Source organism: Canis lupus, chromosome 35, assembly GCF_003254725.2.
Source record: "Canis lupus dingo isolate Sandy chromosome 35, ASM325472v2, whole genome shotgun sequence".
Lineage (NCBI taxonomy): Eukaryota > Metazoa > Chordata > Mammalia > Carnivora > Canidae > Canis > Canis lupus.
The window spans coordinates 10,551,583-10,656,800 of record NC_064277.1 but is presented as its reverse complement, the minus strand read 5'-3'; the positions used below and the strand labels follow the sequence as shown (position 1 = coordinate 10,656,800).

General features: G+C 39.3%; 2 protein-coding genes and 1 long non-coding RNA gene across 10 annotated transcripts; 2 read left to right on the top strand and 1 right to left on the bottom strand.

The window, feature by feature from the left end:
* The first annotated feature begins 218 nt into the window (after positions 1 to 218).
* GCM2 (glial cells missing transcription factor 2) lies at positions 219 to 9,745 on the top strand. Its single transcript, XM_025444569.3, has 5 exons — positions 219 to 550; positions 3,947 to 4,199; positions 4,340 to 4,452; positions 5,069 to 5,194; positions 6,114 to 9,745. Exons 1-5 carry the CDS (start codon positions 461 to 463, stop codon positions 7,050 to 7,052), a joined length of 1,521 nt encoding a protein of 506 aa, XP_025300354.1. The 5' UTR covers positions 219 to 460; the 3' UTR covers positions 7,053 to 9,745.
* Positions 9,746 to 17,876: 8,131 nt separating this feature from the next.
* Positions 17,877 to 38,156, bottom strand: LOC112658412 (uncharacterized). 2 transcript variants are annotated; one of them, XR_003135689.3, is made up of 3 exons: positions 37,867 to 38,156; positions 28,571 to 28,655; positions 17,877 to 19,001 (listed from the first exon to the last, which is right to left on the bottom strand). It is a non-coding gene; the product is annotated as an uncharacterized LOC112658412 (long non-coding RNA). The 2 variants fall into 2 exon arrangements; XR_003135688.3 differs by lacking the exon at positions 37,867 to 38,156 and adding an exon at positions 29,575 to 29,759.
* A 246-nt stretch (positions 38,157 to 38,402) lies between these two features.
* MAK (male germ cell associated kinase) lies at positions 38,403 to 100,753 on the top strand. 7 transcript variants are annotated; one of them, XM_035710489.2, is made up of 16 exons: positions 38,403 to 38,532; positions 44,321 to 44,647; positions 56,013 to 56,067; positions 56,765 to 56,886; positions 59,091 to 59,170; positions 61,976 to 62,108; positions 65,421 to 65,592; positions 66,553 to 66,720; positions 70,578 to 70,889; positions 75,594 to 75,766; positions 78,791 to 78,939; positions 85,172 to 85,303; positions 86,898 to 86,972; positions 89,515 to 89,634; positions 91,204 to 91,233; positions 93,828 to 100,753. In XM_035710489.2, the coding sequence occupies exons 2-16, from the start codon at positions 44,547 to 44,549 to the stop codon at positions 93,980 to 93,982; spliced, it is 1,977 nt and encodes a 658-aa protein (XP_035566382.1). In that variant the 5' UTR covers positions 38,403 to 38,532; positions 44,321 to 44,546; the 3' UTR covers positions 93,983 to 100,753. The 7 variants fall into 7 exon arrangements, 6 of the variants coding, with proteins under 6 accessions (XP_035566382.1, XP_025300373.1, XP_035566385.1 ...); XR_007408469.1 differs by lacking the exon at positions 38,403 to 38,532 and adding an exon at positions 38,539 to 38,693 and having other exon boundaries at positions 91,204 to 91,365; positions 93,828 to 93,961; XM_025444588.3 differs by lacking the exon at positions 38,403 to 38,532 and adding an exon at positions 38,539 to 38,693.
* The last annotated feature ends 4,465 nt before the right edge of the window (positions 100,754 to 105,218 follow it).

The window sequence follows — 105,218 nt, the reverse complement described above, 5'->3', positions numbered from 1 at the left end:
AGCCCGACGCGGGCCTCGACCCCGGGTCTCCAGGATCGCGCCCTGAGCCGAAGGCAGGAGCTCAACCGCTGGGCCCCCCAGGGATCCCCCGAGACACTTCAACTCCCCACCCCCACCGTGGCCCCTCGGCCTCTCGGGTCCCCCCCTGGGCCCCCAGTTCCGTCCGGGCGGGGGAGCCGCTGCGAGCGAGGAAAGGCGGGGCAGGGGGAGGCGCGTCTTTATAAACCCGCGCGCCCTGGGCGCCCGGGCTGCGGCCCCCGCGGCGGAGACCCCGGCCCGGGACCCTCGCCCGCCACACCTGGCTTCCTGAATAAATCCTCTCTCTCTCTCGGCCTCCCTGCGTGTCTGTCTCCGTCTCTAGCCAGTTCGCTTTTAAGGAGGGCACACAGCACCGCGCACCTGCGGGGGTTTCCCTCCTACCTCCGGGACCGTGGGCGGCGCGCGCGGGCCAGGTGCGGCGATGCTGGCGGAAGCGGGGCGCAAGGCGGACTGCGCGTGCTCCTACGGGATGGAGCTCACCTGGGACGTCAACGATCCGCAGATGCCTCAGGTGCGTGGACCCGGGGCGCGCGCACCTGGCTCCGTCCCTGCCGAAGAGGCCTGGCGGCGCCGGGTTCCCGCAGGGACCGAGGGGAGACCCCCACCCCCACCCCCGCAACATGCCTGCGAGCCCTCGACTGTTAGAGGGACGCGGCAAAGGGCAGCGTTGGGGGTGGTGATGTGTGTCGCCCAGGTCTCTGCTGGCACTTGTCTGGAACACACCCGTGGCCCCTGGAACTGCCGATTGGGCCTCACCTGGCCACAGCGGGACCCTGTCCCTCACTTTTCTTTATCCACGGTAGAAAGCAGGTGACCCTCGCATCCAAGTCTATGAGGAGGGTGCAGCAAATGTAGATACCACTGCTTCTCCAGACCTGTCAGGTGCGACTATAAATCGCGGTGGCCTGACTCTTAAACAATTAGCATGACTTGGGTGATTTATGCAGATGCCCGTGGCTGCCTGGACGGTCCTGCTAACCAGACCACAGGCGACAAGGGAGCCTCTGGAATCGGGATTTTGGACGGAACTGCTGAGCTTACTTCTCTAATGACAAGGCGATCCCCTCCTTTTAGGGTGATTTTTTTTTTCTTTTGTTTGGTTTTAATGGAACAGAGTAGTTTAGAGCCGAGTCCAGGGAAGGAGCTGGACAGTTCCATGCTTGGTCATACCGGTTTGAGGCAAAAACTGAGAAGTGACTTTGAAGTCCCGGGTGTAGGTAGGAGGAGAGAGGAGTGGCTTCCCAAGTATTTGCAAAGGTGGACTTCCAGCAGTGTTGTGGCACAGGGATGACACATGGCATTTATTCAACTTCTACAATGTGCCATATAGATATTCAGGCAGGTGGCCTCTCAGAGATCAGCGCTGTTTGGGACGTACATATGTGCAGGAATTTGTCTTATTTGTTTTAAAGTCTGCTACTTTACAGTCAGTCTGTACCGTTTGTGTGAAAGCAGGGACATAGCACAGCAAGGATGCCACATTCGCTCTGACTTCCGTCCAGAAAATCTTCATGGGAAAATAATCCGATCTTGCCTTTTAAAAAAGAGCCACTTCCAAATAATGGAACGATGGCTCCTCTTCCATGCATTTTCCAGACTTCCTGTGCAAATGTAAATTATTTGTCCTTTACGAGACTGGTTCTTAAACAGGGGATGTGTGTAATATCTCAAAAGGGCAGGTGCATTGGGAAATAGGAGTGGAGAAACAGGATGCTAGCCTTGCTCCCGCTGACCAAAGGAGAAAGAACCAAACTAGCTGAATGACCTTGAGATAGTTCCTGAATTTGCCTTAGTTTCAGCTAAGGTGACCTGTCATCAAGTGGTGGAACTAGATAACAATCTTAAACTATCAGCCAGATTTTCTGTCATGTTCAGTATGTGCATACTTGTCTGCAAGTACGCATGTGCCGACACATTAGGACAAAAGCAGCCCAATCCCGGAGTCCTCCTTTTTTTGTTTGGACTTAAAAATGTGGTCTCTGTGGCTTCATTTTCAGTGTCACTGCTTTAGTGGCTGGTATGGGATGTGGGGGTGATTGTCTACCTTTACAGGGGGATGCTAGTGGAATACTCTCTTCTGAAAAATTGTCTATTTTATGAAGATCCTTAGATTGAAATGTTCACTTTAAAAACAAAGATATTGGCATTAGTATAAACTTAAATAGTAGATCATTATATATTTCATTTGTGACTTACCTTAAGTCGATATACTAATTTATGGCAATTACAATATTTCTGAGAAAAGGTAAACGAGGCCTGGTAGTAATAACAATGATTTCAGACAATATCCCCATGGTTTTGAAAACTAAATTATCCATTTTCCTATTATTGTTAGAATGTATAATACTAGCGATGTATCCAAATCTGAATTGTCAGGCCGAGCACAGTTTTGCTTTGCAAATGTTAGATCTAATTTCCTTGGGATGGTGGGAGGGAGATGAGGTGCAAATGGCTTATTAATGTGCTAATACTCTTCTAAGCCTCCATCACACCAGTAAAGCCAGTGGAACCTGGCTACACCACACTAGAAGGTTGTCTCTCTTAACTCCCGCTTCCTCATCTATGAAATGTGAGGATGGATGCCCATGATGGAAGGTGGTGGGGAGGGTCATAGATACTCCACGATGTGGCTTTGCAGGCTATACTGTCTCTGTGCCAAATACCCAGTTCTGCCATGGACAGAAAATAGCCATAGCCAATATGTAGACAAGTGTGCATGGCCATGTCCCAATACAACTGTATTTATGGATCTTGAAATTTGAGTTTTATATAATTTCCATGAGTCACGAAATCTAATTCTTTGGATTTTTCCCCAACCATTAAAAAATATAAAAGTCATTCTTGGCTTGTGGATCCTACTAAAACAAGTGACAGGCTGGATTTGGCTCAGGATTCCTAGCATGCTGACCCCTCCCGTAGCGAGTATCTGCTAAATATTCAGTGCTTAGTAAAGGGCAATTTTTTATTAAACTCCTATATGAGAAAGACATTACAGGTAGATAACACTTATCATGGGCAAAGACCACCCATGATGGATATTGAAGGAGTGCTCAGTGTTTTAGATACAACTTATTATTTCAGCCATGTGGCTCTTTGTTGAGGAGAGTGATAATTCATGTTGCTCCAGGGAGGGGTCCAGAGCTCGGCAGTTTCCACTCCATGCTTGGGTTAACCTTGATGGCTATGTTCTTCATGACAGCGTCCCTATAAACTTGGAGAGCTAAGTTGGGAGGAGCAAGGGTAGCTCTTCTTGTCTCTCTACTGTTGCTCTGGGTATCACTGCTGATGTAACTGGTAGATTTGGGGTAGAGGCAAGAACTTCAGGAGAAAAAAGTGGTGGATCAACATGGAGCCATATTTATAGATTGAACTGCATTTCAGTGATAGAGCATTCCAATCACTTTTTGCCTTAGCACTTTGATGCTTAATTTGAAAATGTTTTCATTTTTAATTTAACATTTAAGCCTCCCCAGAAGTAGTATACCATGGTGGTAAGGAAGATGGGCTCTGGAGTCAAACTGCTAGGGCTCAAACCCTAGAGCCAGGTCTCCTAGCTGTGTGTCCTTGGGCAAGTCAATTAACCTCTCTGACCTCCCTATACTATAGGATTAAATATGGATTATAGTACTACTATAATCCTATTGTCTGTGTGAGTTTAGAAGGCTAGATGAACTAGTACATGTACATTTGCAAGCTAAGAGCTTTATAAACATCAATGAGTAGCCAGTGGTCAGAATGGCAGGCACAGACAAAATGTGATTGGCATAGTTTGTGGGTTTTATGATAGTTCTGGAATTAAAAAGAACCAGTTTTTATTCTAACGTGCTTGGGAAAAATTAAAAGCGTGATGTGTCAGGTTTGGGTCTGGTCAACTCGTTCATCCTTCCTTTCTTATGCTCCCTTCCAGGAGCTGGCCCACTTTGACCACTTCTGCGAGTGGCCGGACGGCTATGTGCGCTTCATCTACCGCAGCGACGAGAAGAAGGCCCAGCGCCATCTGAGCGGCTGGGCCATGCGCAACACCAACAACCACAACGGCCACATCCTCAAGAAGTCGTGCCTGGGCGTTGTGGTGTGTGCCCGGGCCTGCACCCTGCCCGATGGCTCCCGCCTGCAGCTGCGACCTGCCATCTGCGACAAGGCGCGCCTGAAGCAGCAGAGTGAGGGCCCAAGGCCAGGATGGGGTGGGATGACCTTGTAGACTCGAGAGTTCCCTTTTGCCAAGGAATTTCCCTTGCTTCCTTCAAAAGCACCTGGGGTCTGAGTTGTTAGTAATATTGCTCTCCGTCTGGCTTTGCAGAGAAAGCATGCCCCAACTGTCATTCCACTTTGGAGTTGATTCCCTGTCGCGGGCACAGTGGGTATCCTGTAACCAACTTCTGGAGGCTTGATGGCAATGCAATATTTTTTCAAGTAGGTGGGGGCACATGACAATTTGTGGTGGGTATGTTCATCAGGCCACAGGGACCAGACCACCTGCCCTGGACCTTAGGAACTCTGTTCTAACCCAAATAGAGCTTCGTGGTCAGAAACCTGGGCTGGGGGACGCCTGGGTGGCTCAGCGGTTGAGTGTCTGCCTTTGGCTCAGGACATGATCCCAGGGATCGGGATGGAGTCCCACATCAGGCTCCTGCAGAGAGCCTGCTTCTCCCTCTGCCTCTCTCTCTCCGTCTCTCATGAATAAATAAATAAAATCTTAAAGAAAAAAAAAAGAAAAAAAAAGAAACTTGGGCTGGGGCTCCCAGGGCCTTACTGGGTTCCTAGGAATTAGGTCAGCTTCTGCATGTTCAGTAAGGGTGAGAAATAGTAAACCAAATTAGAATTATAGCTGAGTTAATACAGGAAAAGGGTTGTTAGGTAATCTTTTAAGATCTCTGTTATCAATGTTGTTTTATTTGGTCATTTTTCCCTGTCATGTTGAAAAAACAAAAAACACCTTGAAATCTTGGGAAAGACAATCAATTTTTAACAGGCGTCACCAGCTTCCTTCAGCAAAATAAACATATGATTTATTTCCTTATTAATGCAGGCCAAAGGAGTTCACGACCACCCAAGACCAGAGAGCAAATCAGAGACGGAAGCTAGAAGAAGCGCCATCAAGAGACAAATGGCCTCTTTTTACCAACCCCAGAAAAAGAGAATTCGAGAACCAGAGGTAATGGGGAGCTGACATGACACTGTGGTCTGTGTTCATTTCCGTCACAAAATACACTGCTAATTATGTAAAATATGAATGCTACAAATTAATTAGGTTTTATTTTATGGGAAAATTATATTTCCAACAAAATGTCATTGAATCCACATTTTGGATAGGGTTTCTAATTTCTTCTTCTTCTTAAAAAAAAGGCAAACTGTCTCTACAGTCAATGATATAGTGAGGATGTGTGCTGACACCCTGACATAAGGGCCAGGTATCCAGTTTTACTAAAAAGAGAAATACGTGCATACCAACAGTCAGTTAATAGCACATCCTTGAGAGCATCCTTTTATTATTTACACAGAGCAAATAAAACTTCCAGTTGGGGCAACTTGATCCAGTTTGGCTTTAGTCTGGGGACGAGAGAAGCTCGTGTTTGAGCACTTTCTAAGAGTTTCACACGTGAAATGGTCACAAAAGCCTTACGAAGAGGTGGCTGTTATTTACATTTTTTAAATTAGGAATCTGAGGTTCAGAAAGGTTAAGTAACTAGTTTGATTAATGAGGGACAGAGTCAGGATTTGAACAGAGTCAGGTCTATGTCAGGCAGGAGCCTGTGTCTCCGTTATTATAAATAGAAATCCATTATTATGATCAGGCACCACAGAGCCATCTGCCACTCAGCCCCAGCCTGCCTGGCTACCGTGGACTCTCTTCATTCGGCAGCATGGTGTTGGTGCCTGAGCAGGCTCAAGTGATGCAGCCCTTGGACCACGGGCCCAAAGCATGTACCTGAGCGGTGCAGTGCTCACAACACACAACTGGCCAACTGGAAGTTTGTTTTCACTTGGTTGGTTGGCCACTGTTCCAGATGAGGGTGACCATGTAATTTACATTTCTGTTGACCAAAAAAAAAAAATGTATATCATTTTTTTAGGCCGGAGAGAATCAAGACAACGGTGGACATTTCAGCAACATACCTCCCTTGGAAAATCCAGAAGAGTTTGATATCATTACTGACACTGGCTTCCCTATTTCAGGGCAGCCTTGCTTTTCCTTCCCAAACTCCGATGCTTACAAAGCTACCTGTGACCTAGCCACCTTTCAGGGAGACATAATGCCACCCTTTCAGAAATATCCAAACCCAAGAATTTTTTTGCCTAGGCCACCTTGCAGCTATGAATTGGCAGCTCCTCGTTACACAAATTCAAGCCCACATCCCACCCTTTATAAGAATTCTAGCAATGTCCCTAATGACACAGACTGGGTTCATCTGAATGCACTACAATACAACGTCAATTCATACGGCAGCTTTGAGAGAAGCTTTGATTTCACCAGTAAACAACATGGCTGGAAACCAGCTCTTGGAAAACCTGGAACTGGGGAGAGGACTGACCATGGACAGTTCCAGGCCGTGGCCAATCACCCTTATTATAACACAGAGCTCCCCTGCAGGTACCTCGCAGCTGCCCCAGCAGGTGCTCCAGCCCTGCAGACAGTGATCACCACCACCACCAAGGTGTCCTACCAGGCCTACCAGCCCCCGGCTCTGAAATACTGTGACAATGTACAGGAAGTGAAGAGCCTTTCAGGGTGTAACTATGCTTCTGAAAACATCCCCATGTCCATCTACCCGGAAGTCTTGGACTTCCCAACCACAGTAGCCAGGGCAGCCTCTCCAGCAGGGTCATTGCCTTTGAAAATTCCAGGTGATTGCAGAGCCATCAGACCCACTTTGGCCTTTCCTCAAGAGTCTGCTCCCCCTAGGACAGATGGAGCAGAGACTTGGGATGTGTGTCCATCTAGGTTGGGGTCTGCAATCAATTATTCAGATGGGGTCAGTCCATTCTTTAGCTACGATAGTGAGGACTATTGAACAGCAATCCTGGCCACAGCATAATATCGGTGTCCATGTGTGCAGTGAAATGTGGAATAGGAGCTATCTCTTGTTTGAGCTGGGAGATTGATCTAGCAGACATAAATAATAATAATGCTGATCAGTTGAGAAAATCATGGGTTGGAAATATTTAGATAGTATAAGGAAAGTTGTGCACAGCACTATAAAACCTATCACACTACAGGGGTGCCTGGGTGGCTCAATCACGTAAGCCTCCAGCTTGATTTTGGTTCAGGTCGTGATCTCAGGGTCATGAGATCAAGCCCTGGGTCAGGCTCCACTCTCGGGGCAGAGTCTGCTTGAGATTCTCTCTCTCCCTCTTCCTCTGCCTCTCCTGCACTCCAGGCTCATTCACTGGCTTTTAAATAAATAAATAAATAAATATCTTCAGAATAAAAAAGAAACCTACCAGACTACATAGATTTAGGTCTGAAATGTGACTCCCCCAAATGAACAAATAAGCAGTTTGGATACCATGATGATTAATAATCTAAATTCACTGGAGTAGAAGCCATGAATCCTGGTTCTCATTCTAAGCCCTTTCCCATTTGACCATAGGTAATTTCATAAATCCTTATCTGGCACTTAGGGGTTGTCAAAATAGCTTCCAGAAGAAATCTTGACAATCTTATCTCCTGAGTTGTTTCTTAAAATGTTTATTTAGCATTTACACTCTATTAAAAGAGCTTCAGGAAATATATTTAATCATTTTATCTCCAAGTATATACCTACAACTTTTTAAAAATCTACAATATTGCAATGATAACATGCAATTGTTTTAAGAGAATTTTGTTTGCCAGTATCAGCTGAATAGCTTTTCTTAACATCGATGAATGTTTTCATAACAGAAAGAGCCTAACTATGATGTGTATTTAATGGATTATTATTGTGCTAAAATTTGTTTTTTTTTCTGATTAAGTTTTGGAATTAGAATTGAGATGTTTTATTCAAATGCAGCTTTACTGTTCTTTTGTTATTCCTTATAAATGTCATTGATAATATTTGATTGAATGTAATAAAGAAGTTTTAAGGTAATGTTGATGCTGGCGTTATTTCAAAATGGAAATAGGAAAAAAATATTGTTCATATTATCACCTGGGAAACAGTTTCTATAATATACAGAAACATATCGGTTCATTTAACAGTTTTATAGTTTATTTCTTTTTATCCTTTTGTATCTTTTGACCCCCTTCACCCATTTTGCTCACTCCCCCCCTCCACCTCTGGCAACCACCAATCTGTTCTCTGTATCTATGAACTCTATTTTTTGTTATTTTAGATTCCACATGTAAGTGAAATCATATGGTATTTGTCTTTCCCTGTCTGACTTCTCACTTTGTATAATGCCCCCAAGATCTATCCATGTTGTCACAATAGAAGACTTCATTCCTTTTCATGGTTGAACAATATTCCATTATACCTATATGCCATATTTTCTTTATTCACTCATCCATAGGTAGAAAACTATTAGGTTGTTTCTGTGTCTTTGCTATTGTCAATGATGCTACTATTTACGTGAGGGTGCATATAGCTTTTCAATTTGGTATTTTCATTTTCTTAGTATAGATACCTAGCAGAGGAATTGCTGGATCACATGGTAGTTCTGTTTTTAATTTTTTGAGGAAACTCCATGCTGTTTTCCATAGTAATTGTACCAATTTCCATTCCCACCAACAGTGCACAAGGAAGGGTTCCCTTTTCTCCACATTCTTGCCAGCACTTATTTCTTGTCTTCTTAATAATAGCCATTCTATGATGTGATGAGCACTGGGTGTTATACTATATGTTGGAAAATTGAATTTAAATTAAAAAAATAAAGGTGTGAGGTGATTTCTCACTGCAATTTTGACTTGTATTGCCCTGATGATGGGTGATGCTGAGCATCTTTTCATATACCTATTGATCATCTGTGCGTCTTCTTTAAAAATGTCTATTCAGATCATCTGCCCATTTTTTAATTGGATTGCTTTTTGCTATTGACTTGTATGAATTTTTTTATGTGCCTTGGATATTAACCCCTTATTAGATATATGATTTGTAAACATTCTCTCCCATTCAGTAAATTACCTTTTCCTTATGTTAATGATTTCCTTCTCTGTGCAAAAACCTTTTAGTTTGATGTCATTGGACTCACTTATTTTTGCTTTTGGTATCAAATCCAAACAATCACCGATACCAATATTAAGGGGTTTATTGTTTCTGTTTTCTTCTAGGAATTTTATGGTTTCAGGTCTTATATTTAAATTCTTAATCCACTTTAATTTTTTAAGTATGGTGTAAGACAGTGGCCCAGTTTCATTCTTCTGCATGTAGCTATCCAAGTGCCATTTATTGAAGAGTCTGTCCTTTCCTCATTGTATATTTTTGGCTCTCCTCTGTTATAAATTAATTGCCCATATATCTATGGATTATTTCTAGGCTCTCTGTTCTGTTCCATTGATTTATGTGTCTGCTTTTTATGCCAATACCATACTGTTTGTTTACTACAGCTTTGGAATACAGTTTGAAGTCAGAGAGCACAATGCCTTCAGCTTTGTTCTTCTTTTTCAAGATTGCTTTGGCTTTTGGAGTCTTTTTGTGATTCCACACAAATTTTAGAGTTGTATTTTCTATTTCTGTGGAAAACACCAGTGGAATGTTGGTGGGAATTTTGCATTGAATTAGTAAATTGCTTTGAGTAATGTGGATATTTTAACAATATAAATTCTTCTGATCCATGAGTTTGGGATATCCATTTATTTGTATCTTATTTAATTTCTTTCATTAATGTCTTATAGTTTTCAGTGTGCAGGTCAGGTCTTTCACTTTCTCAGTTAAACTTATTTCTAGATGGGGCATCTGGGTGGCTCAGTGATTGAGCATCTGCTTTCGTTCAGGTTGTGATCCCGGGGTCCTGGGATCAAGTCCCGCATCAGGCTCCCCACAGGCTCCTCTCTGCCTAGTCTCTGCCCCTCTGCGTCTCTCATGAATAAATAAATAAAATCCTTAAAAAATTATTTCTAGGTATTTGTGGGGTTTTTAAAAAAGAATTCTTTGCTATACTAGTAACCGAAAACATTCAAAACATTCAGAGGGCATGCATGCGCACACACTATTTTTGTACAGTTCCCAATACTTACTAAAATCATTCAGTTTTCAAATTAGTACAAAGTACATAAATTTTTTTTGAGAATGGAGTATTCTATTCACATATAATACTCAATTTGCATAACTAAATGGCAGTAAGTCAGATAGATGCCATTTTAAATTACTGAGTGTTATATATTTTTTACCTGACTCATAAAACCCTAATACCCTGATGTAATAAATACATAGAGTCCTGGCCTTGATATTAAATGAATATGAGTACACTCCTGTGATTCCCTAGCCAACTCTTTCTCCAAGGAAAGGATGCCTAGCACACTCACAGACTACTTCTGTTGACTGAACACACAGCTTATAATAATGTCTAACATTTATATGGCACTTGCAGGGGCCAGACACAGTTCTAAGCTCTGAACATGTGCTAATGCTTTTAATCCTCACAGCAGTTCTCTGAGCTACCAGAGAGACCTGCAGTGACTGACATGTAAATAGCAGCTGGGACTTGAATTCAGAGCACCTCCTACACTCTTAACCACCACATGATGTTAGCTTTGACTATAGCTATTTATCAGTGAAATTCCATTTGTACTTAGCACATGTGTACTTGGCACCAAGCAGGGAGCTTGACTACTTCTAAGTATTTATGCCCAACACAGGACCTGAGGCATCCACGTAAGACAAGTAGAAAGGGGCAGGGCAGGGAAGGGAGTGAACACACTCAGGGTGGAGGCCCTGAAGCAAACATTTCCTAAAGTGTGGTTCAAGGATACCCTGGTTACAGGGTGATTCTAAATAGTCTGCAGATATTTTATGTGAATAGTTGCAGATTTATTTTAATGTGTAAAGGAAAAGATGTAAGTAACACATCAAGCCTATGATTTTAAAATATTTTTGCCTAGACAAAGCAAGATAGTATGGGGGTGTGGGTTGGTTTGTTTGTTTGAAGGCAAGGCAACTTATGATGAAATATTATGCAACCAACAGTACAGATGTTGCAAAGAAATGCTGAACAATGATTAAAATGGTTCAAAATGGGTGAGAACTACGAACTAGTGAGACACATTTCTCTGGAACAAGGGGACAGGGGTGGCTCAGGTAGAAAGGGTAAATGGCGATGACAATGAGATTGTATAAAGCTGGGGCCAATGGAGAAAAACAAACATATATGAGATTTTTAGCATCTGGAAGTTTAATCACAGGGCTGAAGGGTCTAGACAGTGGGTAATACTCAGGAGCCAAGATGTGGACGTTTATCCCAGGAGAGGTGGGTGAAGAAATATACCTCAAGTGTCAGCCAGGGCCCCCCAGCCATGCTATCCTCCAAGGAGCCAGGTTATGGAGCAGGGTGGCTGTGTAGCACAGATCAGTTCTTGTGAACAGGGCCAACTGAGGAAGGCATGGGAGGGTTTACACTCTGGATCATATCTAATGCTCAGAAAAACTGATTGGTTAAGGGAGCAACAAGTTTTGTGGAAAATGCATGGAAGTAGGAAACTTACAAAGGCCTAGTTGTTATCCTGTTATTAACATGAAATATTAATTATGAAGAATGAATGCTACTTATTAATAACTCTTTGCTTACTAATTTATTATTAGCTTTCAGCTATGGGGAGTGTAAGTTAGAGCATCCAAGGCTTCTGACATACTTTGCTCTGCTCATCTGATGAACTGGCAAGGGCCCAGGCCTGGAGGTAGACCCACGACAATGGTGGCTGCTGAGGGCAGAGGGAAATAAAGCAAAGGAGGTCAGGCTGGACTGGTAGCTGACATTTTGGTCAAGGCAGATGACCACAAGTGACTTCACCTGTGCCAAGGAACACTAAACAGAAACACAAGTTATGCACTTGTTAGTCATTCTTTCCTCCTCATGAATTGTGCAGAGTCGGCAAGTGGACTCACCTGGAAGAGTGTTGACTCTAACCTCCGACAGTTTCAATGGAATATTTGTCAGAAAAGCTAATGGGCTTTTAATTAATGAAAAGTATTACAAATAATTAAATTAAAAGTCTTATAAAACACTATTAGCTAAACTGTGAGACGTTGCACTAAGAACATCATGGTAAATAGAACTTCCAGCTGACGAAATGATTTGAAAAACAGTCTCTCACTGCGTCTACCCCCCTTCTTTGCTCCACAACTTTCCTCTGTGATTTGCAACTGTGGCTACACATTAGAACCTCCTGGGCAGCGTTAACAGTCCTAGCATACAGGATGCACCTCAGACCAATTAAATCAGAATCTATGGGGTTGAGACCCAGCCAGCATAAGTTAAAGCTTCCCAGATGATTCCAAAGTGCAACCAGTGTCTACAATTTGCCAGAATAGTCCTGAAAATCTCTTTTGTGTTAAGTAGTTCTAGAAAGCCGAAAGCAATATGGTCTTGTGGAGACTTGAAAGAAAGACAGTATTCCCAGTGTAATTAATCTTTATTATCTCTGACTTTTCCCTGGATGTTATTGTTGTGTTCATCTAATGAAAAAGGGAAGAAGGTGGTAGGGAGCCAAGTCATCCACTTGTTGCTATTTAAAATACAAATTAAAAATTGGATTTTGGAAACAATAAAATGAGATATGATACCCTGCCTATAAGTCAAAGCATGAGCTCATTCATTCATTCAACAAATATTTATCGAGTTCCACTATGCATCAGTAATGTGCTAGTATTAGATGTATGCGGAGAGTTACATCGAGGCCTCTGCCCTCTTAGAGCTCATAGGCTCGTGGGCTATACAGACATTAAGGAGACAAGCATAGAGGAAACAGTCTCTATGCTGGAAGAATGGAGAATAAAGAAATGGAAGTGAACCCATTGGGATAAGTGGTTAGGGGAGAGCTCCCTACAGTTCTGAGTTAAGAGCCAAAAGGTAAGAAAAGGCTGCCCAGGTCAACAGCTGGGGAGGAGACTGCAGATGAGAAATAGCAAGTGCAAAGACCCTCGGGTAGCAGAGCACACACGATCCCAGAAAGTCTAGTGCAATGGGACAAGAAGAAACACAGTATAAGATGGGTTGGAAGGGAAAGCAGGGTCCAGATTCTTGAAGTCCAAAACAAGGAATTGACATTTTATTCTAAAAGCAATGGCAAAACATGCAAGAATCATTAGCAGGAAAGTGACATGATCTAACTCATGATTTGAGAGAATTATGTTGAAACTATGTATATAATGGGCTGAAAGGGGGTTCCAGAGGCAGATAGACTATTGCAAGTCACCCACTCATGACATAATGACAGTTTAGATTAGGTGGTAGTGGTGGAGATGAAAGGACGTGGACAGATCCAAAATGCAAGTTGGAGGTAGAATGGAAGTTACTTACAGTTTGGATGTGAGATAGTAAGGAAAAGGAAAAAAAAAAAATCAAGAGCAGCTCTCATTTTCTAGGTTCAACAAGCCAAGTGGCTGGTGGTACCACTCTCTGAATCATGGCAGCTGAGAAAAGAACAGTTATGAATCAGTCAGTACCTGTGAGTCATCTGAATTATCAGATGAATATAACCCTCTGTGGGGAGATCTGAACTACAGATAAAACCGAGGAAATCAAAAGTCTAAAGCTATTTTTTAATAGCTCACCTTGCAAGATAGCCTGGAGTTGTGTTGTCCAATATGGTAGTAACTGGCTTTATGTGGCCACATAAGTTAATTTAAAATGAAAAATTCAGCTCCTGAGTCATACTAACCACATTTCCTCAGTAGCCACATGTAGCTTGTGGCTGCCGAACTGATAAATGCATATATAGAATACTTCCATCCTCACAGAAATTTCTATTGTACAGTGTTGGTACAGAAGGAGGAACCTTCTATAGACCGTAAGAAATTCCCCCACTTGTAGTTAGAGTAGGAGAGTCTGGCAGAGGAAAGAAAATGAATGGTCAGATAGGTAGAAGAGCAGGAGAGTGGAGGGGGTCACAGAAGTCAAGGATGAGGGCAGAAAAGTGTCCATTAGATCTGACAACATGGAAATCACCATTGACCATGACAAAAGCCATTTCTGGGGTGTGATGGGGCTCTATGGGGTGGATTGCAATAGGCTGTGAGCCAATGAGATGAAAGGAGCCAGACACAACATCTCTATTCCATGCATCATACGGAGTTGATTTCACAGTGTAAATAAAAGCCAATGTATTTTATTAAAAGCTATATTGAGAGGTGCCTGGGTGGCTCAGTTAAGCATCCAACTCTTAGTTTCTGTTCATGTCATGATCTCAGGGTTGTGAGATCAGGCCCCATGTTTGGGCTTCCTGCTCAGTGCAGAGTCTGCTCATCCCTCTCTTCTCTCTTTTCCTCTCTCTCTCTCTCTCTTTCTCTCAAGTAAATAAAAAAATTTAAAAATTTTTAAAAAGGAAAAATTTAAAAATGCTATATTGATAGCTTGAAATTTCTTCCAGAAAAATTTGCCTTGCTGATAGTGTTGCCAAAGTTAACAAATAATATAAAAGATTTCCTGTAACATTCAAAATAAATAACAAGTATATATAAATATATATGTATATATTTTAAAGATTTTGTTTATTTATTCATGAGACACACACACACACACACAAACACACACACACACAGGCAGAGACAGAGGCAAAGGGAGAAGCAGGCTCCATGCAGGGAGCCCGATGTGGGACTCGATCCTGGGACAGGGATCAGGCCCTGAGCCGAAGGCAGATGCTCAACCGCTGAGCCACCCAGGTGCCCCACAAGTATATTTTGAGCAAAAGTATATCCCAAATATTGCATGGACCTACAGGGAATATTCATTGTTTATCTAAAATTCAAATTTAACTGGGTATCCTTTATCTGGCACTCCTACTTAGTGGGGATATTATTATTTCATTCTTGTTCAAAATATGGTAAATGAGATTTGATGAACTAGGGTATTAAAAATGTCTTTACAGGGGCACCTGAGTGGCTCAGTTGGTTATGATTCTGGGGTCCTAGGATAGAGCCCCTTGTCGAGCTCCCTGCTCAGTGGGGGGCCTGCTTCTTCCTCTCCCTCTGCCTGCTGCTCCTCCTGCTGTACTCTCAAGTTCTCTCTCAAATAAATAAATAAATAAATATTTTTAAAAAAATAAAAGTGTCTTTACATAAAATGATTTGGTTGTTAAACTTCTATAAGGAAAAAAATTATTTTCACTGTGTAGTCTACTCAGTGGAAGAGAAAATATTTTTATCATTTTTTAAAGCATAAATATCACAGATAAATTTAGCAAACACTTCAAAAACCGAAAAATCACTCTATAACATTTCTATTTACAAACCACACAGAACAGACAACCAGGGCGCCCACCACTTACCTCTTCCGCTGGCAGTCACCCTATTTATTCGTATTTCCATGCCACTTGGTTAAAGCAAAAGAAATATTCTTCTTATCCTACAACAGTAATGGATTTTCCATTAATCAGCCCATTAGAGTTGGATCTTCGGATCCTCTCTCAGACAGCTGAGCTACCCATATAGCGCTGTGTTTTACGGTTTGTCTGAAACATCTTTTGAAACATGAGGCATTCTGGGGCTGCGGGAGTAGGGAGAAGAGGTTGAAGCAGCCCCTCTCTGACTGTAGCCACCTGTGACCCTCCTGACTGATGTACCAGAAGGACACTACTGAGTAAAAATGCCACCTGGCTGTCTACGGAGACCTCTGCATGAGGAAAAATAAACATTCTCTTTTATAATGCTTCTTAAGGGTGAGGTTTAAAAACCCCAATCGAAAAAGCCTTCTGTCCCCAGATGGCCCATTCAATAGGCTATATTACTGATCCAGGTTTCCACAAGCCACCTGAATTCCTTTTCTTAACCACGCTAAGCACTATGCTTTTAAAGATCGTTTCTGGCTATTGCCAAGAGGTAGCAATAAAACCCCTTAAGTCAAGGACACCCAGAATTACGACACCAGGAAGGGATGTACAAAAGTCATCTATGGAAGTCTCTGTCTTCAGGCTTAAGTGCTAGCTCCAAACAAAGACCCATCCATTTCTGCTTTGGGTGTTACTGTCCATGTTGCAAGAATATCACAATTCATCATGGAATTCTAACAGGGTCTTTTAAGATAAAGATACATACAACCTTACATTTTGATTTTATGATTTAAAAAAAAATCAAGTTCATCTTAGAGAACATATCTGCAAAAATGATTGAAAAAAATTGTGACATATTCAACAAAATATATTCATTCACCATATGCTATATGCTAAGTGCTCAGAATAGGAATTATACAAAAAAGCACAAAATGTGGTCTCTGCTGTCAAGAGATTTCTAGTAAGCAAGAGAAATAAGACATGCTAAAGAGCATGTTATGTAGCAGTGAAGGTTACATGATCACATACATTATAATATTTTGGAAATTTAAAAATATAATGATGTTTCTAAGAATTCTCCCTTGCTAATTTTAGAATGGACATCCACTGAACACCCACCCCTGAATGAAGCTGAGACACTTGAGAACTTGTGTTGCAAAAAGCAGAAGAGAATGGAGAACACTAAAGGCTGCCCATGGTCAGTCTGCAAGTAGAGGAGAGCTTCTCAACTATGCTGTTAGATTTGGCTAAAGAGATCTTAGCCTGCTGCCTGTGTGCCAGAGTCTTACACAGCTACAGTAAACAGCCCCCCTCTACTTCCAGGTGGACAAGATGAGCCTGGGGCATTTTGTGGTGGTAGAAGGTAAGTGCTAAACAAACAAAGAAAAACAAAACTCCATAACAATGGGATCATGTCAAAAGGTCACAAAAATCAACTGCAAGAAGTCCCAATGGCCAAAGCCAGAATCATTTTTTTTTAAATAGTCTTGTATTATACAAAATATTTTTAAAAATCCATGAGTCCATCCTTATACGATTGAATAAACAAATTAACAAATGGGGGAGAAGAGACAAATGTTCAGAATAATTCCAAATAATTTATGTAGATATGTATGTGCTACTTTCTCAATAATTTTGTAACTCAAGCTGTTATAAAAAAAAAAAAAAACAAGGTCTAGAGTACTCAAAATAATATTTCTTAAGTGATTATTCAATGCCGGCATTATGCTCAATACTTTTGACATACAACCCAATTTTATCCTCTGTCAAAGGATAGGACCACCGCTCAACGCCTGCAACAAAAAGCTGAAATTATTGCTGAACAAGAGAGAGCTGTGCTTATGAACCACACAGTCTCTGAGCAAAGCAGAGTTGTATAGGGTTTAGGCAGATGTCAAGTTCAGGGACTGAGTATGTTCAGAAGCACAGGTCTTAGGGTTGGGTTGATATTTAACTCTGGAGACAGAGTAATTCAGGTAAGACAGTTGTTGGTTGGCTGACCTTCAGAAGGATGGTCATTGCTGTGAGGCTGTTGCTAATTGGCTGTTTTTAAGAAGTGTGATCTTTACCGATTGGTTTACTGGTAACTGTAACAAGTAGTCATTGATCAGTTGGGATTACCTGTTGCTAAAGCCAAAGGACGACTGGTTCCTTCCTTGAAGGGGAGTATCTTTTTTATTCTCACAACACAAAATACCATGATGCATTCCATTACTTTCCTCATCCAGAGATTTGAGAAACTGAGACTGAAAGAAGTTTAGTAACTGAAGTCACAGAATTGTAAGACGGCAGCTTAAAAGCAGCTCTCTCTATTGCCAAGTTTCTGTTCTTAAGCACTAAATCATATGCTGATCCTGGAGCTAGGATAAGGTGGAAACGATACTGCTCTACCTTGAGCTCATTATACCTTGAGTGTGTATATTAGGTGAGGTGTTAGTCACCGGAACCATTTTCAGAAAATAGTGAGGAGGATGGGAAAATGAAAATAGTTTGTTGTTTGGTGTATTAGGGTTCCTTTTTTTTTTTTTTTAAGATTTTATTAATTCATTCATGAGAGACATAGGCAAAGGGAGAAGCAGGCTCCCTGCGGTTAGCTTGATGTGGGACTTGATCCCAACACCCTGGGATCATGACCTGAGCAGAAGGCAGACACTCAAACACTAAGCCCACCCAGGTGCCCAGTCAGGGCTCTTCGGAGAAACAGAACCAATAGATAAGTTGCTAGAAATATATAAAAAAGAGAGAAAATGAGAGAGAGAGAAAAAGAGAGAGAGCATGAGAGGAGAGATTTTTAGGGAATGGGCTGACATGATTGTAGGGCCTGGCACGTCAGAAATCTGTCAAGCAGATCCACAGGCAAGAGCTGATGTTGTGGTCACCTTGAGCCAATAGAGCAACAGGCTGGAAACTCAAGTAAGGTTTCTGTGTTGCAGTTTTGAAGCCAACTTGCCTCTTTGGGCAACCTTAGTCTTTCCTCTTAAGGCCATCACCTGACTGGATGAGGCCCACCCACCTGAGAGGAGGAATGTGCTTTCCTTGAAGTCTACCGATTTAATGTTAATCACATCTATATGTACCTTTACAGAAACATCTAGATTAACTTTTGACCAAACAGCTGGGGATCACAGCCTGGTCAAATTACTCATAAAATTAACCATCACACTTGATAAAGTTGGCAACGAGGGACCAGGGATATTTAGCTAGAAAAAAAAGACTTAGATGGAACATGATAAAGTCTAGAAATAATTAGATGTAATCTCACACAGAGATGGGATCAAAAGTACTGCAGTGTGGAGTTTAGGGGTGTGGTCTTGACACACAATTGCAAATAGTGAGGCTAAGAAAGGATGCTGCTTCCAGGGTGCGCACAGCTGTTTCGTGGGGGCTGGTGTTTGGACTTAGCACTTCTGTGCACTGTGAAGATGCAGTAGGCAGTTCCTTCTGTGGGAAGACTGGAGGATCCTTCCCTTAGGGTACCTGGAATCTCTCCTTCTTGCTTGCAGACAGATGTTCTAAATTACTCGGAAGACTTGTATAGCAACGTAGGAAATATGTGCTTTACAATCTGAAATAAAAGTGAAGGGGGGACAGAAAATAGGATGTATTCTAGAAGTTTCCTCAGAAGCAACCCATAGAGGGAAAAAGAGGGCAAGATCGCAAAAAAAAAAAAAAGCGCATCAGATTAAGCAAAAGTATTTTGTCATCATAGAGTCTTTTCCATGGGCCTTGGAATCCACGAAGCAAGCTAAGCCCTCTGAAAAGGGGACTCAGCACACCCTTAGAAGGAAACAGGAGGTGAGACTCCAACATTTCAAATATCTATTTCTATCACACATCCCCTGTTTTGGATTCCTTCAGGATTAATTTGGGACAAAGGCTCAATTCAAACTTACAAACTGTCTATCCATAAAACACAGCTTAGAACACGCACACTTTGAAGTTTGGATTTATTTTGACAAAATTTGATAATAATGTAATAATTTAGATAAGATCATGCATCATAAAAACTAAAACATTTTATATGGAGAAGAAAAGAGGACTAACAATATGCAAAGGTAATATAAAAGACTTTGTCTACTCATCAAAATGATAAGCTTACCATAGTAATCTATAATTCTTACTCTGTTACTAGCTGTCTGGTAGCTAATGACATGCTTCTACACTCTGCACTGCTGGTGGAAATACTGGAGATACATCTATGGTTGTCAACCATGGTCAGGGGACCCTGGAGGTTCAGTTCTCTGGTGAGAAAGTTGCCTTGAGTCGGTGAAATGAGCCATTTGCTAAGTTTGAAGGGAGTAGCAAGTGGAGACACAATAACAAATGCTATCAGTGACCTGTATCACTTGTGCAAATGCCAGGAAGACCATTTCAAGGTGATTTCTCAGGTATTTATAATAGATTATAAATCAAAAATGGCTGCTGGCTGATAACATCATGCACTTCACCTTGAATTTCTAGAGTATTCTTTGGACTGTAGATATGGAAGTTCTTAAAAAACATAAATATGTTGACTTTAATCCAGCAAAGAATGGAAAAATCTAATTTGAACTCCTATAATTACCACCTCTTCTTTAATCTGTTCTCCAAGGGAAATTCTAAGGGAAGAAATCAATTCTTCTTTTTTAAATATTTTATTTATTTATTCATGAGAGACACAGAGAAGAGAGGCAGAGACACAGGCAGAGGGAGAAGCAGGCTCCCTGCTGAGCAGGAAGCCCAACATGTGACTCGATCCCAGGACCCCAGGATCATGACATGAGCCAAAGGCAGACACTCAACAACTGAGCCACCCAGGTGCCCCAAGTAAGAAATCAATTCTAAACACAAAAACAGAGTAAGGGATGAAATCTCCATTTCTTTTTATTGGACATCTGTGATGGTAGGCTACCTGCTACACTGTAGGACTCAATAGACAGCAAGGATATCTGCCAAATAGGAATATTTTCTAAAAGTTCCATTCACAGCTTTTTTGGTCCCTAAATAATTCTGGCATCATAAGCTGTTAGAGTTTCCTCTCCACTCCCACTCAATCAGCTGTGGAATCACAGAACCTCATGCCAGGATATGCAGAAGCTCCCAGGAAGGGGTCTATATAAGTCCTAGTTCTCCAGAGAAACAGAACCAAGAGGATATACACCTATAGGTGCGTGGATGTACGCATATATGTGTGGATATATGTATGCAGGTACTATATACACACACACACACACAGATTTATTATAAGGAATTGCCTTGTGCAACGTAGGGGCTGGCAAGTCTGAAACCTCTTGAGTAGGCTGGCAGGCTGGACCCTCAGCAGAATTTGATTCTACCTCAGTAGTCTTGAAGTGGAATTCCTTCTTCTGGGACGCCTGGGTGGCTTAGCAGTTGAGCGTCTGCCTTCAGCTCAGGTCATGATCCGGGGGTCCTGGGATGGAGCCCCACAAAGGGTTCTCTGCAGCGAGCCTGCTTCTGCCTCTGCCTGTGTCTCTGCCTCTCTCTGTGTGTCTTTCATGAATAAATAAATAAAACTCTTAAAAAAAATTTCTTCTCAGAGAAACTTTTTGCTCTTAAGGTGTTCTTATTAGATGAGACCCGCTCACTTTCAGAGAGTAATCTCTTTTCAGGTCAACTCAGTACGGATGTTAATCACATCTACAAACTACCTTCACAGCACATCCAGGTTAGTGTTTTAGTAAACAACTGGGGATCAGGGCCTAGTCTGGTGGACACATACATTTGAACCATCAAAGGGTCATTGGCTGAGGGCTCTCCAACATCCCCCCTTGTTGTACCAACTGCCTGGAATGTCCTTCCCTGAGATACTTACATGGCTGATTCTTTCAGTCATTTCCATTTCAGCTCGAGTCATCTTCACAGGGGCTTCCGTGACCATCTACTCTTATCCAGCTCCCTTTCCACCTCCCTTCTATCACCATGCTCCGTCTCATTTTCTTCGTGGACGTTTTATATTAATAGTGGAGTTTTTGCTTGTTTTCCCCTATTGTTTCTCTGTCCCACCAGAATGTATGGTCTATTACAGCAGGTCCCTGACTATCTCATTTACCATTTGCTCATGTCCAAAACAGTGCTGGCATAGAGCGGACATTGAGTCAATAGCCATACAACTGATCGATAGAGCCAATGAGGCACATAACTCATTCTAATGTTAAATAATAGCTAACTTATAAGAAACTTATGAACGTGTTGTGACTTATACTAAGCTGAAATCGCCTCTGCATGAAAAGCCATCCATTTGTCCTAGATATATCTTTTGGACCACCCAAAATAATTCTTGCCTCATTCTATATCTTTTTTTTTTAGATTTTATTTATTTATTCATGAGAGACAGAGAGAGAGAGAGAGAGAGAGAGAGAGAGGCAGAGACACAGGCAGAAGGAGACCTCATTCTATATCTTTAAGCATTTGGACACAGTATTTTTGGCTCCTATTAATCATTTCCTATCCAGGCTAAATGCCTTCAATACCTCCTACATCATGGTTTCCAGAGTCTACCCTAATTTGTTCTTATCCAGATTAAAGATCGCTCTCCTAAGGCAAGCCTGCCAGAGTGGAACACTTTATTCTGGGCATGTTGTAAGCAGAACAAGTAGCAAGACTGCCACTTCTGAGACCTGAACATTATAACTCTACTAGTTTGACCTAATGGATCACTACCATTTCTAGGAGTCGTATCACACTTCTAAATACACAGAAACGTGAATCTTTATAGTGGCTAGAAATTTAAGAAATCCTTGTCGGTACTGAACACAATACATTGCGGAATTTTAAAACATATGTATCTATCTCAAGAAGTTTATAATCCAAAAAGAAAAAAACTTTACTTATAAGCAGAATTTTCAGAGCAGGAAGAAAGTTTCAAGGACATCTAGTCTCACCCTCTCTGTTGATGGAAAAGGCAATGGGGCCCCAGAGTAGCCAGTGATGAAATGATAATGAGCAAGACAGAACAGAATGTAATTGAGTGATCAATCATGTAGTGGAGACAATAAGAGCAGTAGCAGAAAATCAGAGTGGCAAGAAAATCAGTGGCACTTTGAGTTGCTGGTAAGAAGCTCAAAGAAGAAGGAAACCTGGGCCTTGGAGTGTGGAGAAAATTTGACAGATGGAGGACAGAGAGAGCCTTTGGGAAAAGTGAGCCCCTGCGAGGTCATAAAACAGGACAGAGCACGGCATGTTCCTGAGACAAACTCACAAGAATAGATAGTATTTATATAAAATATCAATATGTTATAAAATGTATAATTAATTAAATTATAAAAGTAGACTTTGTAAGTCTAAAATTAAAGTTTTGCAGAAAGCCTGCAGACTAAGGAGATCCCTTAGCAGACACTAGATAATGTGAACCAAATTTTATGAAGAAGTCTAATGTAAGCATCAAGAAGATGCTGTGAATAGTAATAACTAATCACACATAAGAAATGCTTATGTCACTGTGCTATTTATATGATATTTTTTTCTAATGCCCTAAGAGTACTAGAGGCTAGTGATAGTCCAGTGAACATGGTAGAAAAAAAATAACAGTGTTAATTAATCAGAAGAAACTGATTCACAGAAAAGAATTTGGGTTCTCTAAGTTTTCTTCTGACTTTATGCTCTACATTTGTCATAGCACAATCTAAAAAAAAGAGAGAGGAGACGAGGAAAGAAGGAGGGGGAAGGGAAGGAAGGGATGAAGGAAGGAACCACAGATGGAAGGAGGGAAAGAAAGGATTAAAATCTTGTATTTCTAGAGAGGGTGGTTGCACAACACTATGAGTGTATTAAATGCCACTGAATTATTCACTTTAAAATGGCTAATTTATATTATATAAATATCACCTCAATTATTTAAAAATCTGTTACTAGTTCAGAGGAAGTATAATAATATGGAAATAGAGACATCTAAAAATCCTCTCTTATTGGTTTACAAAAACAACATCTACATTTCCTCGTTGGATTCAGATGATTCAGGAATATACTGGTCTCGAATTTGGGATGGAGTAGTGTAGTGCCATGGAAATACCTCCGAATCTAGATTTTTTTTAAAAGCCATATATAATAATTGTCTTTAAAGTTGGCTGTGTGCCTTAGATTAAGTCCTATAATCACCTTGAATATACTTTCTGCATCAGTAAAATGGAGATAGAATTTTAAGGATCAGTTGTGGCAATGCTTTGCATATTCATTCAACAAATATGTTTGGAGCTCCTACTGTGTGCTCGACATTGCCTTGACACTGGAGATAGAGCAGAGGACAACTAGCTCAAAGCCTTGCCCTCGCTAAGTTTACATTCCAGTAATGGAGATTGGCGATACACAAAAGCTCAATAAGGAAATAGATAGTATGGCATATAGTGATAACTGCTAAGTAAGGAAACAGAGCAGATAAGGGATGTGCTGGTAGGAAGTATGCACATTTAGATGGAGAGACCACTAAGAATAAGCCCTTTGGGTTAAAATCTGAAGAAAATGCATAAGCGGGCCATGTAGATAAATGGGATAAGAGCATTCCAGCACAGAGAAGAGCCAGTGTTTGGCATGTTTGGAACAGCCAGTTTGCTGTACTCGGATAAGTAAGGGGAGACTAGTATAGGTAGGGTAGAGCCTTTTAGATCTTAATAAGAACTATGACATAGGATTGGCATAGGAAAACATTTGAGGGTTTTGAGCAGAAGGTCTTAATCTGTCTTTTAACAGAATTGCCCTGGCTGTTGCACTGGGAATAGATTGAGGAGGGGTAAGTGTAGAAACAGAGAGGAAGGTTATTGCAATGATATGGGTGAGAGATGATGTTGGTATGGGCCAGAGTTATGGGCTGAAGGGGTGGTAAGACATGGTCAAGTTCAGGGCGTATCACAAAGGTAAAGCCTGTGGATTTTTTTTTTAAGATTTTTAATTTTTTATTCAAGTGTGTGTGTGTGAGAGAGAGAGAGAGAGAGAGAGAGGCAGAGACACAGGCAGAGGGAGAAGCAGGCTCCATGCAGGGAGCCCGACGTGGGACTCCGCCAAAGGCAGTCACTAAACCGCTAAGCCACTGGGGCTGCCCCAAGCCTGTGGATTTTGCTAATGTGAAGAGCAAGAGAGAGAAGATTCAAAAGATGACACACTAAATATTTAGTCTGACATTAGCTGAGATGGGGAAGGCTGATGGAGGAGCACTTTGGGGAAATGGTGGAAGGAGAGAGTATCAGGAGCTCAGTTTTGAACATGTTAAGTTCAAACTATTAGATTCCTATGTGAAGCATTGAATAGGCAGTTGGGCATATGAGCCTGGAGTTCAGGATGAAGGCACAGGCTGGAGACACACATTTCAGAATCACTGGCATATAATGATACTTGGAATCCACAGACTGTGAAATGCTCTTCCAATATACAGCATTGCTACCTAGCCATTACTCATGACTATAACACATAGCAATCATTGCCCCCACTAACTCCTCTGTTGGGTCACCAAATATACTTTTGAAAAGATATATATTTTATAAAACATATTTTTTTTCTTTCTGGAATATAGGGCATATGCAAGAGTTAAGTTTTTCTTGTTCTACTTCTCAACTACTTTATTGCTGATCTTAAATACTAAGAAGTGCAGAGGTTCATAATTACCTTTAGGCTTGCAAAGTATTATCAATTGCAAGTCCTGAGAAGGCCATGTAATGCCATCCTCTTCAAGAATGCTTATCTTCTTAGGGATTGAACAGCTCAAATGTGAAATGCACAGTCTTAAAGAAGCATGAAGCTGCTAGATCAGCCAAGGTCTTGATAGTGATCATGTACTGAAGGATATACTGCCAGTCTTTGATAAGAAATATGCTGGTAGTTAAAAATATACAGACTTTTGAGCATTCGATCCCTTAAAAAAGAATTGAAAGAAACCTCCACTAAGATTTAACCACTTAAAAAACAATTATTTGAGGCTGAAACAAAAATGTAAAACACAAGGATGGGAGTATATAAGGGAATTCCAAGAATAACGATTCTATTAAATCACTGAAATCTTGATTTATGTGAGAATTGGAATACATATTTTGTGGGGAACCTGCATGGCTCAGTGGATGAGCATCTGCCTTTGGCTCAGGTCATGGTCCCAGGGTCCTGGGATCGAGTCCCACGTCAGGCTCCCCACAGGGAGCCTGCTTCTTCTCTGCCTATGTCTGCCTCTCTGTGTCTCTCTTGAATAAATAAAATGTTTTTTTAAGTACATATTTTGCCACTTTGCCATTATATATCTACATGTCAATTCATAAAAATATGAACAGAAATATTTGGGAGTCAGAAAATATAATATTGCTTTGAAATTTTTGAAGTATTGATACTTAAAAGTAAATTCTTGAATTTTTTGTTCTGAAAATGGCGGAGTGACTTGTGTTGGACTCACTCTCTTTCAGGTAACAGTTCTAAACTCTGGGAAAATATAAAGTTTAATTACTTGAAGGTTCCGGAAAGTCACCAACTTTAGGTAAACATTGGAGGGCATTTGACCCTTGAGAGAAAGAAAGGAACCACACTGACTGCAGCTCTGCAGCAGAGCTCCTCTGCTGAGTGCATGCCCTAGCCCACACGAGGAGGAGCGGCTAGAACCAGAGCAGACACTGCAGTGTCTTTGGCTTGTCAGAGGATGGAGTGTGGGACTGGCAAAGCAGCTGGAAGGAGAGGGAGGAGTATTGGAAAATAAAAAGCCACAGAGAGAATGTCCTAAATCTGTGCATAAATTCACATTAAATTCTTGTCTGAACCCTGAATTGTGCTTGCCTAGATGAGATGCCAAGTAGACCAACGTAAAGCAACAGCTGGAAAGTTGCAAGACCAGAGCAATGAATCTGCTGCTCCCACTGCATGGGAGACCAAATTTGGAGTTTGCATCTCACCAAACTACAAGGGTCTGGTAAACACTGCAGGCTTCCTGCCAAAACCCTATAAGGGCCACAAGAGTAAAGGTTATATCCTAGTTCTAAAGAATCTACCCCAAAACTAACAGCAAAACTAAATTAAAGTCGTCTTTAAAAGCATAATACCAAGCATGCACAACTTCAAGGTCAGCAAGGAAATGACTGCATAAAACAAAAATCAACAGTCCATTAAGCTTCCCAGAATGGGTGAAAACCATCCACAGACAGATTCAAAAAGCTTGGTGAATCTCAGAAAGGATAATAAGAAAACCAGACTGTGAAACAGCTGAAAAATTAAAAATAAAGATCTTAAAAATCCTCAGACAAAAAATGAGGGGAAATGATAAACATAATTTTTGGCTTCTCCTCAGAAATAATAGAAGACAGAATAACATCATCAAAATTCTGCAAAAACAAAAACTGTGTCAATCCAGAATTCTATATCCTGTAGAAATGTTTAGAAAAAATAGAACCACAATAAAGATACATCCTACAGGCATCAAAAGGATAGTAAGGAAAAATATGAACAACTGAAAGCCAGGAAATCTGACGATTGGGATGAAATGAGAAAATTTATTGAAAAACAAACTTGCCAAAACTAATACAAAGAGAAATAAAATTTATGAACCCTTCGTTTATTTCAAAAGATGAACTTGTAATTAGAAATCTTCCCACAAAGAAAACCTCAGGCCTCAACAATTTCACCGTTAAAGGCTATCCAACATCTGAAGAAGAAATCAAATCCGTCTACTCCAATGCTTTCAAGAAATCAGAGGAGGGAATAGCCCCTAGCTATGTTCATGAGTCTAGCACAGCCACAATATGATAATTTGACAAAACACTGCAAGAAAGAAATTGTGGACCAATATCCCTCATAAACACAATTGAAAAATCCTTCCCCAAATATTATTAAATTGAATCAAGAAATATGTAAAACATTTATGTAAATATAAAAATATTTTTTAAAATATATAAATATAATATGTAAATATTTATTATAATATATGCTTTTATATTTATATAAATATATTTATATGTAAAAAGTGAGGTTTATCCCAGCTTAGTTTGATTTAACATTTTAAAAATTAATGTACACTAGATATCTACCTGGGGAAAAAATGACCTGAACCCCTACATCACACTGCACATGAAAATTAATTTGTGATGGAGTACAGACCTAAACGTAAAAGCTAAAATGATGAAGCTTCAAGAAGAAAACACAGGAGAATATCTCTGTGACTTTGTGGTAAGTAAAGATTTCTTAAAACACAAAAACCACTAGCTATTAACGAAAAAAATGATAAATAGGACATCAAAATCTAAAACCTCATCTCCTCAAAAGACACTGTTGAGAAAATAAAAAAGCAAGACGCAAGGAGAAAATATTTGCAAAACGTGTATCTCACAAAGAACTTATATGCAGGCTACATAGAGAACTCAAGCTAATCAACAAGACAAACAACACAGTAAAAAAAAAAATTGCCAAGAAACTGGAGCAAGTGCATCGCGAAAGAAAGCATATGAATGGCTAACATCGAAAGATGTTAACATTGTTCGTTGTCAGGGAAATGTAAATTAAACTAAATGAAAGATTTTGCAGCCAGTAAAATGGCCAACTATTTTTTAAAGCTTCATTTTCATTTATTTAAGAGAGAGAGAGAGAGAGAGAGCACATGTGCAAGCACGTGTGCGGGGAGGGGTAGAGGGAGGGAATTTCCAGCAGATTCCCCGCTGAGCACTGAGCCCAACAGGGGCTGAATCTTGCAACACATAACATCATGACCTGAGCCAAAACCAGGAGTCTGAAGCTCAACCTACTGAGCCACCCAGGCACCCCTGGATTTCATTTCTTTGCTTGAAAAAGTGTTATATTCCAAGAGTTCTAGTATTATATTCTAAGAGTTCTTCTCTGTTTTCTGAATATTGCTTTTTATAGGATCATCTTTTTTCATAGATATAACATTTCCCATTTGTGTCTTGGAGAATATTAGCTATTGTTTTGGTTTGCTCTGCTTGTTTTCTCTTTTAATGTTCCCTGTGTTGCTTTCGTCTCCTCTGAGTCACAGAATTCCCTGGCATCTCACATTCCTTATTGGGGTGGCACTTGTGAAATTAGGGGGACTTAACTATCAGTATCTGCAGGATTTCTTCTTGTTCCAATCCACTTCCCCAGAGAGTAATGTTCTCATCTATTACCTATGGCATAAGCCAGAAGTCATCTTTCTGGAAGCCAAACAGAGAAAGTGGCCTGGGGTCTCACCATTCGGAATGCAAGTAGCTCCCTAAATGTTCCTATTTTAGCGGGTCCTGTGTCCGGCCTTCTTCTGTCCGAGGGAGGGCAGCCTCTGGTTGGGAGTGAGAGAACAGGATCTGAGAGTCTGTTTCTTTTATGGATTTTCAGCCAGTCCTCCTATCTTCAGCCCCACCCCAGCCACTTTCTGGGGTCCCTCGAAATAGCTGATTGCTGAACTTCATCTGAGTTTGGCGGCCTGAGTCAGCTTTCTGCTCCTTAACAGCTAAGTCTTTGCGATTATAGTTTTACTTGAATGGGTGAACATTTTTCCTCTGGAAGAACTACTTTACTTTTCTTGATTCACCCAGGATTTAGGCTCTGTAAGGACTGTTCACAAGCAAACAAACAATAAGCATGAGATGTTAAAATACCAAATGGTTTGGGCTAAGTCTAACTTTTACTTTATAACTAAATAAAACTCGTTTCTATCAAAAACCTGTGAGTCTTGAAACTTAAGTAAACATGAAACAAAATAAATACCTCTAAAATCTACGCAGGAAGCTGATTAAAAACTATGCTGACCAATCAAAGATTGGTGTGTGGTGTTCCTATAATATGAAGCTTAACTTTGCCTCCTGTGGCTAAAAAAAAGCTGCATTGATTTGCTGAGATTTTTTTAAAACATAATCTCCCCCAAATACAACCCAAATCATGAAGTGTGCATTTTAAGAAATCAGAAAAGGTGGGAATGGGATTTGCAATTTTAATAGTCACTCATCCTGATGATGTCCCACTAGTATTTTTAAAATTCTATCTCAGGGGTTTTAAACTCCATTTAGGACAAGAACTTGATGATATATCATCTTACAGTAAAATCCTCTCAGTCAGTGAATACAACACATAAACAAAGTTGCTGGACCTAGAAACATATTGATAAAGATCTGCTCCACAAATCCATTTGACAGAAGCAAACAGACTTGAGGGGAGATAATTTATTACTTCCTCCGAAGCAGGACACTCTATAGACTTACTTGTGAAAGAAATGAAGTGAACTGAAGAGTCTGTTTAAACATAGTGCAGTGACGTGGCTGCTTCTTGACAGATAGACCAGATCTCAGGTTCCCATCCCTGCCCTGTGGCCCTTCCAGCCAGTTCTAGTCCCCCGCAGGGATGTTTTGTGCCTGAAACTCCAATAAAGTGTTTTGCATTTAATATCTTTTGGTCTCCTACATATGGGCCCTCCCTAGAAGCCTCTGGACCTTTCTGAGGAAGGTGCAAAGGGCCTCAGAACTGGGAGGCAGTGGACCAAGATGCTGCTGTGTATCATTGATTGACACTGATACCCTTGCTCTGGTAAAAAGCTACAAGCTGTGAACACTGTTAAAGACCAACACATCCAAAATAAACCAAACCAAACCCACAAAACCAACAACAACAAAACAAAAAAATACAACATAACCACACATACTCTTGCTTTCTACTTAATCTACTTACCTGGTGATAGAGAGTTATTTTCTTTCTTTCGAGTAGAAGCTCTTTGTTTAAGGAACTGGTTTCTTCAGTGATACCAGTTTTTATTTTATAATAAAATTTTAGCTTAGAAAATAAAGTGGAAAGGAATCCAGCAAAATATTAAACTGTAAACACAGGAAAGTTGTATTTATTTTCTCCTTTTAAACTTGCCTGTGTTTTCCAATTGGTTTATATTTTAAAAAGTAAAATAAATGTTAATTTTTTAAAATGTTAATTTTTTAAAATAAAATTGTAAGTGCTTCTAATGCAAAGAAGTTGCTCAAAAAAACAAATCCAAGAAGCAATTTGTTAAAAATATCTCTATAGGGGCGCCTGGGTGGCTCAGTTATAGAGTGTCTGCCTTTGGCTCAGGTCATGATCCTGGGGTCCTGGGATCAAGTCCCACATTGGGCTCCCTGCATGGAGCCTGCTTCTTTCTCCCTCTGCCTAGGTCTCTGCCTCTCTCTGTGTGTCTCTCATGAATAAATAAAATCTTTAAAAAATATATGTATCTCTATAAAAATATAAGTGAATCAAACCTAAAAGATATAGCACTTACTAACCTGCATATTCCCCCAGAAAAATATAAATTCTTTTCCTAGAACATGAGCTGCTAAAAGACAGAATCTGTATCATTCATTCATTTAACAAATGTTTATTAAACACATACTATGTGCCAGGCACTCTCCTAGATGTCGTAGAACAATGAACAAATCACATGAAACACCTGCCCTGTGAAGATTATAATCTGGTGGGGATGAAGGGGAAAACAAATAATAAACAAAATTAATCATTAATTATATAGTATATTATAGAGTGGTAGGTGCTATAAAGAAAACTAAAGCAAGTAGAATCATTCTTAAAATTATGACTATGCAAAATTTGCTTTGAGTTTATCTAAAATCTGACCATGATCTTATATAGTCAACAAATTTCTTTAGAAAATAGTTTAATTGAAATCCAACTCATTTGACATTAGCTGGCTCAGAGTTGGGAGCTGAGGAAAATAGTTATAGAGGACAGTATGGTAAAAAGAGTATTGAATCAGGAATGTTCTGATCCCTCAGTCATTAACTGAACTTCAGGGCCACATATTTGGCATTGAGACTGAGGGAAGAATAGGGGAGCTGGACTGACTGACTGGATGACCCTACATCCTGTATTCTGGGGTGCCAGGGGAAGGCATGGAAAGATGGGACAGCTAAACTTCAAATATGGGAAAGGTTAACATGTGAGAGAAAAAAGTAAGTCTTCCCTATGGTCCCTTATAAGTCAGGAACACTTGCAGTTGTTAGTGGAAAGGAAAAATCAAACAACCAAGCAATATGAGGAATGTTCCAGCTCTTCCAGCTGAAAAGACCAAGAATAGATTCAGGCATGGCTCTCTGCAGGTGCTCAAATGCTGTTGCCTGGAAAGTCTCATGCCCTCGCAGCCCTGCATTGTGCTGTGTTTGTCCTCAGCAAGGACATGTTGCAAGGCTGGCCCCCAGCCAGTCTGGACTGTCATTTTACGCTAAGGATCTGCAGCAGAAAAGGAGCCCTTTTCCCCCATGACTCACAATCCTGTGCCCATCTACATAATCCAATCACTGAGACTGAGTGGCTCATGGGCCATCCCTGAAACTGAACCACCTAGACAGGAATCAGAGGTGTCTCCCCAAAGATACCTCCTGACAGGGAGAGGCAAATGCTAGACAGGCAAAAACAAGGGACCCCACTGCAGAACATACAGGGTAAAATTTAGAGTCTGGTCAGGAACTTACAAAGTAACATGTTGCCATTCAGTAAAAGGACAGTGTAAACCATCAAAACCATCCCAAACTGAGATTAGAGGAGGTAGCAAGTTGCATCAGAGGACAATCCAAGACTTGCATTTCTAAGATTGCTAAGGTTTCAGTGGATCCACTGAACCAATCAATCAATGGATGGATCGCTTTGTGATTGGTCACTGCAATGCCTCCCTGTCTCCACTGCTGTTAAACTTCTCCATCCTACCATCATCTCTTACCCAGGGGACTGCAAATGTCTCCTGGCTAGCCTCCCTCCTCGCCACTTGTCCTCCTACAATTCATTCTCCAGAGAACAGGCAGAGGAAACATCCATTTACTCATCCAACAAACATCTATCGAGCACCTGGCGTGTGTCAGGTACTGCTCAAGGGACAAATAAATTGGTGACCAAATGCATAAACCTCTGTCTTCAAGGAGCTTCTGTTCCAGGAGGGGAGGCAGAAAGAAAACAGCATAAACCAGTAACATAGAGGCTATAATAAATGGTGAGAAAATGCTAAAAAAAAATAAAAATAAAAAATAAATTTTTAAAAATAAATAAATAAATAAATAAAGCAAGCAAAGGGGCATGCATAAAGTATGAAGGTTGTGGGTAGTTTGGAGGGTCAGGGAAGACTTTACTGAGAAAGTGATTTTTTGAACAAAGACTAAAAGGAAGTAGGAGACTGAGCCACAGTTATCTGCAGGATGAGCATTCGGAGCAGGGGGAAAGCCAGAGCAGTGTTCAGAGGCAGGAGCACTGTAAGCGACAATGAGAAGGCCCGTGTGGCTGAAGCAGAACAGAGGGAGACTAGTAAGACATGAGGTCACCCTGAAAAAAAAAGGTGGCCTGATAAACATTACAGGCTTTAGGGGTCATGAAAAGGACCACACAACAGAGACGAGAGCTGTTGCAGGGTTTTAAGCGAAGTAATGAAACCCCGTCTTGTGTTTTAACAGGATCACTTGACAGGGGTCGGCTTGAATTAGAACAGTGATAGTCTCAAGGGGTTGGGGGGGAGGGGCTGGTGTTTAAAATGTAAATCTGATTCTATCACACCCTACTTAATTCCCTGCAAAATGAATTTGTCTTATGACACGCAAAACAAAATTGAAACTCTTCTCCAGACCCACAAGGCCCTGGGTCACAAGGATCTTGCCTCCTTTTCCAAACTTGTCCCATAGCATTCTCCCCCTCTGGCAGGTGCCCATCCCGTCCTTTCCTTTGCCATACCCTTCCCCCTGGTCTTTATTTGGCGGTCTCCTTCTGTCCTCCAGGTCTTGCCTTAGGTGTTTGTCCTTGACAGGACTTTGGGAGTAGGCTTCTTGGAGTCTTGTTCAATATCCTACTCCCCAGCACCTACAACAGAGTCTAATAAGACATGGTATGTGCTCACTGAGGTCTTGTTAAGTAATTAGACTGCAGATGGATAGCTTTATTTTCCCTTTAACTTCTCAGAAAATAGCACATAGATATAGACAGACACACAAGGAGGAAATGACACCACTCATGATGCTTCAATAGGAAACAGGGCACAGCTGTATGGACCACACCACTCTGAATTTATAAAATGCAAACACAATCAGGACCATAATAAGTACTTCTTTCAGAAGGAGTTATTGTTCTCCTGTCTGAGGCTAATTCTTCCTGCAGCCCTAGTCCATCTCCACAGTCCCATTCCCTACTTCAGATTCTTGCTTATTTATTCATCCTCCTCTTATGTCTCTCTGCTTTCTCACTACCAGTTATGCCTCCAATCTTCTAAACATCCTGAAATCTTCCTTGTTGAAAAAAGTCTCTTTTCTCCCCTTTATTGACCAATTCATCCCTTTTCCCTTTCTTCACGGGAAAACTATTTTCAACTCCTCGTACCTCGTATACTACCCAATCCACCTCAGTCTCACCTCCATTTCATTAAAATAAGAAATGAATGAATAATTAACGATGATGATGATGTTAATTGTAAGGATCAGGATAGATATAAAGGACTGCTTAGCAGGAGGTGGTCAGTATTTCAGTTCCTCTAGCAACTTCCAAAGTTATGCATCATTAGACCATTTCACAGAAAAGAACATGGACTATCAGAGATACTGAGTACTTTGCCTAGAGAAAAATAATAACCATAGTCAGTAAGAGGAGGTAGAGGGATTAAAACAAAAGTCTATATACCTTCCACCAAACCACCTGTCCGTATTGCAATTTTCATCCCCGAGGTCATCAACAAATTCTAAACAACAATTCTAGTGAATACATCTTATTCTGTTAGCAAGCTGCGTCCTAAATATCAGAAAAGCCTAACTAAGAAGGCTACTTTTTGGGTCTGGGAATGCTTACAAATTTTTCCATACAAATTAATGGTAATTGTTTCATTGCTTTATGCCATTTTGGCTTACAGAAGTTTTCATAGGAACACTCTACTTTTGGATAGCAGGGGAAACCTGTATTGTGGTTCATATTATTAACTCCATAAATTATTATTAATAACAATTATTAATAACTGTTATTTTACACTGAGAATAGTTTTACATTTATACATGTATCCGTTTCTTTGCCCACACTATCTTTTTCCAACTCAGCCCTTCCTTTTGTGATTACTTTCCTTCTTCGAAAGTATGGTTTCTGTAAGTCCGTTCAGAGTAGGTCTATTACTAAAGATCTCATTTTTATTTTTTATCACTGGAAAACATGTCTATTTGCTACTGCTCTTGAGAAATAGTTTTCTTATGTACAATTCTAGTGTGACAGTTATTTCATTTCATTACTTTGAATGAAAGTGTTCATTATTTTTATTTTCATTTGAGGGGGAACTTTTTATTTTTTAATTTTTTATTTATTTATGATACTCACAGAGAGAGAGAGAGAGAGAGGCAGAGGCACAGGCAGAGGGAGAAGCAGGCTCCATGCACCGGGAGCCAGATGTGGGATTCGATCCAGGGTCTCCAGGATCGCGCCCTGGGCCAAAGGCAGGCGCTAAACCGCTGCGCCACCCAGGGATTCCGAGGGGGGACTTTTTTTAAGATTTACTTATTTAAATTTAGAAAGCGAGCGAGAGCACAAGCGGGGGAGAGGCAGAGGCAGAGAGAGAATCTCAGGCAAACTCCCTGCTGAGTGTGGAGCCCAATGCAGGGCTTGATCTCATGACCCTGAGATCATGACCTAAGCTGAAATCAAGAGCCAGACACCACCAACTGAGCCACCCAGGTGCCCCTTGAGGGGTAATTTTCATGTGATCTTCCAGCTTTCATTTCTAATATGAACAGGTCTCTGGTCACTCAAGTTGCTCTTCCTTTCTAGGAAGGTCATTTCTCTTTTCTCCCAGGCTGCCTTTAAGTTTCCTTTGTCTTTGACATTCTGCAATTTTGTTACTTTGTGTCTCAGTGTGTCAAATGCCCTGCTTGGCATTTGTTATGCCTTCTTTATCTGTGGATTCATATCTTTGATTGTAGAAAGTACTCAGCCATGATTTTGCAAAAATTGCTTCTCCTCTGATCTCTTTATTCTCTACTTCTTAGAATTTATTTAGTTATGTATTAGACTTTCTTATTCTTTCCATCATATCTCTTAGTCCATCACTAACATCTCCTATCTCATCTCTTTCTTCTACATTCTGAGTGATTTCTGCAGATTTTGTGCCAGTTCCCCAATTCTTTCTTTGATCCTATTATGCTGTTTAAAAATATGTTTTGCTTTTTCTGCTACTTGTCATTTGAGGGGGTTCATTTTTCATGTGGTTATTAGCCGGAATTTTGTGAAAAACCTGGGTGCCTAAATCGAACATGCTTTCTCCACTTTGGCCCCTCCCCAGTTTCTCTGCTTAATTTTCTAGTCTCTGGTTCAGCTCAGAGATAGGGCCACTGCTCCAGGGCTTGGTCTTCTTGCTATGCCGAAGATGGATTTGCCTTTGGGCCAGGTTTGCCTTTCCCATATGTTGTAGCAGGTACCTCTTAGAGGAGTTGGGAGTGCTTGGAGATCTTCTGTTCTTCCTATCGAAACAACGAGATTAAAACCTGTGCCTTAAGCATGATGACGTTGCTTCAAATCAGGAGGACTCTTCAGAGGATCTAGTCTACCATCATATCCGTTTCTTGTTTTCCTCCTTGCTTCTTTTTCTTTTTTAACTTACCTTTTTCATTCTGAAATATCATTTTTCCCCCAAGACTCTTCTGCTACTTCTCTGAATTTTCTTTTTCAGTCCTTCTCTCTCACACATCTCCATTTTCTTCCTCACCCTTTAAAGTATTTAAAGAGTTTTCCAGAATCCCAGTTCTCCTTTCTTAGTTTATCTCGTCCACATCCTTAGACTTCAGCTATAGTTCCAGTATTTCCAGCTCTTCCATCCCTAAGTTACAAATCTGTTTTAAATTACCCTCTCATATGGGGAAAATTAACAAGGCAGGAAACAACAAATGTTGGAGAGGATGCGGAGAAAAGGGAACCCTCTTACACTGTTGGTGGGAATGTGAACTGGTGCAGCCACTCTGGAAAACTGTGTGGAGGTTCCTCAAACAGTTAAAAATATACCTGCCCTACGACCCAGCAATTGCACTGTTGGGGATTTACCCCAAAGATACAAATGCAATGAAACGCCGGGACACCTGCACCCCGATGTTTCTAGCAGCAATGGCCACGATAGCCAAACTGTGGAAGGAGCCTCGGTGTCCAACGAAAGATGAATGGATAAAGAAGATGTGGTTTATGTATACAATGGAATATTACTCAGCTATTAGAAATGACAAATACCCACCATTTGCTTCAACGTGGATGGAACTGGAGGGTATTATGCTGAGTGAAGTAAGTCAGTCGGAGAAGGACAAACATTATATGTTCTCATTCATTTGGGGAATATAAATAATAGTGAAAGGGAAAATAAGGGAAGGGAGAAGAAATGTGTGGGAAATATCAGAAAGGGAGACAGAACGTAAAGACTGCTAACTCTGGGAAACGAACTAGGGGTGGTAGAAGGGGAGGAGGGCGGGGGGTGGGAGTGAATGGGTGACGGGCACTGGGTGTTATTCTGTATGTTAGTAAATTGAACACCAATAAAAAAAAATAATAATAATAAAAAAAAATAAAAAAAAAAATAAATTACCCTCTCATAACTTCCATTTGGATTTTCCTCACTCAAAATTTTCAAAACTGGCCTTTGATCTCTCCCCTATTTCACCCACAAATCTTGCTTCTCCTCCAGTATTTCTCGACTTAGTTTTGGAAAACACTGTCTACTACTCACCTAAGCCAGATGGGCCAGTCAATTTTAACTCCTAAATATCCCTTAAAGTCTGTCCCATTTCTCTTACGTTTCCATCCTGACTGCGCAGTCAGATCACCCATTCTTCCTGGTCAGTTGCCATCACCTGCTTTTCTTTCTTTTGCCTCCAGACTCACTGCTGAAATTTGCCCTATCCACTACTGCTTTTGTGATCTTTCTGAAATGTAGATATGAACACATCACTCCTCTATGGATAATCCTTCATTGGCTCCCCCATTAATGCATGGTAAGTCCTAGGCTTCCTAATTGGGCATATAGGCCCTCCATGATTGCACTTTAAAAGCTTTTTATTTTTCTGCCTATTTTCCTTTAACCTGCAAGAGGGGGGCCACCAGCAAATCTGTCTCGTTTACTTTGGCATTACTCTAGTACCAAGCCCAGGGCTGACACCTCATAGATAATTACTAAATGGATACCTCACTGCCTCATCTCTCATGCTTCTGATTCATGGACCCTTCTTACTAGCCAATCTGGACATTTTTTTGTCAGTGACACAAGTTTGTCCTCCTCTCACAACTCTAGGCTAGTTACTACTTACTCATTTATTTACACAATCACATTAGTTTATCTTGGAATAATTACCAGTAACACTCTAACCTGTACTTAGTAGGTTCTCTGAATGAATAAATGAAAAGAAACTTAGAAGTGTGGCCTATCACTTGACGGGATGAGCACTGGGTGTTATTCTGTATGTTGGCAAATTGAACACCAATAAAAAATAAATTTATATATAAAAAAAAAGAAGAAGTGCGGCCTAGGAGGTAACACATACCTGAAGAGTTGACTAATACAAGGGACTGCAATCCAAGAGCAGTCTTCCCCCAGGTGGGACATGCATAAGCAAATACAAGTACAGGCAAACATACATCTTTCTTCTGCCCATCCAAGTCTGCAAACCAGATGGAACGAATCAGAATCTTTTGTAGAAATAATCCAAGCGGGCAGCCTGGGTGGCTCGGCGGTTTAGGGCCACCTTCAGCCCAGGGTGTGATCCTGGAGACCAGGGATGGAGTCCCACATGGGCCTCCCTGCATGGAGCCTGCTTCTCCCTCTGCCTGTGTCTCTGCCTCTCTCTCTGTCTCTCATGAATAAATAAATAAAAATCTTTAAAAAAAAAAAAGAAATAATCCAAGCAAAACCAAAATCAGAATAGAGGGCCAACAAACCAACTTTCTCAAAAAAAAAAAAAAAAAAAAAAAATTGGAAAGGTAATCCAGAGTTTCTCCAGTCCCACAGAGAGCACCAGAGACTGCGCAGGCGCTAACGAAGCTGGGCCCAGGGAGGCGGGGCCTGCAGGACGGGGCGGGGCCTGTCCTGATGGCCACGCCCCCGTGGGCGGGGTGTAAGCGGGCCCGAAGCGCAGACGCCAGCGCACCCCCGCCGTTTCCTAGGAGACGGAACACACAGGACGCCAGAGCTTCACAGGGGAGCGAGAGAGGTAAGCGGCCGGTGCGGGGCCGGTGATCCCGAGCGGGCCGCGGGGCCGCCACCCTCGGCCGACCCAGCCCGAGCCCGTCCCGCGAGGCCCGCCCGGCATGTGCCCGGGGCGCCCCGTCCTACCGGGGCCAACCTCCGCCGAGAGAAGGGGCCTGGACTCTGGTAGGGGGAGGGACCGGGAGGGACGGGGAGGGAGGGGGAGGGGGACGGGGCGGGGGCGGGGCGGGGAGAAGGACCCGGGCGGACGCGAAGCGGGCAGCGGGGTAGGGTCCGCCGGCGCCTGCTCGGAGCCGGGCTCCCCGGGTCCCCTGGACCACTTTCCCGCGCCCCTAAAGGATGGGATGGGATGGGTAGGTTCTGGGAGGATGACGGCGGGCATCCCTCAGTCCGAGGGACCGGGGCCCCGACCTCTGGCTCCGTTTGGAGCCCCCGCCCCCGCCCCCGCCGCTCGCTCTGCTGCCCAGGCGGGAGGGGAAACTACTTTCAGGAGGGAGAAGCTCGGGACTGCGTTCAGAACTACTACAGAATAAAAAAGGAGGGAAAAGAAAGAAGCTGGATATAGCGATGTCCTCGTTGGTGCATCGCGGGGGACTCCCAGCGGGATCGCGGCGCGGGGTGGCCTGGGGCGCCCGGCTGGGTCCCGCCAAGCCCCCGGGGACGCCCCCTGTCTGGGCACCTGCAGGGCCCCGGCCCAGGGGACTGGTACCGGGAGGGCCCTGGCTTGCGGAGAAGAGGAGAGAGAGGGCGAGATGGAAACTTTCCTACCGCTGATAAGACATTTTAAGTTTAGGGGCAGGGAAGTGGGGAACAACGAAACTGATTTTAGGGGCTTTGGAATTTCAATTCTAGAAGAGATTAATTATGTTTAAATAATCACCTTGAATGAGCAGACCATCTGCCCTAATAACGAATTTCTTTGAGCCGAAGTAATGGTAGAGGCACAGGCTTTCCTTCCCTTAGGTGGGCAGCCTGGAGGAAGGGAGAAACTACTGCCTCTCCCCCCACCCCAAGGGGCCACTTAACTGCCAGTGCAAAGCTGGCCTTGGGCAAGGATGTTTGATCTCTTCGTTGGGGTGTTTTATTTTATGTTGGTTAATTTTGGAATGATTTGTGAATATTAGCACAAAGCACAATGCTGTTATTTTTTAAATACTGCAATCTTTGCTGTCCCCCTTGTAAAGCTCTCCTTTTCATTTCTGTAAACATATGTCTTGGTTACTTTGAGATCTTTTTTTTTTTTTTAAATTTTGCTCTTCACACAACTTAGTGGTTTTTAAGACGTTTTATCATTATTATGTTTAAACAAACGTTAACGCCAGCGATGGAGTGATATCATTACAGTAGGTTCTACAAAGAAAAGTTGAAGATTTCCAGACGTTATCTGTTCAGGGATTGGCAGACACAAGTTTTACCCTCCATTTGCCCTCTGTGTTAATCTTCTTTAATCCTAAATCCCTTTTAGCTGGCAGAGGCTATCGAGAATACAGCTTAAGTTTACAGTAATTGTGCACTTAAATGCACAATAATTGTACACTTAGATAAAAATAAGAAAACTGTAATGGGAGAGAAGTTATAAGGGTATTTATTTAATATTGGTCTATAATTGAGCCTCTAAATCTCTTAAGTCAAAATATAAGGTTTGTTTAGCTGTAGGAAAGTCACTAAATATTGCAGCTTAATTAGAGAAAATTTCAAGTTCCTAACAGTTCTGTTAAATTAAGGATCATAGTTGTATTACATTTACTTGTGTTCTGTCTTGTTGCATATATACACACACACACACACACACACATATATGGAAATATATATATAGTTGACCCTTGAACAATGCAGGGATTAGGCATGTGAGCCTCTGCACAATCAAAAATTCTAGTATAATTTTTGATTCAGCAGAAACCTAACTTAATAGCCCACTGTCGACCAGAAACCTTACTGATGACATAAACAGTTAAGTAACACATATTTCATATATGTATTGTGTACTGTATTCTTCCAATAAAGTAAGTGAGACAAAAGAACCTATTATTAAGAAAATCAGAAAGAAAATACATTTACAGTAGTATTATACGATATTGATTGGAAAAAATCTGCACATAAGTGGACATGTACAATTCAAACCCATGTTGTTCCAGAGTCAACTGTATAGATGGAAATATTATCATACATAAGAAATCACGTCAATACGTCTCCATTTTGCAGAATTTATCGTTTGTAGATCAACAGAGAAGAACAAACGTAACCTGTAGAGAAATATTACTGTGAGTGAACTGGGGACCTGTAGGCAGCCTGTGTTTTCTTAACTTGTATCTATTGCTTTTGACTAGTAATTAGTTGAGGACTTGCTATGGTACATCGATTAAAGTAGTTGATCATGTGCCATCAGTGAGTAGATACATGGAAATAATGATTTAAAAAAAAATTTTTTTCACCTTGATATCTGTGCCTCTTTACATGAAGCCGTTGTCTATATTTTCAGGGAGGATGCAGGGCTTCTAACCCTGGAAAACTATCTGTTTTGTAATTAATATGACTCAAAAGAGGATTTTCTAAAGTTTTTGTTTGGGAGTATAGTATGTAAACTTGTTTTAGGTTAGGTAGGGCTTAAACTGGAGAGATTCTCTAGGAGCCACAAATCAGACCTTTTTAAAATCTATGTCATATCCATGATCTTCATCACTCCACCCGCTGACTGATAAAGCTGAGAGTGGCTGTATTCCTTGTGTATTCTTCCTTGAATATTAGTAGACCCTATGCTTAGCCACCCTCACTTAAAACAAACTGTGTTTCCAGTGTTTATTTGGAAAGTGGTTGGTAAGGGTTGGCATGAAGTTTCTACAATTTCCACTCCAAAGATGGTTGGGTTTCCAGGCCACTGCAGAAAGTCATCAATGAGTGAATGATCTGTAGTAGCGCCAGTATTACTGGGGGTGGCGGTGGTTAATGGTCTTAATAGTGGAAGAAAGAGGTAATTCCGCTTTTGGAGGTTAACTCACTGCAGGGTAAAATTTTGACTTTTGTTTCTTGTACCATCTCAACTCTGCATTTCTGTTCCTACCTGGGCAGCTCCCTCTTTCATTTTCTTCTCATGCGATATGTCCTTTTCCAGAATTGCCTATATTACTTCCTGCCTATCAGACCCTCAGTGCTTGTCCTTAATTAGATATTAACATGAAAGAAATGATGATGCTGTTGTTTCACTGAATTTCTGAATTAAATTAATTTTCATAAGGGGAGCTTTCCTTAGACTTCATTCTTCCTGTACTCCTACTTTTTTTCCCTCCACTGTTTCTGGCCTATTATTTTTATAGTGTCCTGCATATAGTGCCAGATGCAGCCCCGGAGTCCAGTAGGGGTAGGGAGTACCACTTGCAATTTCCATTTGGTCAGTAGCATCTTGGTATTTTAGGGTGAGGAATTATGTTAGGAATCTTAAGGTGGAGGTAGGGGTGGGCAGCTTTCATGGTGGGGCAGAGACTGCATGGTTTTGAAGCAGAGGTGGGGGTGGGGGTAGTTCCTTTAGCTGTATTAGTGATTAGTAATCACTAAATTTTACTAATACACTAAAGGTAGTTCCTTTAGTGTATTAGTAAAAGCCAGTAAGAATGGATTGTTTAGAAGTTGGGGACTACCCTACCAAACATGAGCAGCCTCAAACCTAATGCAAGGCCTAGACCAAATCCATCATTGATTCTCTGATTGATTATAGATACATGATATTATAGATTATAATACAATGAACACTGTGGCCTCATCGATAAATACATTCTCTGTATTGTTACTTAAGCAGAAGGGATCAGTAAGCCTATAGAGAGGACTTTTCCTTAAAAGGGAGACATATATCACCTTAAATAAGGTAGCTAGGAAAAAGGTCAGGTGAACTTGTTGATAATAAATTGCAAAATACTGATTTAATAAAATTCTAAATGATAAGAATAAATACATTTTAATCCATTTTTTGTTTAATCATAGCACAGAGTACAAAATAAAAACGCAGGGGTGCCCAGCTGGCTCAGTTGGAAGAGCATGTGACTCTTGATCATGGGGTTATGAGTTCAAGCCCCATGTTGTATGTAGAGATGGCTTTAAAAAAAAAATCTTTAAAAAAAATAAACAACTCTAAAGATCTTTCAAAAATATATTTCCTTATACAGATAAAGAAAAAAATTAAGAAAAGCAAATACAAGTTTGGGTCAGGAACCATACAGAAGGGGTGTTGACTTCCTTTATATAAATGCATTAATATTTCAAATCCATGTGTATGTATAATGTAAAGACCACTTACAAAAAACTTCATTTTTCAGGCAAATGGGGAATCATTTTCTGGCATCTGCTAAGGCCATTTGCTCAGACTTAAGCTCAGAAAGAACCCCGAAACAGATCTGGTATCTATTATTGTGATTTTTCTTTTTTTTAAGATCCTGGCCACAGTTAGCACAGCCTAAATTAATTCACACATGACTTTCAAGAGGGTATTATCTATATAAAGTAAAATAAACGATACCCTAATGCACACTCCTTGTTACTTAAAAGTTCCACAGGGTTCTTCCCACATTCCCTATGGGCAAATACATTCCTGTAAGAGGAAACAACATAGTTTTATTGTCCTTCCCTGCATATTTGCTTCTTCCTCCTGAAGAAGAAGAGGAAGATTTGCTTTTGGAAATCTTAGGTACTGACAACTACACTATATCCCTGTGGGTCCTAAATTTCTATGTATAATAATTTCTATGACTTTATTTTGTGGAAATGAAACAGTGCTACAGTGAAAGAAAAGTAATCTTTGAATGAAGCATCAGATTATAAAAGGCATTTTAGAACAAATGGTGCCAAGCATTTTGCTACCATCTGCAACTCAGCATATAGCCTTATAACAGAATGACAGAGATTTTTAAAAGCAATACAAGAATGATAAATTCTAGGTATGAAAATGAGAAATGGTTCCTTGAAGTGTAGAACTAAGAGAGAACAAAGGGATGAAACTATTGAATGTTGTACTCGGGTACACCGTAAAGCCGAGTGTTCTGTTTTTCTTTAATTGCAGTAATCAGAACCTACTTGAAACCTGTACCCTTCTAATATATACAGATCCACAATCCTTTATCTGTTGTTTCAAAATTCACAAAGCTCTGAAGAAATGAAAAATTTGAAATAAATTTGTACAACACTGCAACGTAATGCTACCTGAATGATGTGATGCCAGTGTAGCCATCATTTATTTTACTGAGTGTCCGGTCTGTACATTTTTTCTGCAGCCTCATTAAGGTACTGCTTTGGAGGTGTTCCATAACCTGTGGAATATTCCCTGTATTACTTTTCTAAAATGTACAGATTCCTGGATTCCAGACACATCCAGCCCAGGAGCTTCACAAATAAGGGATCATGGGCCAAATTAAATGTAATGTAAAAATTGATTCCAAGAATGGATTTAGTGTAGTTAGTTGTCTGATTTTCCAGTGTCTGATTTGGAATAATATAGATTATGTTCAGTATAGAAAGAATCCTACAAATCATGAAGCCAGTATTTACTGAGTATTCATGGGATAAGTAGCATAGCACCATGTAAATGAAGTATTCATAAATGAGTATTATCAGTCTGTTATATGTAGACTGCATTCCAAGGACTACTGACAAACACATTGGTATCTATATTATAATTCTTCCCTGTGCTTAGATTACCAGTAAATTTTTTTGAAGAGATTCATTAATGAACATTTTTATTCATTAATAAAAGAGATTCATAAATGAGATTCACTAGTGAAATTTTTCATTCTTGTGTTTTTTTTTAATAGGGTGTTCATAAGAATGGAAGCACTTTTTCCTTGCCAGATTCCTTATTGGTATATCTCATGAACCTACATAATCTTGGGGAAGAGCCTGTGTCTAATGATGACAAACCTGTCACCCATGTAGCAACAACCATCTGAGGGGAAGAAACAAAAATAAAGAAGCTTTTAAATTTATATTCAACAAAGGAATCATTTCAGTCAACAACTTCTGTTGCATTATTTTTCCACGATGAACCGGTACACAACCATGAGACAGCTGGGGGACGGGACCTATGGGAGTGTGCTGATGGGCAAGAGTAACGAATCCGGAGAGCTGGTGGCCATCAAAAGGTACTGTGTGCGACACTGCCAAGTGTGAAGCTCTGATCTTTTTTTTCCTTTTCTTTAGAAAGTGCTCCAGTTTAGAGCCCCTGCTAGTTTGGCTAATGTGGACTGCTATCCGGGAAAAACACTGCCAGAAAGGAGTTCTGCTTATCCCCACATATAATGTTTTAGTTTTCTGGTTTGTCCAGCTACATTGATAAATCAAAAAATACAATACCTTATGAAAGGTGTATGGTATTTTCCTAAGCTTACCAATGAAAGAGAATTTATTATTATAAACTTAATTATTTCTTCTTAATCTACAGTATTTGTTATCTGTTGTACATAAACAAATTAACCCAATGCTTAGTGATTTAAAACAAGAACAGACATTTATTAATTCTAGTTTCTGGGGGCCTGGAACTTAGGAGTAGCTTAGCTGGATGGCTATGGCTCCAGGTCTCTCGTGTGGTGGCAGTCATCTGAAGGCCACCCTGGGCCTGCACGTCCACTTGGAAGGCAGCTCACTGGATTAGTGGACTAGAGCTGCTACAATGAAGAACCACAGACTGGGTGGCTTACACAGAGACTTACTTCCTCACAGTTCTGGGAGGCTGGAAGTCAGAGATTATATTTTCAGCGGGGGGCAGTTTCTTCTGAGGCCTCTCTCCGTGGCTTGTAAATGGCTGTGTTCTTCCTGTGTCCACACAGGATCTTCCCTCTGTCTATATCTGGGTCCTAATCTCTTCTTCTTATATAAGGATACCAGTAATATCGGATTAGGACCCACCGTAAAGGCCTCGTTTAACCTTAATTAATTCTTTAAAGTCTATCTCTAAATACAGTCAGATACTGGGGGTCACAGCGTCACCATAGGGATTTGGTGGGGGAAATTTTAGCTAATAATAGGCTACTGTGATGAAGTTTAAGCCTCAGACAGTGTGGCTTCAACAGGGGAAATTTACAGATTTAACAATTCTGGAGACTGAAAGTCTAAAATCAAGGTGTCCACGGGCTTGTTCCTTCTGAGGATCCATTCTAGTCTCTCTCCTTGGCTTTTATATGGCATTTCCTCCCCACGTCTCTTCCACACGGTCTTCCTCCCGTGCATATGTCTAGGTCCAAATTTTCCCTTTTTGTAAGGACACCAGTCATATTGGATTAAGGTTTACCCTAATCACTTCATTTTAGCTTCCCTGCCTCTGTAAAAGCCCTTTTTACAGATAAGGTGTGATAAGGTCACACTCTGAGATGCAAAGGGTTAGGACGTCACCATATAAATTTTTTTGGGGGGGTGAGGGGCACAGTTTAGCCCACAACACTCACTCACATGGTTGACAAGTGGCCTCTTAACATGGGCCTCTACAGGGAGTTGTTTGAGTCCTCTCAGGACACAGCAGTCGGCTGCAACCAGACTGAGTCCCAGAGACCAATTACTACATCAACCAAATGATGACAATCTGAAATTTAAATGCTTTAAGAAATGCTGATCAAATGTTAAAGACTTTAAAATATCATGACCTAAAGCATTACAAGGAAATAATTTCATAAAATATTGTTGGTAGCTATTATTCTCAAGTAAATGTATAATGTGCAATAACTGAAATGAAATACTTACCAAATGGGCTAGTAAAATTCAATACCCACCCATGACTGGGGGGAAGAAAGCGCTTAGGAAATAGGAATAAAAAGAAACTAACCTGATAAGTCTCATACAATTCATCATCTTTATGGTGAAATACTAGAAGTACTGCTAGTAAAGTTGGTTTTAAGACCACACTGCCCGCTATATTGCTACTAATTAAGATTGGTTTGGTGATCTTAATTAATTAATGCAATAAGAGAAAAAAAGTGAGGCATAAGTATATGCCAAAATGAGATGAAATCATCCTTATTTATAGATTAAATAATTGTATAAGCTCACACAAATACTTCATTATGCATAAATAAATTTATACATATAAATATTTTTAGTCTATGTGCTGCTGAAGCAAGTACTATATAAAATATTTTTAAAGAACTGGAGAGATACACATATAGTTCATGAAAGCTGTGTCTTCTGTGGGAGGTGGTAAAAAAATGAGAATGAGGTTAGATCTGCTGGAATCATGTAAAGTTATTACCTTTGTTCTGTTTTATTTAACAAAATGGCCATTATTCCTGTGGGTGGCAAAATCATGTGTTTTACTGGTTCATTTCATAAAATAGGGAATCGAGCCTTACCTGGGTAGATCTAGATAAAGCCTTGAAAGCTCTGAGAAGTTAAATAAATTGACAGCTGGGAAGAGGCCATAAGCATAACTTAGGAATGCTTTGGTGTATAAAATTAAAAAAAAAAAAAGCCTAACCAAAAGTAACTTAGATAGGGATTTACTTTACTTACATAATAAAAAGTCTCAAGGTGGGCAGCCCAGGGCTGGTACCTTGTCCATGCTGTTTTCACAGACCCAAGTTCTCTTCAAAACATAGCTGCCTCACCACTCTCCAGAAGGCTTCTGGTACTTCTCATTGGCCGCAAGTGTGTCACAGAGCACACCTGGCTAGAAGGGAGGCTGGGAATCTGAGTACTTAGCTGGGTATTACGTATCTCCGTAGAAAAACTGAGCTGTGACAGTAAAGAGGAAGAGTAGATTTTGGATAATCAACTCCCAGTGTCCACCACACTCAATATCTACTATGTGCTAGATAGTGTTCCTTTTTAAAAAAAAAAAAAAAAAAAAGATTTTATTTATTCATGAGAGACAGAAAGAGAGAGAGAGTCAGAGACAAAGGCAGAGGGAGAAGCAGGCTCCATGCAGGGAGCCCGACGTGGGACTTGATCCCAGGTGTCCAGAATCACACCCTTGGCTGAAGGCAGCGCTAAACCTCTGAGCCACCCGGGCTGCCCTAGTGTTCCTAACTTAAGTAAGGACACAGCAGAAATGAATGCGAAGGGGAGGAGTCATGTGGAAGGCTTGAAAAAATTTCAAATGTTCATTCAAAATATAATTGTTAAGCTCCTGCTATGCTGGTGCTCAGGACAAAATGGGAATGAGATAGATGAGTTACACTGTAGTGAGGAAAACCAACAAATTAAATACGTTACAATATAAAATGTGATGAGTCCAATGATGGAGGAATAATGGGTCCCAGGGAAACATAGAGAAGTGATGCTGAAGAAGTATGCTGGAAGGCTTCCCATAGAAAGGGAGATTCCAAGAATCAGAAGAAAATTTCAGGAAGAAAGGAGGCAGGGGCACCTGGGTGGCTCAGTTGGTTGAGTGTCTGACTCTTGGTTTCAGCTCAGGTCATGATCTCAGGGTTGTAGGATCAAGGCCTGAGTTAGGCTCCACACTGAGCACAGAGTCTGCCTTAGATCCTCTTTCTCCCTCTGCCCACCCCCTACCCCCTGCTACTTTTGCTTTCTCTCTCTCTCTCTCTCTCTCTCTCTCAGATAGATAGATAGATAGATAGATGATAGATAAATAAGATCTTTAAAAATTTTTTTTGAAAAAGAGAAAAGAGAGAAGAATGCTTTAAGAAGCAAGCATAATATGTATGAAGGCTTGGAGGTGAGAGAACATGAATGCTTACGTAGGGCTGCATAACTGCAAGAAGCATAGGTGGCTGGAGTGTAGATTCAGAGTGGGGCAGAGGAGAGACATGAAGCTCAAGGGTGAAGTCATAAAGCCAGATTAAGGACTTTGTATATCTTAACTAGAAGGTGATGGAGGACTTTAAGCAGGAGAGTTGATGTGATCAAATATTGCTTCAGAATGGATCCCTTTAGCAAAAGAGTGGATACTGGATCAAGGGGACCAGTCAGGAGACTGGTGCAGTCATCTTGGTTAGAGGTGGTAGTGACCTGATCAAGGAAGACAGCATTGGGTATGGATGTATGGGCTCCATAGTGATTGGGCTTAGGGGGAAAGGAATAAAGTGTGTGCAAGAGCCTAGGCTAATTCCTGGGATTCTTAAATGTGTAGTGGTAGTGCCATTCACTATGACAGGGGAAATCACAGGCTTAGGGGTAAAGCTAGGTTCACCTTTGGATATAATGACTTTAAGATGCCTACAGGTAACTGAATATTTGCATCAGTACGGGTCTGGGCTGGCAATTTGGGAATTGTTAGTCTACGGATAATAATTGAAGCTATACAGAAGGAGAAGAAAAGAGGTTTTCATATGGAACTCTAAGGAATCCCAGCATATAAAGTGTGGGCCCTGGAAGAGGGGCTCACAGAGAAGACTGAAAGGGAGCCACCAGAGAAGTAGGGAGAAAACCAGGAGAGTGTAGGAAACATCTGGACCCAAAGGAAAAATAAAAAAAGAAGTGCTCAACTAGAGACAACTAATAACTAATGACTGAAAAGCATCTAGATTAGTTAGGAATGTTTCTTGCTTACTGTAAGTGACAAATATGTAAATTAATATCAAGTGACAGAAACAGTAGCTTAAATAAATATTTATATAAATAAATAAAGATTACTTTTCTTCCATCTCAGGAAATCTGGATTTGATGATTCCAGTGCTCTTTCAAAAGGGTTCAACTGCGTATTGAATCTCGCCTCTTCTATCTCCTTCATGCTAAGCTATTAGCACTTCTTTGCCCTCAAACGTGTCACTTAATGGTCACATTATGACTACTTCACTTCTGGGCATTACATCTATGTTCCAGGATGGGAAGAAGGGAGAATAATACCAGCAAACTCTTCTCTCAAGTTCTAAGTAAATTTGTTTCCCAGAAGCCCCCAAATGACTTTCCCTTACATCTTATTGGCTAGAAATGGATCACGTGGTCTCCTTCAGTAGGAAAGAGGCTAGGGGGTGAGAATCTACTCTTCTAGCTTCTGTAGTAGGAGGCAAAAGGGAGGATAGAAGTGGCTTTCTGGTATCCAAACAAATATTGGTGTTCTTTGGATTTGGAGAACATGACATTAGTGGCTACGATGACATTTTTTTCTAGTGAAATAGAAGTGGAGATAAGCCAGATTGCAATAGGGCAAGGAGTAGTAAAAAGTGGGGTAGTAGAGGCATTGAACGGATAGTCATGGAGTACATGTCACCTAGTCGCTAGAAAAGTCATAGAAGGCTTTTCTCAGTAAGAATCCCCCTGAGAATATATGGGATGAATACTAATGTGGGGCCACTGGGGGCATGTACATGACTTTCCTTCCTGCCTTCACCCAGCTGTACAGAGAGCAGAGACTGAAGGAAGTCAGGGTAGGAGGGGTAGAAGGTTGGGAGAGGAGGACATCAGAATATGTAGGTGTTATCGAGGGGACAGTGGTGGGAAGGCTGATCATGAGATCCAAGCTGGAGGAGGAGGCACGCAGAGCCAAGTGTGGAACAAGTGAGCATATACAGCACATCCAGTGGTAATGATAGTAAAAGGATAGGAGGCAGAGTGTAAAGTTTCAAAGGCTGAGATCTTAGAGGGTAGAACCATTTCTCACAATAGCAGGGTGCTTATGAGAGACTGTGGCATCACAGAAATGAACAACTCTTTGGAGTTAAGAACTGTGAAGCCAGGCTACTGGCAGGGTTATCAATATGAATGGTCACTCTAGCCATTACTCCTAAAATTCTGGACAAGACATAATCTTAGGATAGTTTTTGACCCTATTTTGCCTGTAAGGGTCATAATGGCTCTTGCATTGGCTTAAATGGCTGAAGCCATTTCTCTCAGGACTGATGCAAAGCAATAAACTCAACTTGAGATACTAGACCCCTTATATTCCATTCTCCGTGTATCCCTTTTTGTTACTGAAACAATCTATATGCCATAATATCCAATTAGGACCATCATCTTGTGCTTCACTGTAGAAAAATTTAGGCACTGCAAATTTAGGCCACAAATATTGTAGGTATACAATATCCATCCACATCGGATTAAAACTCTAAATAAATTCCGTGTTGAATACATTTTATGTAGCAGATAGAGGAGTTGCCTATCTTTAATCTTCAAAGTGGGTAATAAGCATGTTCTCTTGAAGGGAAATGGATTATCTGGAAGAAGGTATTTTTCATTCTGAAACCCTTTTATTTTTTTTTATTTTTTTTTCTGAAACCCTTTTAAATAGAAGAATCAGGAGTTGGATGTTGGCGGGGTGGCTATTAGATTAGACAAGAACGATGTTTGAGTTGTGAAATGGAGGAGAGTCTGAGTGCTAGCACAGTATGGAGATGGCCAGGAAAAATAAAGGTGTGGCTTGGCAGCTGGTAGATGTTGGACAGAGTTGGTGTAATTTGAGAGGTGAACATGGGAAGAAAGTCTACTTGATCAGTAAGCAGAGGGCAAGGCTTTTGAGCAATCTTTAAATCCCATCGAACTGGCTAGAATGAGCTGGTGGGTGAGTGGTTAGAAGCTGAGAGGACACTATAAGGAACAAGATAAAAGGTACCTTTTTGAAAATTTCCCTTGGGAAAATTTTAATTCCTATCACTGGCAAGAAACCTTGTACTATCTGCTGTCATTGAAAAGCAGTAACATGGGATCCCTGGGTGGCGCAGCAGTTTGGCGCCTGCCTTTGGCCCAGGGCACGATCCTGGAGATCCCAGATCGAATCCCACATCGGGCTCCCGGTGCATGGAGCCTGCTTCTCCCTCTGCCTGTGTCTCTGCCTCTCTCTCTCTCTATCATAAATAAATAAAAAAAATTAAAAAAAAAAGAAACAGCTCTACTTAAAAAAAAAGCAGTAACATAATTCATTCTAGTGTATGGTAGTAAGATCCTCTTATCTCATTAAATTTAAAATATGTATTAAGTATTTTACTTAATTAGAAGGCGATTCTATTTTGGAGGGTCTCCAGTTTGTGGGATGGTTCCTCATGTGAGTCCATCTGTGAGTATAGAAATTCATCCAGTCATTTAGTAAATATTTATTAACCACTTACTGAATGCCAAAAACTGATCTAGGCATGTGGGAGTATCTTCAAGGAGCTTTAATCTGAGGAAAGGGTAGGACTGAACATAATAAGTAACTATTGTATAGTGTAAATAATTATTGTATAGTATAAAAATAACTATTATATAGTATGTTAGAAGTGGTAAGTGCTGTGGAGAAAAAGAGCAGAAACACTGACCTTAGTAGGTCATCGTTTCTTTAGATGAGTAGCTGGGAATAGTCAGGCAAATTAGCCCAGGGCATTAATAATAAAGATCAGCCTGAAATGGTCTTTTATTTCTTTGCCCAGCCAGCTCTTTCTAGCTCTGTCTGGTGGAAATTTTTGTTTTTCCAGTCTTTTGGCTTTTTACTTGCTGGTACATTCTGTCTTTCAGGTCTCAGCTGACATATATTGCCTTATCAAAAAGGCAGGACCATTAAATTGTTAAGAGTCCCTTATCTCCTGGTCCTTAAACTAATTTGTCTGTTTTGTGTTAACTAGTCAAAAACCTATTTCGTGTTAGTTGGGAGGCGCCATGGTAACCATCTCTGGTTCTGGTTTGTGCATTGCCCTGGCACATAGTAGGTTTTGAATGAATGAATAAATGAAAGTGCAAAAAGGCAGGGGATCTAAAGGAAGCACCTTTTCTTATCTATTCCACCAAATTGGTTTAATTTCTTAAATTCTTCACACTGGTTGAAGAGATTGGATAATTTCAGTATTTGTTGCATATAGATACACGCATTGCCTTAGGGTGCTATTGATGAGAAATAGTAATTGCTGGAAAGAAAGGAGCATATTAGAATATGTGGATGTAGCTAATACAGATCTTCAAATAGAATAAAAATTTCAACTTGTACTAAATTGGAAAAGAACTTGACTAGTCTTTCAAACAGATTTTTTAAAATTTTATAATTTTTACACATATAACACAGATTATATGTACAGTTTTGGATGGATTTGATCATTTTCTTAAATTTCTTTTATACATTTGAACTGACTTTAAATTTATCATTGTGCTATATTTACCTTATCATTTTAGTGAGATATTTATAAATGTATGGCATGGTGAAGTAGTCCGTAAACCATCAATTTCTTCAACCTCCATAAATTTCTAGCACCTTAATAAGTATAAATGAAATCCTGATTCACTAAGGATATTTTAGAATTAATAGCAGTGATACTCTTCATGTCTTATTGTAGCTGATCATAGATACTGGTAAAAACAAGAACATCCAGTATTTACTGAGCGCTGAACTCTAGGCAGTTTGCAAGAGGCTTTTCATACGCAGTAGTTTCTACTTTGTAAGTATGGAATTAGAGATACAGAATGGTCAATGGGTAACCTATGCAAGGTCACACAATCAGTGAGTCACTAGATTCAGTCACTGAATTGAGCAGGGCAGTTCAGCAGCGCACATTCTTAACTACCATGGCATGCTGCCAATTCTTTGTGCCACCATTCCTTTACTCATTTCCTTACCCTTGTGTATTATACTCTTGTTGGGGCTCTGAATAATTTCTATAGGAATTTAATCAATAAAGATCACTTTTAGCTTCCTGAGAATCTTCTAGAACACTCAATTAGGTGATTACACTGCTAAATGAAAACAGTAGGGCATGTAGGGGCTTTATTTATTTTTTAAGATATATTTACTCATTTGAGAGAGTGTGCACGTGAGTGGGAGGAGGGGCAGAAAGAGATGGAGAGAACCGCAAGCAGACTCCCATTGAGCATGCAGCCTGCGGCAGGGTTTGATCCCAGGACCCTGAGATCATGAACTGAGCTGAAATCATGAATCAGATGCTTAACTGACTGAGCCACCCAGGTGCCCCTAGAGTCCTTATTTTCATAATCCAAATTACAAATCCTTATAATTTCTATACTCAAAAGAAACATCTCTTAGAACATAAATCTTTTTGTCTCTCATTTTGCATGGTGACTAAAAATCTCACAAAAAGTACAGCCTTTATCTGTGGCATATATGGTGGAATTATTTTGTTACCTTTATTACTTTATTACTTTTGGTATATTTATCTCTAATGGTAACATTGAGAGATAGAGGAGGGAAAACAAAGAACAAAATTCAAGAAAGCAACCTTCTCAATGGGAGAAGATATTTGCAAATAATATATTTGATGAGAGATTAACATCTAAAATATATAAAGAACTTGGGGGATCCCTGGGTGGCGCAGCGGTTTGGCGCCTGCCTTTGGCCCAGGGCGCGATGCTGGAGACCTGGGATCGAATCCCACATCGGGCTCCCGGTGCATGGAGACTGCTTCTCCCTCTGCCTGTGTCTCTGCCTCTCTCTCTCTCTGTGACTATCATAAATAAATAAAAATTAAAAAAAAAAAGAACTTGGGCAGCCCAGGTGGCTTAGTGGTTTAGCGCTGCCTTCAGCCCAAGGCGTGATCCTGGAGACCTGGGATCAAGTCCCACGTCAGGCTTCATGCATGGAACCTGCTTCTCCCTCTGCCTGTGTCTCTGCCTCTCTCTCTCTCTCTCTCTCTCTCTCTCTCTGTCTCTCATGAATAAATAAATAAAAATCTTTAAATAAAATAAAATATATAAAGAACTTATACAACTCAATACCAAAAAAACAAATAATCCAATTAAAAGTAGATGAGGACCTACATAGACATTTTTCCAAAGAAAAAATACAGATGGCCAATTGCCACATGAAAAGTTGCTTAGTGTCACTAATCATCAGGAAAATTTAAATCAAATATATAATGAGATATCACCTCACATTTGTCAGAATGACTAAAATCAAAAAGATAAGAAAGAGCAAGTGTTGGTAAGGATGTGGAGAAAATGGAACCCCTGTGCATTGTTGGTAGGAATGTAAACTGGTACAATCATTGTGGAAAATAGTATGGAGGTTCCTCAAAAAATTAAAAATAGAATTCCCTTGATCTAGGTATTCCATTACTGGGTATTTACCCCCCTAAAGTGAAAAACACTAATCTGACAAGATATATGCATCCCTTTTTACTGCAGCATTATTTACAATAACCAAGATATGAAAACAACTCAAGTATCCATTGATAAATGAATGGATAAAGAAGATGTGGCGTGTATATATATACATATATGTGTGTATGTGTGTGTATATGAATATTACTCAGCCATCAAAAAGAATGAAATCTTGCTATTTGGAATGACATGGATGGAGCTAGAGAGTATTATGCTAAGTGAAATAAGGCAGTCAGAGAAAGATAAATACCACATATGATTGTACTCATATGTAGAATTTAAGAAACAAAACAAACAAGCAGAGGGAGGAAAAAAGAGAGGTGGGGGCAAACCTGAAAACTCTTAACTATAAAGAACAAACTGATGGTGACCAGGACGGAGGTGGGGGTGTGTGTGAAATAGGTGATGGGGAGGGCACTTGTTGTGATGAGCACTTGGTGTTGTATGGATGTGTTGAACCACTATACTGCACAACTGAAACTAATATGACACTGTATGTTAACTAACTTAATATAAATAAAAACTTAAGAAGGATGAAGAAGATGTATATATACACAATGGAATATTACTCAGCTATAAAAAAGAATGAAATCTTACCATTTATTAGAACATGGATGGGCCTAGAGAGTACTATGATGCTCAGTAAAGTAAGTCAGAGAGGAACAAATACCATATGTTTTCATGTATATGTGGAATCTAAAAGAAAATTTAAGAAAATGAAAAAACATGCTCCTAAAATTAGAGAACAAACTAGTTGTTGCAGGTTGAATGGGTAGATGAGAGAAATAGAAGGGGATTAAGAGGTGTAAAATTGCAGTTATAAAATAAAGTTACAGAGAGGAAAAGTATAGCAAAGGAAATATAGTTAATAATACTGTAATAATGCCATGTGGTGACAGATGGTGACTACACTTAGCATGGTGAGCATTTCACAATGTACAGAATTGTTGAATCACTATGTTAGATATCTGAAACTAATGTAACATTGTATGTCAACTACACTTCAATAATAAAAATCAAGAAAAAAATTTTTTTAAAAGAAAGCTATTTCTAAAGTTTTGTTGCTTCTGAATTTTTATTGACCTGAATCATTTTACTTAATGGACTTCTCGTTTAAAGTGGAAGCAATGATACAGAAGTTGTCAGATCAAATTATTTCACTAAATTTGCTACCAAAATTTGTGACACACCTTAGTGTTTCATATTTACCTGTTCTAGAAAGTGGAAATTTGGAAGGGGCCCTTTTAGAAGGGCCTCTTACAATTTAACTGATCAGGGATATGTGAGAACACACCCAGAAAGGATGATTAATAGTAATCCTTTCACCATTGTGTTTAAAGCAGAACTTCAGATATAACATAATTGCGAACTGGTCCCAAACAGCCTTGAGATATAGAGAAGGGAGGTAGGTGACTTCCTTTAAGGAGGAGGGAGAGAGAGATCACAGCTTGCCCGAAGTGAATAGTAGAGTAGGAAAGCCAACAGCGTAATTTGTGTTTCAAAACCTCTGTTTCTGTGCACTGAAGTTTTCTTGTTTGATTTCAGAATGAAGAGAAAGTTCTATTCTTGGGATGAATGTATGAATTTGAGAGAAGTTAAGGTAAAATCCTGCTGATGAAAAGAACCCAAAGAGGCCTTCCCTCTGCCTTACCCTGTCTCGTTTCTGAGGACGGTAGCTAAAGGGATTGTTCTGTTCTTTGTGGGAAACAGTCCAAAAATAACTGCATTTCTTTTGTTTTTTTTTTATCTTCCTAAGTAAAGTAATTTCTCATTTGTTATCTGAATGTCAGTGAAGGACAGAAAAAAACCACTATACCCTCATATTTGAACATATACTCTCACTTTTAAAAGAGCATTTTCATTCATGTCATCAAAGGAAAGACAACTTTTAATTACTACATACCATTTCTTTCTATTTTATGCTATATGACTTGGATAAATTTTTATGTATGGAATTTCACATTGTTAAGTCAGAAAAAACTTAGGCCTATTGAATAGACTGAGAAAAAAATGTGACAGATTGAAATGTTTGGTAGGTATTATTGACTTGGTTTATTTTTGTACCTCATTCATTACTTAAAACCACTTACTTTAGATTGGTGTTCTAAGATGTTCTTAGTCATGTAAAATATTATATAAAAACTTCAAATTTTATATAAGATATTATATAAAAACATTAAAACTTCATGAATTCAGAAGAAATGGAAGATAACGTAAGGTAATTATCATAGAGATTGATGAGATTTTGACAACTTCTATAACTTTAAGAATTCTAATGCTTATTTGCTGTGTTACAGTCTCTAAAGAAACTCAATCATGCCAATGTGATTAAACTAAAAGAAGTTATCCGAGAAAATGACCATCTCTATTTTATATTTGAATATATGAAAGAAAACCTCTATCAATTAATGAAAGACAGGTATGTCTTTATTTTATAAAAATGATGTTTTCTCTGTTATCTCTTCTATGAGTTTGTTGAATCCCTTCATATGTCACACTTTACAGTGTACAGATTTATCACTCCAAGAGGAGGATCTAAATTAATTAGCTGTTACCTTTATAAACTTGAAGAACCAGCCTTGACATAGTCACCATTTTTCTGATGTAAACATACACACTATCTATCTATCTATACTTTCTGAAACAAAATCTATCTATATTTTGGCTTATTGTGTGGCTTGTTTTTTAAGAAGGCTCCACACCCAGCATAGAGCCCAACATGGGGCTTGAACTCACGACCCTGAGATCAAGACCTGAGCTGAGATCAAGACTCAGACACCTAAACGGCTGAGCCACCCAAGTGTCCCCAAAATCTTTCTATACTTTTAATACTAATAAAGCTGGCCCTGGACAAAATTGAGATTACTTTTATTGCTCTCACAAGCATTTTGTGAAGGTTAATGAAAGGAGGGAGGAAGAAATGAGGCAGTTTTCATGAAGGGATCTAATAAGTTCACTTATTAGAATGTTTAAGTGGGGGACACCTGAGTGGCTCAGTGGTTGAAGTGTCTGCCTTCTGCTCAGGTTGTGATCCCTGGGTCCTGGGATCGAGTTCTGCTTCTCCCTCTGCCTATGTCTCTGCCCCTCTCTCTGTGTCTCTCATGAAAAAATAAATAAAATCTTTTTTAAAAAAAATGAATGTTTAAGTGAATGATAAAACAATGTTACTACCAGTGCCAAACAAATTCTCATTTTCATTTTTAAACCCATGAACAGAATCTCTAAAGCGGGAGAGCTTTAGTCATCTGCCATGAATTTGGGGACGTTAGTATTTCGGTGGTAGCTATCAGTCACACGTGGGAGACTACTGTCCATTTTACCTGCTTTTAAAGCCAGGTTTGTTCAACAAAAGATGCTAAGATACTTTAGAAATATATTTCCCAGTGGAATGATGACTGCTCTCTCTATATTCCTTTCATACATACACATAAACACACTCGAGGTAATCCTTAGGGATGGTGAGTGAATTTTTCTTTTGTCATATTTTTCTTCTTTCAAAAAAAAATACTTAGTAAATGCCTGTTAGGTTCCATAGGCTGGTATCATTACAACATTCATAGCAGTTAAAATAAAAGTAAGGAAAATATCTGTGCCTCAAATCAGTGTTTATTTTTCTAGAGTTCTTTCTAGCCCCTGGGATACAGGCATGCTGGTTTTTTACATAATTGCAATTTTAGTGGTGATCATTTTTTTATTTAATTGATTCATTTACAATCATTTTGTTATGCTGATATATAACCTTAACAGTTAATATGTTCTGTTAAATGACTATACCATGCTTCACTTATCTCTACTACTTAAAAGAAATAACTATCAATGGGAGAATAGATTGGTAATTGAAGTGTGTAATATTGATGGGATTATTTTGTAGCCATTAAAAGTGATAATTATAAAGATTATGAAAATTCCCATGAGTGGATAAAAAACAGAAATCAAAATTGTAATTATGTAACATTGATACCTAATATAAAAGCTATGCATATAAATGCATTAGAACTAGATTAGAATATTAAAAATCATAATCAGGTGATAGGCAATCTTAAATGATATATATTAATTTTTATATTGTATATTTTTGATCACATGTTGAAATATCTGGTATATATTAAGTAAAATATATTGTTAAAACTAATTTCACCTGTTTTATCTGCTTTGTTAATTTGGCTACTAGAAAAAATTTAAATACGTAAGGGTTTCTCATTTGTGACTCTTACTGTATTTCCAGTGGAAGGTACCAGTAGACAATATAGAACTGAAGCAGTTATGCCCCTAAAATCTTAAAGCCTACATAATACAGATTTGCACACTTGACTTATCTGTTGGTTATCAGTTTTCCAATTTACTTTGCTCCTCTCGGGACAGTTTAAAATTCAGCTGTTGAATATTTGTATAGTACATTCATTATTGGATTTGAGAGTTTTTACCAAACATCAAAACAAACAAAAATTCTAATTGTCACGTTTTAGATGTATAACCTGTAACAACTATAAAGCTATAAATCACACCTTTAACCACTCTCTTGAAGCCAACAGGGGCTCCAGGGGAGGAGAAACATCTGCCTTCTTGTTTTGGTTGGTTGGTTAATAGAATTACATGAAGGTTTATTTGTTCATGTCTTTACAGAAACAAGCTGTTCCCTGAGTCAGTCATCAGAAATATTATGTATCAAATATTGCAAGGGCTGGCATTTATCCATAAACACGGTAGGTTTAAATTTCATCTCCCTCCATCTTTATATTACTGTCAAGGTCATGCCCAGGAATTTTAAGCTGTTAAATAATGTTATATTGAATAACTACAAATTTGCAGTATGTGGCTATACACACTGACATTTTTATCTTAAAAACTTAGAATTTCTATAATTCTTTATAAAATAGAATTGCTGTAATCTACAACTATCTTCCTCCGTAGCAGAATTTGTAAATTTGATAATTTACTCTCAGCATAAACCCGTCCCTACAACCTCATCTCCAGTTTTACCAAGGAAATGAAAAAAAGCAAACAAAAATGCCCTAAGAAAAGATTGGAATGATCATCTGACCACTTGTTAACATTTAAATAGTTTAAAGCACCAGTGCTATGGTATTTTATAGTTTTCTTAGTATTTACATTTGGTTGTTTCTGTTCTTTGAGTAAAATTAAATAAAGTGATTGTTCCTATTTTTATACATTTCTTATTTATGTGATCTTCATTTATAGCTTTTTATGTTTATCTAACCAATTAGTCCAGAAAGTTAACATGCTTATTATGAAAATTTTTATCAAATGTTTGTTTAGAATCACTAGATGTTTAGATACTAAATTGAAAGAGGTTGTGCTAGACCATTGCTGCGTTATGACCAGAAGCATTAGAAAATCACCATCATTAGCGTGCTTTCCTGTTTTATCTCATATTTTATATTTTTTCTTTTCCCCTTTAACTGCTACAGGAAATAATTTATGTTCCAAAAATTCTATTTATTGTTTATTCCATGTAAGCATTGTCAGAACATTCCCGAATCCCACTTTTTTGTCCTTTAAAAGTCGAAAGCCTGTGATAATATACTGCAATCCATTACTAAAAGTCAGTCATTTTTTAATTATTTGGAAACAAAGGATATATGCTATCTTATTTGTTGATAATGGATTTCCAATCTTCAACCTGTTTTTAAATACTGGCCAGTATGGTAACTCATGATATTTGCCTGCATTAACTTATGCCAGTAGAAAAACTGTGGTGTGGAAAAATCAAAAGCATTATGACTTATTTGATTTTTGGAAATAGCTTTGCGATTTATTGATATTTTTAAGGATTTATTGATTATTTTAAGGATATTTTTAAGTTTTTAAGGATAAAACTGACTTAGATTCCTTGGATATATATGAACTACTAGCAAATTCAGAGCATAAGTGATTGAAGGAAGAATTTAGCTTGGGGTTAAAAATTGCTGCTAAAAGTAAATAACATGAATAATGAATGTACAGTTGATTATACAACTGATGACACAGAGATTTGGGACACTAGACTCCAAGGACAATAGACATTTTTACAAAAGCTACATTATTCTTGCTATAGTGGATAAGCGTCTCAGATGTAATGCTTCGAGTAAGTATTTTTTAAATAGTAGCTGTCAAAAAAACAAGATTAATATTTCAGTTAAAATAGTACCAAGTTACCGATATATAGTAGTGAGAATGGGGAAAACCTCAACTGTACAAATATGCTGGTTTTATTCTCTATGATTTTATGGATTATGTCGCTTTACTCACCACCACATGTGCTCCTATCCCTGTCTTCATGTTATGAAAGTGCAGTGTATTTCCCTTGAAAGTTTGTAAAATAGATAACTATTTTGAGTAAGAAGTGCCAGATAAACTGAGTACAGAACCGCTATAGATGTCACAAACATAGAGCCCACACTGGCTTAGAAGGAAGCAAAAAGCTTAGTTTAAACTTTGACTTAAAAAATTTAAGGTGAAAGCTACAGGCCCTCACAACGATCACCTACAATGGATGACCAGGCCCCTTCTTGATTCTCCCAATCGCAAGGTCATTAGAATACAGCCCATCTGTGTACAGCCAGGGTGCTATAGATCTCCCTTAGAAATGTATAAAGGCTTTCATCTTCCTGAGTTTTCTGGCTCATTTTCATTGATCTGCCTTTTAGCTTCAGTAACCACTTATTTTACATATTGAATTGATAAGTAACCATAAAGCTGCTACCGGGGAAAACTGAGCTGTTAATAAAATAATTACAAATATTTGTAAATGAAAGCTGTTAAATAAAATAACTGTAACTAATGGTAAGTCAAAGAATTGGCTAAAATGCATGGAGTTCCATTTTTGTTTATTTTTTTTAAAAGATTTAATTTATTTATTCATGAGAGACACACACAGAGAGAGAGGCAGAGACACAGGCAGAGGGATAAGCAGGTTCTTTTTTTTTTTTTTTTTTTTTTTTTTGAGGAGAAGCAGGTTCTATGCAGGGATCCAATATGGGACTCGATCCCAGGAGTCCAGAATCACGTCCCAGGTCAAAGGCAGATGCTAAACCGCTGAGCCACCCAGGCATCCCTCAATTTTGTTTAATAGATTTTTCAAAGAAGTGACATAAGCTTGATTATGCAGCTTTCTTCAGGCTTTAATTAGCCTCCTCCTCTCTGGGCCTCTACCTCCTCCTTTACTACACAATAGTGACCATAATACCTCCTCAAAGCTGTTGTGCAAATGAATGGAGATAATCATAAAGTGGCAATATCTAGCCCATTGCTTGAACTTACTGGATTCACAAATATAAATATGTGTTAAATGGGTATTTTTAATAACTTCATATACTCTGTGAACTTTCTTACCAAATTATTTTGAAAGCAGAGTCCCACGTCCATCACTTTTTAGATAATAAATATGGTTTCTTTTTTTCTCCTAAGTTCACATTCTTAATTACAACAGAGAGTCTCAGTTATATTTTGTTTAGAAGTCAAATATATTCAAACATAATGATCAATTATTCTTCCTCTCTGTTACCAAGGTTTTTTTCATAGGGATATGAAACCAGAGAACTTGCTTTGTATGGGGCCAGAACTTGTGAAAATTGCTGATTTTGGACTTGCAAGAGAATTAAGATCACAGCCACCATATACTGATTATGTATCTACCAGATGGTGAGTAGTTTTATACAACTTCCTAGAGATATAGGTAGGTCTATGGTGAAATTTTACAGTAGGGGATCATTACGTAGCTTTCTAGAGGTTCCATATTGAGTATTTAAAACAAAATCTAGGGGCACCTGGGTGGCTCAGTCGGTTAAGGTTCTGCCTTGGGCTCAGGTCATGATCCCAGGATCCTGGGATTGAGCCCCACATCAGACTTCCTGCTCATGGAGAAGCAGGGAGCCTGCTTCTCCTTCTCCCTGTTCATGCTCTCTCTCACTATTTTTGTCACTATCTTTGTCTTTCAAATAAAATATTTTTCAAAAATTAAAAAAAAAACAACAACTATAGAACTGAATTTTGCTTTCTGTAGAGAGAGGATTGGGTCATGACTATTCTGAAAGAAAAGAGATTTCATTCATTCACTCATTCATTCAACAAACATTTGTGGAACATACTATGTGCTAGGTACTATTTCAGGCATGGGGAACAGTGAGATGAACGAAACAGAAAAACACTGTCTCAGGCCACTGACCTGACATCAGTATACAAATAAACCAGTTAAAAACATAGTTACCAACAGAAAGACATACAGATGTTTATCAAAAGACATGTAATAGTCTCATGGGACACGTGGGTGGTTCAGTGGTCGAGTGTCTGCCCTTGGCTCAGGGTGCGTGATCCCGGAGTGCTACGATCAAGTCCCGCATTGGGCTCCCTGTGTGGAGCCTGCTTCTCCCTCTGCCTGTGTCTCTGCCTCTCTCTCTCTGTGTCTCTCATGAATAAATACACAAAATCTTTAAAAAAAAAAAAAAAAAAAAAGACATGTAATAGTCCCAAACTGCAACTACCCAAATGTCCAATACATGCAGCATAATATATTTACCCAGTGGGATGCTTTACAACAATGAGAACATAAGTCTACAACTACATACAAGAGGCCAAACAGGAAAAAAAAAGTACATAAGGTATGATTCCATTTATACAAAGTGCAAAAATAGAGAAAACTAATCTATGCTGGTAGAAGTCAGGGTAGCAGTTCCTTGAGTAGTGATTGCATGACTGCAGGAGGGGGGCCACCTGGAATGCTGATAACACCCAGTTTCTTGATCTTGGTGCTGGGTCAATGGGTGTATTCTCTATGTGAAAATTCATCAAGGTGTTCTCTTACTAATATGTGCATTTTTCTGTATGTGTATTACATTTCAACAAAAACAAGAATAATTGTATATCAAGTGGTGATAGATTATTATTATGGAGAAGAATAAAATATGGAAAGAGCCAGGAAAAGGCCTGTTGTTATTTTAAATAGAGGGTCTCCCTGAGAAGGAGATGCCAAGGCAAGAAGGAGTTTTCAGGCAGAGAAAATGCTAAGTGTAGAGGCCTTGAAACAGGAAAGCCACATGTGAATTCAGCAAAGAGAAGAATAAGTAAGGAGGGCTGTATTAGGAAATGGGGTGGAGAACTGACGGAGAGCAAGATCTTAGAGGTCTTCATAGATCATAGTAGCACTGTGGTGGTTTGTTAATCTGAGTGAACTGGGGAGCCCCCTGGAGGATGCTGAGAAGAGGTGCCATGTGATCTGACATGTCTTATAAGTATTACTCTCCAGGCTATATTAAAAATAGATTTTAGAAGAGCAAGGAAAGAAGCAGGGAGACCAGGTAGGAGGCTGTTACAGTAATTCTGGCAGGAAATGACAGTGACTTGGATCTGCTGGCCATGGAGGTGCTATTTTTAAAGTAGAGCAACCATGATTTCCTGATGAATCAGATGTAGGGTATAAAATAAGAAGCCAAAGATTCTAGGGGGTTTTGTTTTGTTTTGTTTCTTGAGTAACTGGAAGGATGATGTCAGCACTAACAGAGTAGGGGAATACTGTGTAGCTTTTGAGGGGAAGCACAGTTCCATTGAGTATCTATTTTCAACTGGGTAAATTTAGATTCTATACTGAAATGGAATGAAATTGAGAAGACTCGTTTTTACCATCTAAACTTAGCAAGACATTCAAAACAATTTCATCTAGTAAAAATATCAAAACATAGTAATGACTATTGACAAAGCCACGGAGAAACTGGATCCATCATACGTCATTGGTGTGAATGTAAAATGGTGCAAAATAACAGTTCCTCAGTGGTTAAACATATAGTTACCATGGGATCCGGCAATTCCACACCTTGATCTATATACCCCAGAGAAAGGAAAACACACATCCACACAAAAATTTACATATGAATGTTCAGAACAATATTACTTAGAACAGCCCCAAATTGGAAACAACCCAAATGCCCGTCCACTGATGAATGGAGAAATAGTATGTGCTAGAGCCATACAGCAAGACAGTATTCAGCAGTAAAAAGAATGAAGTATGATACATGCTACAATATGGATGGATGAACTTTGAAAACATGTTGAAGGAAAGAAGGCAGTCCACAAGGACTGGATGGTGTATTGTTCACTGGTATGAAGTACACACAATAGGCAAATATATAGAGACAGAATGTTGACCAGTGCTGGAGATACAGGGGTATTGGGGAGGTGTGAGGTTTCCTTTGGGGCAGTGAAAATGCTCAAAATTGATTGTGACAGTGGATTACACACTCCACTTAAAGCCCTGGAGTCATACACTTTTAAATGGATAAGTTGAATTTTATTCAAATTACATCTCAATAAATCTGTCAAAGAAAGGTACTCAGAATAGAAGCAAAAAGACAAATATTTGGGCTGAAAAATCTATACATTTAAATGTGAAAAAAAAGTTAGAATTGAGAATATTTTCCACCAGGTACCTTTGCTCTAATAGGATATTTTTCTCCATTAAAGATACAGTCAGTTGGGGGAACATAGTCCACTGAAGGAATCAGCACTTTGAAACTGATGAATAATAATAATAATAAAACCCCACTGCTTAGGGATCTTCTTTGTTAATCTTTTGTTTTCTATCCTTCATATAAATATATCATGAATATAATGCTTTGTAAAATTAATACAACTGTTCTCAATCAGAATATATCTTCCATTCAGAGCTCTCCCCCAACCCTGTCTTATAGTACTTATTTCCATATTTATTCATTTGAGTTCCTATCTTAGGCCACTTGGACATTTCATTTATATTTGTCTCCAGCTCCACCAACTGTCTCTCTGTGGTCAGGGAAAATGTGTTATGTCCAACTGAACCCCAACACCCAACACGTTGTACAAATACCAGACACATAGAAGACACTTAATACCGGTTCCTTGATTGAAATACATGCCCAAACCCTACTGCCACTCCATCCTTCCAACTATAATCAAAATGGCCTGTTTTGTTTTCTATTTTCATAGGTATCGTGCCCCTGAAGTTTTATTAAGATCTTCGGTTTATAGCTCTCCCATTGATGTATGGGCTGTTGGGAGTATAATGGCTGAACTATATACATTAAGACCACTTTTCCCAGGGACAAGTGAGGTTGATGAAATCTTTAAGATTTGCCAAGTTTTAGGGACTCCCAAAAAAGTGAGTACTCTTGTCCTTAAGTTATAACTTTCGATTATTTATAACTTTTACCTAGCTATCTGATATTTTAATTTTCAAATAGGCTTATGCTTTAATGGTTATTTTTCTTATCCTTTTTTAAAAATTGGGTGGGATCAGAAGCCAAGAATCCCCATAAGACTGAAGAAAAAAGGGTTCTTGCCTTTAATTAAGAACTTACAGATATATTCTCTATATTTAGAATTCTATATATTTAACTTTGGGTTGATGACCAGCTGATGATTATGTAGACATCCTGGCTTAGACTCTTTCCCACTTGCTCTGTGAATCTTCACTGGCATCAACTTTTGAATCCCAGGTGTCCTGGACAATTTCCTCTTGACCTTTCCTTGTTTCTTTTTATATACCTCTGTCATAGATACTTGATTTCTTGAACTGAGTACTTTTCAATTAACTACTGCATTCATCCAGACCTTACTTTCTGATACATACTCAATAGTATATATAATTACATCCTAATTATGTTAGTATGTGCCTTGGACTTAAAACCAGACAAGTAAACATAGTTATTAAAGCTTTATGTAATTTGTTACTTCCTAACTATGTGGAGTTTTAAACACTGGATGCAATGTATAATATAATGAGGGTCTTTGTAATTATCAGCTGCTTTGTATACCACTTGTGCCTATTTACTCAAAGTCACCTGGGTATCGTCTTCAAGATCCAAAAACCAGACAAGAATATTTTGGAATTTATAAAAGTGCTTTCTAACATTTTCCTATCTCTCAGTTCAATATTCTTTATATACTATTTGTAGCACTGAATTGTATATGTGGTCTGGTATTTTATTCTCTGTTTATATGAATCAGCATTAAAATTTTCAACAGTGGTTTTTATATTATTACTATGTTTTAAAATTAATTACTAAAAACTATTTTCTTTTTGCTCTCCTGTCCCACCACTTATATATTCCTTAAACAGAGTGACTGGCCAGAAGGGTACCAGCTTGCATCCTCTATGAACTTCCGTTTTCCGCAGTGTGTTCCTATAAACTTAAAAACTCTTATTCCCAATGCCAGTAATGAAGCTATTCAACTTATGACTGAAATGTTGAATTGGGATCCAAAGAAGCGGCCAACAGCAAGCCAGGTAAGATAAATCCTCCTGATACAGTGTTTTCCTTTTTCTCTTTTTTCTTTCTTTTGAAATTTTTGTAATACCAGGAATACTTTTGTTTACAAAGCAAATCTGTTCTCAACCAGGGTTTTACCAATCTGTAAGTAAGCCTGAAAGTGTGAGGCATCCAATGTGTAATGAATGAATCTCTAATCTATAACATCCCTGGGAGAATTGAGAATACAGCCACTCCAGTGGTTTTCTTGTGGTTCAAATGGGGTAAGGCTGAAAGGAATTAATTTTTCTAATGATAAAAATACAGGCATATGATGGCTAATAAGGAAGAAATTTGTCACTGGTAGTAAAAAGGCATCTCTTCAGTTGTGCAACATAGGAGACTTTCTAAGCTCTCCTATGATTTAGAGGGGAGTTCTTGTTCACTCTACACAACAGTATCAAGTCTCCATAGGACTGAGGACAGTAGGTGGCACCCTTGCCTGGCTCCTTCGTGACCAGCCCTTAGAGCTCTCCAGAAACTCTAGTCTCATAGTTTCAAAGTGCTATGGTTGTCTTTGCAAAGGGCTTAGATTGAAAAAGTCACAATAAGCTTTCTTGTATTCTTATAGTTATCTATATACAAATTCAGTATTAAAACCACCAAAAAATTATTTGGCTTTTTAAAACTTTAACTTGAGAAGTGTTTTCTGAAGGTGAAGTGAAAGAACAAATGGGTGAAAGAATTGTCAAGACAGGTCTGAACAAGAATAGGTCAGTAGAGGACAGTGGTTGGGGCAGACAGCTTGCCCTATCAAATATTACAATAATCTTAAAGTGACAGGATTGCAACAGTGATGGTACTAGCCTAAGAATCTACAGCTCCAATTTGCAGAAGCTGTAAGTCAGCAGCAGGTGAATTGGCGGGGGGCGGGGGGGGGGGGGCAATAAGGAGGAGGACTGTCACTGGCACAATTAGCTAATTATCAGGAAAATGTAAATTTAGGTTATTTCTTACCATACTTTTCAAGTAAATCACAGAAGGTTTAAGTAATAAGAAGGATGAACTAAACTATTAAGAACTAAAGAAAGTATAGGTAAGTATTTAATTGCGAGCCAAGAAATAGATGAGTGTAAAAGTAACAGAAGAGACTACAAAGAAAAAACTCAGGATTTTTTTTTTCATCATGATAAGTGCCCTTCTCAGTCTCCATCACCTGTTTCCCCTATTTCCCCCACACACACCCTGCTCTGGTGACCATCAGTTCATTCACATAAAAATTAAAATCTTTCTCTTATAAAATCTTAAGGTTGGAAGACAAACAGCAATAATTCTTTTTAACAAATGTGACAGTGTATTTTCTAATGTTTCTAAGAATTTGCTAACTTTTGTAATAAAAATATAATACAAGTCTTTAACTCTTACCTAAAAAAGAAAAGTGGGCATGAGACATTAAGAAAAATCACAGAAAAAGAAATAAAAGTTACCAAAAATATTGTTTTAATATGCAGCCTTTGTTCATTTTGGTAAAATGCAAAATAAAAAAAAAATCACCATCACCAAAAGAAAACAGCTGAAAGGCTGTTTACCTAAGTAATGGAAAATAGTTTTGGAATGTAGTATACCAAGAGCATTGAAAACAATCAGTTGGATAAGGATTTATACTCATAAATGTTCAAAGCTTAAAAACTTCCCATTGGAGACATGAACATTTAAAGAATATACATCCTTAATATAGACTACTTTGCCCCAATTAAAAATGGAATTTTTAAAATAACCATTTTCGAGAATTCTCAAGCTCAAGTGCTACATTTAAAAGTAGGCCAGAATATTACTCCTATGATTTTATTAAAAAATATATATGTATATATATTACATGTCTAGAAGTACTAAAAAGCAAAAGCATCAAAATGTGAGCAGTAGTTTTCTCCTGATGTTGGCTCTGGGGTTATTGTAATTTCTTCTTGAGACCTTTCCATACATCCTTATTCTATGCAATGATCAAATATTCCCTGAATAAACAGGAAAAAAATAAATTCTTTCTTAAAGACTCACCTCATCTTGGAAGACAGCAGCTGATATCTCAAAGAGGAAAAATTGTTACAGATAAAGCCTTGAAATTGCGAACCACATTTATAAAGGTTCTAGCTACAAAGTATAGTACATTTTTAATTTAGGAGTATTGACATACTAATTAATATGACTTAATTAAGAATCTGAGTGCTTTCTGTGAGTCAGGTACTGATGTATTTAAATTGCCTGTATTTGTGGAGCTCCACTTAGCAATGTCAGCATAATTAACACAGTCATCAGTTGTGGTAGGGGACATCTCAGAATAAAAACTCTTCCTACCTCTGCCGAAATAGACCTCCCTTCCCTGAACCTCTTTCATGTCCACTATTTCACAGCCCTTCTTTTTAGTGGAAGCAGGAAACCTAGTTAGGGAGAGGGAAAGTTATAGGATCCAGAGCTACTCTGTCCCTCCAAAAACTGCCCTTGGAGACCTGGGAAGTTAACTGTGGATCAAGACTGTGCTCACACAGAGGTGAGTACCACCTTAGGGCAGAACATGAAGGGTAATAGGGCTTCGCTGCCTTCAGGTGCCCTCCCTTCATCACCCCCCACCCCCCACCCCATACACACAAACACGAACAGCAGAACTGGGAGCTTTCCTCCTTAATCCAGACATAGGATTATGGTAAGGGGATCATATCCACAGCTGAGCTGCACAGACATTGTCAGACATTCTCTAGATCAATTTTCATCAACCTTAGCACTCGTGACATTCAGATCAGGTCATTCTTTGTTGTGAGGGCCATCCCGTTATTGTAGGATGTTTAGCAGCATCCCTAGCAGCAACACCTCCTACCCCCACATTGTAACAATAAAAAAATGTCTCCAGAGGGGACAGATCGATCCCACTTGAGAACCACTACTGTAGATGATGTCACCAGACAGTCATCAGGGGCTGTCCCCCCTCCTCTACCCCAACTTCCATGCAAGTAGCAGCAACTGGTTGATCTAGTTAAAACTCAGTGATCATTTTTAAATTATTTTTATATTTTCTTCCCATAAATATCTTCTCTTTGCTGGTATATTGCTATAGTAAGCTCTAACACATCTGCATTTGTAATATCCTGTTTTAGAATTTTTTTTTTTTTATTGCTGGTAGGTATGTAGCTGTCCTTAGGCTAAGAGTAGCCCTGAATTTTCTATAATGTTACAGTTAATTGTTTAAAATGAACTACTACATAGAAGGTTTTTTTTTTTTAAGATTTTTGTTTATTCATTTGAGAGAGAGAGCACTCGAGAGAGCACAAGTCGGGGTGGGGGGTGGGGGGCAGAGGGAGAGGGTAAAGCAGTCTCCCTACTGAACATGGAGCCCAATGTGGGGCTCAATCCCAGGACCCTGGACCATGACCTGAGCCAAAGGCAGACGCTTAACTCACTGAGCCACCCAGGTGCCCCTGTATAAAAGGTTTTCTTAACTCATTTCCTAATGCCTTTGGATGGATTCTAAACCATGATCAATATCTAGCATTTTAGTTTGAATTAGTCACATCAAATTTAGCCAATGTCTAAAAGCTAGATTTTGTTTTCATACAGAATTTTTAAATACAATAGTTGCTTTGCCTAGATGCTATACATGAGTTCTACATTCTTCCTACTGTGTTGTACTTTGTTTTTTAAATTAAATTTATTTCCTAAATCATTATTTCCTGGTTATCTTTTTGAAGGTACCGCATAAGGGGAAAACCTACATAAGGTTATGTTTTTCAAGTCTTTGAAGCTTATTTAGGCTAGTGCTATATGCCAAGCCCGCTTCTAGTCAGTAATTTCTTTGTAATGAATTAAAATGAAACTGTTTCCATTTCTTATTTCCATGCTTTTGTAGGCACTGAAACACCAATATTTTCAAGTTGGTCAAGTATTAGGCCCTTCCTCACATCATCCAGAATTGAAACAATCTTTAAATAAGCAGGTGCAGCCACTAGAATCAAAGCCATCTTTAGTTGATCTAGAATCTAAGCCTCTGCCGGACATAAATGATCAGACTGTCAGACAGCCCCAACCCAAAAACAGCCACCAGCCACTGCAGTCCATCCAGCCACCGCAGAACATGAGCGTCCAGCCAGCGCCAAAGCAGCCGGGTCAACAGAAACGGCCACAAACACTATTTCCAAGTATCGTCAAAACCATGCCAACCGTAAGTAGCCCATAATGACACCGTAGATGCAACAGTTGGTTCAGTTAGGATTTTATTTTCTAGGCATTCCTAAAAATGTTGGGGAAGATATAAAAGATTATTTATGTTAAGGGCCCTGCTTCCTCTGGCAGGAGCTTAGCATGAGATAACCTAAAATTCTACTATGACTTATAAAGAAGAACAGCCAAAATGAATGTGATAAAGTTTGCATGCTACAGACTTGAATATTACTTAGACACAAAAGAACTCAAAGAATTTAATAGAACCTGAGACTCCAAAGAGCCGATCCTAAATCTTAACAGTAATGTTATACTATTTTTAAATACTAAAGAACATGAACAGAATTGGTATTAGGCATAGTATAAGACTTGCTCTTCATACTTCTTTTGTTCAGTTCAGGGGGTTCCTCAGGAGCTGTATTAGCCATCTCCTCAAGATGTTTACACCCAAATGCATCTACATCGTGGGCATTTTAGGACTGAGAGATCTCAAAGAATACTAATTCCTTATCCATTCCTGCCATCCCAATAAAAGCAAGCCCTGCTCCCAATAGCACTAATCATATTCTAACACACTATTAATTACCTGGTTCTCATATGTATTATTTATTATCTGGTTCTTCCTGTAGGATGTAGGCTCTATAAGGTCAGGGGTATTGTTTTCTTTATCAGTCCAGGCCCTGAAGCCAGAATGTTATCTGGCATGTGGTTGAATTCTCACTTTATCTGTTGAACAAATGAATGAATAATTGTCCACACTACATCTAGGAGTCTGTATCATCTAGGGGCATTTCTTTATATATATATAGAGAGAGATTTTATTTATTTATTTGAGAGAGCATGAGAGAGCACAAGCAGGGCAAGTGACAAAGGGAAAGGAGGCCCCCCACTGGTCAGGGAGCCCAACGTGGGGCTTGATCGCATGACCCTGAGATCATGACCTAAGCCGACACTGAAAGTTGGATGCTTAACCAGTTGCACCACCCAGGACCCCCTCTTTGGGACATTTCTGACTATACTGAAATTCTTCCTTATACTGAGCTAAATTCTGATTTTCTGTAGCTTTTAATAAAAGTTGATCACTCTTTGAGAAAGGCAGCCATTCAGATATTTGAAAATAGCCCTTATATTACCTGTCCTTTTCTCTAGGAAGAACATCCCCAGTTCCCTTGAGTGCTCCACACATGACATTATCTCATGTGACTGAGTAATCCTTGGTTCCTGTGTAGGAAAGAGCCTTGAGTCCCCTCACCATCCTGCTTCCCATTTAGAATGAGGCTGCCAGAACTAGAGGCAAACCACGAGCAGGGAGTATAAACGGTGGTTTATATGGTTTATAAAACTATATGTGCACTCATGCTGCCAAAGACTACATTTTTATTTTTGTTTATTTTTGTTGTTGTTTTGTTTTTTGTTTTCTTGGAAGGCACATCAAATGTTAACTTATACTGAGAGGAAAAGAAAAGAAATTAATATTTATTGAGTATCTGCTAAGCGCCATGTATGATGTGAAGGCCTTGTATGCATTCACTAAGTTAAAGTACCCAGTATCCTAGCCCTAAACTTTTAGATAGGTAATAGGTTCCAGAGATGGGACTGAACATTCTGTCAACTAAAATTCCTAAGGCTATTTTCTCACATAACAAGTGCTTCTGGTAAGTCACATAGTCTTTACTTCTTTGGTGTTGTGTATTTGATCTGTAGGATTCCAAAAATTGTAAGACTTTACTTTTACCTCTCAGATTTCTAAAGTATTTCTGTCTTGTCAGTTTAACCATCCTGCCTAGCACGTCAGCAGCTGTGCATTGGTGTAATTGTTCATTTGCCTTTTTCTCCTGTACCTTCATGATGAACAGAATGGCAGTGAGCCCTTGGGCAGGCCACTAGGACTCCTAGATTGACACTGGTCTGCAGTACTCTTGGACGGACAACTGAACAATATACTTCAGTGCTTGGGCTGCTATACCAAAATACCATAGACTCAGTGGCTTTAAGCCAGAAATTTATTCTCTAGATGCTGGGAAGTCCAAGATCAGAATGTGAGCCAATTTGATGCCTTCTCACTTTGTCCTCACCTGGCAGAGAGAGGGAGCAAGCTCTCTAGACTTGGGGTATAAATTGCAGGGTGGGGGACATAACAAATTTTAACATATAAATTTTTGGGGGAAATAAACAGAGTCCGTAACAGCGCTGATCCACCTTTGTTGTCCTTTTGTCACTTCACTGACAGCATCAAACACCCTGTCATCTACTTTATTAATGGCCACATGAACTAAATGTATTCATTGTTTGCTTTTTATAAAAATAAAAAAAAATGATGGCCTGTACAACCTACGCAGATTTTTCCCTATGTGCTCAAAAACTTTACCTGTAAAACTGATTTTAGAATCTTTGCCTTCATCCTGTCCCAAACATATTAAGGTGGATTTTTGCAAAAAATCTTGATAAAAAGTATATTTGCCCCTTTCCAGTCTTCTGAGACATATAAGACTATTTGATATTACTGACATTGATCAGCAGCATTCAGCATCAGCACCCTAAAAAAATAATTCAACCAAAATGAGAGGCTGAAACTCTATAACCTTTGATTAACTCTGCTTATCTGGGACCTTAGTCTCCTTAGTCTAGAGTTCATTCTCCCGCAAACACCATTTCTCTGTCATCTGCCATCACTAAGGTGCCATGGGCACCAAGCAATAGCATATCCATTCCTTAAATATCTTCTTGCCCCAAACATAGCTGTATTTGCTGACCTTGCTCCCAAAATCCCTGGTTTTTCAGTTGCCTTTTGGATTTTTCAGTTTACATGCCCCCAAACTGTCCCAGATAAATTTGAATAAAACCACTGTCTGTGGGATGCCTGGGTGGTTCAGTGGTTGAACCTCTGCCTTCGGCTCAGGGCATGATCCCTGGATCTGGGATTGAGTCCTGCTTCGGGCTCCCTGCATGGAGCCTGCTTCTCCCTCTGCCTGTGTCTCTGCCTCTCTCTCTGTGTGTCTCTCATGAATAAATAAATAAAAATCTTTTTAAAAATTTTTCAACTAATACTTCAGTTCTGTAAGAATCCTGGAAACAGAGAACGTGGAAACTATGATTAAGAAATAAATAAAACCCTAAACAAAAAAACCACTGTCTGTAAAAAAACAAAACTAAACACTGGTCCAAGCCAGGTCATCTTCCTCATTCCTTATTTTTGTTAACAGAGCCACCATCCTGAAATAAACAGGCTGAAACTTTTAAGGTCATCCCTGCCCTTCCTTTTCTGCATCCATCAGGATTCCATTCAGTGACTTATGACAGAAATCTGGCCACTGAGTCTCAAACAATAATGGCTTATTTTCTCACATAACAAGAAGTCAAGTGGTGGGCCAAACCAGAACTGGTGCAGACTGTAGAAGGAACCAGACTGCCTCTGGCTTCCTGTTCTACCACACTTAGCAGGCAGCTCTCATTCCTGTGGCCACAAGATGGCTGCTGCTCCTTTGGTGTTGCTTCGGCATTCCAGAAGAGGGAAGAGCAAAAGCCCCTGGCCTGCTGTGGGAGTCTAGAAATAGCCCTCCTGGAAGTCCCTCTGGTAGACTTATACTGACAATTCATTGGCTAGATCGTGTCACATGGCTACACATAGCTGTGAAGGAGGCTGGGATTTCAGGTATTTTAAGTAAGCATATTGCTGCACTGAACAAAATCTATTAGGAAGACAGGAAGAATAGGTACTGAGTGGGTGCCCAGCAATGTGTACCACACTCTCCTCTGACCTCTGTTTAAGTAGATGCAAAGTCCAGGCCTTTTATTCCTTGTTAAGAGCAAATGTGTTCTTTCCTGAGCATTCCAGCCACTAGGAATCTGTTGCACTTGCCACTGCATGCCAGTATAACTGCAAAGGCCTCCTATTTGAAGAGTCCCGCCTTCCAGAAGGCTGCCTTTAATTCACCACTTCTTAGCTCAAAGACATCCAGTGTTCTTCACTACCCATAGGAGAGCTGCAGCTCGTTAGGCAGACACTGAAAGGCCTTCAGACTCTGGCACTTTTTTTTTTTTTTCAAGTAGGCTCATGCACAGCGTGGAGCCCAAAATGGGGCTCAAACTCACAACCCTGAGATCAAGACCTGAGTTGAGATCATGAGTTGGACATTAACTGACTGGCCACCTAGGTGCCCCTGGCATTCTTCTATTAAAAAAGTCATACTGCATATATTTCCTCTTTCAAACTCTGAAACAACAATAGTAATAACAACCATACCCCCTAACCTTAGTAACTCTTGTTATGTGTTAGGCCCTATCCTAAGGACTTTCAGTGTATTTTACTATTAAATTCAGAAACACTAATTAGAGAAATACTGCATATCTCCATTTGAGGAGGAAGAAACCAAGGCTTTGAGAAGTTAAGTCACTTGCCCAAAGAGAGACAGTCACACATGAAAGTTTTCCAAATTATGTATTAGTGAGGTGTCAATTCTGATCCTAAGTATTCAAGTCTCGCCCCACCCTAAAACCAGAGATCTCTCCTCCCTCTGAACTCCTATCATATTTTTAGCATGTGCTACCTGTTTTTGTTAAGACTTTTCAATATGTAATATGTATCTTCTTACCTTTAGGGAAGACTCCTTGAGAATGGGTACTCGTAGTATCAAATAGAATAGCTTGGGCATAAAAGGCATTCAGCAAATGATTACAGATGATGATGACTGATTTTCCACCACAGAAGCCAAATGGCGCACTGGGTCATAAAAGTGCTAGGAGACGTTGGGGTCAGACTGTGTTCAAGTCTGGAGATAGCTGGGAAGAGTTTGAGGACTGTGATCTTGGAGCCTCCCATTCCAAGAAGCCAAGCATGGGTGTATTTAAAGAAAAGAGGAAAAAAGATTCTCCATTTCGGTAAGATTTCACATTCTAGGAAAATATATTTTTATCATGCATCAGCTTTATATTATTCATTAGATATAAGTCAATGTTAAAAGACAGTAAGTAGCCTAATATTGTTTTCTTCTACATGCTCCAAATCTCTGCACATACTTCTGGGAAAGTAAGAATCTTGACTTCTCACAGTAATGAATCTCAGTATTAATGGCTAAGTGTTGTGGGCGTGTGGGGAGAAGGGTTCTTGTTAAGTTTTTAGTATTCTAGTGAATTATGATCACCATTATTCCCATTTGAAATCCACATGCCTATTTGAAGAAAAGCAAAGCATAATCTACAGAGGTGATAGTTTCCTCTGATGGTGTTCAGATTCACTAATTTGTTTGCATATATTCTACACGTCTTTGATCATTTCCTAAACTTTTTCTGGAAGTTTTAACATCTCCAGCAGTCTCTTTTCTAAGATAAGTCATCATTAGTGCAGTTAACTTTGAAGTAAGGGTGGATTAAATTTTATGAACAAAAGTTTGAGAAAATATTATCTTTTTTTCCTCTTTGGAACAGAAGAAGAGGGAGAAAAATATTAGCAGGAGGCAGGGAATTTTATCTAATAGCTATCTGGCATTTACTTTGGAGCACACATGTCTCTGAAGGTACATGGAAGATTCTGTTAGGACCTATGCTTGGCTAATTCTTAGTCAATAGGTTTCCAGATCCTCAAGTTCCAGAGTTCCTCCTTAAGTATATGAACTTGAGAATAAACGTGCTTAATCCTCCTCCCACTTTATGCGGAGTCACACCTCTCAGCATTTTCAAATCTGGAGTGGCATAAAGGCTCAACAACCTTTGAGATGCTAAACAAGAAAAGTCAGAAGATTGCCACCCCTGGCTCAGAAGGCTTTGTTGTCCTATACATATTTCTCTTAGGGGAAAGGAAACCTCCCATTACAAAGGGGGTATCTTAGCCTGTGTTGGAAAGCATGGGGATTCAAAATCCCCAAAGCACCAGAGCCTAATGATGCTTATTCTTTTAAATGTACTAGAAAGTTCTGTGAAACTGATTTTTTTTTTCAAAACCCAGGAATATACATTGTACATAATTTCTTGAAGATTCACTGTTTTCTGGAATAAAGTAGTTAAAACTTAATTTATCAAGTCATACCATGAAATACTCCCAATTATAGTTAATCTTCATATTTCATCTTGTAAATTATTTACTGTTTTCTATTGACTATTAAGAAACAAGAAATAAAACAATGTAACCCATGATTTAAAAAATTATAAATGTCAACTTTAAGATATGTAAGAGCTACATACTTGCTTTTTTAAAAAAAGATAATTCTGGGGATCCCTGGGTGGCGCAGCGGTTTGGCGCCTGCCTTTGGCCCAGGGCGCGATCCTGGAGACCCGGGATCGAATCCCACATCGGGCTCCCGGTGCATGGAGCCTGCTTCTCCCTCTGCCTGTGTCTCTGCCTCTCTCTCTCTCTGTAACTATCATAAATAAAAAAAAAAAAAAAAGATAATTCTTTGCATCTGCATTGGTGTACTATGTATGTAGATGACTTGAAAACTATTTTTTTAAACCCATGTCATTCTAATTCCAGCTGAATTTAATCATATGTTTTAGGTTGGAGATTTTGAATCAAAATCTATAGTTAAAATTAAGTTTGTAGTCCATATACTTAATTCTGGCAAGGGAACAATTGGTAAATTTCTTCAATATCAATTATTCCTTTTCTCTTGAAATTCTTTAGGAAAACTATATGTTAATGAATTCTTAATGTATATTTCTCCCCCCCCCTTTTTTAGTATCTTCAAATGACTTTATACAAGTTAAACATATAATAATAATAATTATTAATATACTCCTATTAAAGTGCCTACCTAAGTTTTAATTTGTAATCTTCATAATCTAGTAAAAATAGCTGTAGAACAGAATACTGAGAGGTTGGCTAAATAGGTTGCCTAAAGTCAGATGAAGCCTAATTCAAAACTATCTAGATCTCTTCCTCTCTTCTGTTCCACACTATTTCTTGAGCAATAGGAGCTCACGTACTTGGTGAACTGAATGCACGTTGCTATTCTCTGCTCAGTTTCTCAGGCAGCCTAGGTTGCTTTGTAAGAATACAACAGACCAAATACTAAAGGGTAAAGCTTTCACTTATTAGGTTGTCTTGTTTTTTAGCGAACAAAAGCAAGATGTTTACACTTGTATGTGTGCCCAGTAGACCATTTGCTAAATACCTAGATGGTGTTAAGCAAAGGTCTGACAGGATGTAGTCTGTCTTCATCCCATCAAATGTATAGCTGTGGAAATACAACCTTCAAGTCAGTGTAACACAAGAACAGAGTGTGTATTAAGTTCTGCTAATGAAGGAGCTGTAAGGAGCTCAAGAGTTCTGTTTATGGGCAGATCACTTTGAGGAGGAGAGCAGAGTCTTTTTGGAATGAGCAGTTTGGAAAATGGGTAGGATTTCAGCAGTTGGTAGGACTGCAGTGGGCTGAGGGAAAGGGAAAGAAGCCAGAATGGGTGGGGCTGTTTATAACAAAAGAGTCCCACCTGCATCTAGGGCTCTCCCAGAGTGGGTTGGGGTAGCCAGAAGTTCAAAGGGCTGACCAAGTCAGTGTTGGTCTCTGATGGGATCCGGGCAACCTTACTGATCAGACATTACTTTTGTAGACAGGTGGAGGTGGCTAGAATTGTCCTCCCTTTCAACATGTCATCTTCCCCCCTGTTGTAAATCCACAATTATAGCAGTGGTGGGAAAGCTACAGACCTTAATACACATGCAATTTGCTGCTCAGTTATAAAGCTTTCTGTCACATAATGTCTAGTACTAAAAATGATTCTATGGACGCCCCAATATCTGTTGGGGGAGAAGTTGCCATTTAGTGTCCCCTATCAGCAAAAGGACTCTGATGGAAACCAGTTAAGTGAGGTGACCTTGCCCTTGAAAAGACCGGTAGGGGGTGTGGGAATACAGTAGCTGTCATCTTCACATTTCTCACCTTGTAATGCTGCCTTATGTTGACTTTGAAGGCTTCCAGAGTCGGTACCCTCAGGCTCTTATCACTCAGCAGGGGAAAACAAGAGCTTCCCTGCTGCTATTTCCCTAAAATCTGATTCTGAACTGTCAACTGCCTCCACAGCTAAACAGTACTACTTGAAGCAATCAAGATACCTTCCAGGTAAGCAGAGAAAATAAAATGTTTACTGCCAAACTAGAATAGAGGTCAGGCTCCAGTGTCTTGGAATCTTTGCAGGAAGGGCACTAGTAAGATAAAAAGTATAATCACAGTGCTCTTTGCTGGCTCAGCCTTGTCAGTACTTGTTCCCAAGTACTTTTCTAGGTCTCCTGCCTCTGAAGTCTGCTCAAGAAATGACTAGTCAAAAATCAAAGTGAAAACAGGCTTCAAAAACCACCACTCTCTCCCACCAAAGGTATGCCTTTAGGAAGTGCTAAATTTTACTAAAATAATTCTGCACCCCCATTACCCCATTTCATAAAATGTGAGATTTTACACTGTTTCCTTAATGATCTAGATTATGTTTTTGAAAGATCATTGTGGGTAGAACATACTAGGCACTCAAGAGAGGCAAGGACGCTGGTCAAGAGATCATTGCAGATGTCCAGATAGAGAGGGTAATGGCTTGCTCCAGAGTGATAAACGTGGAGACAGAAATGGGTAAAATCTCAGTGTATTTCAATAATAGAAAGATAGGACTTCCTGATAGATCAGCATGCTGGTAAAGAATGGAAGGAATTGGTTGGCTTCTGGGTTTTTGACCTGGTGACTGGGGGGATGATGGTGACTTTAACTGAGAAAGGGAAGATTAGGAGAGGACAGGAGGTATAGAGATAGAGAATCGGGAGTTGAGTTTGGGATGCCTAGCAAATGTCTACATTGACCTAAGACAACTGAATATATGAACCTGGAGTGGAGGAGAAAGATCTAGACGTTAGGGATTTTATGATGTTTCTGCAAGTAGCATTTTCTCCTCAAAATCCACTCTAAAAGGAAAAGTTTAAATTCAGTGAAGTCTAAAAGTCAATTTTTAAGTGACTGTGTATCTATACAAATATATCTTTAGTCCAAAGAGGGAGAGGTGAAGTTTTTCTTTTGTGGGCGTGGCCTTTTACAGCTTTCTGAATGTAGTAAACAGGCCACTGGGGTCATGTGAGGAAGTCTCCAGAAGCAAGCCATGGTTTTCACTTCCTAGGAGCTTGCTTGGGAAGGAGTGGTTAGGAAGACAAGAGACAAAGTTGAAACTGGACTGTTAGCAAGAAATTGCTGCATTAACATTTTTCTATATACCTTTTAATCAACTATATAAATTTCAGCTCTAGGAATCACCCAGTAAGAATTACACTCCTATTATCAATAATTGAAAGGAAAAAATGAAGTTACAGAAGGGTTCTAGGAGTGAATGGGATAGAAAACAGAAGACACAGGAGGTGTACAGGTTTAGCCACACGTGTTGAATAAGTTGAAATAAACTTTGGGCGAGCAAAGCCAGGGTTTTGGACTACAGTTCTCTGTTGAGTAGTAGGAAGGAACATACTGTCCTATCCAAGGGAAATTGAAGAGATTGGCATCAGATTATCCAGGAAGGAACTAAAAATAAATACGTAACCTGGGTATTTGGAGATCTGTGGATTCAGTGTTTTGTTTTGGGCCTTTATAGAAGAGGTGACCCAGCTGGTCCTTAATGAATGAGCAGCAGCATGTCTCCATGCAAAAGGAGGGGAGGACATTGTGGAACCCATGGATAGAATACACATTCATTTTCTGATTCATTCATTTTATTCATTCACTCAGTAATATATATTAAGCACTTAATATGTGCCAAGTACTTAATGATCTAGGCATTGAGATATGTAATAGCACTGAACAAGACACACAAGGTCCCTGCTCTCCAGCAGCTTATGTTCTAGTGGAGAGAGAAAAAGCAAATTCACAAGTGGTGATGACTGTTGTGGAAGGAGAGAAATGACCTGGAATAGGACTATGGGGTGTACTTCTCAATCCCCTAACCTTTGACCTGATACCAGGAAGGAGAAGAGAAGGCAATCAAGAGGAGAGCTGAGAAAAATGTTTTAGGCAGAGGGAATGACACTGGCTTGAGAAGTAGATCAACAGGCTGCATATTTGGAGCTGCAGAGGGGGGAGTAGTGAGAGGGGAAGGAGGGAGAAAGCCAGCAGCACCTTGAGGGCAAGGGAAAGGAATTTGGGGTTTGTTCCAGGTCCAAATGGAGGCCTTTGAAGGCACCTCAGGAGTGAGTGACACACGACACGTGTTTTATTAAAAAGACTCTGTGTAAAGGATGCATAGCAGCAGGACAAGGCTAGAAGCAGGGAGGCCAGCTGGAAGCTACTGCAAGTCCTCCAGGGAAAAGATGATGATGATCTAAAGGGAGCTGGGCTCTTAACAGATTTCAGAAATGGATGTGCTGATGGATAGTGGTAGAAAATAAGGGAAAAGAGAGTTTGGAGCTTGAATCCAAGGTGGATGGTGGTGCCGTGCTCTGGGATGGGGAAGACTGAGGAGGAACAGGATTGGTGGGAAACAGGTGGTCAGTCCTGTGTGTGGGCTGTTGTATTTGAGATGCTTGTGAAACATGTGAGCATGGAGAGGCCACGCGGGCGGTGGGAGGGAAGAGCCAGGAAGCTGGAGGGGACCTGGGCCAAGGAGAACAGATGGAGGAGTCCTCAGCAACTCCTAGACAATATTTAAGTCCATGGATGGAAGAGGATCATCTACAGAGGGATTGTGAGTAGGAACCACCACGGCAGTGGTAGAGGAGGAGGAGGAGCTAAGAAAGAGGAAAGGAAGGAGCCAAGCTGATGAGGGGGAAACCAGGCACAGGTGGTTCCCAGAGGCCAGGAGGGGAGAGCTGACCTGAATGAGTTTGCTGCTGTGGTTTTAAGAAGGGAGAGAAATGCCTGATAAAATGTGACAGTGAGAGAGGTCCCTGATGACCCTGGGCAGCGGTGTTAGTCTGTAATGGTGAGGGAGAACCAGGCTGGAGTGGTGGGAGAATGGTGAGAAGTGAGAAATTAGTGACTCAAAAGGCAGACTCCTGTTTGGAGATGTTCTGCTGTGAAGAGGAGCTCAGAAATGGAGCTGTCCTGGAGCAGGCTCAGGGAGCGCTTCCCTGGTGGATTCCGGGTCTTTGGAGCTCGTCTACACCGGGACAGGAATGACTGCTTACGGAGGGATGGATTAGTGAGGAAGAGGAGGGGAATGCATGAGGGGCTGAAGTCCTTAGGAAAGTGAGAAGAGTTGGAATTAAGACCATAAAAGACGGGGGACACTTTTGAAAGCAACAAAGATACTTGCCTTGTAATCTCTCTCTAGATACCTGTGGGCTTGTGAATGGTGGTGTTGATACCATGAGGGAGTTCTGATCTGACTGCAGAAGCAGGGATGTAGCAAAGTTCCCAGAACAGGAATTCATGGGGGATACTTTTCCCTGTTTTTTTAAAAAAGTAGCAAATAGGTTTTTTCTTATCTGTACAGGGGAGCCCTCTGGTGGTGGGAAAGGGAACTGTAAATTTTTGTTAGGATAAAGGGATCCAAGGCACCCTGTTTTCCTATTTCTGCTCCCGAATTTGGTTTTCTGGGACATATTTTAGGGTATCCAAGACTGGTCTGGTCATTTCCTTTTTAATGAGAGAGATCTAACAGATTCTGCAAATTACTGTGGGTCAGGAGCATGGCTGTGATTGAAACTTAATAAAGACTTGAAATTAGAATTGCATGAAATCTAAACTTGAGCCCTCCTGTTCCCTTGTTGGCATTTTTTGTCTTGAGGATGCCCCTCTGGAGCTGGTGAAATTTGGAACTAGAATTGAGCTCATTTCAGTCACCTGGACAAACATTTATTGAGCACTTGTCATGAGCTAGTGACTACAGAGGATAGAAGCTGTAAGAAGTGATCCTTGACATTTGTGATCCAAAGTTATTTTTGTAACTGAGTATCTTCAGGAATAAAAAAAAAAAAATAGCATTTTGGCCCCCCCCCCCCTTTTTTTTTTTTACATAAAGCCAATCATAAAAGGTCTTTTTAAGCATCAACCTTTAGGATCATGGGAGCTCTAGAAATGTACCATATACTTTCAGGGCAGCATGACATTATACTACAAGAATTGGCAGATCTGTGACACTGGCCGGGAGAGACATGCAAGAGTCATAGTTATTGACCTGCTACTGGCCGGCTATGTACTGGAGCAAGACTTTGAGATTCTGTTTTCTGTTTCTTACAATGGGACTGCAGTCATCTCCTGTAAGCCTTAGGTACTTAATTATAGCAAGGTAGTTGCAAGTAGAGTGTGCGATGCAAATGCAAACCACCTCTCAGGTGCCCTCTGGTCTCACTCCCTGCCTCCAGAACCAGGACTTCAGCACACATCGATGCTGCCACGCTGGCTGGCTCTCCCTCTACTGTGTCTTCAATGTCCTGGGTCATTTCTATACTTGCCTTTCCTACTGCATTTATAATTTAACAGGACACACATAGTCCTACGTGGTTTGACCCCTACCCTCCTCTCCAGCCTCATTTTGTGCCAGTCCCTGTTCTTTCTCCACCCATGGACTACTGTCTCTGAGCACTTTCCCAGCTCGGGCCCCTGGCCTACAATGTGGCCTCTCCCAGGAACACACCTCTCACCCCCTGTAGACCCTTAATCGGATTCACATTTCAGCCTAAAATTACTATGTTTTAAAGAAAGACTGGTGGAACTTTGAAAGAAAGTTGCTTCTGTTATTTGCCTGTTCCCTCAGCACCAGATTCTTTTGAACAATTTACACATGGCTGATTACCTCTATTATTAATGTCTCCCTTCCTATTGGAGTAGATTGTAAGAGCCAAAGGGTAGAAACTAGCCTGTTTTATTCACCACTCTGTCCAATGCCACACACACTGCCTGGCACATGATAGGTGCTCAGTAAATATTTGCTAACCGATTTAATCTCTCATATATAAACAGGGAATGGCTGATGGTATATTCATTTCTATCTCTATCTATCACGGTGTTTGCTATTTAGAAGGTGCCCAGTAAAAGCTTGTAAACTAATATGTAAATGACCTACCAGGCTAGAATGTGTCTCTTTCCAAGAAATCTGGAATCTTTAGAAAGAATTAAAGTGATGATCTTTGATAATGGATATATTTACTTAAAAAAATATTCAGGGATATCACAACGCTAACTGGATTAACAAAATAATTCAGGTACCCCAAGCCCATTCTTTGTTGAACTACACTTATGAAAACAGTTCATTTAAGATGATTTTTAGTTTGTCCCCTTACCTTGTCCTTTCTTTGGAGGTAAAGGACATTTTTTTGGTGCAGATTTTTTCATATGAGTTATTGCTATCTTCTTTAGTAAGTACATCTCTATTGTCAGGTAATTGCCTACTATAGTTCAATTTTTAGGTTTCTAATGAAACCTAAATCCATAAGGAGCTATATGCTGTAAGAAAGGCAAATTATTTACGTGGAGGAGCATTTCATTAGAGAACTGGTGACCAGTAACCTTGAGGCTCAGTATAAAACCACCTGGCTTTTTTTCTGGCTTCAGTACAAGGGATATTATCATATGTCTCATAAATGTGAAACCTTGCCAAGGAGTTCACTCTGAAAAGCAAGAGCTCATCTCACCCAGAAAGAGTTGCTAACCTCCTGCATTAATGGTAGTCCTCAGCAAGGATTTTCCTAGTATTAGCTAAAGAAACACTACATGTATGACCCAGAGGCTTAGAGACTGTGTAATGGCTTTACCATCTCATAAGCTGCATCTAATTTATTGTCAGTAAAAAGAAAGCAAGGTCAGGAAGTTTTCAAATCTCTTTAAAGATAAATTAAAACACTACCCTTTGACCACTAGTACCAAAGTCCAAAGCTGACTCCACGTTTCACAGATTTTTTAGAAAATCATAAATAATTTAGATTTTACTATACTTTATATACAGATACTCTTCACAGATAGATCGTTACTCATCTAATTCCAGACTGTCAGTTCCCCTGAATTCTAGGTCATGTGTCTGTTGTCCTGGCTACACTGTTTCTCAAGGGTCTGGTACAGAGTACATACTTAAAACAAGTAAATGACAGTATCTTTTTGAAGAAAATTTGGGTATCGCCTCAATTTTTACATGACATTTAGTAAGAAATGTCCAGTGTTTGATAATTATTATTACCTGTATTATAGAAAATATATTTATAAAATACACTGTGAGGATTCCAGGTTGTTGAAAATATTCCAGGTTAAAACAAGTATCTGCTGCATTGCAACATAAATTTATTTCCATTCTCCCTTTCCACATTATTTCTGGTCTTCCTTTGAATGTATCATATATTTTTCCTTCAAGTTAATGATCACCTGCTAACCTTTGAAATGACTATTTTGTTCTCCTAAGGTGTAAATCCCAAGACTGTGTCCTTGGTAGCCGGTGGAAAGGATACAAACTCATATACTTGGAGTAATCAGTTATTTCCTAAGTCACTGGGACCGGTAGGGGCAGAACTTGCTTTCAAAAGGAATAATGCAGGTACAGCAAAAATTCATTTGAAGTATAAGTTTACACTGTTTTCCTTCTGTAGATTTTTACTTTTAATTACATTGCAGCTGCCTTCTTCCAACTGAGAAACCTTTGAGGGATCCATTAATGTTTTCTAACTGGTTCTTGGTCACAGATGGTTTAAGGGAATCATTTGCCAGACCTCAACTTCCACATGGATTCTTCCTAAAATGGAATTCCGTGAGCAACAGGTCTCTGTCCTCCTACTTTACCAAAGAAGGGACTAATTGTGTTTACTAGGGTGTGTTTCCTGTTTCCCCAAAGTTATAAAAATATCTGTGGGAGCCAATCAAAGAGACAGTTCTCTTTGTTGGCAGCAATGTGGAGAAAGTGAGTAACTCTGATAACTGGGAAGAAATCCTATTTAGGTCACGTGGTTTCCAGTTCTTAACCTTTAAAAACTTGAAGGAGAACCTAATTGAATTGTTAGCTGACAGATAATGAAAGCTCATTTTCAAAATCACTGTGTGACTCTGGGTCTGTACTCTGCATAGAGTTCAAAGACTTTTGTGACTAAGTTGTAAGAGAACACTTTTCATTCCCAACTATCTGTTTACATTGAACAAGGTTTCTCGGTGCTTACATCTCCAAAAAAGGAAAAAGAGAAAAAGGAATAGAATTAGTGCTGAAACCTGATTTTAGGAATAAGCAATACTCATTTGTGGATACATGGACAGCTTGAAAAAAGGTGCCATCTTTCTCAGATGAATTTCTCCCCCAAAAATGCCTTTTAATGTTCAGTAATCGAAATTTATAGTATTCATCTTTTTTTGATTAACTATATACAATGAATTGTTGTAATTATAACTAACCTAATCCAGAAAAAAAGTATTTTAACATACTTGTTACAAGAAAAATTTTAAAGGTTTCAATTCATACATACTTTTGAGTGGTCAATTTAAAGACTTTTAAGCCTAAAATTATATTTGGATAAAATTTGGGAGTTGAGTTGACATGACTCAAAATAAAATTTTGGAGAGAAATGAGATGTAATAGTTTTATTTGTAAATGTCTATAATCACAATATGCCACAAATGACAACTTTATGAACTATAACACGACGAACAATTTTATGTATCAGTTTAAAGTGTGTAAAGAAGTAAACAGTTCTTTAAAAATATAGATAGAAAGTATTGGATCAAAAAAATGTGAGATCACTGTTATAGCAAGTGAGTAGTCTACTGGGGTACTGTGATGTGACATTAACACACTCTGGATATTGTGAGTTTTCCAGATGCTCTAAAGACTCAATTTACCCATTTAATAGTGCTGAGGTATCAAACACTACAGCACTGTAATTAATTATTTCCCCACTGTTTTAAAATAATATTCACTGAACCAGCTGATTAAATACAAATGAGTTTAAATGATCATACTACAACTTTGAGTAGAGGGGGAATATATAATTGGCTGGCATCAAATGAAAGCTGTGACCACATGTGAGAACAGTTTCTCATGTTAAGGGTTCTTCCTGATTTTTTCATTAATCATCTAACCATTTTTTCTCTGCTTTTCCTAAAACATTCTTCTTATTCATCTTTCTTTCTACTTGCCTTCTCTTCAGAGGAAAGCATAATTAAACCAATTGAAAAACTATCATGCAATGAAAGTTTTCCTGAAAAATTAGAGGACCCACAAGGTAATTTCTGGGCATTCTAGATGAGTACAACTTGTTCTTTGGATAGCTTGTCTAATTTTCTTTTCCACATTTGGCCTGAAACCTGTCATACAAGGCCACTATGAAGGCCAAGGTCATCTACTTTTATTTATTTATTTGAGAGACACAGAGAGAGAGGCAGAGACACAGGCAGAGGGAGAAGCAGGCTCCATGCAGGGAGCCTGACATGGGACTCGATCCGTCTCCAGGATCACGCCCTGGGCCAAAGGCGGCGCTAAACCGCTGCCACCCGGGCTTTTAGAAGTCAGATCAGGACTGGAAGAAAGAGAAGCATTCCGCATCATCAGGAGCACCTTTTCTTCAGTAGTCAGGATTCTAAGACTTAACTTGCTCTCAAAAAGCTCTAGGCTCCTCTTCTTAAATTAATGATGATAATTTATATAAATGAAGCAAATCGAGAAGAATTAAAAGAATATTTTCTAATCTTATAATCAGCATTCCTAGAAAATCTCTTTTTAAATTTCTAATACTCATTTCTTCCCCATTAACCATCTTTTAAAAAGTTAACCAGGTAATAGAAATGGTGGATTTTCTAGGGGTTCACTGTTGCTGGTTTAAACACTGCTAATATTGGCTCCAGCCTCAAAATTTGCAGCTCACAAGGTACTTCCAAAATAATAAGCCAAAATAATAAATTTCCTGTGCATTTTTCCTTCGCAGCTTCTTGCCTGCCACCTGTTAGCCATTCAGCACGTGGCTTTTAGAATCCAACATAGCCCATTCTGTCAGTAGCCTTGTGATCATGGATGAGTTAGGCTAAGTCAGTTTCCCCATCTATACAATGGAGGAAATTATATTTACCAGGGTATCATTATATAATCATCCCTAGGATTTTTGTCACAGGAAGCATGTAGTAAGTGTCTGCCCTAAGGAGGAGGAGGAGGAGGAGAGCCAGAGCAATGCTCTGAAGCTGCCAGAATGTGATCGCTGCTGTGAACTTCCTTTCAAAAATCTTTAGAAGTAATGGGCTGATTAGTGATTTAGAAATGGGTACTTGGGGTGAAGGGAAAGGTCAAATTAGGCAATCGTGCTTATGCAAAATTCAGTGTTGAGAACTGTACAAACTGATTACGTGTTCACTGTGAAAAACCTTATTTCTGTGATAATGCTGTTTGACATTTGTCAGTTCAAGAGCACACACTCACTGAGGGCCTCCTGTGCATAGCGCAGTGACAGACATCAGGGACAAGGCGTTCAGAGGCCAGACCTGTGAACACAGAACCCTGTGAGAAAGGCTTCAGTCGTAGCTGCCAAGAAGCAGTTCTTTGAAACCGCAGGTGTGATCAAAGCCCCGTTCCACCCCCTTGCTGACAAACGTCCCTCCCTGCAGTGAGACTCCTTGAAGTTATATTCATTTGCTTATTTCACTTTACTCCTCAACAAACTGTAGCGTGTCCTCAGCTGGCCTCCGGCCACTGAAACGGCTCCTCCCATGTCCTGACATTATCCTAGTGGCCAGACCTCATGGGCCTTGCTGATCCCATCAGATCACTGCCTCGTTCGGTCTTCTTTCTTCACACACTGTATTATCTTGGGTATTCAGACTTTGGTCCTACTATCATCTACCCTCTACCCCCTCTCCTCCACGAGGTCCTTTTCTTTCCTGTTCCAAAATGCTGGTGTTCCCTGGAGCTCTGTTCTGGATCTTCACATATCCCCCTATTCCACCAGTTATGGGGCTGGCTTCTCTAAGCCCACAGCCCCCTAACACCCTGTCTTGGTATTTCCAAATCTCCAGGCTGGCTCAACCACTACAACTTGGTTATCCACAGGCAGCGTGTCTTCCCAACAAACCTGTACTGCTCTTAGTCACCTAAGATACAAACTGAGGGTGTATATTCCTCTTACCCTACCCCTCCTACCCTATACACCCACTCAGTTCTCTTCTCCATTGCCTCTATGACCACCTCCTGTGGTGACCTCCTAGCAGTGACCTCCTGTCTTCTGCCTTGAGGTTTTCACCCTTCAGCCCATCCCCCTACTGCCTCCAGGTTGATCATTCACTAAGAGTGAGGAGGAGGATGATGACAGCCAACACTTATTGGGACACCAGATTCTATGCTAAGTGCTTTGCATACATCTCATTCAATCTGTACAGCAACCCTATGAGAACAGGTGTAGTTACTATAGTGATTTTGCAAAATAAAAGCACAAAGAGCGTAGCAGGGTTTCCTGGCACAAAATATTCTCAGGTAAAGGTGGAGACATAACAAAAACCTGGTATGTTCAAGGCAAATGTAGCCTTGGGTTCACAATCTGGCTGGGCCACTCACTGGGATAATTTAGGCAAGTTCTAAGAGCCACAAGGTGTGGATAAAATAGGCATCTAAAAGGGTCGTTATGTGGACTGAATAGGATTATCTGTAAAGGCACAGTGTAGTGCTTGAAACAGAGCCGATATTCAAAAAACAATTTAGAATTAGCAGGGCTGTGGTATTCAAGTTATTCTCGGGTGCTTTAAAATATTCACCTTCTGACTCTGAAACTTTATGATACATCACAGGAAATCTTGGAAGTTATGCTACTTACAATCAGTCAGGATATATTCCTTCCTTTCTCAAAAAAGAAGTGGGGTCAGCTGGCCAGAGGATACACTTAGCACCTCTCGGTGCAACAAGCTCAGGTAAGAACAACTTTATAGTTTTTGAGATTTCTCATCAGAACGGAGCTCTTTCTAGGTCTGTACAATCACTTTTTTCCCAAGCGAAGACTTTAAATTAGTCTTGCCTTATTAACACAGTTCTGGTTTTGGCAAAATGTCCTTTCTTCTTCTGAAGATGTGGTTTGAGGGTCTAAGAGCTACCTCTAATTAAGTGGTTCTTCTCTGCCAAGCACTCGGATTATTCCATTTAATCTTCACGAGACCGAAAGAGGCAGACCTTCTATAGATGAGAAAACTGACCCTGGTAGTTTATCTAGGGTCACACAGCTAATAATGGTGGGGCTGGGAGAGCAACTCAGTCTGCGTAATTCCAGAGAACGGGCTGTGCTTCCTAACGAGATGTAAAGAAGAGGCCTTCTTCAGAGCTTCCCACCCAGTACCTAGCACAAGTGAAAATTTAATAAATGTTAAATGCTGTTCGCGTACCATTTCACGGGCGGTTCCTCTGCAGTTCCGTTGTACGGAGCTGAATGGTGGGCCCTGGCTCTGCAACAGTAGTAGACGGTGAAGGGTTTTTCCTCCACCCTCCAGGGAGGACCCACGAGGTTGCTCACTGTGCAGTAGCCTGGCGTGACAGCCACATTCAGGGGTGTGCTCTTGAAAATCAGGGTCATGATTTTGTTTTTTTTTTTTGTTTTTTTTTTTTATTTTTTAATTTTTATTTATTTATGATAGTCACAGAGAGAGAGAGAGAGAGGCAGAGGCATAGGCAGAGGGAGAAGAAGGCTCCACGCACCGGGAGCCCGACGTGGGATTCGATCCCGGGTCTCCAGGATCGCGCCCTGGGCCAAAGGCAGGCGCCAAACCGCTGCGCCACCCAGGGATCCCCAGGGTCATGATTTTGTATTGAGCTTTACTAGATCTGTCCATGAATGTTCTCGAAATTATTCTAATCTAAAATAGAGGTCCTCACGAAAGCACTAACGTAAAGGCTAACGCAGATCATCAGAAGTCTGGAAAGATACAAAGTGGGAGTTGTAATTTAAAAGTCGGCTCTAAAAGTAATCCTGCAGCGGGTCCTTGCCAGGATCTTATCTGAAAACTTCTCATTAGAGATGCCAGTCTTTCAAGTTCACACTGTTGGAGCTAAGACTGTAGAAAGCACTGGGCTTCTATAATTTACAATTCCTTACACAGAAATGGTAGGTAGTACTCAGTGACCTTACTTGTGAAAAGAATCACTTCATTACATCTGCTGAAACAAAATACATTAAGTGAACATTTGATGTACAACAATGATTTTTTTTTTTAAAGCCTCAGGTATTTTAAGCCAGCCCTATGGTGAGTCACCAGCCATGTTGTGGTAGCAATTTTAAAAATAAAAGCAGAAAATCATGTTTCAAATTATTTTGTTATCTGAGTACCTGCTCCTTCAAGTGAAAGTGGGTATTTTTTAAACTATTTTTGTAAGATACTGAAGGCCTTTACTTATCAAGTATTCCATCAGATAAGCATGCATAGTCCTGTTTACATTTTTTTAAGTAAATGTTTCTCATGACTTTTCATCTTTTCATTTACTCTGCTCATCAGATTTTCCTACAGATGGTGATAGGAGGAAAGGTAAAAAAAGAAGTAAATATTAATCATTCTCAAGTGGTCAATGCAAATCCTTAGGAAAACACTGTTCTGTAAGAGATGTGTCTTCCAGTGCTCCCACTTGTGTGGCAGTTTCCCACAAGAAAATAAAACCAGGTCATTACCGAATTTACTCAACTTATTTCCCCTTCTCTCAGCCTGCCTCCCTCTCTGCTCCTCCTCGTCCTTATCCTCATGTTTTGAGAAGAAAAATCAAATTGATTTCTTCCAGCTTCCCCATGTAATTTCTCATCCCAGGACTTCCTATCAACTCTTCCTCCCTGTGCTCTGATGGTAACAAGGACTTTGAAGAGGGACTTCTTTCCCAGATAGCCACCCTTTACAAGGACAGGGAGGGCCCTGTTCTAAGCACACTATATTAGCTCTTCTACCGAAGGTACTATTATGATCTGTATTTTACAAAGGTTTTATTTCTTGCTGAAAGTCACATAGTAGTGGCAGTGATTAAATTAACTATGGGCAAACATCTTTCCTTTAGCAAACATTTTCTACAAGAAGTCAAATGCCCTTTGGACACACGTGGTTCTTAAAATAAATGCACAGCAAACCTTAGAGGACAGACCCCCCACTCTCAGGAGGTATAGGTCTGGCTAAGACACAAAAGTATTTCTTGCCCTGCCACGAGATCTCAGCTCTTTTATTGGTTACTAAGTTCTTCACCAAGGGTGCTTGGATTCTAAAAGTATTTCTCAAAAAAGAATCCTAAATGTCAACACTACACCCTCCTTGGCAAAATGATTTCCTCTTCAAAGGTTTTAAAAATATTTGCCTGGATGTGGTTTCCCTCAGATGCATTCAGGACTTGACGTAGCTATCTCATGACCTGGAGAGAAGATCTCATTACTCCCCAAATCCCTCATTGTGCACCCCAGGAGCCTCACCCTGTTGTTACCTGAGGGAGTTCTGTGAATCACCTGGTCTTATGGCCTCTGCCCTCTCCCTCAACTCCCACCCGCTCACATGCTCTCTCCTCCACACACGGTACCATTTTGGCCTGCAGACATCAGGTGTGGGTTCACAAATTTAACAGATGGTGCTTGTCTACACTCCCATGGGTTAGAACTAAAGGGCTGTCCCTGGAAAACTTGGTTACCAGTTCTTCCTTAACACTTAAGGGTTAACTGGCTCTTCTAAACACTTTGTCCCTGCTGTGTTAGGTAGCTTTTTATTGGCTTTAACCTGGAGAATTTTAAACCTGGGAAGAGTGGAAGATAAGGACAGGGTGATTATCACCAGGGCAGTTCCTCACTCAATGCTATGTTTCTGTTAAGCCGAAGTCCGCTGCTCACTGGCCCACACTGCTCCCATGACTTCCCCTGCACTCTGAGCTTTACAGAGAAAGTATTAAAACACACAAACAGGGAAACCACCCAAATAAACATGCTATAGTGTTAGGTGTACAAAATGGTTAGACTCCTTTCAAAATTGACAAGAGTTTAATCCAAGAGTGATGACCACCACAGTGTGAAAAGATACTTAAATCCCAAATGGAAAGGCCAGACATCCTCTTCAGATAGAATACCTATGATCATCAGCTGTAAATGTGCAGTGAGGAGGTGAGGGAAGGATTGGAGGAAAGACTGAAGTTCTATAAAATGATTTACTGCTTTGTCATTTGAGATGTTTAACCAATTTTAGCTTGTAAATTGTTCAGATAACAAATGTTTAACAAAATAAAATTTCACAAATATCTGATCAGCCAAATATATGAAAAAACAAAAAACAAAAAAAAAACCCAAACCTTATGATGAAATGTTTGGGATCTTAGGAATGACTCACCTTTTAAAGGAATTCTGTTATCACCCATTATTTTCCCAGCTTAAAAAAAAAAATGCAGTTTCTTGCCTTTAAAACCCCATTTTCATGTTTAAAAGAAATCTATTATGGAACGCCCTCCGTGTGGCTCCCTGAAGCCAGAAATTGGTAGGATTCACAATTACAAATAAATTTTCTGTAATGGGTATTATGCTTAAATATTATTCAGATATAACCACTGTGTGATTTTACAAAGTCACCAACACTGGGTGTATTGCCTGTTGAACGTGAACCAAGAAATTTTTGTCATCGTAGCTGATGTTGCCTACCTAAATGTGTTAGAGCATTTGAGGGAACCCAATAAAGAAATAGTATCAGAACTGTAAACCAGAAATATTGGCTCTTAAAGCTACTGAGAATTCTGTATCAACATAACACTGTTAGAATTTTTAGTTTTAGTTTAAAAAAAAAAAAAAACAACCTAGAGACCACTGAACAAATCTTTTAAACTCTAAACTTCCCCATAAAATAAAAAGATAGGGAAGCCCGGGTGGCTTAGTGGTGTAGTGCCACCTTCAGCCCAGGGCATGATCCTGGAGTCCCGGGATTGAGTCTCACGTCGGGCTCCCTGCATGGAGCCTGCTTCTCCCTCTGCCTGTGTCTCCACCTCTCTCTCTCTCTTTCTTCTGTCTCTCATGAATAAATAAATAGAATCTTAAAAAAAATAAAATAAAAAGATAAATTGCTTTAAATTTGATAATCAAATGCATAAAATTCTAACTTCCAATTCTCATTTCTTCCAGAATATACCTGGAACACAAAACCCAGTCGGGGGCAGTTTTCAGGACCTACTTACAATCCTACGGCCAAGAATCTCAATATTGTGAACCGTGCACAGCCAGTTCCCTCAGTGCATGGGAGGACAGACTGGGTGGCCAAGTACGGCGGCCACCGGTAGGAGTCCGGCAGCCACCAATAGGAGTCTGATGTGAAGCCCCACAGCATTGCTCCATAGAGTCCATGCAAGTCCCCTGTCCCTGGGAAATGTCTACAGATGTCTATTTCCAATGAGTTCTAGAAGAAAAATGTAGTGGGTACTTGGAAAAGCAAAAACCATCTATTTTCTTTCTTTCCTAGAAATGAAATGCATTTTCTTAGCATCAGTTGCCCACAGTGCTGATATATGGGTAGGACTTTACAAAGTATTGAATAAACTATTTGCCAAAGTATCAAGTATTTGATCTACAAATTAATAGTTACTAAGTATGATAAGAATCTTTTTAAAAAGGCCTTCAGGAAGTGTTTAGAGTGTTTTAGTTTTCATGTTATTTGCCTAAATTAATATTTCATCAATTGGCCTCAGAGATGTGTCTTTTTATAGCAATGAGGTAGACCTCTGTGGGCTGTCAGTTATGGTTCTTATTTGGCTAAGGCTCTACCCTACGAGTTTGGCAATAACAAAAGATGTTCATTTATCTTTTTTTCTACTTTGAAATTATGGAAGTGATAGTAATTCCATCGTGAGCAGCGTATTTTTCTTAGGAATAAATTTAACATAAAGATCTCAAAATTATGTCACCCAATTTTAGTGGAGTCTACTTGTTTTGATTTTGATCAACACATCTCCCATGAATTCGTGGTGACTATCAAACCCAACAGCTTCAAGACTCCCAAATCAACCAAGTCAAGGTTCTCTCACCTTCACATCATTAGGAAAGTTCTTGAAACTGTGATGTGTTCATCAGACTTTCAAAATACTTTCTTTCCATGTTCCTACTATACACAAAAATGAGGTGTGCCACTTGTCCCCCAAAGCAAACTCTTGCTGCTGATCATTGACCTTGACATTTACTCTGAAAAGCAATTGCATTCAGCTGCTATAAGCAATGATTTCACTTAGTACAATTTTTTTCCTTTAATTTCTAAAGTTGTACTTAAAATAGACATTTTGAACTTGGGACTACTCTATTTAAACCTACCATTTTATGGACTGAACATTAGTACTGTATATTCTTTTTAAAGAATAATGTTATCACAACTGCTATTTTTATGTATTTTCTGACTTTGTAACAAATGCTAATGTAATTGGTATCAACTTGTGGACATTATACAAAGACATCATAAAATGATAGTAATATGGTATTTTTGTACAGAAGATTCAGCTCACCTTGTTGAAAAATGTTAAAATCTGAAGAGTAATTTATGTTGATGGTAATGGTTATATATATTTGTACAGTTTTAATGTCTCAAAGCTAAAAAATTATTTTGTGTTGCTGGGAAGCTTTTATATTTCTCAATAGATACTAAAATAAATATGGTTAACTGATGTGTTTTATTGACACTTTTACACTTTATACTTATTCTTTGAGGCCTATTTGTCGTTATCATACAGGCTTGTTTTTCTAGCAGTTTTAGATTTGTGGAAAAATTCATTGGAAAGTAGTTTCCATATACCCCCACCCCATTCAGTTCCCATCCCGGATTTTCCTGATTACTAACATCTTGCACTAATGTGGGACATTTGCTGTAAGTGATGAGCCGGTATCAGTACAACTTCAGTCCATAGTTTACATTAGGGTTCATGCTTTGTGTTGTATATTCTATGGGTTTTGACAGATATATAATGGCATGTATCCACCATTACAGTATCCTAGAGATTACATTGCCCTAAAAATCCACCATTCATCCTTCTCTCCCACTCCTCAAACCTCCGGCAACCACCAATTTTTAAATCATCTCCACAGTACTCCCGTCCAGAAGGTCACATAGTTGGAATCATATACTGGCTTTTCACTTAGCAAGATGCATTTAAGTTTCTTCCGTGTCTTTTCGTAGTTCCATGGCTCATGTTTGTTTATTGCTAACTAGTATTTCATTGTATATATGCACCACAGTCTATCCATTCACCTACTGAAAAATATTGTCAAGTCTGGGCGGTTATGAATAATGCTGTTACAAACATTCGTTGCATATTTTTGTGTGGACATCAGTTTACACCTCATTTGGCTAAGTTCCAAGCAGCATAATTCCTGGATTGTCTGGTAGCAGTATATTTAGTTTTAGAAGAAAACACTAGGCTCTCTTCTAAGGTGGCTGTACCATTTTGCACTCCCACCAGCAGTGAATGAGAATTTCTGCTGCTCTACATTCTTCACCACCATTTGGTATTGTCAGTGGTTTAGATTTTGGGCATTCTAGTAAGTGTATAGCCGTATGTCATTTTAATTTGCAGTTCTCTGAGGACATATGATGCAGACCATCTATTCATATACTTATTTTCCATCTATATATCTCCTTTTATGGGGTACTGTTCAGATCTTCTGCCCATTTAAAAACTGGATTACTCATTTTCTTACTGTTGAGTTTATTTGTATATTTTGTATCATTTATTTTGGATAACAGACCCTTATCAGATACATCTTTTACAGATATTTCCTTGCAGTTTCTTGTCTTTTTGTTCTCTTAACAGTGTCTTTCTCACTGCACAAGTTTTTAATTTTAATGAAGTAAAACTTGTCAATTTTTTCTCTTTTTATAATTCTGGTGGTGTATCTAAGAAATCATCACTGAACCCAAGCTCACCTGATTTCTCTTGTTATCTTTGGAAGTTTTACACTTTTGCATTTTACATTTAATCTCTGGATCCATTTCAGGTTCATTTTTGTAAAAGATGTTAGGTCTGTGTCTAGATTTTTCTTTCCTTATTTTGCATGTTTAGGTCCAATTGTTCCAGCACCATTTCTTGAAAAAAAAAAACAAAAACAAAAAAACAAAAAACTATCCTTTCTCCACCAAACTGTCTTTGCTAGTTTCTCAAAGATCAGTTGACTGTATTTCTAGGTGTCCATTTCTGGGCTTTCTATTCTTTCCCATTGATCTGTGTCTATTCTTTCACCAATGCCACAGTGCCTTGATTAACTATAGCTTTACAGAGGTTTTGAAGTCAGGTTAATGTTAGTCTTTCAACTTTGTTCTTCAATATTATGTAGGCTATTTTGGGTCTCTAACCTCTCCAATATAAACTCTAGAATCAGTTTGCCAACATCCCACAGAATAATTTTCTGGGATTTTGGTTGGTATTGGACTGGATCTAGATCAAATTGGGAAGAACTTAAATCTTGACTGTAGTGAGTTTTCTTGTAGTGCATGGACTATCTACTGGCATCTTTCGTCAATGTTCTGTAGTTTTCCTAATATAGATCCTATATATATTTGTTAAATTTATATGTAAGCATTTCTTTTTTAGTGCTAATGTAAATGGTATTGTATTTTAATTTCAAACTTCAATTGTTCATTCCTCATATATAAGAAAACAAATGACTCTTGAAAATTAACTTTGTATCTTATAACTGTTATTATCATTTATTAAGTCCAGGAGTTTCTTTGTTGATTCCTTGAGATTTTTCAACAATTACTACATCTACAAACAAAAAATTTTATTTCTTCTTTTCCAATTTATCTTTTATTTCCTTTTCTTATTATACTATAGGGCTTCCAGTAAAATCTTGAATAGACGTGGTAAGAGTGAACATCCCTGCCTTGTTCCTGATATTAGTTGGAAAACATCTAGTTCCTCCCCATTAAGTATGATGTTAGCTGTAGATTTTTTGCAGATGTTCTTTATCAGATTGAGAAAGTCCCTCTCTATTCCTTGTTTGCAGGAATGGGTATTGGATTTTGTCACATGCTTTTCCTGCATCTATTGCTACAATCATTGATTATATAACTTTTTTTCTGTACCTTGTGGATGGGATGGGATTACATTAATTGATTTTTGAATGCTGAACTAGCTTTGTATACCTGGAATAAATCCCACTTGGTTGGGGCACCTGGGTGGATCAGTTAATTAAATGTCAGACTCTTCATTTTGGCTCAGAACATGATCTATCCACTTACAAATTCAAAAATATTGTTCAAAACAGTGTTTCCAAAAGGAAAAATTAAAAAAAAAAAAACACTCCTTAGAAATGGACAATATACCTCTGTATTAAAACCTGTAAAATTCAGCCAAAAGAGAGCTCATGGAAAAAAAAGCATACACTTGATCTATTTCTGGAAAAACAAAACAAAAACACAACAAGTAGGAGCACAGAAAATAGGCTGAATTTGAGCATTTAGCTTAAGAAATTAGAAAATAACAAATTAAATATAAAAAGAGGGCAAAGAAAATTATAATCAAATAAAAGATCTCACCCCAGTAGCAACAAGCATATCTAGCATCCAGATCTTGATTTCTAATACCAATATCCAGTAAAAGGAACCAGGGCTTTCTGGAGAAATGAGATTCTAGTACTGAGCATGAAATATACAATATGATACAAGAGATCTTATAGTGCTAGAAAATAACATTACAAACAAAAGCCAAAAAGCCAATAAGCAGAAGCCCACATCGATGGGCTAGGTGAAAGAAAGGAGCTAAATGAAAGAGCTCCTAATGGTTCAAAGTGCAACACTTTGAGAAAAAAAATTAATAAAATATTGTATTATAACCCAAAATGAGAAATGCATATCTCTGAGTCTATACTGATATAAATAAGTGAATTAAATAGGGGAAAAAAGTCAAATCTCCCATGCAGAATTCCCAAATTTATGTAGATATTCCACCCTCAAGGAGGAAAAGTACAACTCCTCAAACCTAAGTACAAACTGTACACAGCGACTTCCTTTCAAAGAGTAGAGTATAGGAAGGGAGAAAAAGGAATAACACATCTGCATGAATACCTCAAGTCAGATGATCAAGGTCAAAATCAATAATACCATGTTCATATATGTGACTTTAGTATTATGTCATGAAAACGGCACTTTACCTCTGTGGCCCTCCTTCTAAAATTCTATAACTCCAGTCTGACCATAAGGAAAACACTAGACAAATTCTAACAGAAGAACATTCTACAAAACACTTGGTTGGTACTCCCCCCAAATTACCAGAGTCATCAAAAACAAGGCAAATCTGAGAAATAGTCATAGCCAAGAGAAACATAAGGAGATACGACAACTAAATGTAATCTGGGATCCTAGGTAAGATCCTGGAATAGAAAAACAGTATCAGTTTAGAAACTCAGAAAATCTGGATAAAATATGGACTTTAATTAATGTACCAATACTGACTCATTAGTTCTAACAAATATGCTATCAATAATAGGGAATGTGGGGTGTAGGTATATGGGAACTCTGCAGTATCTTCTCAAAACGGTCCTAAAAAGTGTATTTTTTAAAAAGTAGATTTGACAAATCTATATATCGAGCAAGTATTTACTAAGTACCTATTATGTACTAAATGTCACATATATGGTAGTAACAAAAGGGTCATTTTCCCTGACCTCAAAGAACATAAATTCTGGAGGTAGACATTAAAGAAACACGCATAAATTTGTATATTAGCAAATTATGATAGGTATGTTATTAAGAAAATAGGAAGTTAGGGAGTTGAAAGAAGAAACCTAAATGTTGAGAGACAACTGAATGGTTTTAAGTCTAGGAGTCTAAATATATTTGAAATATGCCTCTGCCTGTTAGGTAGAGAAAGAACTGTTGAGTCAAACCATGAAAATGAGGAGTCCTACTAGAAGATTAAAAGATGGTAAGGTTTAGACTTGGGTACTGGCAAGATATGGTAGAGAATTAAGTATGAATAGAAAACTACTAGGTTTTAGTTTCTTCTTTCCTGCTACTTTCTAGAACTTTCTCAGTTCAATATGTTCTTAGTTGCTTGTCTTAGATTTTCTAAATAGACAAATATATTAACTGTTTAAAATGTTTAATTTCTTTCTTTCCAGTATTTATACCTTATTTATCTCTCATGTTTTATTGCTTTGTCTGGTGTCTCTAGAATAATGTTGATCTTGTCAGTAACAGCAAATATATTATTATTTCTCACATGAACATAAAGCCACCAGACTAAATAAATGGTAGCTAATAAAAACCTAAGGCACATAATATGCTCGAGTCAAAAAGCACTTGAATTAGTGTCATTTTGTTCAGATTGCTACCTAATTTAAATATACATATGAAAATGTTCCCATTCATTATAACAAAAAGTATAAAATATCCTATAATAATCTTAATAGAAATACAAAGAAATAAATGAATACAGCTCTAAAATATTGACATTAAAAAAAACTAACAACCAGAAAACAATGTGCAAAATGATAATGAGTATGTATCAATAATTACTTTAATAGGCCTAAATGCTCCAATCAAAACACATAGGGTGGTTAAATGGATTAAAAAAACAAGACCCATCTATATGCTATCTACAAGAGACTCACTTCAGATATAAAGACAAATATAGACTGAAAGTGAAGAGATGGAAAAGATATTCCATGCAAATGGAACCAAAAAGCTATAGTAGCAATACTCATCAGACAAAACTTTTAAACAATGACTGCAACAAAAGACAAATGTTACATAATGATTAAAGGGTCAATCCAAGAAAAAAATAGAACATACCTAACCAGGAGTACTTAAATATATAAAACAACTATAAGCAGACATAAAGAGGGAAATTGACAGTAATACTGTAATAATAGGAGACTTTAATATTCCACTTACATTAATGGACAGATTATCAACAAAAAAAGTCAACAAGGAAATACTGTCCTTAAAAGATCAAACCAGATAGACTTAATTAGATTTACACAGAAAAAAAAAAAAAATTTACACAGAACATTTCATCTCCAAACTACAAAGTACACATTCTTTTCAAGTGCACACTGAACACTCTCCAGGATCACTTTAGGATACAAAACAAGTCTCAATAATTTAAGAACACTTATATCATATCAAGCATCTCTTCCAAGCACAACAGCATGAAGCTAGAAATCAATTACAAAAGTAAAACTGAGAGAAAAAAAAAAAAAAACCCAAAAAACAAAACCCACAATACATGGAGACTAAGAAACCAATGGGCCAAAAAAAAAAAAAAAAAAAAAAAATCAAAAATCACCTTAAGACAAATGAAAATGGAAACAAGACTTTCCAAAATCTACAGGACACAGTAAAAGCACTTTTAAGAGAAAGGTTTATAGCAATAAGCAAGAAACAAGAAAAATTTCAAATAAATTACCTAACTTCATACCTAAAGGAACTAGTAAAAGAACAACCAGAAAAAAAGCCCAAAGTTAGTAGAAGGAGGGAAATAATAAAGATCAAATGGAAATAAATGATCTAGGGGGAAGGAAGGGAAGGAGGGAGGGAGAGAGGAAAAAGAAAACGAAAGCTAAAAATGGAACTATCCTACAATCCTGCAATTCCATTTCTAGGTACTTAAACAAAAACACCAATCTAAATAGATATATGCACCCCTACACTCAATGGTGCAGTGGCACCATTATATTATACCTAAAATATGGAAGCAACCTAAGTATCTACAAATATAAAAGTACCATCACTGATATACATCTGAAACTAATAGGATGTTGTTTACTAATTATGCTTCAACCAAAAAACTGAATTAAATGAAGGGACATACAACATTCTTGGTTGGGTTGAAGAGTAAATATTTTAAAGCTTTCAATTCCTCCAAAATTTACCTGTAATTCAGTGCAATCGTAACAAAAATCCCAAGTAAATTTTTAAAAATTATAGAGCTAATTCTAGATTTATCTAAAAAGTACATCTTAAGAGTAATAATGACCAGACTTACACTACCAAATATCAAAATATATGTAAATCTACAGTGATTAATACAATTTGGCACTGAGAGAGAAAAACAAATCTATGGAACAGACTAGAAAACTTAGAATGTGTCCCAAATATGGAAATTCAGTACATGGTAAAGGTGGCATTTCAAAGCAATGAGAGGAAGGATACATTACATGAATAAACAACATTGAAGGTAAGGAGTTTTTTAGAAAAATTAATTCAGAAAGAGCTCTAATTTTTTTCCTAAAGATTTTATCTATTTATTCATGAGAAACACAAAGAGAGAGGCAGAGACACAAGCAGAGGGAGAAGCAGGCTCCCTGCCCTGCGAGGAGTCTGATACAGGACTAGATCCCAGAACCCCAGGATCATGACCTGAGCAAAAGGCAGACGTTCAACCACTGAGCCACCCAGGTGCCCCAGAAAGAGCTCTAATTTGCAACATCACACAAAAATAAATTCTAAAGGCAACAAAAATAGAAGCCTAAGAAATAAAACTATAAAAGTACTCGATGAAAATAAGAACAGGGGATCCCTGGTAGCTCAGCGGTTTAGCGCCGCCTTCAGCCCAGGGTGTGATCCTGGAGTCCCCAGATTGAGTCCCACGTTGGGCTCCCTGCATGGAACCTGCTTCTCCCTCTGTCTGTTTCTGCCTCTCTCTCTCTCTCTCTGTGTGTCTATCATGAATAAATAAAATCATTAAAAAAAAGAATAAGTGTTTTTTTTTCTTTTACTAGAGAGCCACACACTAAGAAAACAAAAAACAAAAACTAGAACAGCTCACAGAAAAAAATACACATCACTAGTCAGCAAATATATGAAAAATGTTTAATAACTCATTACTAAATAACAATTCAATATTTTTGGCTTAGATTGGGTTGGCAAACTACGGTCAGTGAACTAACTCTGGTCCACTGTGCCTGTTTTTAGACAGCCAGCATGCTAACAATGTTTTTGTTTTCTTTTTTTTTATTTTTATTTTTTATTTTTTTTATTTTATTTATTTATGATAAGCACACAGTGAGAGAGAGAGAGGGGCAGAGACACAGGCAGAGGGAGAAGCAGGCTCCATGCACCGGGAGCCCGACGTGGGACTCGATCCCGGGTCTCCAGGATCGCGCCCTGGGCCAAAGACAGGCGCTAAACCGCTGCGCCACCCAGGGATCCCTGTTTTCAATCAAAATAGTATGGTTGAAAAAAATAAGATTACTCTTTTATGATCTGTGAAAATCATATGAAATTCAAGTTTTAAGGTCGATAAAGTAAACAACAGCCATGCTCGTTTATGTACCATTTATGGCACCTTTTCCTCTACAACAGAACCGAATAGCTAGAACAGAGACAGTGTGGCCCACAAAGCCTAAAATACTTACTATCTGGCCATTTACAGAAAGTTTCCAAAGTCCTAATTTAATCTGCCAAAGAAAAAGTCTGATAAGGGGGGCGCCTGGGTGGCTCAGTGGATTAAACCTCCAATGCTGTTTCAACTCAGATTATGATCTCAGGGTCCTGAGAGCAAGCCCTGTGGAGCTCTGCACTGAGCCTGCTTAAGATTCTCTTTCTCCCCCCTGCACCGGCCCCCCCACCCCGACACGCCCGCCCTCCCACTCTCATTCTCTAAAAAACAGTGTGATAAATTACAACATTAGCAAATGTGGGGAAACAAAATCTCATGACCATTACTGCTGAAAGTATAAAGCAATGCAATTCTTCTGAGGACAATTAAAATGTTAAATGCTCATCTGCTTTGACGCAGGTTTTAGGGATATAACATAAACATTCTCGTACATGAGAGCTCCAGAATTTACATAGTAATGTTCCTTCACACAGCATTCTTTTTATAAGCAAAAAGCTTTAAACAAGGTACTTTTCTATCAGTAGCGGAAAGGTGAACTAGACAGTAACATCACACAATTAAAAGCCATTAAAAAGAATTTGGTGGGTCTCTATGTCCAGAAAGAAAAGGGCGTTGTTAAATGTAGTCCAGTGTAGCAAAATGTAGTATTTATCCTGTGCCTTTATGTCAACAATAACCAAAAACGGATACATTTATTTGATAATATATGTGCAGAAAATCATAATATATGCAGGGAATACCTGGACCAATAGAGTACCAATGGTTACCTCTTAAATTGTAAGACTAAAGGTCTAAGATGGGAAGGAAATTTCATTTTACTGAATATCCTGCTTTGCTCATGCTTCTTTATCACAAGCATATCGTGCCTCAATTCTGAACAACCTTGTTAACTACCTACCTACTGTCTAATTTTTATAATTTTGGGAAAAGGACATTAAGAAGCAAGGTAACAGATCTGGCTAGGCAAAAATGTACAGACACTATAAACAAAGTTAAAAGGAAAGCAATAGACTGGGGAAAAACCCCCACAATATACAACAAAGGATTAGCACCATCAAATATAACGAGCTTCCATAAATAAGACACAACTCCAAAAAAAAAAAAAAAATGAGGACAAAAATGGGGGACACCTGGGTGGCTCAGTGGTTGAGCATCTGCCTTTGGTTCAGGTTGTGATCCTGGGGTCCTGGGATTGAGTCCTGCATCAGGCTCCCCCTAGGGAGCCTACTTCTCTGCCTATGTCTCTGCCTTTCTCATGAATAAATAAAATCTAAAAAAAAAAAAAAAAAAAAAAAAGACAAAAATGGATTCAGTCCAAACTATCTGGGCTTAGGATACCAAGGCTTTCTAGTTATGACCTCTGCCTTTCTGTCTCATCTCATCTGCTATTGCCAATCTCACACTCTCTACCCTAGTCATACCAAATGACTTATATTTACCGAACTGTGCCAGACAGTGTCATGCCTCTGAGGCACTTCCTGCAACTTGCAACATTTGTCAATCCTTGTTTACGAATTCCTCATTCTTCAAGGCTTGCCTCAACTACCATCTCTTCTGCGAAGCATTCCTAAACTCCTTAGGAATGGACTCAGTTGACTACTCCCTTTTCTGTGCTCCCCACCCCATGTCTATCTGCCTCTAAGCATTTGTTTCTAAATTGAGGCTGGTAGTTGAGATTTCAGTCTTCTCCACTAGACTCCAGGGAGGCAAGCCACAGCTTGTTCTTTTCCTTCCAGAACCTAGCACAATCTTAGGACATTAAGTACTAGGAAACTGCAAACGGCAGACTTGGCAAGGGGATTACCGAGGCTTCTGGCATTGAAGACCATCCCACCCACCCCAGTGTGTGGGCAGCCTTAAAACTCTCAGAGCTGATTGCTAGGACCAAATAAATAAATTTCCCCCACCTTCAGGGTACCATTATTCAGAGTCTGATGCTAAGGCCCCTCCCCTAGAACTGAATATGGCCAAAATTAGTGCATTTGGCACAGATGACAGATAGATGTAAAACTAGGGCCAACACTTGGTTGACAAACCATATTCATGGAAGCCTGGATGGGTAGCAGCTTTGATGGTCACATGTCACCTGCATACATGCACATGTGGCTGGGCTTGGAGGGAGAAGACAGAAAACACTGATAAGGATCTTTTTTTTTTTTTTTTTTTTTTTTGAGAGACCAAGCAGTGGAGAGGG

Excerpts from the sequence above, each read along its gene's own strand:
- GCM2 (XM_025444569.3), top strand. The coding sequence starts at position 461 with ATGCTGGCGGAAGCGGGGCGCAAGGCGGACTGCGCGTGCTCCTACGGG. Across the intron at positions 551-3,946 it reads ACGATCCGCAGATGCCTCAG|GAGCTGGCCCACTTTGACCA; the intron begins GTGCGTGGACCC and ends GCTCCCTTCCAG. Across the intron at positions 4,200-4,339 it reads GGCGCGCCTGAAGCAGCAGA|AGAAAGCATGCCCCAACTGT; the intron begins GTGAGGGCCCAA and ends CTGGCTTTGCAG.
- MAK (XM_035710489.2), top strand. The coding sequence starts at position 44,547 with ATGAACCGGTACACAACCATGAGACAGCTGGGGGACGGGACCTATGGG. Across the intron at positions 65,593-66,552 it reads TTTTAGGGACTCCCAAAAAA|AGTGACTGGCCAGAAGGGTA; the intron begins GTGAGTACTCTT and ends TTCCTTAAACAG. Across the intron at positions 75,767-78,790 it reads AAAAAAGATTCTCCATTTCG|GCTTCCAGAGTCGGTACCCT; the intron begins GTAAGATTTCAC and ends TTGACTTTGAAG.